The sequence below is a fragment of the Octopus bimaculoides genome, chromosome 3 (genome assembly GCF_046866305.1).
Source record: "Octopus bimaculoides isolate indiv1 chromosome 3, ASM4686630v1, whole genome shotgun sequence".
Classification (NCBI taxonomy): domain Eukaryota; kingdom Metazoa; phylum Mollusca; class Cephalopoda; order Octopoda; family Octopodidae; genus Octopus; species Octopus bimaculoides.
Window position 1 is genome coordinate 67,377,492 of NC_142930.1, and position 144,179 is coordinate 67,521,670.

A 144,179-nucleotide genomic window follows, 5' to 3' on the forward strand; every position below is an offset into this window, starting at 1 on the left:
AGTATTTATCACTCATAATCCAGAAACGCGTCTACGATTAACTTCGTAATGGTTAGTTTTCATTGTTTTTGCCTTTGTGAGTTACAAGTAATGCTATCTGTTGGAGTCTCAGCTTTTTTAGCTGCTATTTCTGAACTTCGGTATATGGTGAAGCAAATATTTGCTGATCCCTTAATTATGTTTATAAATGTATATATATATATATATATATATATATATTCTGTTCGGCATTCGTCATGATAGATCGCTGACCACTACACTTATATTTTTTCTCTCTCCTTGTTTCTTTCTGTGTTCCTTCAGTTGAGGAGCGTAGGCTCGAAACGTTAAAGACTTTCTCTCTTCCCGAGCGTTATACTAATACATCCATTTGTTGTTTACACCACTTGTCTTCGTCTGTTGTTTTTTTCGTAAATTCTCCCCTATATATATATTTACTTATTTGTGTGTTTTTGTGTTAGTGTTTGTCCCACCCCGCCATTGCTTGACGACCGATGTTGGTGTATTTACATCCTCGTAACTTAGCGGTTCGGCAAAAGTGACCGATAGAGTAAGTACTAGGCTTACAAAGAATAAGTCCTAGGGTCGATTTGATCGACTAAAAAACCCCTTTAAGGCAGTGCTCCAGTATGGCCACAGTCAAATAACTGAAACAAGTAAAAGAATAAAAGAATAAAATGAATTATTCCTTTTTCTAGATGTAAGACAAAAATATTTATTGACTAAAGGAATAGAGTGCTTTATTATTCGCTCTTCACTGTTTAACAATTTATCCAGGCATCTCAATAGGTTAAACGCGAACAGAAATCTGTTTCAACAATAATTACACGACAGCTCGGTTTATATAAAATGAAATAAAATACAACAATAATAAGAAAGAAAGAAAGAAAGAAAGAAAGAAGAAAGAAAGAGAACAGTAAAAAAATCCGCCAATGGAGTAGAAATAGTATTTGTTGGCCAAGGATCAAAATGTTACAGATTAAATCGCCTAAAACTCCTTGTGACTCATCGTCTATTCTTGTAGTCATTATCACTTGTGTGTTTGTGTGCTATTGACATTTACGCGCATATAAACACGCACAAAGCGCACAAGCGAGTGAGGGTGAGGAGCATACACACACACACGCGCGCACAATACACGCACACACACACGCTCACACACACATATACACACATGCACGCACACGCCATGCTATATTATATATTGTTATATCGGTCAAACACATTTTTAACGGATATAAAATTGAATGTTTCAAAATCAAATCTTTTCAAAATTAAATCTTTTATCAGCAGAATTCGGGTTTAAGCACCTCATATAACCCCCTCATAACTCTTTTAGCTTTTCGAATTTTCAGAACATTTTTGCGAATTTGTTTTCTACTTACGGGAATTCATACGATTATGAAAAAAAAAAAAAAAAAAAAAAAATATTCTTAATTTTTTAACCCCCTCCCCACCCCATATATCCTAAAATTTCCACCCATTTTCGATTTTTTAAAAATTCAGTGTTTAAAATACGGACAGCCCGTACTTTTATGTTTAAATCCCAGCAATGGACCGTCCTTGGGTGCATCATCATTTCATTAAATGTGTTTATGGGGAGAAAATATTGAAAGACCTAACACATTCACTTTGTACGTCATATGACAAAGAAACGAGGAAGGTATCCGCTGGTCGTGCGGTGTGCTGAAAACACCAGCTAAATCACCCTTAAATCACATACAAAATATTTCTTTTGCATAACCGTATGAATTCATGCGTGTAAAACAAATTCGCAAAAATTTTCTGAAAATTCCAGAAAATAAAAAAGTTATGAGGGGTTATATGGGGCGCTTAAACCAGAATTCCGCCGGAAACATCCGGAGAGAAGGAAAAAACAGCACCTTTCTTGGACTATTCTTTTTCTTTCTCTCGGCACCCTTTCTCTCTTCTCTTTCTGTAAAGAGCCATGCTCGAAATACACCCGTCTTTTTGCCATCTTAAACTGAACATCAACCTAAAACATTCATTTTGTGCGTCATTTTAACTTTTGCTTTATTTTTATTTTCAATTTACTTATTTCCGACGATGATTTGGAGTACCTAATTCTTGAATTTCCCAACACCGAATTACTCTACAATTGGATTGCGCTACACTTTGAAATCTCTCGGAGTATGTCGTTTTTATACCTTTGATTATGTATCATATTTAATGTATATACACCAGTGATAGACACATTACTGTGGGGTGCGTTCTGAGATAACATCCCTTATGGACGTACTGTGTTAAAAGCAATAAATAAATATCGGAGGGCCCAGTGAGAACGCCAGTGGCATTTCGGCCTTTGGGTGCCTTTTCGATGACGTATATTCGCAGCCAGCTACGTGTCTGAATGAGAATTAGTGACGTTATCTCAGGGTCAATATCCACAGTAACTGACCTACTAACGGTGTGTATCAGGCATGGGCAACGTTTTCGAGAAGCGAGCCGCATGAGACATGGGTCAGCATCAAGCGGGACGCAACACACAAAAAAATTAAGGTAATTTTTCGTTAGGTGAGAGATTCAGAAAGGCCTGCGGGCCGCAGGTTGCCTTTGACTGATGTATGTACATTATGTATGATACATACATAGACAGCAACGTTAATCTAACACTGCTCCAATTGCATACGAGGGGTGCTGAAAAGTTCCTAGCTTTGAGCAAAAGGAAATACAGGAGAATCAATTATGATTTTATGCAACATAAACCCCTTTCAGATTCACACACTTATTGCAGTGGCACTTCAATTTTTCTAAGCCATGTAAAAAGAACTTGGAAGGTTGGGCTTCCAACTAGGCCTCTGTAGCAGCGATCACTTCCGAATCGGAGTGAAATTTCGTTCCCTTGAGATGTTTCTTAAGTTGTGAAAGAGGTGATAGTCGAAGGGGGCCACGTCAGGAGAGTAAGGTGAGTGGTCTACCAATTCGAGGCCAAACTTGCGTATTTTTCGCAGTGTTTCTTGTGCTGTGTGTGCTGGTGCATTGTCCTGCAAAAACGGGACACCACGGCTCAGCTTTCCACGACGTTTCTGCTTCAAAGCTTTGAGCAGTTCGTCCGACAAAGATATGTAGTATTCTGCGTTGATGGTGCGACCCCTTGGCAGTTAGTTTATGAGGAGTACTCTGCCTTTGTACCAGAACACTGAAGCCAGAATCTTTCCAGTTTACTTCAGGATCAGAAACTTCTTGGGACGGGTGAACCATATAGAGCAGGGGTTTTCAAACTGTGGTCCGCGGACCACAGGGGGTCTGCAAAGACAAGACAGGGGGTCCGCAAAGACAAGACAGGGGGTCCGTGGACAGCAAATGCTTTTTATGGGCAATTTGATTTTATATATGTTTTTTAATCGTAATCTTTTAATTGACAATAAACCTATTTGTTAAATACTGTTAAATAAATAAATGTAAAAATATATGTTATTTTAAGCAAATATTTATGTATAAGTTTCATAAGCGTTTATAAGGGGGTCCCTAAGGTAAAGCCTGAAATATAAAGGGGTCCGCAAGTCAAAAAGTTTGAAAACCCCTGATATAGAGCAACTCCACTGATTGCTGCTTGGTTTGGAGACCATAATGATGAGGTTAAGCTTTATCCATGGTGACTAAACGGGCCATAAAAATCAGCCTCTCCCGCTGCAAACCAGTCCAGCATACATACATACATACATACATACATGCATGTATGCATACATACATACATACATACATACATACATACATACATACATACGTACGTACGTATACCCCCACACATATGTGGTGGAGGTAAACTTGTGACCGAGTAAGATCACTTCTTAGAATCAAATGTCCAAGAAGTTCTTGTGCGTGAATTTGTTTTGAGCGAGTAATGTGTTGCACAGCACTGAATCCACTTTTCAGTGGAAACAGATATAACATCAATGGCACAATAAATGTTGAAACGATCAGAAATCATTTGCATTCCAGGTATTTTTATACGAGTTCTCCTAGAACGAAGTTCTAAGAAGAATGGGTCTGTCATTCCAAGTTGTCGATATGTTAGTTAGCCCATAGCACTGGGGCCCTGAAAAGTTCTACTACTCCGGATTAGAGTAGACCGGGGAATAAATAATATCTAAGAAGTGTTTCCACACTTCTCAAAGCCCTGGAACTACTGAACCAGGGCTCTACTTTCAGATGCAGTTTAAGGTCATACTAGAATATACATACATAAATACATTAAAGTTTTTGGTCGGTATAATTTGAATAAATTGCAATGACCAAAATTTATTCGGACCTCTTTCTGTATTGTGAAAAAAAATCTTTTTATGCTGATCTAGCAAGTTTAAGTGGTCTATACTATGCTGATGAGGTCTAATTATACCGAAACATGTCCACAGTTCACCCTTGCCAGCATATAAGAGTAAGATTTTTCTTTCTCCAACTAAAATGGAAATTTTAACTAATTAAGAATATTTTCCGTAAAGCAACTTAATAGTGAAGGCGATTGGTTCCGCTCTCTACCGATTCTGCCATTAACTGCTGTACATCTTCTGACTCTAAAATATGCTCAAAGTGTTGGGTTTTAATTACAATTTTATAACAATTACAATTCTATATCAAAGCGTAAGAAGTTTTGTGACTTCGAATCGCATCAGCAGTAGATACCAAAGGCACACAACTCTCAATCTCTCTAGAAAGAAAATAGCATCAGGTTGTAATGTTCGGCTTCAGAGAGAGAGAGAGAGAGAGAGAGAGAGAGAGAGAGAGAGAGAGAGAGAGAGAGAGAGAGAGAGAGAGAAAGAGAGAGAAGAGAGAGAGAGAGAGAGAGAGAGAGAGAGAGAGAAAAGAGAGAGAGAGAGAGAGAGAGAGAGAGAGAGAGAGAGAGAGAGATGCACGGGTAAATCTTGACCTTCTTGCTCCCTTTCATTGCATGCATAAACCAACCTTATTTATTTGGTGTTTAATTGAGCAAGTTGTATTTCGCAGGCCGTGCGTCACCAGAATAGCAATACTCACTCTCCACGAGTTACATTCAACAGCAAAGTATTTTTAACTGTAAACAAATATCTTGAAGAAAAGTAGTTTATCGTTATCAGCAACAAAATACTTGTCAGTCATTATGATTGACAAGTATTTTATTTGCTTGCAGTGCTCAAATCATTTAATGAATTTAGATTGACATTGCTAGACTGACTTGGCAGACACACAGTGTGGAAAACGACAGATCTTTAGCGAATCCTCAAATGATTTCATGACTCTGTGTGTGCGTGTGCGTGTGTGTGTGTATTACACACACACACACACACACACACACACACACACACACAATCAGTTGTTCATAACAGAAGAAAAGCACGCCAAAAGAAAAATTGAGTGGTTAGATTTTTATATCGTCAAGTACTATATCACTGGTTAAGGCACATAAGTGTTCAGAATGTTACTGACGACTCTACAGACACTCTGGCTGAAAACGCACATCCTCTTTTATGTTGGAGGTAAACATACAATCTTGGTTAGAGTGATAATGGTAACAAAAATGTGGGAAAAAAAATGATGAACTGTTAAAACATTTTCCTGGAAGAAAGAAAGTTGCCTCTCATACATGAAGTCAGCTGTGACAGAAGGAGGTTATCTATGCGTGTGTCCATGATGTTCGTTCTTTAGTCCGATAAGTGGGATAATCACGCTGCTAAAACAAATTTCCTTTCATGAGGGCAGCAACAAAATATCTGACTTTTGATTTCAAGAAGGTACCCAGATCGAATGAATATTTTTAGATTCTCCTCTCAACCAAGCAAAGCCTGCAACATCTACTTCCGTTCAGATATAGCACAGGCTGTTCCGGTAGTTTACAAATGATTTTGTACGGCATTTCTTCCTTTTTTAATCGTCATACATAGTTGCGCTTCATTTAGATTCTAAAAGAGGATCTTCAATTATTTAACCTGGCCTTAAAGGGTCCATCCGTTGCCCCATCATGTTTTTGTATGTGTTCCTCTGATGTTGTTGTTGGACAACACTACTTCTGTTTCGTATACTACGACCTCTGTGTTGCACTGACCATTCACTGGGTACGCACTGTTAACGTACGCGAGCAATATTAGGGAATTCACTAATATTTTTTTTATACTTGGCACACAACTAAACGAGACCATTAAGTTATGCCTATTGAATTTCTTATATTTATAGGACTGTGTTAAATGTTTATCCACTAATCTAAAGAAGGTATGGGAACGCAGGTATGCTTTTTTTCTCACTTATGGACAAGAAACCGATAATTTTCACGCTTTATTTGTCGCAGATTAAAGCAATAATAACATCACTCTAGTAAAGCTTCTATTTTGTAATTTGGTTTGAAATTTACTACTTCCGCGAATTTACTTACTATATAATTGTGTATCAAAATTAGGATTAAATTGTCTTACTAATCATTAAAACAAGGTCAAATCACACGGTCTATTAGATTATTAATAACCTCAAACAGTAAAGCCCTTCTATATGTTATTTTTCTGCATATTTTTACTTATGCTGCAAACACGCTATGCTCTAATCTACTAGGTGAGTAGCTATCGGTGTAAGGCGCAGTAAATGTTTTAAAAATGAATTCGCTTGTTATATTGTACACATTAATAACTAAAGATTTATCACAAATCTCAAACGAAATGTCCAGATAATCTTAATATTTTTACCATTTCTGCTATACTTCAAATAAATGTATCTATGACCCTACTAAGCTGCCTAGATAATCTTAATTTCATTATTTTCTCTAGATTACTAAGAAATCTAAACTCACATCAAGATAAGAATAAGTTGTTTAGCAATTATCTGCATGAAAATGCCTCTAACCTGTCAAGATATTTCATTCACAAACGAAACTTTACGCTTTATTTAAAACAAACTTAGCTCTTGTTTGTACTACAGTATTTCTCGATTGAAATCGTCCCCTTCACAAATGAATTCGTCCCTTGCTCAAATGAATTCATCCCTTTCTCAAATGAATTTGTCCCTTTCTCAAATGAATTCGTCCCTTTAGTATTAAAGTGCGATTTAAAACATAATAGTTTCAACATTTTTAACATACCAAACAAGACATACAAGAAAGTATCTGTCTGAGTAGGATAAAAAAAAAAAAATATTGTCTGCTTCCAGAAACAGTGAAAATTTAAAATCGTTGTCTCGCTCCCTTGATATTAACTACAGCACAGTCAAGACAATTGCGCAGAAAGATTATTCTCCAGAGAAAAAACGTGGGCACCGGCAGCGAAAAATCAAAGAAAATCATCAACAATTTTTCCAAGAATCGATTAATGAGGACTCAACTTTAACTTTGAAAAGAATGAGAGAACTTTTACAAGAGTAATTCGGTTTGACTGTTTCATTATCAACTATTGATCGCTATCTTGAAGACTTTGAATACACTCTGAAAAAACTAATAATTCGCCCTCAAGAACGAAATAACGAAAACACAAAATAGGAGCGATGTTTTAAGCAAAATGGCTTCAAGATAATGGATTAGCCATTCGTCGTGTATATATTGATGAAAAAAATTACATTTGGATTTCAGAGTAAATGATTATTATATTTGTTAAATACTTCGATAATTTTTTTGTTTTTGAAATATTTTTACGATCTATTTTTTTTCTTTTTTTTTTTTTGAAGGTCGATGGGCAGAGCTTACCGTAGAGTTCAGGCAATGACTGATCGTCCTTCTCAAGGGGTAAATTTAAACATTTTGCCGCTATGGATATGTCGGGTCTTGTCCAATTCGAAACATTTAAGAAGATCGCAACATCTGAATTTTACAGCTTTTTACATCAATGTTCGCTGAAGATCGCTGCGATTACATCACAGCCTCTAATACTTATAATGGACAATGCATCCATAAACGTGTCGTTGAAATTGATCTTGCACTACAACATACGGTCAAATACCTACCTCCTTATTCCCGAATGTTTAATCCCATTGAGGAAATGTTCAACGAATTGAATTTTTTTGTGAAGCAGTATCTACAGAGTCATAAATTTTTTTTTTCTTTTTTGGTCGTTCACAAGATATTTCTTTATTAGCCACTGGGGCCTAACTTAGAAGGGACGGCACAATGACAGACAACACAACGTGAGGACATAAAACATAAACGGATGAATGAGATGAATTACAAAATAGATAAAATGGCTACTCGTACCCCCACTGTTTTTTCCTTTTTTTTTTATTGTTCATCAATTTTTAGTATTAAAAAAATGCTTACTTTCACCATAATATATATGGTTGTAAGTCCTCATATTCCATCACTGGAGGTGGAGTGTCATATCTCACCTCCGGTCCTAGTAGGTCTATGTTTTGCCCCAATTTTTCTTTTAATTGCCTATAGTTTTCTGTGTCAATAACAACACGTTTCATATCTTCTGGGTAGTCCTTTTCTGGTATATTTACTTTCATAACTTTTAATTTTATTTAACTTTTCCTCAATGACCGAGCTCTTTGTATAGATCATAAAATATATCTTGTTTCTATGCTCGGCCAGAGAGGTATGTCAGTTAGGTGTGTCTATTTGTATGTCTGTATACCTATTGGGAAAAGCTGGATTGTTTGCGGTGATGGTTTTTTTCTGGGGTGTCTGCGGAGGTGAGGTGGGTGTGCTATCTGTCTGTTTTTTTCTGCGTGTTTAGTAATGTGTGTTGTCCAATATCCTCCTCCGGTTTTATTTGTCTTTTTTGGAGATGAGTTTTTGGCTCCTTCCTCTTCCTGCTTGGAACTTCCTGGTATTCTTCAATTGTATGTGTTATTTCTATGTTTTTAACGTCGTCATTCTTCTCGTCTTGGTTTTCCTCCTCTGGCATTTGGTTATTGATTTGGGGACAATTTGCTTTTATTTGTCTCCTCCTCTTACAGTGGTAGCAGGTGAGAGGTCTCCCTTCCACTACCACTCGTAGCATAACATCTTCCTCACATATCTCCAACAGAGTTCCTTAATTCTCACGAGCCACCTGGAATTCCTCCACATAAACTTTTTCTGAAGGTAGGAGTCCCAATAATGCTTCTAAGAAATTTAGATCCTCCTAAATTATGCAATGGGACAAGGTTGATTGTGAAGACATTATCACCTAATGTGACAGAAGTTAACATCATCACTGGATGTGCCTCTGGGAAGAGGTTTTCATTCCAAGAATTCCGATCAAACCAACAGGCATGCCATTTGAGTCCAAACGAACACAATTCCCAATGCGACTTTGCTTTGCAATGTCTATTAATAAAGCTCAAGGTCAGTCTTTGAAATCTACTGGCTTGCTTTTCTCATGGTCAACTTTATGTTGGTTGCTCCAGGGTAGGTAGTTTGCAAGACTTATTTGTCTATGCTCCAAACCAGAAAACAAAGAATGTTGTTTACCCAGAAGCTCTTACATAATTTCCTTTAATATATGTAGTAGAATTTATCTCCTTTCATAAAAGTACTAAACTTTGTATTTTCGTTTATTATTATTATTTATTATTATTATTATTATTATTATTATGAATTCAGAATTGATTTCCCAATTAAAGAATAAATTGTATCCTAATTGAAGAATAAATTGAACTTAGAATGACACATTTCTATACAACATATTTTGCTTTTTTTCTTCCAATATGTAAAGAAAATTTTCACTCCCGGGCAACGCCGGGTGCCTCTGCTAGTCCACAATAACTTCTTAAAACCCGGAAAGCACCATTAGTACAGAAACATATTGCCATGAAATTGCCAAAATGAACAAAAAACTGCTACCGCTTCGTCCCATACTGGTCAACAGAAGAGGGTCAATCATTCTTTATGACAATGCTCGACCACACGTACTAATGACGCTCCAGAAGTTGAGGGAACTTGGCTACGAAGTTCTTCCCCACCCAGCTTATTCCCCAGACCTTTCTCCTACCAACTACCACTTTTTCAAGCATCTTGGTGGTTTCCTGCGAGAGAAGGCGTTCAATAATCAAACTGATGCTGAAAATGTGTCCAAAGAGTTCATCAGCTCCAGAACTCCAGATTTTCATGGTACCGGAATAAACAAACTTGTAATTCGTTGGCAAAAAAGTGTTGATTGTAATGGTTCTTACTTTGATGAATAAAATTTCCGCATTGTTAAAATATATTGTTAAAATATATTGTTTCAAAACGTTGCTTACTTTTTACTCAGCCTGATATATTTCAGCGGAAATGTGTGTGTGTGTGTGTGTGTGTGTGTGTGTGTGTGTGTGTGTGTGTGTGTGTGTGTGTGTGTGTGTGTGTGTGTGTGTACAGGGTGCGTAAGATATTTGAGGACAGATTTATGTTTATAAAAAAAAAACAGATATATGATAACAGATAATAACTTTATCAAAATGTGCTATGAGGATAAAAATAAACCTTTTCTATAATGTTATTCAATAAACCTACATTCAGCTTCACCAACTGCTTCTATATGAGATCTAAATCATCTACATACTCGAACCAAGTGGTCCTGGTTCATTTTGGACATTACTCTGACTATGGCAGCTTTCAAATAATCTTTGGTGTTATGGGCGTGTTCATTGACAATGTGTGATGTCTTCCACAGAAATGTAACATAATCAACATTTTCTAGATATTTTGCAGATATTTTGTAAAAATCTCCTGCTCCGAATTGCAGACGCATAGCCCTCGAAATGTGATGTGATGTAGAAGTCGCAAGTCCAAGAAAGGCTGTATTTCATGTAGATATTACTGTCATCTTTTAGCGGTATTTCGTCTGCCGCTACGTTCTGAGTTCAAATTCCGCCGAGGTCGACTTTGTCTTTCATCCAGTTGCGCACTGGGGTCAATGTAATCGATTAGTCCTCTCCCACCAAATTTCAGGCCTAGTGCCTTTAGTAGAAAGGATATTACTGTCATCTTTAAGTTTTATGAAACATATAGGGATAGGATGAAAGGTTCATAAGTTGACTATGAAGTAGTGATGTTAGAGCTATGAAATTTTGCATGCATTAATTCCAACCTTTCTTATTAATACCTGCATTGTTTCGTTCCAGGTAAACTGACATCTGACTATTCAAAGAATGCTTCGAAAGTAACTAGTAGCGACTTCTCTTGAAAAATGGACAAAATTTGGCATCGTGGTGTTCTCAAGTACCTGCAGGAAAAGGGTTTAGCCCCACATGACATTCATGCTTGCTACTTTAGGGGATGACGCTCCAGCAGTATAAACAGTGCAAAAGTGGGCAACTGAATTTAACAGGGGAACGGGAGAGTCTTGATGATAACCTAATGCTGGACGTTCTGCAACTGCCACCACCGAGGAAAATGTTGATCGTGTTCGCCACATGCTGATGGATGACGAGTAATTGACTATAAATCAAATAACCAATGCTATTAGCATATCCCGTGAGGGGGTTGAGAATATTCTGCACAATGAACTTGGCATGGTGAAGGTTTCTGTTCGGTGGGTGCCACGTATTCTGACATCTGATCAAAAGTGTATCAGGCTGATCACATTACGGGAAAATCTAACGTTGTTTGAGGCAAATCCAGCTGGTTTCCTTGAATGCTTGCTAACCCAGGACGAGTGTTGGCTTCATCACTTTAAGCCAGAGACAAAGACACAATCCATGACGTAGAAACACTCTTCCTCACCTGCTCCAAAGAAGGTCAAGGTCTTTTTATCTGCAGGGAAGATGACCTCAGTTTTCGGGGATATAAAAGGCGTGTTTATTGGCTATCTTCAAAAGGACACGCCATCAATAAAGAGTACTCTGCCAACTTGCTGAGGAAGTTATGAAAGGCTATCAAGACCAAACGCCCAGAAAATCTGACGAAAGAGGTCATGTTTCATCAGGACAATACTCCAGCACACAATTTCTTGGTTTCAATGCTTATTGTGCATGACTATAGCATTGAACTGGTTCATTACACTCTCAATTTTCCTTTTTTGGCTACGTCTGACTATCATCTGTTCTACAACGTGAAAAAAACACTTGGTTGGGAACCAGTATCGCAGAGATGATGACGTTACATCTGCTGTTGCTACCAGTTACTTTTAAAGTTTGAACAGTCATTGAACGAGACAATGCACTTATTTATAAGAAGGGTTGAAATTAATGCATGCTATATTTCACAGCTCTACTATCACTGCTTCGTAGTCAGCCAATGAACTTTTCAACCCACACTCGTACCCATGCATAGTCTTTGGTATGCTGAGCAATTTCACATCTAAGTCTTCTTTTAGACATGATTGTCCAGTTGTTTCGGGGTTGTATGGGACAACGTCAGAAAACGTGTATTTCCTGAAGAGCTCACTGAGGACTCGTAGGATGTTGTTCTCTTCGCTTTTCAACACTAGATTTATATATTTTGCTGCTGATGTTTAACAAGCGCTGAGAGACACTATACAACATTCAGAAGCTGCCTACACTGATGCCAAGCCTCTATTTCCTTCTTCACTTCTGAATCTGTGGAATTTTCCATTTAATGACAAGATCTTGAGGGTTTTAATGTCTATAGAATGGACTTTCTCTGAAAACTAGTCAACTATCTCAAATGTTGGTATCAGAACTGGTATAGCAAATGCATTGAGATGTTGTCTTGCTGTAAGAAGGGTACTCCGACTGCCATATTTTTCTAAGTCTGGTATAATACTTTTCGGTCACTCCATTTTTGTTGGAGTGACCCGAGAATGTATCATAATTTAGTATGATATATTTTCATCAATACTTAGATATATTTATAGCGTTCTTTGTGAAACAGAAGAGATAGTGAAACCGTTGATGCAGAAGTTCTGCGTTTAGGGGAGATTTTCACGTTCAACAATCAGATACGAACATTTCTTTTAGCCAAATTCCATTCCTATATCCACTGAAAATCTTATTCCAGCTGCATTTTGGCATTGTAAACAATTTTAGCATAGATTTTGAATTATCCACAAAAACAGGTACCGGTTGCATTGGTATCTGTAGCAGTTGCAGATCCTGGCATGTAGTTATTGAGTTTTTGTAAAAGAAACGACAATAGATTTAATACCAAAATAAACAAAATTACAAAAAGCCCATCTCCTTGAAATATTTATGACATCAGAGACAATCGTTCTGCTCTTACTTCAAGTGTGAAGATTGTTGCCCAGATCTTTGTAATTCTCTCAGTGGCAGCAGTTATTTTCCCCAAATGCAGAAACATTAGCAACCAAGAGTCGATTGCTTTTCTATAATCAAACCATACTGTCACAATGCTTCTGCAGCGTTTTCTTACTTCGAACAGCACAACTTTATCAAAAGTTGTTCGGCACATCACCACGTCTTTCTGCTTGCGTGTATTGTTGGACTCACAATGATCCTGGAAGTTGAGGCAGCTTATGTAAAGCTTGTGCATAAAAGCTTAGGCAAGCAATGTGCTTATAGTTTTCTGTCAACTTGATGGTTTCATTCTAAGCTACAAGATTCGTCCGTACTATGGCAAGCCAATTTGGATGTCAATGTGGCTTTCTGTAGTTCATATTAATATCTTCCTGTAGAAGTTCAGCAATTAAATCTCTTCCAGGTGCCTTCCCATAATGTAGTTTGCCTACAGATCTAATGAAAGTTTCGACGTCGATTGTGTATGCTTTGCTGTCGATGTAGATACAGTACTTTCCTAACTGTATGCATTCTAGATGGAATCTCTCTTTTCGTTCCAGATCTTAGATCAGAATGATTCAAAATCTTCCTGAGAAGGGCCTTTCTGTTCTTCCTCATTTCCCAGTATAATTCTTGTGGATATAAAGCAAGCTTGTTATTTATACTATCTAACTTGAAAAATTTTCTCCGATAACGAAGTTTTTCACTCAGCGTCCTGAGTTCGTGCTTCAAAGTAATTAACTCGTACTTTAAAGCAATTCCTTAAGTTGTTGGCGTGAAGAGCTACAACAGAGTTTTGTTATTTTTTTTTTCATAAGATGTAATTGGCGATGTATGAACTCATTACTCTCCTTGCATGATATTATCGTGGTTAACCATTCAATATGGTGGTGCAGATTGTTGACATTTTCTTCAAGTTTTGCTTTCCATTTGGGTTGCTTCTGTTCAGTAATTTTATTAGCACATGCACTTCAGATTTCTCATACGTGTTCTTTAAGAGTGATAGCAGTTGTGAAGGTTTTAATTGTCTGTTCTCCAGCAACATCACCGATAACTTTTAACAATGAGATCAGTTGACTTTCTTTAATTCGTTAAGAATAGCTGTCACTCAACAAGGAAAAGTGTTTTTACGAACTGTTATTTCAAAATGGTATATATAAAAACGCGTGCGCACGCACACACACTCACACTTGCCATTCTATTTTAATTTCTAGTTGAAACCATTTCATTTCATTCGTATAATTTTGAGGAAAGGTGTGAATGATATCACACAAGAATAAATGTCTGCGATAACATGCATTCTCACTGCTGGCAAACAGAAACATTAACAAGTTATCATCCATTTAGTTATTCCACTAGTTCTACACACAAAAGACCTGTTTTACCTTTTTATTCTCTAGACTTCATTTCGATAATCAGTTTGGTTACTACAAATCTTTAAACGATTCATTAATCTCGTGTTATTTTAACAATTCGTTCTGGCTGCGAATGGAGACAAAATACAACACTAATGACAGCATACAAACATGAGTTTGTTTTTTTACCAACTGAGATCCAACTTAGTCAAAGTGATTTCACATCATGGTGCTGAGACCGTCTTCGTTGAAATTAAAAGTAATTTCATCTGTTCCCACTTCTACCCAGTTACTTCACATATGAGAGAGGCAGAAGGATTAATACTAGAACAAGACAAGAAAAGAACTCGTCTTCCAGCAGATGTAGCTATTCTTTAAGAGTCATCAATGCAAATCAACCCTTCATGAATTAGCGAGGGAACCTCTATGCGGTCGATGGAGTGGCTAGAAAAAAAAAAAAAAAACAGCCACATCTCCCTCAAAGCCTTCTCCTTTTATAAAAAAGGAGCATATAAGACAATATAATCACTAACATACAAAAAGACGGGATAGGTATGGTTTGAATGCCTCCGATGAAAGGTCGGCTCAAACAGGTCTAACAGTGAACGAATAGCGATGGCGGTTGCTGTCGGGACTACTAACGGAAACAACCGATTGTATTTTATTTAGTTACCTACACACAACTAAACATAGGTACTTGATATACACTGTCTATATTTAAATTCATACGCGTGGTTGGTGGTATGTTTACGTAATATAAATATCTTAAGTACACAGCCTATATTTATACATAATTTGTAGAGAAAATAATCATAATTCATAAGAAAGAAAAAAAAATTTCTGCGGCCGCTATTTGCTTACTTGCTGTATTTGCACACCGATTTTCAACCAAGAACTAAATAGCCTTTTACGATAATACAGAGCATCATATCGATTCCCGATATACTACCGCCGCTATCAAAAAGAAAATGTCCAGTTTCAGTGTACACAGAAAGTAATTTGTTTTAGCGATGTTGAATCTTGGTTGAATGAGAGACATTATCAAAATATAGTGTTTGTTATTCTTCGCATTATGCTGCAGTTTTTTTTTTCCTTCCTTTCTTTCTTTTTTTTTTCTTTTTCGTTTTAGATACAACTGAAACAAGACATTTTCTTTTCATTTTTCAAATAATTCATGCATAAGCTATACTCTTAATATAAGAGAAAAAAAAAAAAAACTCAGCACCCAAACAAAATTCACCAGCAGCTGTATTTCAGTGCAAGAAATGCAAATAGTAGTCGTGCATTAAAGTGAAGTGACATGCATTCAGTGCAAAATAATAATAATAATAATAATAATAAAACGGGAAAAACCCAATATTTTCTTAATGAAGAAATGCCATCCACAGTTTACACCGTGAATGTGAACTGACCGCATTAAATCATCTTTCAAAAGCGTCATCAATATTGAGAATATATAAATGCTGTTAATACCTATGGCTTAAATCAATGCAATAGAGACTTTCACAAAACAGTCTTTGGAAGGAATAAATAAACCATGGTAGAATGGAAGAATGAAATAAATGAGGAGACACTAATTTTAAAACCAAAGAAACAGTTCATGACAACATTGGAATCCTTTATTATTCAATTATTTTATATATTTATATATATTTGTTTTGTTTTTGTAACCAATATATAAGATAAAATAGGCAAAGCCTATAGTTAATTCTAAAAGATGGAATCAACAACAATAACAATAATCTCAAATGATGTTTGTGTAGATAACACTATTGGGATGATAAACCATGGGCAGCTGGAAGAATAACATTCTTGGTTTTATATATTGTTTTCATGTTTACACTATGAAAATGACTGCAAATATAGCTGGCTTGTTTTGTCATCCATACAGCAACTGAATTTTGTTTTGAGAATAGGATTACTAAATAATAATTATTGACAACATACTTTTAATCTTCTTTTTTTTTTTTTGGTCAGTAAGAGTTGTTTTCTATTTGCTTCTATCAGAATTCAAAGAAAATGACTACTATTCTCTTCAAACTTTGCTTTTTGTGACCTGAACATCAATGTTTTGAAACTGACCTATTTTCTATTTCATTTCAGATTCAGTGCTTAGTTGCTAAAGCAGAAATATTGTTATAGCAAAGTTTGTAGAAATCGTCAAAAAGAAATTGGAAAATGAATTCATGACTTAGCCTAGATGAAAACTAATAAAAGGGGATGAAAATCAAATGTCACAACAAAAGTATCTTTGTGTGAGGCAGTTTTACATTTTTCTGCCCAGAAATATTCTATAGCATATTATTAATAATTCATAATAATATGATAACTTTCAGTGCCAAAGTGATCTTCAAACACACACACACAAACACAAAAAGAAAAGAAAGATAAAAGTGTTTTCTTAAAACATAAAAACATCAACAAATGGAATGAGATTTCAAAAACTATGATAATGGATATCATTTACTCTCATGATAACAAACACGTGTAACTAAAAACTATGCCAGTGTTACTAAAGTTGTGAAACAGTAAAAGTAACCACCTTCCATATTGCAGATCAAACATTATCAAACCAAATAATCTGTGAGCTATAGCTTGAATTGTCTTCTTATATGAAAAGATTTGGTTTGGAGGATATTTTTGGATCTTCAGAATCTTTTCTATTCTAATCCCACTTATGGCATAAACATATGCACACTTCAAGAGAATGAATAACAGCTCATATAAGATCAGGTTTGTGAGAATCACATGTAACTTTTATATTGTATGATACTAAGATCTTTTTGAAGTATTAATTCCATTAACTCCAACAACATGCAGTCAGTTCATCCTTGCTTCCTCTACAAGAGAGCAATATTAAACCTTCTTTCTAAATTACAGATCTCATTCACATTCTTTATTTCTGTATATTAAACATTACATAATCCCTTGTTTTGATGGATTCAGTTAAAAATGTAGCTACTTATGATTGCACACCATTAAGGCATCCTTATAATAAGTAAATTGAAACATGGACACTATTTGTGTGATTTCTTTTAGACACAATATGTTTCTGTAAGTCTATTTCAAAATGAAGATTTTAGGTCAATGTAAATTAAAGTAGTTCTAAACCAGTTATACATCTGCTGAGTTGAAAATGGTTGCAATACAGTCTTAAAAGAAACTATCTATCTGGAGAAATTATTTTCACAAAGAGAACTTTAGAAGAGCCATATTATATATGAGTACAATACTCTGGTGTATAAAGAAATAAAACATTTGACTTTCAATTTTTAACCTATACATTAGACTTCTTTGAAATTTATGCAAGTGAAAGAACTACATGCTTTATTACAAATGAAAGTGAAAATAAAGAAGATATCAAAATTGGAAAATATTTTAAAGTAACACATTTTATCCATAAAAACTGACTACTTTTTCTGTCTGAAAAATTTTCCAGAAAAATGAGCAAGCAAGTATTATATAGTTCTTATATAGCTACAAGGACAACTATTGTATAATTAATAAAACAAGAGAATGGAATATCAAACAACTAAATTTTCTAAATCATAAAATTTAAACTCAGATAAACACACACACATATATTATATATATATAACACAGAGAGAGAGATTATCATAAGTGAATATAAATTTTTTAAAACACCTAAAACTTCACAACTTTTGCTGAAGGCCTGAATTGCACTGAAGGAGAAGGACCTTTGGATGTTTAATGCTCTAGCAAAAGGTCCTTGATAGTAATGAGGGTCAAATTTGAAGTCAATGAACTGGGAAGATCGAAAGTTGGCGCATGGCAAACAATTTCGCTGTCTTTTAACATATTCTTTTCTCCCAAATTCTTAACTTGTGATCAACAAAACTATTCTGCTACTTCTGATAAATATTGAATCTAGGAACGAAATCAAATAACGAAAGGATGTAGCAGTTTATACACAAATTCTTAACAAAGACCATCTCATCATAAATTAGGATTTATTTTAATGAAATATAATTTAGAATACATTAGAACTTTACATTGTAAACATAATGATGTGATTGATACAAAATTGAATCTAAATTAGACAATCTTTGAAATTCCTTGAAATATCAAAATTGAGATACTAACTAACACAAAAGTATATCTTTCTTATACTTGTTTCAGTCATTAGACTGTGGCCATGCTGGGGCACTGGCTATAAAATATATAAATGAATAAATAAGAAAGAGACTACAGTTAAACCATCGAGTTTTGGGATCTCAGATATTTCTGACAGAAGTTAGTTTTATTGTTTGCTTTGTTAAAATTCATAAAATAACAGGAAACTCTATATCGACTTGAACAAACCATGCCAATAAGATTTTTAAAATCCTTACTGCATGAATAAGCTATGACTTGAAACACATAAAAGACTGTACTGTCTATGATTCCAAATTTTCTTAACCCTTTCCTTACTATATTTCTTTCAAACTACACAGTTCTTGTTTCAGTTAATTTTTAAAATAATGAAAAATTTAACATTATAACCTTGTGAATATTAAGCAGGTGTCTGGGACATAAATAATATGCAATTTTGATAGGTGGTTATAATTTAGATCACTTTAAAACAGTATATTTGAATCATAAAATCAAGGGCAGTTTCAGGCAGTTTGATATCAGAAGGTTTAAACTCAGAATCATAAATATCTTTTAGCTTTCAATATCATTAATTGGAACAATCACGGAGAACAGTTATTATTCTTGTTAAAGTGAGTTGCTAATGTTTAACAACCCAACATACTAATTACCAACACAGGAGCTACAAAGAAGTCAGATAATGACTTAAAAATATAAGTCATTTCTTTTAAAATGTGTACAAAATTGAAAGACATTCCTCACTACAACAAATATTTCCTCAAAAGATTTATTTAAGTATAACAATTGGAAGGCTTTGCGTTTTAGAACAGAGTAAAACAAGTTCAATTTCAGTTTGAAAATCTATCCAACAATTATCAAAAAATTTTATTTTATATTTGCTTCATTAAATAAGATATAATTACTATCATCATTATAGGTCTAATATTTCATGAATACAAGATTTGGACGGTATAATATATGCACATATACACATACATACATATATACATATGCATGTGTGTATGTATTCATACATGTAAAATCCTTTTGTAAAAAGGGGACATTGATAAATAGGCCAGTGACAAGAATATATAAAGATTTCTAAAAATTCTCATAATAAGATAGAATGAAAAGAGATTTTCCCAGAACTTGATATGCCAATCTTTTTAAAAAGCTACATAATCTCAAAAAAAAAACAAAAAAACAAGAACCATGGTATTGTAAAGTAATTTAGTTATTTCAATTTACTCATTTATCATTGCAGAAGCAGAAACAAGTGAATTGTATGTGTGAAAAAAACATACTAGAAAAGCATTTATTATAATACTAAAACAGTGCTTTGCAAGAATCTATGCTACCCAAATAAAAGCTGTGCTGACAAAACTAGAGAGAATTCTAAATGAATAATTTAAGGCAGTGCAAAGTGAAAGGTACAGGTGCAAGTGAAAAAAGTCAAAAGAAAACAGTTCTCTTAGGATAAAGTAAATAAATAAAAAATATACAGAGATAAATGGACAGTGTTAATGGAAAAACAAATGAGCAAACAAAAATGAAATAAACAAATAGCTTGGTCTAGTTATGTTAGATTTATTAGTTCTTTCCATAAAGTAGTCATTTGGCTTCTTTCAGAACTTTGAGAGAAAATATCTGAAAATCATATACAGGAAATATCTTCAGCTGCAACACATAGCATGGCATTGCAGTTACATGCACAAGCTAAACAGCAACAAATGATAAAATGATGTAATTACACACTAACTCTTCCCTTAAAACTGACCACTTTATTACACTGATCATTGGGAAGTAGTATGAAACATTCAACATACTATCAAACATTAATAATAAATAGTTAAAGTAGTTGATTTAATAGAATATACAGTGATTCTCATGCAAACTAATGTCAATGAAACACAATAACAAAGGCAATAGCAGTAAAAGAAACTATGTAAACTGAAGAAGGAAATTTATATTAAAAGCAACACACTTTGTTTCAATAACTTTTGACTGATGGAAAGAAAAATAAATCTTCTAGTTATTTTTTTTTATTTTCTTTCTTTTTTTTTATAGAAATAAGATAAAAATCATCTGATATCATTCATACATTAATAATTCATTCACATACTGTATTTAGGTGGTATTCAAGTTGCAATCATAAACCTCTAAACAGTTGACAGCAGCCAATAATAAAAATATTAAGGGAAGTGTTTGAAAATCTAAATGGAAATGTATTTTTCTGTAAGATCAATAAAAAAAACTAATATTTTCAAGTTTAAAAATTTTTTTTTTAACTGGAAGTATAAATATCTAAAAAAAAAAAGTGTTCTGTTCTAATATTCAGTGAGAGTAATCCAGAATATTCAATGAGAAATCCTGAGAAAACCAAGGTCTTGTAAAATACACAGAGAGCAATTGACAGCTAAGTAAACTTTGGTCAGATACTCAAGAGGTGAGCAGCAGCTGGACTAAAATAAATGATCCAACACAAACTGCAGGCAGTTAGAGTCAGGATTGAAAGAGCCAGATCTGAGAGACCTACAGTCCACAAGTGTATCTATGGTGTCTAGGTTCAACACAAATGTATTGGATAGCTACAGTTAGGATATGAGAGAACCAGTTGTGACAAATGGAATAGCTTCTATGGAATTTGATAAAACAGGTTTATACACATCCACACGCAGACAACTATAATTTAAACGCATCAATAAGATGGTGTCAAAGATATCTACTAACAGTTAGTCGCTTATAAAAGAGCACAATGGTACTTTGAGTCAGATCTGCCAAACTAAAATCGGTCAGTCTTTTCAGAAATAAATTACTTTCATCTAAATATATAAATTAATTTTCATTGCAACCTTATTTATGCATTCACATAGAATTTATTTAATTATTATCTGTAACATATTTATAGAAATTTAGAAATATCTTGGAATACACTTCCTCTACGAGAACATAGTGATACATATTTTTAAGAAAGATTAAAAAAAATGCTATAAAAGTTGTTTTTGACTCAGAAAGCTAAATACTGAGATTTCAAATTTGAAAAGCTATATATGATAAGATGTTAAAACACTATCAAATAGAAACTGCAGGATATATTAAATGGTAATTAAATAACAAATCCTGTTATAATAATATGGGTACCTCAAATACTGAACCCTAATGAGCAGTTAGGTACTAATTTATCTGAGAGGAAACTCCAGAAGTTTTACAACAAAGATCACACAATTTCTTTCAGTTGATTACTCCATTTAAAAGATACTATTTATACAGAAACTAGCTATAAGAATGCCACATAATAAGTGGATGAATTAACATGAGATAAAACTCAGAGTCATTCAGAATATAAAATCAAATAAATGGAATTATTAATAAAGTTGGAGAAACTGCTTAAATTTAATTTATAGAAGTGTAGGTAGAGGTGTATATTGACAGGGATCTATTTACAAAAAAAAAAAAAATTATTATAATAAAAGGTGCAGGTTTTAATTGAGAAAAATTTACAACAAATAGTTTTTAGTAATGTATTTAAAACAAAAACATGTTTTAGTTTCTTAACGATTCTACTCTGCTTTGCACAACAATTTAGTTGCCCAGGATTTCAAAGTGTTGAAGGTAGACTTAGATGCTGGCTGCTCAAAATTTGTGTCAATCAAATAACAAGTAGTCATATCTTAAGCTGGCAGAGGAATTCATTCAAGTTTCCTAAAAAAAAAAAAAAAGAGAGAGGAAAAAAGAATATTTAAATTTTGAATAACAAATTAAAATCACATAAACTTAGGCATGGGTGTGTGGTAAGAAGTTTGCTTCCCAACCACATGATTCTGGGTTCAATCCCACTGTGTGGCACCTTGGGTTAAGTGTCTTCTACCATGATCCTGGAACAACCAAAGCCTTGTGAATGGATTTGGTAAACAGAAACTGAAAGAAGCCAGTTTTATATACATATCATCATCATCATCGTTTAACGTCTGTTTTCCATGCTGGCATGGGTTGGACGGTTTGACGGTCTGGAGAGCCAGTAGCTGCACCAGGTTCCAATCTGATCTGGCAATGTTTCTACAGCTGGATGCACTTCCTAATGCCAATCAGTTCAAGAGTGTAGTGGGTGTTTTTCAGGTGCCACTGGCACGGGAGCCAGTTAGGTAGGCCTGGCATCAATCAAGTTTGGATAGTACTTTTTACATGACACCAGCATGGGGACCAGTCAGGGGGTACTGGCATCAGCCATGTTTGGACGGTGCTTTTTTACATGCCACCGGCATGGGAGCCAGTCAGGCGGACCTGGCATTGACCACATTCGGATGGCGCTTTTTACATACCACCAACACGGGAGCCAGTCAGGGGGCACTGGCCACAGCTATAATATTGGTTTTACTTGACTCAACAAGTCTTCTCAAGCATATCATATCACCCGACACATCAGGGATACTCTTAACTGGGCCAGACATGCGTGGCTGCGATCTCACTTTAGTTGCCAGGTTTTCTTAATCACAGCATATCTCCAAAGGTCTCGGTCTCCTGTCATTGCCTCTGTGAGGCTCAATGTTCAAAGGTCAAGCTTCACCACCTCATCCCATGTCTATATATATATACACACATACACACACACACACATATGTGTGCATTTTACTGTTCCCTTGTCTTACTTGGAAAAAGGTCAGGGTTGACAACAGGAAGGGTATCTAGCCATAGAAAATCCATCTCAACAAAATTTCATCCAACCCATGCAAACATCGAGAAATGAATGTTAAAACAATGTTGATGGTGATGATGAACATGACTAAGGAATGAAAATGGTTTTCACCATTATTATGAATACTTGGAAATCCCTCCCTCTTTTATATTGGTTTCAAATTTTGGCACACGGCCAGCAATATTGGGGGAGGAGGTTGATTACATCAACCCCAACACTCAGCTGATACTTATTTTATTAACCCCCAAAAGATGAAAGGCAAAGTTGACCTCGGCAGAATTTCAACTCCGAATGTAACTTTGAACTCCTCCCTTTTTTTACAACAAAAAAATTGTTCTCATTTTCATAGAATAATTCAAATTTTGATATTTCTGATAAAAAATATTGTTTGGACTTCTGTTTACTTCAATATCTAAAATTAGTTGTTTACAATTCTGAAATAGCTATTAACTTAGATAATCAGAAATTATTGATTTTTTACTCCAACACTGAAATTTTTGTTATTTGACTTTGAAATATATTGCAAAGAAAATAAGGTTTTTGGAATCGTTGGCAGCCGATTTAATGTAGCTGATAATGATGTTTGTCACATGAAAAAGAAATCAGATATAATTCAATGAATTTTGATAATTTAATTGATAACACTGATAATTTAATAATGCTTCACATCCATGTCTTTATTAAAACAAAGTTCAACTCAATAGCTCACAATATCCTGGAACTTCCTTTTTAAATCATACAGCTCTAAACAACCATTTATTTTCTATATCACACACACACACACACATACACAGAGAAAGGTATCAGGTATCTGCTTTGTTATCTGCTTTTATATGGAATAATCTTAATTTTTCAAATCAGATTCATCTTGATCAAGTAGTTGTATATCATAACTCTGAAATTCATATAATTCCTTTTAAATATTTTATAGTGAGCATTCACTTTGTTTTGTTTGAGTGAATAAATATGTGATTTCAGAAAATATGCATGTTTCTACCTCTGCATGTACACGGACCTCTCAAAAGTGAATAGACACCATAATTTTTGAAAGATTTATTTCTAGAGAACAAAATAATGCCATTTGATGCATTTAAATACTTAAATTTATTATTTAATAGACATGCCTTGTGCATAATACGTTGACGAGTTTGAAGCACCAAAAAGTGTCTTCACAGATAAAATGGAATAATGAAGGGTGTCTATTGACTTTTGAGATGTTTTTGTATATGTGTATGTACTTGTGTGTGTGTGTGTGTGTGTGTGTGTACTTTTGTACATATGTATGTATGTATGTATGTATGTATGTATGTGTGTGTGTATGTATGTATGTATGTATGTATGTATGTACGTGTTTCATTAGCAGAATAGAGATATATAAAAACGCTCCACATTTCTGCTTCATAAAGAGACTTCCAAAATACATCTTTCCCCAAAACTAAATAAATAACCAAAAATCCATCACAATTTATAATTCTGGAAAATGATATATTTACCATCATTGTTCTTGATCCATGCGTTGTTTAAATCTATGTTCTGTAGCTTCTTCTCTGTATGCCATCTGTGATCATTTGTCGTCTAGGATTTCTATTTATTGGTTTGTACCATGGTCTATCTAAACCAGTTTTCAGTGTACGCTGTTGCCATTCTTTACAAAAGTTTGTCATGTCACCTATGAAAGGAAAGAATATATAATGAAAAAGTAATTTTTAAATGGTTGCCAAAGGACATAAGGTTTAGGGAGAAGCCCTTTCATTTTGTGAAGAGGTAGCAGAAGAGCTCAACTGAGCTTACATTGATACTGAGTGGAGGAATCCTAGAAGATCAACAGTCAGGATCACCAAGCTCTACCAAGAGAATAACTGCAACACAGCCATAGGGGTGGCACCCATGGTTGTGTAATCAGATAATGATTCACTATGACTCAAGCTCCCAGTCCAAATTCATAATAATGGAATTGGATGGTAACAGAGATTCATGGCAATCTGTAAAAGCAGTGTGACCAAGAAGAAGAAGCCCTTTATTTCATAGCTTAGGTCAATAGACTCTGTGGCAATTCATAGTAGTTTAACTCTTTAGTATTCAGATTATTCAAATCTGTCATATGCAATGCTTATTTATTCACATCATTTTGAATTAATCATGCATTATCTTGTAGCTTTGAGATTTCAATGGTATGATTATGTTTAGAATGATATTGTAGGGTAGGTGTGAGAGGCTGGATTTCACCAGTTTGAATATAAAACAGGTATATATAGCCAATATAAATGCTAAAGGGTTATAAAGGTAGGGGTGTTGAAGAGAACTGGCCTTAAAAACTCAACTTCAATGTTAATTGAATAATAAAATCAAGAAACTAAACCATTATTATATAAAACTAAGGGTGTCTACTGAGTGTAATATATACATTCACATATTTACTTCAGATGAATAAAAATTCTTCAGAAAAGCCTTTACTGACAAATATTTAACCTTCACATTCAACAAGTTGTAATTTCTTGTGACCATAGATATTGTAATAGAAACATCCCTAAAAGTTTAGTTTCAAACATTAATTGTGAAATAACACTAATTTTAAATAGTAACTATCAATTAAAAGTACCATGAATAATTTATCTCGCAACACCCTACTAAAAAAGTACACAAGATTGTTCACAAAATTAGTCCAAGCTGGATTCAGTGATTGAAGGTTAGCATTCAGTATTAATCATTAACTAGCAGAACCTGTGGAAATTCCATAGTGTAAGTCAGCATATTTGCTTAGTGGTATTTCATCCATTTTCACATTCTGAGTTCAAATTCTCATTTTCACTTAGTCTAACTGGGGACAGTGTGGATATAATTCACTTAAAGGTCCTACAGCTTGGTGTCAATGGGTGAATTCCAGTGAGACAAAGTACTTTGACTAAAAACAAAGGTTTGCATCAGGAAGAGAATTCAGCCTAAACTACTGTCTCACACCCACAAACCTTGTCCATCCCATGCAAACATGGAAAAGGAAACACAAACAATGATGGACTGATTATATATTGCATTAAGGATATTTCTGATAGTTATATTGATGGTTTTTCAGTCAACACAATTTCAGTTAAATATATAAGATATTTCATAAATTACATTCATATATTTGTTTTGCAAGATTCTTGATGTGAAATTGTGTGTTGAATGTTGAAACAAATATTGTTATATTTGGGGGATGGTCATTTATTTTTTATTCTTTTTGTTTTATCAAGTAAAAACATGCACGATACACTTGTTCTTCACTTTAGCTTTATTATTGTTCTTATTTTAGTGTCCTTTGTCTGAAATCTTTTCTTTCTCTATCCCACGTCTTCTCCAGTCCTGTTTAGTCTGGACTAAACAGGACAAGAGGAGACACGTGGGATGGAGAGTAGCTGATGAGGTCATAGGATGCGTGATGAAAGATTTCTGACAAAGGACACTAAAATAAGAACAATAATAAAGATGAAGTGAAGAACAAGTATATAGTGTGTTTATTTGGCAAAAAGAAAAAAATGTCCATCCCAAAATATAACAATATTTCATAAATATAATTTTTATATTAAAAAAAAAAAGTCAAAAAATAGATGCTGTTTTACAAGTAGTACAACAAATTTATCTAGCATGAAAGAAAAATAAACAATGTAAAATTATCGACATGATAGCAGATATTTTATTTAAAAAAATTTAATGAGCAACCTTAAAAACTTTTCCAGAACATAATTATTAAAATTCTCAAAAACAATGGAGTTGTTTATATGGTATGCAACTGTTATTCATATAGGTTGAACAAGAGTTGCGGACATGGACACACACACACACACACACACATACAAATAAGAAATAGTTTTTTGCAACATTCCTCAAAACTACTTACCTTCATCCATATTAACATAATGGTTGTTTCTTTCCATTAAGCCTGTTGTATTTCTGCTTCTTTCTTCTATGAATGCTCTGTCCTTGATATGTCGTCCAACAGCCATTTTATCATAACCCCTTTCAGAATCCCGAACAAATTTATATGTTTGTTTCAGCTAAAATAGCAATAGACAAAAGCATCCATAAGTCCAGTTAAATTTTACAGATTTCTATTATTTATAGATGTCAATTATTTAATAGTATAACATTTTATAAAGACAATGTTGTTGCTTAGCCTTTGCTTAGGCCTGCTTCAGTAGACCTATGAATCATAAGTAATGAAGCTGTGATCAACCTGTCTTCTTTTTAAGGTATAATGTATACTAGATACACACACATTTCCTTCTATTTTCAAGAAAGATGGATGTGATTTGAGGTAGATTTGGCTATTGTTTCTAACAAGTTGAGCAACTGGATAGAGACTCAATCTTAGGATCATGTAGGTTCACTTTTTATATGAAAAAAAAACAAACTTTTGGAGGCAGTTAAGCATTAACAATGTAAATTACTTATTTAGATATTAAAAAATAATCTTTTCAACTAAAATTAAATCAGATTAGCCACATATTATTGTACTTAGGTTGTTTCATTTTCTAATATCTCAACCACATCTTTTCAGACAGCTTTCTTTAAATATGCAGCTCTTCTAAAAATAATATGACGTAAGCCGTCAGTACCGGGAGAAGGAGTAAATTCTTGCACGCAAGTTCTTCCAATACATTAATTAAAGGCTGCTAAAGGTTGCCAGATTTAATTAGAGTTTGGGATTATTCCAGTCACTTGAACACCACTTAACAAAACACAATGTGCAATTGTAGCTACATATGCACAAAAGGTAGTTACAAAAGTAATGGTTTGCTAGACCAAATGACTCTAGATAATAATTGGATTACACTGAGAGGCTCTTTAAACATTTTTTTAACTATCTTCAGTTGTAGGTATAACCTAATTAAGAAATACAGGTTTCTACTTTTCCATATATGCTAATGAGCAATAACAGTAAAACACTTCATGTACTGTATATAATTTATAATATATTTTTTAGGAAGTTGATTGTTATGGCCTATATGGCTAAGCGCTTTATAGTTGCAAAACCAACAGTCACTCTCTGACCAGCCATAACAATCAGCTTCTTAAAAAATATATTACTGCTCTGTTTTAGAATGTGCTTCTTTTTCAGATATATGAGCTACTGATGATCTAATTTATGATATATATTAGAACCTACTATTGCAAAAGTTACTAACAAAGTGTAGTAACATTTCCTGGTATCTTCTACTACAATAAATTCTATATATTTACTTTCAATTATTTAGAGTTATTTACTGTTTCTTTTTCTTTTAACTTTAATGACTAGAACATTGAGAAATGAACTGAAGGAAGGAAAATAGGATCTTTCTGAATTGACGAGCACCACTTTTCATTTATGTTTCATGTAGTGTTTTTGGTACCGAAACACTTTCAAACTTCGTATACTTGTATATTTTGTGTTATAGAACAGATAAAAATTTTTGTATTCGAAGTTATTTCATGTAAAAAATTGTCGTATTTCAGTAATTTCAACCAACCACTGATGTCTATTGAGGTGAAAACAATTACTGCTATGAAATATAAACAACATATTCTAGCGGTGTAATGGGATCTTTTCCCTTGAATAAAATTAGTGCTGTTGTTTGTCAACAACTATCGGTGGTACTGTTATTTATAACATCGTTCATGCATTTGTACTGGTTTAAGCTTTAGGGTTTTAGGGTTAGGGTTTGGGTTTTAGAGTTAGGGTTAGTGTTAGGGTTATGATTATTTTTGCCATAACCTAACGCTAAAACCCGAACCCTAACTCTAAAAGCCGAACCCTAACCCTAAACCCTTACTAGGGAATAACGATTATGACACCGGCAAAAATTATTGTTTACAAAAACAGCAGTAACTGTATTCAGCTGAATAGACGTCAGTGATTGGTTGAAATTACAGAAATACGACAACTTTAACATGAAATAACTTGCGATGTAGAAATTTTTGTTAAGAAGGCTAAGAGAAAAAGATGTTTTATATGACACGTTCTACCAGTATCCCAAGTTTGAAAGTGTTTTGTTAAGAAAACAAGTGGTGCTCGTCAATTCAGAAAGATCCGGAAAATATAAGTTATTAATTTCTAGTAACTTCACAACCACAGAACCAGCCTTAAAATTACAAGTGTTTGACATTTGTATATGCATTTGCACACAATGTTATGATGGTTAACAAGATCAAACATGAAACTAACTGCTGTCTCTGTATGATTTAATGTGCAAGTAGGCACAAAAAAATCACCACAAGGTTTATGTGTGAATGAGCCACCTCAATCCCTGAAGGTCCCTTTAACTGAAGTCCTAACATTTATACTTTAGCAAACCAAGGATAGCTATAGAATGATTTAAATATCATACTATAAACTAATCAACTATTTGTTAATTAAAAGGTATAATCAACACTATAACAATGAGCTTCAGTGGTTCTAATTCACAGTTATGTAAAACTAACAGAGTTCATTGTTTGCCTAAGCACATAGAGTGGAATGTAAAACATTTCACCAAAGAAGCTGATCCATTATCAACTCTACCAGTAGGATACTTCATCATCAATATTGTTTAATTATTCAGTTTTGTTTTATGCAGGGTTGGATGGATTTGCAGCTGAGCAGTTTGTCATGTTTCTCAAATTTTAAAAAATTATTTCATTTGTGAAGCCTAATAGTCTAAATAAACCTAATCATTTACTTGTAAATCTTCCTTGATATATTTTTACTGTATAACCTCATGTGATGATAAGTTTGCAGCTTTCCACTCAGAAGGTTTTATCAATTTCTATTACATAACCAAGCTAATATATGCCATCTCTTCTGCAGATGTCAAACAATTTCCTTATATACTCAATTATTTTGTCAACACATATGAATTCAATTTTCCTTGTAAATTAATGATCATATTTACTTGACAATACTCAGCTATTTCCTTGCCAACCATTGCAGATCTACTCCATTGATCTATCTTTCATGTTACTATTTAACATTAAAACACTACATATATATATATGGGGAGAAGGTGTGCATGTGTGTATATATGATAATGAGTAAAAACAAGAAATAAAGGAAAGGGTCTTTCAGATGTTAGTCCTTCATCAGAGGAGGAAAGGAGAGAAGAGGAAAAAATGTTGCCCTATGAAGAGAAGTTAGGAAGAGGTGGGATACTGTGTACATGTATAGGAAGGTACATGTGTAAGATGGGCATAGAGAGAGGTGCGTAAGCAGTGTGGGGGTAAAGGTGGTTAGCTAGTGTTGAGTGGAAATGTGCATGAAAGTATTACATGAAAAAATACATGAGAATAGTATATGAGAAAAAATATAATAATATAGAAACAGGTACGAGATTAGGGGTAAAGTCAGGAAGTCAGTGTGTGTGTGTGTGTGTGTGTGTGTGTGTGTGTGTGTGTGCACGTGAGTGTAAAAATATACTTACACCTCCTGGTGCTGTGGTAACAGATTGCGATGCTTCATATGTCTTTGGAGCATTATTACCAATTTTAGAATAAGTTTTAAATGAAGAATGTGAAAAATGGTGCCCATTTGGGTCAATTTTATTGCTCTGCTGAAAAAAGAAAGAAAGAAAAACAATAATAATAATACCATATCATTATTTATAGTTTGGCAGAAGTTAGAAGTGGTAGTTTACTGAATTCATAGTTATTACAACCAATAATTCATATAATTTAAATTTGAAAATAATTTTTTTCTTCGCATATTTCTAACAGAGGCAGTGTAGTCAAACTTTTAATGATGACCCTCCCCACCACAAAAAAAAAAATCAATAGTTAGAGGTTAACTAAGGTTGAAACAGAAGTGGAAGCATATTTATATTAATTTTTCTCTATGATAGTGCATTCTTACAGCTGAATGCTCATATTTTTATTGAGAAATCATATTATCCTTACTACTTGTATCTTTCCAATACATAATTGACAATAACTATCATGGAATCATTATTGGCTATTCGTCAAGAGATTCATTTAAAGAAGAATATAATTTACATTTTTCAAACATTTTTGTAATAAATTCAGGAGATGGAAAAGATGAAGATTTGAACTGGATCATTTTATCCAAGTGACCTAAATAACATAAATATGAAGGTGTACTATTTTGCCTGGCATAATTGCTAAACAAAGAAAAAAAAATCTACCTTACTTATGATTCTAAACAAATTATTGATACCTTTTCCTATTTTCCATTTACAGCAATTTAAAGATATTCCAACTTTACAGCTAAGCGGAACCATTGTACTAATTACTCATATATATATATCTTCATATCTACTAAACAAATCTTAAGTCCCAATTTATGTAATACCCAAATCTATTATGCGATATACAAAACTTTTGAAAGTTATAGCAATGTTTTATCCAAATAGAAATATCAGAAAAATGAGAGACTATTTTCTGTTTTTTCAAACCAGGGATTACACACACGTATACACACACACACACATATATATATATATATGTCTAGTGTTTATAACAGTTTATAACATTTATTTTCTCTCCACCAGCACACTCTATGACAGAAAACCTATATACTCAGAGAATTAGAGACACTGACTCAGTCAAAATAATATATATATATATATATATATATATATATATACACACACACACACATACAGAGTGGCCCAAAAGTAGGTTTATGGTTATTCAACTATCTCTTTCACATTCATATATTAACAGTTTAGATCTTAATTATAAAATAATATGCTAATTTAATTTTGTCCCTCTCTAAACTATGTTCTTCCTCTTATACATCAATGACCTCCTTGTTGTTAAGCTCCAACAACACCAATCCTATTCAGATGAAACCAACTTTCACTCCTCTTTAATCTTCTGCATCTAAAAACAGAGTTACAGCCTGTATCATAAAAATATTAGTGCATCTTAGCCCATTTTACCCCTAAACAAGAAAAACATGCAATTAGGAACCCCATCCCATAATCACTTCAAATGTTAGGCCTCCAAGCAAATGCACATCTCCAACATAGCAAACATTGTATCACAAACACTGACTTCCTCTTCAGAGTCAGGAAATAGTGCAACCCCTCCAAATCTACTAACCTTCTACATAGCTTAGGTTAGGTGGGATGGTGCTACAGTTTTACATATAGACACTCTAGAACAGTGGTTCCCAACCTTTTTTTATGCTCTGCATCCCTAAAAACTTTAACATGCTCTTGCACCCCTTAACATAATAATTTATATAAAAATAAAGGTGTCCGGGGCAATTGCCCTCTTTGATCCCCTATAAATCCAGCTCTGCTCACATCCCCAAGGAGTGCAAGAACCCCTGGTTAGGAAACCATGCTCTAAAATAATATCCAAAGAAAAGCCATTTGATTGATATGAAATTGCTCACTCACACTTCAACTCCTGGTCCATAATGTGCTATATCTTCTTTCTGCTTTCTTGAAGCAAAGAAATACAATGGCTACTGCACTTTAGAGCTGGCTATAGTCATATGTTACCTTCACTCAGACACCTGCAATTCACTCACCTCTCTTCTTTCTCCTTCCATCACCTATTTTGGTCCACCCATACAAAGCCTATACTAACTATTGTACCTGGTTCCCTCCTACCCTGAATGAGTGATAACCAAGAGAATGAAAGGATAGTATGAGTATGGAGGTGATGGAGAAATGATAATGGGGTGTTAGCAGGGCTGGCTTAGAAGCATTATAGACCCCTGGGCAAATCAGTAAACTGGCCCCTAAAGTATTTATTTACTGACAGTAAACCATAGCATACATAAACCAGAATTGTGTCCCTAGACTCATGAGCCACCATGGGCAACTGCCCAATCTGCCCATGCCTTAAGACAACACTGGGTTGAGGATAATAAGAGATAGCTGCAAGTTGATAATGGGATTGAGTAAGAAACAGCAAGTGTAGTGTGATGGTGGGGAAGAGTAAAGATAGATAATGGCAAGAGTGGTAGATGTGACTCACATAAGGGAGATAGAGTGAATACTAAAATTACAGAGAAATTTCAAATTCTGACACCAAGCAAGTAATATAAACTAAGTCACGCAGCAATATTATTCATGGTTCACTTTTCATAATAATATTATCTCGTCTGTCTTGGCAATTCTGTTTGAATACGGGAAAGTCTTTGAGTTCATAGATTATAACAGATAACGCATAACAGTAATTAGATTGCCAACAAAAATCAATATGTAAAAATAAATAAATAAACAACAAAGAGCTATAAGGATTTTAAAAGACTAATTTTCTCCAACTGCATATAGCAAGACAATATTATTGATTCTTTTTTTTAAATATCTGTGTAGTCTTATCAATATATAAGTCAAAATTAGGATAATTGAAGATTCTTAATTATAAAGAATATATTTCAGAATATTTTAAATCAATAAATCAAATTAAGCAATTTAAAATAAGATTGGTTGAACACATCCTTTATAAAGACAGATTATGATAATTTTTTAATGAAGTCTATATCTTACCCCACCCCATTAAAAGAAAACAAAAACAATTAATGAATACAAATAATAAAATAATGGCTGAAAATATGTACTTGTGAAATTGGTAAAAGTGAAGGTAATTATCACAGACAATATCGAAGCAAAAGGAAGCCTCTACATGATGGAATGATCTGCTCAAAAGAGCAGCTTCTCTTAAATGACATTGAATAATCTAGCAATTAGATGCAGTAATTCTGAAAAACAGATGGTATGTATGGTTATAGATCTGATTCATAAAATCTGGCCTAGGGCTAAACAAAAACAACACCATGGAATTAATACCTTTCTAGAAGTGTGATGAAAACTAAAAGCAAAATAGATTATAGTAATTTAAAATTGCAAGTAAGAGTAATTAAACTGTGCATTATCTTAATTCTTAACACATATAAAATAGGCATAGAAGTGAAATGAAAATTAATAGAACAGTAGATCTATTTAACAGTGATATTGCAGTTATTGATTGCAAGAGAAACCTTCCTTTTTCTAAGTTGGTAGACTGTTACAATAAATAATAAATATATAAACAGACAGACAGAGACACACACACACATATATATGTACATACAAACATATGCATAATATAGAAGACAGAAAGAAGTTGTAACATTACCAGCAAGATTTGAACTCTGTATCTGCTGTAAACTGTATAGCTGTGCTAACCACTACACCAAAGCAATATTGCAACTTTGACAGTCTAAATCAAGAGACTTAACCTAATTAGCTAACATTTCATACCAGAGGCCTGACAAGAGAATCCCATTCTATGCAGTATTAAGTATGGTATTATATAATACACAAGACTATATATGTATGCGCATATATATATATATATATATATATATATATATATATATATAAACGGGTGAAGACCCCCCTTTGGTCATGAATGACCATGGGATGCACCTAGAAAGTTCCCCTCCGAGGCACAAATCTGAGGAAGGTTGTTAATGGAAGACTAACAGTCACTCATGCATAACAGGCTCCCCACTCCCCACTCCATGCCATTGATGTTATCCAAGGGAAAGGCAAAGGCCAATAATACAGCTTGGCACCAGTGATGTCACAATTCATTTCTTCAGCTGAGTGAACTGGAGCAACATGAAATAAAGTGTCTTACTCAAGAACACAACACACAGCCCAGTTTTGGAATCAAACTCACTACCTCATGATTGTGAGCCCAACAGTCTAACCATTGAGCCATGTGCATTCACTGTATGTATATGTATGTGTGTGTGTGTGTGTGTGTGTGTGTGTGTGTGTGTATATATATACTGAAAGAAGATTTGTTGTGTGTGTTTGTGTGTGTGTTTGCACACGTGTATTTGTACAGAAGTACAGCACGTTGTGTTATCAGTCTCACCAGTCAACAAACTATGCTTTGTGCTTTTGAAGTTGTATGGAATAAGACTTGAAAAACAGATAGATGCTAGAGACAGGAAAAGCATTTGGTTGAAAAAAAAAGTCTCAACATATTTTATATTTTATCTTTTGTTTTAGTCGTTGTATTGCAGCCATGCAAGGATACCGCATGAAGAATTTTTAGTTGACTGTATTGATCCCAGCACTTATTTTTAAAAAGCCTACTCATTCTAATAGTCTCTTTTGTCAAACTGCTAAGTTATGAGGACTTAAACATACCTAAACCAGTTGTCAAGTGGAAGGAACACAGACAAACACAGACACACACAAAATATAAATACATATATTCAACAGGCTTCTTTCAGTTTCCGTCTACCAAATCCACTCACAAGGCTTTGCTCAGCCCAAGGCTATAGTAAAAATAACTTGCCCAAGGTGCTACATCCAACACATGCAAGGATGAAAAAAAACAAATGTAAAATGAAACACATAAGAATACACACACATATACATGCACATTCATACATACATATATGCACACATACACACATACATGGTATATGCTTGGATACAATAGATTGTTAGCACTACTACTACTGTTCAAATATTCATGTCTGCAAATATTAGCAGTTGTTAATATCAAATTGTTTTTAACATTTGCAATAAATGTGATGAAAGCCAGGGGACTCTAGAGAAAGTATTATAGAAATTATTATTCTAGCTCTGTATAACAGTATAATTCTAATATAGCAGTTATGAGGGCATAATTCATGATAGAGAATGCAGCTGCTTCATATACAGAAACAATATTGAACTACAAAATTCTGTTACAGCTAGCAAGTGTCACAGCATTGCTAAAACAATTGGCAGCAGCATTAATGATTATATCTAACCTATACAGTGACTGTTTCAACAATCTATACTACTCCCACAGCAAGTAATGAAATTATACTACCTAGCTAGAATACCTAAACCCTTTTGTATTGTAATAATAAGACAATGTTTGCAAAGATAAAAATGAAGACATTATGAAACCAAGAGAAACAGGTCTTTGTGGGCAATTTGATGGGAAATTTCTGACTATCCAAGATAATGTATTGACAAAGTTGGGTATGCTATTTTGTAAAAAAGTGTCATTATTTTCATGGTAAAAGGGTTTAACTCTTTAGCCATGAAACTGGCCAAATCCAGCCTAAATATTTTACATGTTTTAGGTCAAAACCAACTAAACCTAGCCCTTCATATTTATCCCAGTATGTCAGTTTAAAAAGTACAATCATGTCATCAAAATTCAAAAGCAATGAGAAAATGCATGATTGATTTGAAACAGTGTGAATAAATAAGCTAAAGGGTTCAAATACATTAAACTGCAGCAAAACATTATTGCCTCAATCACAACATAGACTTTCTTTTCTACTTGAGACAAATTTCAAACATGTATTCTAAATAACACATTTATTAATTCCAATAACACATCTTTTAACTTTACTCACACAATTTTGTGACATTTAAAAATACTACCATATATTCATTTGATGTTGTACTACTAAACTCCAAAACTCGTATAAAATCAGTAAGAAGACAGAAAAGCAAAGAAAGAAAGAAAATGAATAGGAAAGAGGGAAAAAGAGATAAAAAGAAAGGTGAAAAATAGAAAAGAAGGAAAGAAGCTGTCAGTTTGTTATTAAGAAGTAATTCAACTTCTAGGAAAATTCTAGAGCATTAAAATTAGATTTGACCTTTCTCCTGTCTTCGCATTTCCAAAATATTGCTTCTCTTATTCACATTAATCACTTATTCTCAATCTTTCCAAATAACTACATTAATTCTTCTTGTACTGTTATCTCCCTCTTACATAGGATATTTGATTGATCTTTAAATTCGGAGAACCTTACTTAACCCTCTACACATTGTATTTGATAAATATGCCCATTATTTTCTGTTCAATGATCAAAACACCACTGTTCTGATGTATGATATTTTCCAGTTTGAATGCATGCTCTTAATACAGACAAATGTAAGTGTATTTACTCTTATATAATCTGTAATATAAAACTCCTTATAGTATAAACATACTATACAGGTATTTCCTTTCTTCAAAGTTTCTCTGAACAACATAATAATGGTTCATAAATTTTATACATATGCAAGCGTAGACATGCCTGTATGGTAATAAGTTTGCTCCCCAACCACATGGTTCCAGGTTTAGTCCCACTGCATGGTACTTTGGGCAAGTGTCTTCTACTATAGCCTCAGGATAACCAAAGCCTTGTAAATGGATTTGATAGATGGAAACTGAAAGATACCAGCATGGACAATGGACATTAAATGAAGATGATGATGATGATGATAATATATATATATATATATATATATTATATATATATATATATATATATATATATATATATATTATATATATATATATATATATATATATATATTATATATATATATATATATATATTATATATATGTTCTTTTATTTTTTTACATGTTTCAGCCCTAAGACTGGACCATGCTGGGGCACCACCAGCGTAATCACCCCTTTAATGGCCAATTCTGTGATTGGCTTCTGGTGAAGGAGTGTGCCTGACACTGCCACTGCCCACCCAAATCCCCTGTCTTGATATTGGTTCATCCGGGACCTTGGATAGCAGGAAGCCAAGTTGTTTCTTGAAAACATCTACTCCCACTCCATGAAGATCCCTCAGATATTTTGGCAAGGCACCAAATAGCTGTGGGCCCCTGAATCCCAAGCCACCACAGCACATGGTTCTCACTCTAGATGGGATGTGTGTGTGTTTGTGTGTGTGTGTGTGTGTGTCTTTGTGTTTGTCCTGCTCCACTATGTGACAACTGGTGTTGGTGTGTTTACATCCTTGTAACTTAGCAGTTTGGCAAAAGAGACTGATAGAATAAGTACTAGGCTTAAAGAAAAAAATGTAGTGAAGTCAATTCATTCAACTAAAAATTCTTCAAGGTGGTGCCCCAGCATGGCCACAGTTTAATGACTGAAACAAGTAACAGATAAAAGATACGTCTTTTACACATATGTCTTCTACTTGAGAGTAGAAGTGTAAATCAAGTAAAGCACCTTTGTAAACTTAGTTTCGTGACCCAGTTTCCATTTCTTGTAACTATTTCAATTCACTAACTTAGCTATTTGTAGGATGAACTTGTGCAATCACATTTATCCTTCCATTATTGTTATCAAGACATGAGTGTGTAAATCACAAAACTATTGTTAGTCTCCATCTGTTGCCCTTAGTCCTTGATAGCTTCTTGGCTGTCGTTTACACTCTCAAACTCACTACATCATAGCACCTAGGTCTGATATAATGAATATGAGGAATGGTATTAGATCTATCCATATTCAATTCCATCATCATTACCATCAATCTGAATCACTAAATCTTTCCCATTACAATGCCTGTGTACTGAACAATAGTATCAGTCTTTTCTGTATCCAGTAACACTCTTCTTTACTGCTTGCCATCATCCTCTCTTCTATATGTCACTTTATGACACTCACTGCTCTCTCTGAATATTGTCCATCTCTATTGCTATCTATCACTAGCTCTTTCTTATCATCCCCTATTGTTACTGCTATCCACTAATCATTCACACTTTCACACATTACTTCCTACTATCACACTCCCTCCCTCATCTTAATTACTCCTATTCCTCTATCATCATACCTCGGATCTTGTTCAAAACGGGGGGAGGGGGCACCAGTTTTCATTAATGTTTTATGTAGTGTTTTTGGTACCGAAAGACTTTCAAACTTTGTATACTTATCTATTTCGTGTTATAGAACAGAAAAAAATTTTTGTATTCGGATTTATTTCATGTAAAAAATTGTCTTATTTCAATAATTTCAACCAATCACTGACAAGTATTCAGCTGTTTACAAGTTACTCCTTTGGCACTTTAAGCGGTGTAAAGCGTATTTAATCTCCATTACTTCTGACATTTTGCAGAGGCAACACACGTGTGTTCGTTTTCCCTAACCGACTTGCTCCTTCCCTCAAAAACCATGCCTTGTGCCTATAATAGAAAGGTTTGTTAGCTACTGCCAATATGCTTCAGCCATTTTTTGACAAGGAAATAATAATTTTATCACCGCCGAGATTCGTTTGTTTACGTAGTCAGCACTTAATTTTTACGGTTGAATGGACGTCAGTCATTGGTTGAAATTACAGAAATATGACAACTTTAACATGAAATAACTTGCGATGTATGTTTTTTTGTTAAGAAGACTAAGAGAAAAAGATGTTTTATATGACACATTCTACCAGTGTCCCAAGTTTCAAAGTGTTTCATTAAGAAAATACTGGTGCCCCCGTTTTGAACAAGATCCCATACCTCTTCTATCACTACCTCCTACTCCATCATGCTCCCATTAATCTTCTTTTCAACAATTGACATTCATTACCCCCACCACCACCACCACCACCACTCTGACCCTCATCATTCTGTTCTTATGTCATACTCATACTCTCTCTTCCTTCACCCCTTTGTTCTCTGTCATCACTCTTCTATCCATCTTCTTAGTCACATGTACTTCAAATGAAAGGAAACAATACATGGTAGAGGACTCTTTAGTCTTGCCAAGTACATGACAATCTCTCTATTGCTAGTGCTACAAAATGCACCCAGTGCACTCCATATAGTGGTTGGTATTAGGAATAGCATTTGGCTATAGAAACTACATCAACATTGAAATGCATCACATACACATACATTCTCTGCAGATAAAACATTTCCATGAATAACTTCAGAGACATTTATTTTCATAGTTTAATTGCTTTCCACTCATATGCATATTTAACATATCATCAGTACTAGATATGTTTTCTTAGATTTGTACTATCTTCACCTGAAGTACAGCCATTTATTTTGTTGTAATTGCTCTCAAGAAAAAAACAAAACAAATTCTTGTGTGAGGAATGACAGTGTGAAACAATATGAAGACACAGCAGTGAATGGTTAAACTAAAAAGTAGTTGCAAAAGTTGATAGAAATGAAATTATGGAAGGTTTAAGCAGGGTGGGGTATATCCAGGGTTGTGGAGGTGAAGTTGGAAACAATTAAGGGGTAGTCAGAGTCGGTAAAACTATAGCAACTCCAACTCACAAAGTCTTTATTTTTTGATATAAAACAGTTATAACATATAGGCCTACTCAAAGTACAAGTGTATGCATATGCTTTATGAGATATGAAGACCACAATGACTTAATTATGTAAAGAGTTAGAGTCAGAAGTGCCAATAGTAGAGGAGTCAGAGTCAAAGTTCTTTGTTTTGACTTCACAGCCCTGGGTATAACAGAGATGTAGTAAGAGTATGATAGTGAAAATAAAGGAAATACAATTGAGAAAAGAGTGCAAGCATTAGTTATTGGGTAAAAAGGATGGAATGGCACCATTACATCACTAATTGTAATTGGAAAATGATATTTTATACCAGAGATACAAGATGTATTGATCATTTACCAAAGCAACATACAATGGATGTTAGGCATGAAAGAGATAAACAAATGTCTCAAATTAAATAAATATGGCTGCAACACTTAAGAAGATTATCAGGAAGAAACATTCAAAGCACATACATTTGGATAAATGCAAGCAATAGATCTAGATATGTTTGTATTAAGTATACTTCATAAATATCAACAAAAATATACCTGTATGTATTCATGTGCATCAAAGAGACTGTCTCACACATACAGATACAATTACATGATAATTATGTAAAACTGTTAGATTTGAAATGTCAGTTCACTTAAAAGCAGAGAGTTTAGGTTCCCAAGAGACCTAAGCGTTCCAATTTATGTAGTGTTTCTAATTCAGTATCTATTTAAGTGGAGGCACATTTTTATAAATAACATTGATAACCTTTTAGAGATAAAAAAAAAAAAAAATCAATAAAGTAAACCCAAACTTTTATCAATAATACAGTAGAGATATATTTTCTTTGTGTTTTAGAGGACTTGGATCAATTTGCATTAATTTTTTGGAAATTGACTTATTGAATTAACAGAGAAAATCAAATTTAAACAACAAGCTTTTTTTATTATACAAGCAACTTTCTATGTTAAGAAATCATCCACACTAAACACACTTTGTAATAACCTAAGACGTTTTAATTAAAATTACACACCTTTAGTGATGAGAATAATCATTATCTAATATTATCCTGTTTTCATTTCAAAAAAGAAAAACAAATATTTACTTACCAGAGAATGATTCATACCAGCCATCATTCTACGCATGTTGTTAAAGATGTCATTAATTCCAAAATAGTCTTCATTTAATCCAAATCCTACTAAATCATTTTTACAGTTAGTACGTTCACAGCTTTTAGACCTCTGTTGATTCCTAATGTGTTCTCGCCCACTGAATCCAAAATCCATCATGCGCATGTGAGTTTTGGGAAATCTTAACATAAAAAGAAAATAAAGATTATACATTACAAACAATAACACATCAAATGTTTACAAAAAATGTTTCCACTGTTTCAATATTTGTAAAAAGTTTCCTTTGTCTAACAACATCAAACTTTTATGGTAAAAGTTTTATTTGTTAATCATAATATAAAAATCTAATTAAAGACTAAAGCCATGAATAGACCTAAAGAAGCATTCTCCAATAAGGCCATTTCAATCTTCAATGAAGTCTCCTCAACAACACAATGATACAATTACTGCATATATTAAGGGAACACTTATACCTGCCACCCACTAATCATAGATAATACACAAGTAAAATAATAAAAGTTGCTGCACATGATCTTTCATCTTCAACATAGTAAAAACTGCCTCCCCAAAACTGGTTTTCCTCTTTAAGACCAGAAAATACTTCAGCACCCAGCAGCTGATAATTGGTTATAGAGTTCAAATGAAACCCACAATGGAATACTGCTCCCACATCTGGGAAAAGTATTTTCATGCATACATGCATCCATCCAGAAAAGAAGCCACCATACCATCTTGCATTGAGTTGCTCACCAACACACTCTAGCCTTTGGGGTATAGATGTGCAGTCTCCTTACTCTTGTCTCACACCATTTGACTCAGGCCTCATCAATTCTTATCATCCAGATTCCCTACCCCTTCAGATCATAAACAAAGGATACACATATCGATGAGTAAGATTTGAGGAGAAAGATTCAAAGTGGTTATATGCAGAAAACTGATTTAAAGTAACTAAAAACTTGTGGGATAGAATTAGCAAATTCAGAAGAAAAATCAACTGTTACCTGGAAGCACAAATTTGATTAAACAAATACATATGAATACTGTACTTATTAATACTAATCTCAGAAAACAACAGAAATAGCAACCAAGTTGCTCCTCAATCAAATTGCACACTACTGACTTAAAAAGGAAAGACTTATTAGATAATATAGTCCAAGCTGACCTACATGTGAATAAGACAGGATAGTTATGGTTTAAATACTTTGATTATAGATCTACTGACATATGCAAAACAATAACTGAATTCAGAAAGCATTAAAGAAGTTCACACGATCAAAAGCATAAAAAGATTTAAATATGTAACATGCAGTAAGATGTATAAATTAATTCTATAGCTGATAAATGACATGGAAGCTGAATGAAATCCAGCTAGATCAAATCCTCACACATATCATAAGAACAAAAATATCAAATTGGCTTCTATTGTTTTGCAGAGCAAATTTCTAACAATCTAAAACATTTATTCAACAACAGCAATATGTATAATTCTAATTCATTACTTAAAACAATAAAATGCTTATTAATGATGTTTAATGCAATAAGATAGCAAGGAATATCATTGATCAACAATACATAACATTTTAAAACATAATAGTTTGTTAACAAATGCTGAAGTGATTCTTCTAGTTACATTGCACACAATATTTTTTACAATATAATTAAATTTTAACTAACCGACAATTTCTCGAAAAAACCTGTTGTGCAAAAGACTTTTGCAATCACACTGAAGTTTTTTTAATGACATCACAGAAGGATCATCCCTTATGACATCACAGAAGGATCATCCCTTATGACATCACAGAAGGATCATCCCTTATGACATCACAGAAGGATCATCCCTTATGACATCACAGAAAAACAACAAATCTCTTCATAAAATGACTTCATCATCAAGATTTTATGAATTGCTTAGCTTAGAAATAGGATGTGTCTTTTTTATTGTTTAACTGTTACCTTCATGGCCTCTGTTCTTCTTAATTTTCTGGACATATTCCATTCCTCAAATCTTTAGCAAAATTGATCTCACTCATCTTAATACAAGAATATTTATAATCTTTCCTCACCAAAACAATATTGTTCCATAACTATTTCCTAGCTAATTTCAATATGAACAAGAATGTCTTCACTCTAAACAACAAATGAAATTTTTCTTTGGTTGGTAAAACTACCTCAGAAAAGACATGATAGTTTATATCATCATCATCATCATCATCGTTTAACGTCCGTTTTCCATGCTAGCATGGGTTGGACAGTTTGACTGGGGACTGGCAAGCCAGGAGGCCTCACCAGGCTCCAATCTGATCTGGCAATGTTTCTACAGCTGGATGTCCTTCCTAGTGCCAACCACTCCAAGAGTGTAGTGGGTGCTTTTTACATTCCACAGGCACAGGAGCTAGTTAGGTGGCACTGGCATCAGCCATGTTTGGATGGTGCTTTTTACATGCTACTGGCACCGGAGCCAGTCAGGGTGAGGGGAGGCTGGCGTTGACCACGTTCAGATGGTGCTTTTTACGTGCCACTGGCACAGGGAGCCAGTCAAGCAGCACTGGCAATGATCTACACATGAATGGTGCTTATTGTGTGCCACCAGTCAGGCAGCACTGGCATCGGCCACAACTACAATTTCCATTTGATTGTGATTTGATTTTTGATGTTGATTTTGATTTTACTTAACTCAATAAGTCTCCTCAAGCACAGCATGTCGCTTAACAATTCAAAGGTACATTTTAAATGGGCTGGTTATGCGACACTGGTATAGGCTGTGGCTGTGATCTCACTTTACTTGCCAGGTCTTCTCAATCACAGCAGATCTCCAGAGGTCTTGGTCTTTCGTCATTGCCTCTGTGAGGCCCAACATTCAAAGGTCATGCTTCACCACTTCATCCCATGTCTTCCTGGGTCTCCCTCTTCCATGGGTTTCTTCCACTGTTAGGGAGTGACACTTCTTCACACAGCTCTCCTCATCCATGACCATACCAGTGCAGTCGTTTCTCTTGTACACTACATCTGATGCTTCTTATGTCCAACATTTCTCTTAGGGTGCTTACACTGTCATATGTGCACACTGACATTACACATCCGGCTGATCATCCTAGCTTCATTTCTTTCAAGCCTACGCATGTCTTCAGCAGTCACGGCCTATGTTTCACTGCCATGTAGCATGGCAGTTTGTACACATGCATCATACAATCTACCTTTCATTCTGAGTGAGAGGCCCTTTGTTAGCAGTAGTGTTAGGAGCTTTCTAAACTTTGCCCAGGCTATTCTTATTCTAGTGGCAATGCTCTCTGAGCATCCACCCCCACTACAGACTTGGTCGCCTAGGTAGCGGAAGCTATCAACTAATTCTAGTTTCTTCCCTTGGTATGTGATGGAATCTGTTTTCTGAGCATCTGCAGTATTTATTACCCTTGTCCATCTACCACACACAAAAGCTATCATCCTGGTTAACCTTCTTATGCGTTCATAGCTTACATTGGGTACATCTTATGGAGTTTCTACCTACACCTTTTCTACAAATCGAACTGGGCCATCTACCTGAAGGGGTTTGGGGTGTGTTCGCCTTTCTACTTACTAGGACTTTGGTTTTTGCAACATTGACTCTAAGGCCCTTCGATTCTAATCGTTGCTTCCAACCTGAAATATCTTCTCTAGTTCTGGTAGTGATTCCTCTATGAGAGCAAGGTCATCAGCATAGAGGAGCTCCCAGGGGCAACCTGTCCTGAATTCCACTGTTATTGCCTGGAGGATTATGATGAATAAGAGGGGGCTGAGGGCTGATCCTTGGTGAACCCCTACTTCTACCCAGAATTCTTCCCTATACTCATTGCCAACCCTTACCTTACTAACAGTATCCCTGTAGTGCTTATTAACCACTCGTCAATTTATATATTCTGAAGTATATATTGAACTTGATCAGTATTGATTGCAAAAGTAGAATAGCCATTTTTTAATGTTTCTGTTAACAACTAACGGAAATAAAATAAAATATAAAGAATTATTTCATAAAACAATCTGTAGGCATAGGTGTGTGGGAAGAAGCTTGCTTCCCAACCACATAATTCCAGGTTCAGTCCCACCAAGGGAAAGTGTCTACTACTATAGCCTTGGGCTGACCAAAGCCTTGTGAGTGGATTTGGTAGACAGAAACTGAAAGAAGCCCATCGTGTGTGTGTCTTTGTGTCTATGTTTATCCCCCACCACTACTTAACAACTAGTTTTGGTGTGTTTACATCCCCATAACTTGGCAGTTCAACAAAAGAAACTGATAAAATAAGTACCAGGCTTAAAAAAAAAAAAGTACTGTTGTCAATCTATGCAACTAAAAATTCTTCAAGGTGGTGCTCCAGCATGGCCCCAATCTAATAACTGAAACAAGTAAAAGATTGTTCACAGCAGTTTAAGAAGAAAATTTTTCTTAACAGAAATTCATCCAAAGCACAATTCTTTTGTAATGAGAATTATATTCTTTTACTCTCATTGGTCTCAGTCATTGGACTGTGAAGATGTTAAGGCAAAGGCCTCAAGGATTTAGTCAATCAGATCAATTCCAATGCATGCTTCAAGACTGGTATTTATTCTATTCGTTTCTTTTTACCAAACTGTTATCAAGATGTAAGGGACATACACAAAGATGCATACACCCACACACATGTACACAAACAGCACACATATATGCAAACCAGGTTTTTGTCTACTAAATTCATTCATTAGTCAACCTGAAGCTGTAGTAGAACAAACTTACACGAGGTGCCATGCAATGGGACTGACCCTGTTTCAACATGGTTGTGAAGCAAACTTCTTAATCATATAGCAATACCTGCACCAACATTTGAAATACTGATGATAAGATATTACATTTTAAATACTGATAATTTATTTCATTAAGTTTCTCCTAAAAATAAAACAAAATCTTATTCACTTTCTATTTCTTAATTACTTGTAGTAATTCCCATTGCATACTTACCATCATTACTGCGTCTCTACTAAAATCCTACTCTAAATGTTATGTGCAATCCTTTCTCCTAAACATTTAAATTTTACTTTTATATCAGTGGTTGTTTTTGCACTTCCAAATACCATTCCTAAAACTATGATCTTTATTTCTAATATTTGAATATTATGATAGCATAGCTATAATAAAAATAGGAAGGGTTAGAATGAGAATGTCAACTGAATTCAACACAGACCAAATTGGCCAGGCATATTCTCAGATGAATCAAAAGTCTGTTTTTTATTTTTGGTTGCTCAATTAAGCAGAGTAAGGTTTCAGTTACATACCCTAAAGCAGACAAAATAAGTCAAAATCATAACTTGCAACCTTGTGGCCAAGGATTTGATCTATTACCCACTTAGATAGATTACTACATCATTAATGATTTTGAAAGATCAGTGAGTCTCTAGACTTCTTTAACCAAATAGAGCTACTTAAAACCCTTTAACATTCAAAACCATATCAGGCCTGAATATTTTACCTCCTTTTTGTTCAAAACCAGTCAGATCCAGCCTCTTGCTCTTTCCTACAATATTATTCCCAAAGTAAAGAGTCACATTGCAGAAATCTCAGAGCTATGAGATAATGCATGATTAATTCAATGCAATGTGAATAAACAAGCATCATATTTGGTAGAATAATCTGAATACTTAAGGGCTAAAAGTTAACTGGTACATAGAGATTATACACAGCCCTATAGACTTGTAGATGTTGTAGTTGTTTAGCCCCAGATCAGCTCAGATCGTGCTCAGACCTGTAATGAAAGGCAGTCTAGCTGTGATATCTTGCTATTTTATTTCAGATTGTTTTCAAATGTATCCTGTTTTAAAAAATGGCAAGTTATGACTAGGAAAATATAGTACGGTGTAAGAGGTATAATTTTGGCAGGGCAGCTTCCATTCCCGACATTTTCACTAGTAAATTGTACTCATGAGATAGTCATGAATGTTACACAACATTCCACTCTGATTCCATTACAAATGTAGTGCTTAGCGAAAAGAAATCAATATTTTCATTGTATGCATCATGTTCTATTCATTTCATTTTAATCTCTAATATGCAACTTTAATTATTTTAAAATGCTTTCAAATTATCTGTGATGGGGCATAGACATGGCTGTGTAGTAAGAAACTTGCTTCCCAACTACATGGGTTCGAGATACAGTCCCACTGCATGATACCTTGGGCAACTGTCTTCCACTATAGCCCATGGCCAGCCAAAGCCTTAAGATTGGATTTTGTAGACAGAAACTGAAAGAAGCCTATCATTTACATATGTGTGGGGCTAAATGGGTGGATGGTGTTAATGTGATAACTGTAAAAAGAGGGTCACTATCATGCATGCTGTTTCCTTTGTTTCTAATCTTCTGTGAAAACATGTCTGGCCATGGGGAAATATTACCTCACTTGGAAACAGGTAAGTGTTGATGACAAGTAGGGCATCTGGTCATAGAAAATCTACCTTAACAAATTCCATCTGATCCTTGCAAGCATGGGAAAGTGGACATTAAAATTTTGTATTAATTTGTTTCAAACACCAGCTTAATAATAACAAAATTATTTCACTAAATTCTTCATCTTTTCAAAATCAACTGAAATAAAGGCAGTGTATTTCAACAGAAATATGGTTAACAAAAGAGTTAATGTACATTTGCTTATGCTGCTATAACATTTCCCACAATCTCTGTCCTTAAAACTACAACATATTTCCAATATGACATCAGCAAATTTTCAACAGCTTTCTAAGACTTACTCTTTTTCACCCAAAGTCTTCTTCAGTCGACTTTCTCTCTGTATTCTCTATCGCAACTTGCAGTACTTTCCTAGTCAACTCACTATTACTTCATGGCATTTATCTCTTATTCTATCCAAAGCATCTAACTACTTTTTTTAGGTTCATTTCAATTCAAACTTTCTTTAGAAATTGTTGGAATGTTAATATGTTTTTCTCAAACTGATTCTTCTTTACATTTTGTTATTTTGTCACCATACATCACTACAATTTTGACAGATGTATTATATATTCTATTTTTTTTAGTAAAAAAAGAAACACGAATTTCTTATATATTTTACATAAACTTCATACTGTAGGCATTATATAGATTATTGTTTCTTACAGCTTACACATTTCTTAGCTAACACTTTCCAGAGATACAAATAAAAAAAATAAAAAAATTAAGCATAATAAATTCAGCTTTGTAAATTCAGATATTTCAAATTCAAGTCTACTCTTTAGGATTTTAAATTTCTTCTGCATCTTTTAAAATTTCTTTTGTCATGAAAGCTCAATAATTTTGTTTAAAGATACAAAAAAAGTTTTTAAAAACCTACCTATTTAGTTCTAAACTTTAAAAACCAAGACAAAAAAATAGCAACATTGATGTAGCAGAAAAAGAGAATTATTCAAATCTAAACTGTTCGGTACTTTTTATGAAAGCATACTACTAGGCTTTATCTTCTATCTTTTACTTGTTTTAGTCATTGGACTGTGGCCATACTAAGGCAATGCTTCGATGGGTTTAATCAAACAAATCAACCCTAGTATATATTTTTATTTTTAAGACTAGTACATATCCTATCAGTATCTTTTGTCAAACTGCTACGTTATGGGGATGTAAACAAACCAACACTGGTAGTCAAGCAATGGTAGGGGACTCACACAAAACGCACACATACATGTATTCACAAATATATCTATATAGGATGGGCTTTTCTCAGTTTTTATTTTTCAAATAAGGTTTTGATTAGCTGGGGACTATAGTTGAAGACACTTGCCCACGGTGCGGCAGAGTGAGACTGAGACCACAGACCACAGTTGAGAAGAGAGCTTCCTTCAAATACCCAATTCTATCACTTTTCATCCTTCAAGGTCAAAATGCTGAGAACAGAATTAACCAGGAAATTCTAAACTCCTTATATATAACTAAGTAGTACCACTGCACAATAAGACTATTGATTCCATTTATAAAATAATTAAAAGTAAAGTTTTATTTGCTCTTTGATAAATGCATCTCCTGAAAAGTCTCATGGAAAAACATATCTTTATTTTTAGATTGAAATTGTAAATCCTGAATTAAACTTGCTATGATTTTTTAAGTCATGTCAATATTTAACTGAATTTTATTTTCTGTTGTACAGTCCTCTTATATTTGTAAATAGTTAAGTGGTAACTCTGCCTGAAAGTTTATATTTTCTTATTATTCCCAAATAATATCTATTGCAAGCCCTTTTCTTGGCTTGACTAAAGGCAGCTTCTCACTGCCCAATTTAAAACTGTTGTAGAGAAACTTCTCATAGCAACACTTTCTTTTCCTTTCTCATATCCACTGACCATAATAGTACCTTTTATCATTTGAGATATAAAACAAATCCTGGCAATCTGATTTGAAATTTGAAAGCACTTCACACACTTGAAAGACATGAAGATAAATATAAAATCTGTTTGCAAATCAAGAGAGCCTTTATGCAATCACTTGACTTACAAGTAATAGCACCAAATCTCCAAACTAATCCCACCATTTCAAAACTGGAACAAATACACTGCTCAAGTCAAATCCATAACTGAACATTAAAAAAGCTCATAAACCATCACATAAAAGAACACACCAGGTATTACAGTCCTCAGCAATACAAAGGCACAGAACACCTGAAATGCTGAATCTGTATAACTACTCGAATGTGGAGGGCTGTGGAGTCAGTACACAAAACCTTTGACTCTGACTCATCAGTTTAGGGTACTATTAACTCCAATTCCATTTTTTATAATTAAGACTAATCACATATTGTTTACATTAATTAAAAAGCACACAATGTAAATCAAGAAGCTTCCATTAAGCACTATAACCTACTAAATTTTAGATTTAAGGGCTACAGCAGAAATGCTGTTGTGGATTCTTAAATATTAGAAGTTACAAACACCAGACAAAACAAAATTTTTTAAAAAGGCTGTTGTAGTAAAAGCATATAGAAAATAAACCATGAAAATGTTATAAAAGAAAATAAAGAACATTATTTTTTATCAATTGGAAAATCTAAAATACATCAAAGTTAAAACTAAAAGAGAACTAATGCAACTCAACAAATCAACATCATCATCATTGTTTAATGTCCACTTTCCATGCAGGCATGGGTTGGACGGTTTGACTGAATACTGATTAGCTGGGGGGGGGGGGGGAGCTGCACTAGGTTCCAATCTGATTTGGCAAAGTTTCTATGGCTGAATGCCCTTCCTAACACCAACCACTCTGAGAGTGTAGTGGGAGCTTTTTATGTGCCACTGACTTGACACCGGCACTGGTCACAACTATGGTCTCACTTGGCTTGACAGGTCAATACAAGCACAGTATATCGCCAAGGGTCATGGTTACCTGTCACTGCCTCCATGAGGCCCAATGCTCGAATGGTGCTTTTTACATGCCACCAGCACAGGTGCCAGTCAGCCGGATCTGGCATTGGCCATAACTATGATTTCATAATAATTTTATAAGAAATATACTCAATTAGAATTTATTTCTTTTCTATTTCATGATTAAAGCATTGTTTATATATAAAATTTAAGCAAACATATGAAAGATGACATTAAATGAATTAAAAATTATATTGTAATGGATTCAAAATTTATTACAGTATAAGTAGAAAAGGTTACATAAAAAAAAAATCCAAAGAACTTTTACTGTCTCTGACTCCAGTAACCCAATAACTGCTTCAAACTGCCACTACTGCTCTAACTGTGTGACATAAATTTGCTTGAATGGGACTGCCAGGCAGTCTGCTTTCTCTCTCTCTATATATATATCTTTATAAGGAGTGGTTTGCTTTATTGTTGGAAATACCTATACAAATCTTTTACTAACCTGTTTCTTTCTTTCAATCTGAATATTTTCATCTACTTATCATTCTGCTAGCATTAGCTTTTATTCAAACTACTTCCAGTTTCTATTCAAATGTATCTAAAGAGCAAAAATGCTCTCACAAAACATTATTTATATTATTATTCCACTATAGTCTATAATGGTAATGATCTAGTAAATTTTAGTACATAGGGCTACATCCTTATCATATCAAAGAAAAAAACAGATGGTTAGATTTGAACCCAATATCCCTATGAATTTATACACTGACGTTTAGATTCTAACATATATGAATATTCAACATCTCTATTGTTGATACCACAAGTAAGCACACCCAAAACACTCTGTAAACACTCCTATTGGCAATAGGAAGGGCATATTGCTATACAAGTCAAGAAAATATATAAGCACCATGAGCAGTAGCTCTCAATAAGAAATGAGTTGAACCATGTTCAACCCATGAAGAGCATGGAAAGCAAATGTAGGAAAATGATGATGATAATGATGACAATGTTGTCATACAAATAATGTAAATGAACAATGTTGTCTATAATAGATTATTTCCTGAGATTTTGTTCCATAGTTAAGATAGCCTTTGTTTGAAGTGTTACATACATGGGTTGTAGGAGAATAATAATATGAATTAACTGGGATAAATTCTATATAAATCAAAACCTCAACCGAGCATTAATCACACACTAGAATGATGAACAGAGCAAGGATGCAGTTTCACAGAATAAAGGAACAAGTTGCAATTCCATTTCTTACACACATGCATATGCACAAACACACATGCACGCACACACACCCTCCCCCACACACACAAAGCAGGGGTGCAGAATAACACTATTTGTTCTGTGAAATAATGGATAAAAGAAATAAAGGCTGAAAACCAAGCCATACAAAAAGCATTGTTAGAAACATATGGACATAAAATTGACAGGCTGTTAACACCAAAACCAAAAAGCTAACAATCATTTTGCTTGAAAGAGTTTCCACCAAGGAGAGGCCATATAATGGATGAAAGAAGATGAGAAGTTGGATAAAAAGCAGTAGTCGATGGAGGGGGGGGGGGAGAACTATACATTATTTATAAACATGAAAGAACTGAAGTTTTATGATTTATGATAATGACTGAGAATAACATATGGTCAAATATACAAAGGATATAAATCCTTTATATTGCAAGTGAAAATGCTGCAAGTTAGCAGTTATTAAAATGAAGAATAGCCAAGAAAAATGTGTTTTATCTTGGAACAAGAGTCCTGACACTAAAGGAGAAAATAGCCTTATAGTACTCAAAAAGATCCGTCCTCCATAACAGAAGCGTTAAGGCCACTCCCCCTGCTGAAGAGGATTGATCTGCAAGAGTCCTGTGCTGGTGCCACATAAACAGCACATGTGCTGGTACCATGTAAAAGCACTTGTGCAGTGCTACGTTAAAAGCAACCAGCACATGGTTGACATTATTAGAAAGGGCATCCAACCATAGAAACCAAGCCAAATCAGACTGGAACCTGATGCAGCTCTCCAGCCTGCCAGCTCTGGTCAAACCATCCTACCTATGCCAGCATGGGAAACGGATGTTAAAGGATGGTAATGATGATGATGACAATGATGAAAAGAAAAGAACCAGATAAAACAATAATACACATAAACTGATTACACTGTTTTCTAACACAGACACATAATCATACATTTTGAAGAAAAGTGCTATGGATACTCTCATACTTGACTGGCACTTATTTTAGAAGGATGAAAGACAATGCCATATTTTACAGGATTTGAAGTCAATGTGTAAACGGATGTAATCAAATGATGAAAGGCATTTTATCCAGTGACTAGCAATTTTATCATCCACTGCTTTCATCTAATCTATAACTATGACATTGAGAAGGTTCATCAGTATGATGCAAATGAGAGATAGGAGGCATCACCAAGAAGACTCAGTACTTGTGTCTAACGACTGGATTTACAGCAAAAGCTTGAATACTTGAGCCTACAAGTGAGCCTCAATGTGGCCACTCAACATGCTAGAAAAACAGACAATTCATCTTAAAATTATACAATATCATCTTAAATAGGTATCATAATAATAATTTACATCTGTCTTCCATGCTGCCTTGCACGCATGCATGCGTGTGTGTGTGTGTGTGTTTACATTTGCACTCTAGAAAAGTTGCTCATTACAAGCAGTGTCGTTGTCACTTCTGTCAACTAATCCCCAGCTTGCTTTGCATTTCTGAAGATGTGTAGAACATGAGATCCTTTACTTGAAAAGCAGATAAGGGTTAGTGACAAGAAGGGCATTCTACTATAAAACCTTGCCAGCATGTCTAACCCATGCTGACTACAAAAAACAAACATAAAACCAACATATCATGTATGCATTCATATGTAAGGAATATTGGTGCAACATTCCCATCAAAATTTCTAAGTGCAAGCATCACAGGTAGTTGTTGTGGACAACCCCCCCTCCCCCCCACCAAAAAAAATCAATAATATGTATAGTTTTAGAGGTCAGCTGTCCTGCAGATGTGAATACTTCTTTCAAAAGTCAATGAAAAAGTATATATTCATGAACAAAAATTTCTATTCAGGTTATACATTCATATTTATATCTATAATTATTGGTGCTCTTGGCTAAGTTAGTAAATGTTTAAGTTGCAATCTAGAAAAGTTGGGATTTTTAGTCAAAGTCATCACATGCAATTTGTATGTGGAACAATAAATATATGCAAAATTTTTCTAAAGTTTAACATGTAATTCTTTATCACTGTTGTTATCCAAATTTAGTGATGGTGCTTTGTTAAAAAAGAAAGCTAAGAGATAACACACACATACACATACATACACACAAGCATGCACATAGATTAATTGGTATGAAAGACTGTTCATTGAATTTACAACATAAAAGCCACAATTATTAACTTTAATAAATAACTGGCTGTTCTTTTGATCACATTGATTGAAGAAACCTTTAATTCAAGATCATAGTAATATTAATCTCAAACTTGAATTCACTGTGCAGAGAATCACTAACATCAGCAGGATACATCAACATTGGAGGAAAGACCAAAATCATAAGAATTTAATTTGTTGTAGTTATAGGAAGAAATCAGAACTATAAGTGCAATTTTCTTTGAGTTATGAACTCAATAATAATTTATGTAATTGCTATAAAATGATGAAAAATGGGGAAAAAAATCCTACTGTAGGCTACATGAAAAGAATGAAAATATACTCAGAGCTAATTTTTATGACACACACAAAAAGAAAAACCTTATGCCAACAAACGACATGCTTAATGTAAGAGGCAAGTTGATTGTGATTCTATTCACAAAAATGAGAATAAAGCACAAATGACAGTAAATAAAACATGGTTCAAGAACACATATGCTGATGCCAATAACAGCAGTAAGACTGACCATCTACTCATATCTAGCTGCTAATGTCGATAGTAGCAGCTACAATAATACATGTATCATGAACTAAAAGAGTTTCCAATGAAATGTTTCAAGACAAGGTTATTTTATTCTAAATCCCTGCTACACGACAGTACATATTTGACTTACTGAGTTGATGTTAACAGAGATCAATAATATTAGGATTGAATTTTTTTAACAAAGTGATGAATCATCTCACTGTAAAATAAGCACTTACTTATATTCCTGTTTTATAACTGTTATACAGTATTTTGAATAAACTATAGAAGTAAACAAAGCAAAGCAATTTGAAAAGTGACATCATGAAAAATGGGAAAAAAGGTTGTTGATCTTTTAGAAGACTATCAGTTTAGTGGTGATACTTATCAAATGTAAACAATTAGTTACAATTCTTGACAACAACAAAAAATAAAAATGAAAAAAATATATGTATGAAGACAGGAACAAAAGAACACTTGAATATAAATTTATCATTTAATTGATGTTAGAAGATATAAGCAAGAAAATCTGGCATTAGAGGAGAGTAGGTAAAAGAAAAATAAGTAACAAGAAATTCAGTTGAAACAATCAGGTCATTAAGAATGGTGCATACTTTGATTAACTGCATTGCTTTTTGTTGAGATAGAGTAAAATAAACTTTCAGATCAAAATTGGACATTTCATTCTTAATGACCTGATAATTCGCTGTCAAGGAAGAAATTAAGGAAGAATTAATAAAAACCCCAAATGCATCTTCTAGTGAAAATCTGGATTCATTCTAAGTGTAACCAAAATGCAGTGTGGCTTGAAGGAATATGGAGAAGTATCAATGGTGATATCCTTGAGACTGTGATACAAAATCTTCAGCAAAAGTAAGCAGCAGAAACAGACTTGATTGTTGGACATTGGTATAAAAAAGAAAACTCTAACCTTCTAGTGGGTGGGTATTTCATTGACCATTATCATTCAAGCTCTCAGTGGTGATGTAAATATATCAAGCTGGCAAAGATTTGCATAAGCAAATCTGCTACAAAAAATACTATTCACATAGGGAACTTAATATAACACACACATTTTTCTCGCCCCTCCTTAATTCTTCTGTCCCTCTACCTCCTCTCTCCACGTGACCGGTGTTCGGCCAAGCTTGATCTTTCTTTCTTGGTTCGACTGTCGTCCGTGCAACATCTATATTACTCCCTGTGCCTGTGAAATCTTGTATCCCTGCCGTAAGGCTTTATTTCCACACACGCCAGCTTAATTTAATTCGTCCTTAGTTGAAAGACACCTGTTGTTATGTCCTGTTATTTGTATTTGTCTAACATTCTTCGTTTTTTTTTCCGTCCTTGTTTTCATATACATTTGCTGCTTTCTTCCAAGGAATCTAATGCACTTAGCTTAGTTTTTCCTTGGGGCTGGCCAGATTGGAGCAATCTCGAGTATAACCAGCCGAAATAGCAAGAATAATCTGGAACTCGACTGAGGAAAGAAAACTCTGAATGACCCATCCTTGTTTTCTTTGTATCGTCTATCTGGATGTTTTATTGTCCCTTTCTGGTATCACCTAACTGTCTGGATGTTTTACGTTCTTGTCCCATTTTGTATTTTTATACACACACATAGAGCCTATCTGCTATTCCTTCAGGATTACTGTGACAATAACAATATCATTACGGCTGAATAAACAACAGCGAAGAAAGGTGGCTCTGAATGTGTTGAGCAGCTTCTGATCAATAAAAGTATATGAGAGGTGCAACATAATAGGAGGAATTTTGTTATAGCCTGACTTAATTACAAGAAAGCATTCAATTCTATTTTAATTATGGATGCTACAGACACTTTGACTTGCTTAAGTTCCAGAGATCATAATCAAGACCATAGACAACTTGGTTGAAATCAAACATATTGTCTCTGATAGGATAAAGTATAAGAGGGATGTATTTTAAAGAAACAGCATGTCTCTGATAGTGCTTATAATTGCAGTGAATCCCTTATTCTTTTTGTTGAGGTAATGTGAAGGACATGATTGGCTCACCAGAGGACAGAAACACAAAACTGTCACAAGATTGTTTGTGAATGACCTGAAAGTATATGCCAAAAATATGAATGGTATGAACAGGAGTTTTGACCTAGGTATGGCTTTGTAAACAATATAGGGACAGAGTTTGGCCAGGATGAGTGTTTCTTCATAATTGTAAACAGAAACTTCTAACAAGGAATGTGCAACAAGTGGGGAAGGCATCTCCAGAGCTTTCTGTAAACAATAAATTATTGGCCCACAATGTGCTTACTGCACTAATACTCATCTCAACATTTGGGTTACTCAACCGGACACCAGAAGAGATTCAGGTGGTTATATCAAAACTCAAAAACAACCAGAAACTTTTACATCAACAACTATTGACAGCCTCTACCCCAAAACGAAATTTTCATATCAATAAATATCTATTGACCACCTCTACTCAAAACAAAAACATGGAAGTAGATGTTTAACATAGAGTCAAACAACCTTTGAATACCACAACATATACTCTTTGACAGCTTTTGCTAACCAGATCAAAACATCTTTTGAATATCACAGCATTTTACCTTTGATAGCATCTACTTATCATAAAACACTGAAGTACATTAATGGATTAAGTTTACATGTATGAAAATTAAAACAGAGCCTCACAAAGTATTCTTAACTGGTGGCAAGAGATACACAACCATGGATGTTACTCAGCTTTACTGTAGCAAACAGGTCATTTGCAGTTTTATGTCAGATTATTTTAGAGAGATAATAACAACTAACAAGGACAGTTTATTAAAAGTCAACAACTGGTATATTAATCCTCACTTTGAAGAGAGTGCTTTCACAATCCAGAAACTAGAAATAGCAACAAAATACTTGATGCATAAAAGGGATATGGATACGCAAAGCATGTGACAACAGATGCAGATTGTAGAATTAACACCAAAGATGTAACCTATATCATAAGTAGTTGCTCAAAAATGTTATCATCACAAAACCTATGAGACATGATGTACTGTCCATCACACTAAACAAGGCAATCTGTGGAAAGGATGGTCTTGAATATAAAAATATAAGTTATAATGATGTGATGGACACACACATAATAAGAAAGAATACTGGTGAAGTGTTCCTGTCAAAACCCATGTAAAATGGAGGTATAACAGACTTGAGATATGAATCTGGGACAGAGAAAACAAAGGGTACACAAAGGCAGATATCATCTGACCAATAGATATTAACAATGTTAGGAATAAAAGAAAATGGACCATCTATACTGAACTAATAAGAAGTCTGCAGATACTACACCAGACTATAGCTTTACATTTATACCAATGATTATTAGTGTACTTGGTTAGTAGAACCAATTTTGAAAAGCTGGCCCATACAAAGCCAAAAAGGATACAGTTAATTAAGAAATTACAATTGAAAGAGTTGTTAAAATATGCAAGACGTCAATAGTATGCATACAGTTCATAGATTACAAGTGCATGCATGTGCATGTACATATACATGTAGAGCAGTCATAGCAGTATTATAGAGCCCATGGAAAAGCAATGCACTGGGGCCTATACAATTTATATACTGATAAAAGCAACAGCATCGATTAGCATTGGTCCTTAGACCAGTGTAAACATGCTTTAAGATGGCACTGCATACCCGTATTCCTGCAAGAATACTTACATGCATATATAATTGATGATAAAATTTCAGTGATAAGTGCTTGTTTCTGGGTTGGAAACAGGCTCTTACTGGTAAGAAAATTTTTTACGTAAAAGCAAAACATATTTACACAAAAAAAGAAGAAAAATTAATGAAAACACTTTTTTTCCCTTTTGACATATGAATCTTCTATTTTCTACTTGCAGTGTTTCAGAAAATAATCAATATTCAACTCCTTTTTGACCCATTTTTTATTTCCTGTATGGCAACCATTCAAAATGAATTTCTGTAATCTCAATTTTCTTCTTCCTAATATTGAATTATCTGTTACCAAAGAATATGTTGAATGAAATGTATGAATTCCTACTTCAAACTATATCTTTGCTCTACGATATATTTGAAAATATTCTCAGTATTTCTTTTCTTGATATATCTGCCATTGTAATATTTTATCTAGACATGCAATGACTCATTGATCAAATGGTTAATTGTCACACATTATTGGGGACATGTGATTAAACATCACCTAATATTTTGCATCAATGGCGAGCTGGCAAAATCGTTAGCACTCCGGGCGAAATGCTTAGCGGTATTTCGTCTGAGTTCAAATTCCACTGAGGTCGACTTTGCCTTTCATCCTTTCGGGATCGATTAAATAAGTACCAGTTACGCACTAGAGTCGATGTAATCGACTTAATCCCTTTGTCCCCTCTATGTTTAGCCCCCTGTGGGCAATAAAGAAATAAATATTTTGCATCACCCATGTACGAAAGAAGTATTTGAGATGCAAATGTAGTTATCAGTATCAACGCAAAGGGGTATTCGATTGGCAGAATCGGTAGAGTAGCAGACAAAATGTTTTGCGGTGTTTTCTTGCGTCCCCATCCCATCCTGAGCTCGAATCTTGTTGAGAGTGGCTTTGTCTTTTCGTTCGGTAAGGATCGATGTATAGAATTCAGTCACGTAGTAGAATTGATATTATCGACTATACTTCTTATAAAGAAAAAAGAAAAAAATGTGGCCTTGTATCTATGTAAGATATCAATATCCGACCTAACGAGTCATACATGTGCAGATATTGACAAATCAACCTATAAAACATTTAATCTTTTTTTGTGTTTAATTCACATAATTTAAATAGATTTAAATCTAAATTTTATTTCATAAGAAATGTGTGGATACTTTCTCAAATTCCTTTTAGACTCCAACTAAACCGATGATTATAAAATACTGATTTCAAATTTTGGCACAAGGCCATCAAGTCAGGGGGAGGGAGTAATTCAATTACATCGATCCTAATGCACAACTGGTACTTATTTTATCGACTCTAAAAGGATGAAAGACGAAGTAGACCACGAAAGAATTTGAACTTAGATCGTAAAGATGGGTGAAATGCCGTAAGCATTTTACCCGGCAAGCTAACGATTCTACCAGCTCGCCGCTTTAAATGATTAAAAAATATTAGCGATCACACTGTATTGTCGCTTTCTCATAAAATATCGCAATATAATTAAATAGCCGATATAAATGTTGGTTAATTGATTTCTTCAGTCACGTTTTACATCATAGAGTCAGGGAGAGAGTGTAAACGACATATAGGGTTTAATATAGGTGCAAATGTTGACTTTGCCCCCTTCTTTCAATAGTATTGCTGTATTTTGATCACATTTCTTCCTCATGTTCCATAGGATCATACATCTTAAATAGTCAAAGAAGACTTTGTATAGGGAATCTTAGCTGAACCTATTGTAATAATAACATGTTTCCTGTTGACTGTCTTGTCATCGGCAATGTGTGCATACTAGGTATGAGAGGACTTATACAAATGAGATATTTAAAGTAACAAATACTTTCGCTATTTTGTATAAATACCAAGACCTTTGATAAAAAAATTTAAATTGTAATTATTGTAAGGAAGTCGTATTTCCTGATATACCTATGGTGGAAAGAGTATTTTTCCAGAGTAACTATGTTTTAATATGCCAGGCAATTGGACAATGTAGAAAATCTAGATTAGAAATTCCTTCTTTAGATAAAAAAAAATTGTTTTAAAGCCATAGTCACTTTCGAAATATCCTCCTACCAACATGGTCACCCTATGAGTTGTAACTGTTTAATAACATTTAAAATCATTAAATATTAATGGTCTTTAGGAAACAGAAAACAGAATTACAATTCAACACTTCTACATGCAGAGAAGTCACAATAATAAAAGAAAATCATCAAAATTATGGTAAATTCTGCTAAATTATGTGTTAGGAGAGCTATGTAATTTATGCTTTTCTGACTTCGAATGTGGAAAGCATCACATTGTGTTGTCAAAGTCAGATGTCTTTATATTCCTTAAGAGAATAATAGCAATAAATGGTAAAAAGTTTGTAGAAATACAAGTTTTCCACATAGTCTGTAACAATACGATTATAGAGATACGTAAAGTCACCACATGTAACAGAAATTTTGTTTACAGCCTTTGTACTTAATTTCTTCTAAATTTTATGGGGCATTACGACGACTTGCTCTGCCAAGTTCTGAGCTCATGGGAAAAAAGACGACTATTTTCCTAGACAGGATTTTAGTCAATGGCAGACGCTCTAATATATTTTCCCAACATCTTAGAAATTTAAATGCAAAAAACATATACGCCATTAATTAGCCCACCTCAGTATTAAGTTACCACCGCCTTTACCTTTCTCTCAAGGATTCTACTCTAGCGGTCAATTCGAAACCTCCCCGCAAGATCACCACCATCATCATCGTTTAACGTCCGCTTTCCATACTGGCATAGTTTGGACGGATTGACAGGAGCTGGCCAAGACAGAAGACTGCACCAGACTTCTGTGTCTGTTTTGGCATGTTTTTTTTAAGGCTGGATGCCCTTCCTAACATCAACCATCCCGCAGAAGAAAAATATATATGCAATGAAAATAAGTTACTTTCCAGCACACTCTAATTTGCATGTCATTTAAACTTAGAACATTTACAAAATAATAAGTTTATAATTTTATTGTGCCTTATAAATTGATCGTTAGCAGATTATTACAAGGAAGAGTGAAGAAATTCAGATATAAACCTCCTTAGAAATCTATTGATGAATTTAACTAGTAGAATCCTATTTAATGTCTAATAAGATCAGTCTTGCTTAAGGGCTTAATTATAAGATACAGGAACGTTTACTACTTGTTTTGGTGATAATGTTGAACGGAATCGATCAGCTTTGCAAGAAGAAAAACAAAGAGCATATCACCATCAATCACACAGTTTTAATTTTAATGTTGGCGTCTCTGAGATGTTAGTTAACTCTGAAGCTCTATTGCAGACTGCCACAATGAAAGAAATCGATAATTTTCCTTTTTGATGGAACAATTAAAAACCTTATTACAAAGAACTATGCGCGTCAGAAGCATGTTTATTTACTGGTACGAAGAGAAAAATGATTAAGAACAACTGTATAGGTCAGTAGAGGATGAATAAACAAACTGACATTTTTTTTTCTACAAATAAAAAGACTGAGAATATTAAACAATGAGACAAAGCTGGAATTCACTTCTACTGAAAAATAGACTTTTATAGAAAAATATATAAATCAGGCATGGACAACCTTTCTCAAGAAGTGGCCCGCACGGAACATGGCTCATCATCTGGTGGGCCGCACTACTGAAAAATTCATGGTGATTTTCCATTGGATATGTCATTCAGAAAGTCACACGCCCCGTGGGCTGCCCATGAACTTCTAAACATGATACGTTCATGCTGTAGTCTTGTAAACGTGTTTCTCTAATACTTTTAAATAAGTGTAAGGGAGATAACCATGTGACTGTTTTGTGCAGCCCCGCGACACACATCAAAGATCAATATTATTCAATGTGTCGTTTTTAAGGTTGTAGGGTGTGATTTGAAGGAAACGAGAATTTGGCTGCTATTTCTAGCATGCAGGGTAACCACATTCAGACGATCTAACTGGTTATGAATGCTTCTATTTATATGAAGGGCCTAACGCATTTTCTGCTAACCCGTCGTTTTATATGATCCACCCCAGAAAAAAAATCTATAACACACTTAGCTGTTTGAGATAAAAATTACACAATAGAAAAGAATTTAACAGAGAGAGAGCTAGAAAAAAATTCAAAACAGAAAATCAATACATGTATTTAGTAATTTGCTAGATCGAACTGTATGGTGAAGTTAATGCGCGTATTCTGGCAAAAATGCTTAAGGATTTTATATCCTCCTAAGGAATTTTAGTACATTCGAAAAATAAAAATAAGTGTAAGGCACACCTTCGTTAGAAAATTTCTTGAGACTTCTGTTTAAACACAAGAAATGTTTGTCAACTCCCATCTCTCTGTTTCACTATATAAAACAGTAACTTTCCATGTTTGACTTTCTTTTTACATTTTTATTCTGAATGTTTTAAACGTAGGAGATTACTATTACGGAGTGTAGGGGGGATTCAAATATTTTTCGTTACGGAGGCAGGTGGTACTTATTCCGAAACTCTACCTGTAAAACTAAAAAGAAAAAAAAAATCAACGCTTTAAAAATTTTTTTTTTTCACAATGCTCCAATAAAAAGTTATTGCATGATTCGAACCAAAGGAAAAAAAAAAGGAAAAATCCCTAAATTAGATATGAAAGAAATCAGGAAAATATTAAAACCAACTGGTTCAAACAATATGTATAAATAAATTAGGCAGAAATATTTTTTGTAATAAACCCTAATGTTTAAATTCGACCTTATTTCATCGGCTTTAGGGGGGGGGGAATGAAGCCTAAAATAGACTTAAGTGAGATTTGAACTCAGAATTTGAATGCCTATCAACTTCACCATCTCAGTCGTTGGTATAAATATATAACTAGACAAAAAGATTCACTGTATAAAGGAAGGGGTATAGATTTATAACATTTAAATAAAGCCTTCACAGTGCGTAAACAGCAACAGCAAACTGTAACGAATTTGAGAACATGTATTTGAGAACAAAGACAATTCAAATAATAATGTTAAGACAACATATTCACGAGTTCAGTAGCAAAACTAGAAATTCAAATTATTTTTTTTTCGGTTAGGATTTAATGAATAAAATAGTAATTTAGTAACATCCATTGGAATTACATTTATTGTGACCTGCAGTATTTTCTGTCCTTTGAAGCAATATCGACCTAAGCTTTTTTGTCCCCCGAAAGCTATATGGATCTTAAGCTAAGTTGGTTGATGCCTTTCTCGAAAGGGCTTGGTAGGAACACTATAGCCTGACAATAACAATAAACACACTGCAACAAAATATCAATAAAACTACTAGAAAATGGAGTAGAAGATAAATAGGACAAATCGAAAAAGGGTTCTTCTTAGGCTAACTCTTCACTCAGGATTGACGGTAAAACCTCGAGAAAATCTAATTTCTCTCTATTTATAATAAGTGAATAATAAATATTAGAATATTGAATTTTTTTTACAAGAGTACACAGCACTTCGGGCTAATTGAAAGAATAACAAACCAAAATAACAAGAAACAATCTTAACTGTTTTCCTACATTTATCGATTTTGAGTGCCACGAAGGAATATGTTGGCACACATCTCAGTAGTTGTCTAGCTAACAGTTTTAAGTGGTGTATACTGACATTGCATATCTGAAAGTTGTTCTGTAAATATATGGATCCAGATTAAAGAATCACCATTAAAATGAACAGCCAGCAAAAGAGTAACTACTTGGCTACGTGACCTATTAGAAATAACAGTTAAAACTCTCTCCAATTACAGTTAGATATAGATACACGCACACTGAACTAAAAGAGTTGAGATGGTCACGACTGAAACGTCTTTGACCATATGTCTGCTTCCGAAGGCAACGGACATAACCGCTTCTTTCTTTCATTCATATATATATATATATTACTCTTTTTTTTTTTTAGTTGTTTCAGTCAATTGACTGCGGCCATGCTGAAGCATATATATATATATATATTTATATATATTTTATACTGTGAAACTTAATTTAATTTTAATAAATTGATTTTAATTGAGTTTTTACCTGTAATTTTGGATTTTATCCCCAATATTATATATATATATATATATATATATATATATATATATATATATATATATATATATATATATGAAAAAATTAACATTCAAATATTACTTGGCCGAAATATTTAGGTTAGATAGTCAGTCAATGAGTTTAAACCAGAAACGTGTTGTTTTGAAATATGTAACAAATTATTGTAGCCAGATGGGATAGGCGGAAAAAGAGGAAGTACACCTACAACAACGTTTTTTTTTTTAATATGTGACCGGAATAAAGGTGTGATGTTCGTAGGTATATAAAAGAATGAAGTCTCCAAAAGAATGATGCACCGATGTAAAGTCAAGATCTTCAACAAATTCTCCAGTCTTCAAAATAAAAATATAACGTCCATATTTAAAGACATAGCTAAGATGAGCCTACGAGGTTGTTCAACATACTAGAAATAGCAGTTAAATCTCCCTCAAATCATATCCTACAGTCTTAAGAAAGAAGAAATGGACACATTTAATGTGGTCCTGAAGATGGGTTGGTTCAAGACAGGAACATCTTCGATTATATCCAATTCGATTAGAGCTGGGCTGATTTGGGGCTAAACAAGAACACCAAACACAGGCAAGCAACGGCTACAGTCCTTGTCGAGTTTTTACTCAACAAATGACCATATACCACAGAAATCGAAATAAAAGTACACACGACTCAATATAACAACATTATTACATATGTAATTAATCAATGGATGATGATGATGATATACAATAATAGGTTTTCATTGAGACATTCTCCGAATTGAAATATGTAGGTGCAAGAAATGCCTAAGCACATTCAATAGCACATTCTTCATGAATAACCCCTCTACATGTAAATAGCATAATAAACAGATCGTTTGAATTGTACACACTTACAAAGATTAGATCATATATAATAACTAAGACATTTTCAAAGACATGCCTTCACATAGACAAATAAGTAAATAAGGTCATTTAAAATATAGCGTCGATTGAGATAGATAGATAGATAGATAGATAAATAGATAGATAGACAGATGTATTTGGTCAACATACACTGTGAGTGTACGTGTAGATAGAGAGACACGCAGATTATATATATTTAGGCTATTAACACACACCAATTATTGTGTAGTATTTGGTCACATACATAGAATAATGAATGTTTACTTAGTAACAACACACATCAATGTGTAATGATTATTCAGCAGCACAAGTTTCTCTACTAACGCCTATCGATGTGTATGCATCTCTCATATGTGTATTTATGTACACACACATATAGATAGATAGATTAGTATTATTGTGTTAATCTAGGAAATTGATCGTTGTGTAAGTCCTAAGTGAAAACTTACCCAAAAAATTCATCATCTTGAAATTCCTGAAGAATAGAACGTCCAAACATTTTGACAAATTATTGTATTATCGAACCCTTTTCTTCCTTTGGTTCAAAATTATTATCCGTTCAGTTATTTAGAAATTAACCTTTCCGAGAAATAGGAAGCTTATTGTTATTTACCAGTATTATTACTGAAAATATTTGATTTTTTTTTTCTTTAGTTGTCTCTGAATGAACAATAACAATTAATAGTGACAACCACAATTGATGATCAAGCAAGCAGTAGAAGAAGTGAAACCGAACTGTTGACTTTGAAACGACGACGTCGTCTGCATGCAAGTGCTCGGACCTGCTGATTATAGTTTCTAGCGAAACACGCCCACAAACAACACGTGTGTGTGCATGTATGTATGTGTTTGTGTAGCTGATGTCAGAGGAAGAGAAGACAGAGGAGAAGAAGAGAGTGGAACACAAAGAAAAGAAAAAGAGAAAAGAAAATAACGACGATAGAAAGAAGTGTATGGAAGAAAGAAAAAGAAAATGAGAGAAGAGAGAGAGAGAGAGAGTAGAGAAATGGAAATAAATGCTGACGACGAAAAGAAAATGCAATAAAGATAAAAAATATAAAAGAGGGTTGGGGAGATAAAAGAAAAGGAAAGTTAACGATAGAAAGAAGAAAATTAAGTAAAGAAGAAAGAAAGGAGAGAGAGAAAATAGAAGCTGACGACAGAAAGAGGATAAGAGAATGGAAAGAAGAATGAGAAAAAGAAAACGAGAAAGAGAGAGTGAAATAAAGAATGAGAGAAAAAAGAAAAGAGAAAAATAAATTAAAGGTGACGATAGAAAAAAAGAGAATCGAATAAAGAAAAGAGTGAGAGAGAGAGAGAGAGCGTGTGTATTAACAATGAAGAGAGAGAAAAGAAATAAGAAGGGAAAGAAAATATGAACATAAAACAAGGAAGGAGAAACAGAGGAAGAAAGAGTGAGCGAAAGGTATAGAGAAATTCTGAGAGAAGTAGAAAAGGAATAGCAAAATATAGTTAGAGAGAATGAGAAGAGAAATAGAGAGAGAGGCATAGAAGCGGAGTGGCTAAGCTCATATTTGTCAGTTATACTCCATTTCAAATTGTTGCCTTGAAAAGAAGTATCACTACAGGGCGTTCAGTAACTTTAAATTCTGGATTCAAATTTAGCCAATCCAAGCAGCATTATTATTATTTTTTTTTTGTGATTTTTGCTCTTGAATGAAAATTATTGACGAACACCAACGAGAATTACCGAGCCAACTTGCTAGAAATAATAGCTAAATCTCCCTAAATGACATTAGATAATGTAGTCCAAGACACCTTTCAACAAACGGGATGGTTTTTAAGTGGATTATGGGTCAGCTCAATCAGAGTCAACTTGAGGTTCAACAACAACCGAACCGACGAAATTTGTTACCGAGCCAGCTTGCTAGAAATAATAGCTAAATCTCCCTCAATGACATTAGATAATGTAGTCCTAGACACCTTTAAACAAACGGGATGGTTATTAAGTGGATTTATGGGTCAGCTCGATCAGAGTTAACTTGAGGTTCAACAACAACCGAACCGACGAAATTTGTTCAATGTGGTCGTTCAACCTGTCCAAAATAGCAGCTAAACCGCCCGCAAATCAAACTGTAATGTCTTATAACAGGAAGGTTAATGCAGTGTCTGATATAGAAAAAAGACGGGATGGTCATCAGTGGGCAAAGCCTTTGATCAGAAATCTCTTATATACGCTATGCTGAATTTGCTTTTTTTCCTCTGGCAGGAGGGGTTCAATTTAGTGAGAGTAGCTGTGCCTATGTTAGATTTAGAAATTGAAATTCAGTGATATATATATATATATATATCATCTTCGTAGTCTTAAAGCAAGACCGATGATTGACTACCAGGCCGCTGGTAATGATGCTACACACCATACTAATCATGTCTGTCGGACATGTGGAAGGGAGTGTGATTCAGCAGGAGGACTTAAACGACACGCAAAGGTACATGGAGCCCAATTACAACAACAGCCAGCTATTGCCAGTAAAGGTTTTGGATGCCAACTCTGTGCAAGACATTGTAGATCTTTGGCTGGGCTAAAAAGTCACATTCGATCACAGCACTGTTAAGTTAAGCTTCGTGCAATGGCCATACTCGATAACGAGGGGACAGCCATCATATATCATGGTCTCTCCCGTCGTTAGACGACGTATGAGGGTTCGGTAATTTCTTGCCGAACAACCACACAGATGATTTGTTTATAGCGATCAAATGTTTGTGTTCACAGAAGCTCACTCCTACCATCAAATCGACATTACCTGTACAGGTGCACCATGATGAAATGATCGCAGAGCAACGTGAAATGAAGTGTTTTGCTTAAGAACACAATGTAACGCCTGGTCTGGGAATTGAAACCACGATCTCGCAATCGCAACACCCTAACCACTAAACCATGCACTTACACACACACACAATGCTTACGTTATTAGAGCTGCTTATAATTCAAAATTCAATTTTGTTTTATTTCTACAGCACTGTTGCACATCAGATACCCTCTACACTATGTGTGTGTGTGTTCAAAATTTTTTAATTTAAGAAACTTCAAATCGATTTTTTTCCCTTCAGAAAATCGGTTATTTGAATTAAAATCACTTCATAATTAGGTCGGCTAGAGTTATCATATCTAAAGCAGGAGAGAATCTAAAACTTAACTGGAAATAAATATGCATGAGAAAAAAAAGACAAAATAAAACACAATACTAGCCAATGTCGAATATTATTTTTCTCCGCCTAATTAGCATGGGAGACAACTCCAAATAAGTTTCAGTATTAATCTGACTTCCTCAGTGAAACATAACCTTCATAAACTCCTAAAGTAGTGATGTGAGAAAAGTGTTAATTATAATGTAAACATGACAGTGTAGTTCAGACGTTTGCTTCATAAATATATAGTCAAATTGATTGCATAATATTCTCAACAAGTGTCTTCTACCATAGTCGTAGGCTGATTTGTGTGTGAAATTAAATGGAAGAAAACTATCCAGAATTTTGCTCTCTCTGTGTGTGTGCTATTTTACTCTTTTACTAGTTTTAGTCATTTGACTGCGACCATGCTGGAGCACCTCCCTTAGTTGAAGAAACCGACCCCAGGACTTATTATTTGTAAGCCTAGTACTTATTCTATCAGTCTCTTTTGCTGAACTGCTATGTTATGGGGATGTAAACACACCAACATCAGTTGTCTAACAATGGTTCAGGGACAAACACACACATACGGACTTCTTTCAGTTTCTGTCTACCAAATCCACTCACAAGGCTTTGGTTAGCCCAAGGCTATAGTAGAAGACACTTGCCCAAAGTGCCACGCAGTGGGACCAAACCTGGAACCACGGGATTAGGAAGCAAGCTTCTTACCACACAGCCACTCCTGCACCTTAATATATATATATATGAATTTTAAAATGCATAGAATTATAGATCCATTTTGACTCTCCTTATTAATCAGTTTTAAATTGGATGTAAGATAACTGGGTAGTTAACTGAAACCATATGCTCTTCAGAAATGGCAGATATAGAAAAAGTTTGGTGACTTTTTCCTATACTTGCCACCTTTGAAGAGCATGTGGTGTTTGTTATCTAATATCTGGTTATCTAACATCCAATGTGAAACTGATTGGCAACCTCACCAAAATGGATCTATAATACTATATACTTTGCTTAATATATCCACCCTATTAATCATTCAACCGCAGCAGCTTCCAAGCTTCACCACTAATTCAGTTCTCAACTAAATTGCAAACTGTTAATAGTTTTAAAGAGGACACCTCTTCAGCTACACTTTAGCATAAATAGTTTGAGATTTGGTTCAGTAGAAAAAAAGTTACATCAAAATATCTGCAACCTCAAGGGAGAGGGGGCAGTAAGGCACCTATTCACCTTCTATTAGCATAAACTTTTTAATTTCAAATTAAAAGTATACCTTAATTAGGCTTAAATGATAGAAAACGTGCATGAGTAATTCAGAATCACTAGTCGCGTTGAATAAAATTTAGTAGAAAAAGAGTTATGAGGTAAAATGTTACGAAATTTCCTGTCAGTGAGTAAGAAAGTAAGGGAGTAATGCTTCATCATCATTATCAAGCTATAAGTATAAAGAATATATTTCTAAAATCAATGTTTACTTTCTAAAGTGGTGAGCTGGAAGAAACGTTTGTGCACCAGGTGAAATGCATAAGTGATACATCATTAATTATCTTATAACAGCAATGCCTGGAAGAATCATGGATTACATGGAAAAATGTGAGCATGAAAAGTAATATTCTTAAGATTATAAACCTGGAAAAGTATAGAACAAGCTATTACTTCAAGTAAAAAATAAGAAACTTCTTACTTAAAATATTGCAGCTAAAATTGAAATTTGAATATTAAAAATTATTTTATTATAGTTTACAAATATCACTATACTTATTTAAGTAGAATTTGGTAATTTACTACATTAAATACAGAAAAAAGTGACTAATTAGACAAACTTACAAATTAGCTGAACAGTTTTGTACAATAAATTTAAAAGATGAGAACTGTAAAGAGTGATAAATTAGAAGAACTGGCATTCTTTGCTGCAATATTTTAAGTAAAAAGTTTCTTATTCTTTACTTTGCTTGAAGTAATAGTTTGTCCTATACTTTTACAGGTGTAATAACTTGTCCTATACTTTTCCAGGTTTATAATCTTAAGAATATTACTTTTCATGCTCACATTTTGCCATGTAATAAATGAGTGCATATCTTTTCTGACTTATGAATTATTAGACTATATATATATATATATATATATATATATGGCAGTGAAACATGGGCTGTAACTGCTGAGGACATACGTAAGCTTGCAAGGAATGAAGCCAGTATGCTCCGTTGGATGTGTAATGTCAATGTGAATACCCGTCAGAGTGTAAGTATCTTGAGAGAAAAGCTGAACATTAGAAGCATCAGTTGTGGTGTGCAAGAGAGACGATTGCGCTGGTATGGACATGTGGTGAGAATGGATGAGGATAGCTGCGTGAAAAAGTGCCACACCCTAACAGTTGAGGGAACCCGTGGAAGAGGTAGGCCCAGGAAGACCTGGGCTGAGGTGGTGAGGCAAGACCTTCGTACATTGGGCCTCACTGAGGCGATTACTACTGACCGAGACCTTTGGAGGTGTGCTGTGCGTGAGAGGACCCGGCAGGCCAAGTGGGATCATCGCCAGTGCCCCTGGACTGGCTCTTCTGCGGGTGGCACATAAGATGCACCATATTGAGCGTGGCCGTTGCCAGTACCGCCTGACTGGCCTCCGTAGGATTTTCGAGCGAGATCGTTGCCAGTGCCCCTGGACTGGCTTGTGCGGGTGGCACATAAAAGGCACCATTTCGAGCATGGCTGTTGCCAGTATCGCCTGACTGGCCTTCATGCAGGTGACACGTAAAAGCACCTACTACACTCTCTGAGTGGTTGGCGTTAGGAATGGCATCCAGCTGTAGAAACTCTGCCAAATTTAGATTGGAGCCTGGTGTTACCATCCGGTTTCACCAGTCCTCAGTCAAGTCGTCCAACCCATGCGAGCATGGAAAGCGGACGTTAAACGATGATGATGATGATGATATATATATATATTCAAACAATATATTCTTGATTATGGCATATAACTAATCACAATGTTAGCATATTAATATTGTCAAGAGACAAGGTGGCAAGCGGACAGAATCATTAGCACACTGGTTTTACATTCTGAGTTCAAATTCTACCAAGGTCGACTTTGCCTTTCATCCTTCTGGGGTCAATAAAGTAAGTACCAGTTGAGCACTGAGGTTGATGTAATCAACTTAGCCCCCTCCCCTGAAATTTCTGGTCTTGTATCTGAATTTGAAACCAATGTTGTCTAGAGACAATATTAGATATGAAACTGATAGTAACATTTTAGTTATATGCCATAACCAGTAACATAGGGTTTGACACCGTAAAAATATACCTCCTCTATTACTTATATCGACCGGACTTTTGTTTCTGACTTATGGACAACTAACTGCTGAAGTTGCAATTTCACGCACTAGCAGGGGCCATAGCAACATTGCTGTCAGCATATGCTAAAGACACCAAACCTTGTATGTGTTGGGCAAAGGTTGCTTGTCGATCTTGTATAGACCCCCCTCTACTGTCTTGGTCATTTCTTTCACCTGGTTGGCATCTTTCAGGGTCATGTCATACCATCTTCCAAGATTTTTCAATGGCTGCTCCAATACAGTGGGAATCATCTTTTGGCTGCCAACTTTGAAGCTAATCACTTCCGTCACTTTCCCTTCCTTGGGGAAAGACTCCTAAATTTCTTGGGTTTGATTGAGCAGATTCTGGGTTTCTAACTCCTTGGATGCAAGGACAGTAATTACATCCATGTAGGCTTTCAGAAGTGGCATCATGCCATATACTTTGATTAATATATATATATATCTATTAATCAAAGTATAGTTTTATAGATCCATTTTGGACAATCTTATCAATCGGTTTTGCACCCGATAATAGGTAACTGGACGGTTACCTAATATTTGGTGTGAAACCACTTGGTAAAATCAGCAGCAAGTGATCTACAATACTGTATTACTTTGATTAATATATCCACTCTATTGACAAATAAATTGGTGCATTTTTATCAGACTTATGGATTCATAGATGACTATATATGTGTGTACATATATCCACAGATAGGAAAGCCTTCTTTTTCCTGTCAAGGGCTTATATCCCCTTTATTAGAGACTATTTCCCTTAGTCATTGCATAGTGGTCACCATAAGATTTAAGCTTATATAAAATACCATTATTATTATTTACAGGATTGTAAAAACGGTGCCTATGACTTCCAGATGTTTTAAAATCCAGTCTTTTGAGGGAGTCATCTCCACTGTGCTAACTGCAGCATACTGGCAACAAGCAAAACATAAACATTGAGCATGTGTGGTTGATAATGTTAGAGCTGATTCTAATTCATAATCAAATATGTATATCAACACACTGGCTTGTGTATGTGAAGAAGAAAGACATAGATCAATAAGAAAACAGATAAACTGATTCAACAAGTCAATACCTTGTGGTATTTATTCAACTCAAGTTGTACACACACTCCTTTTTCATTCTTACCACTGGAAAAATGTGGTGAGCCACTGATTGATTGGCCCATTTGGAAATCTATACCCAATGACGTAAATGTTCACAAAAATGTGTGCGCTATATATATATAAATACATTAATATAAGATAAATAAGCTACTTTTAATCCAGAAAGTTGATTCAAAGATGTGCACTTCAAAATGCTTGCTTTTCTTATACATCCTCATTCAGAACAAAAATAAATTTATGGATATATGAATACTTTCACATTAATATTTTCTGTTTACTAGTCAATCAAAAAAACCAGCTCCCATCCCATTTCCTCCTTTTGCAATCTGTGTACATGCATGTGCATGTAACTGAGTACAATCACATAGTTTTAATGTATATGTATGACTATGTCCAGATATCTAACTTCCTTTTTTCTAAGCCTTGTGTTTATGTAGGAGATCAATATATTTAAGTGTTTAGAAATTAGACTAGTGAGAAAATGGATCAATAAAAATCAGAAAAGGAAAATGCCAGCAATTTGAGATCACATTATCATCATCACCATTTTAACAACTACTTTCCATGTTTGCATGGGTCAGATACAGCTTTTTGTTTTATTGAAGCAGTTTTTCTATGGCTGGATACCCTTCCTGTCACCAACCTCACTTGTTTCCAAGCAAAGTAATACTTACCCAGTGTATTAGAAATGAATGACATTGCTTGTATGATAGAGACAAACATTAACAACTATCACATAATGTTGAAGACAAAGACACACACACATACATATAAGTGACAGGCTTCTTTCAGTTTCCATTTATGAAATCCTGTCACACAGCTTTGGCCAGCGTGGGGTTGAATACACTTGTCCTAGGTACCATGCAGTGGGACTGAACCTAGAATCATGTAGTCGGACAGCAAACTTTTTATCATACACTCAAGTACATTAATAGTCTTGAAAAAAAAAAAGCATGAATACCATAACCTTAAGCTTAGTAAAGGAAATCAAGAAGATGTAAAGAGTACTATAGAGTCTGCAATTTCTGGTCATTTTCAAAGCACTGAGTTTGCTAACTGCTCATTTTAGAAAAAGACAATGAACTGCAGAAGAAAGCGAAGATGGACTGATAGATGTTGTGAGGAGAAATGGGATGAGACAGTTGGGTCATGTGCCGAGAAAGGATGAAAATGATAATATGAAATAACTGTAGAAGGAAGTAAAAAAAAGGAAAGAGTGGTGGGGAAGAATAAAGATATGTTTAAAGGTCATGGCAGAGGAAATGGGAACAAGGGACTCCTGCCACACTAGCTCTGAGACCACCAGACTATGTGGCTTAAATCTGTATTGGATCCCCTCAGTGGTGAATGCTTGTTCACCAGGCATTGTAGCAATTTAACCTCACTTGCAATATATAGAAAATACAGTGTCATATGATCACTGATTTTGTAACTAGGAAACTAGTCTGTTAGAATATCTATGTTCGAGATAGAAGCAGTATATGAACCAAAAAGTATAGTTTATGTCCACTTTAAAGAGACAATGATACAGCCATTTAACCCCAGGAAGACATCTCTTCCAGTTGGTTTATTCAGTGCACTTCTCACATTCAATATTTATTGTAAGCAGAAGATAACTCCTGCCACCCTAACTCTGAGATCACCAGACTATGTGGCTTAAATCTGTATTGGATCTCCTCAGTGGTGGGTACTCATTCACCAGGCATGGCAGCAGTTTAACCTTGCTTGCAACATATAGAAAATACAGTGTCTTACAATCACTGATATCTCTGTTCAAGATGGAAGCAATATATGAACCAAAAAGTATTGTTTATGGCCACATAAATGTGATCTTAAAATACTACTAATAATAGTAATAGCAGCTGCAATCGTTGTTGTCTTTTCTGTTTACAAGTCAGTCCTAATAGAAAAGACTTAAAATCAAAGGTGTTCCAGCTGTGACCAGCTTCTCTTATTTTCTGGTGTACAGTGGCTATGACTACATTATTCAATATGTCCATCCTTTAAAGGACAGTTGGAGTGGGATGAGTGATAATTGCTTGCTATTTCTGATACTTCTAGAGGTTGAAACAATTGCATTGAGGTTCATACAGTGGTTCGTGTAGAAACTTCCTTATTGGCGTGTGTAGAACTTCTCTCATTAGTTTATATATGATCTGTTTGATATGCTTCATGAAGCTGAGAAAATGTGCAGGAAATAACTATCATTCAACCATGGTAGTGGTTGAATATATAAGAGTTGGATGAGATATGATGGCTTGGCCATCTCTTATATTATTTATTAAATTCAGAAATACAACAAACACGAGGGTCAACGGTAACAACAGATCAATAATTTATTCCTGGTTGGTGCAGAGCCGTTTGGTTCCCGGGTGAAAGGCATGCCGCTATAATACCAAAGAAAGCTTCGACCACATGTCGGGGTCGATATTGTCAGAGAGCCTGGAAAAACGACCTGTCACGACGGTTGCTGGATGAATAAGAGAGAGAACGCTATATCTTTATTCTCCACGTGTTGCATTGCGCATGCGTGCTCGGGTACTTCCGTTGACGGCAAATCCCTTGCACATGCGCAATGGCACTTCCCAAGATAGCGGCCACACGCTAGACGACGTGGGCGCGAAAAAGCGGGTGGTCCAGTCGTCTTGATGTAATAGATGGTGGAATGCGCGGGCTTTGCCGGTTTGAAAGTGATGTCCACCAGCTCCGGAAAAGACGCTAAGAGTGAATGAAAAGCGTCCCCAGCAGTGGCAATAAAAAATGCTAGGCTAAGAGGGGAATTGGTAGAGCTCCTTGCCGGCGTCGAAAGGGATGTCGAGTCGTCGACAAGCCTCCGACGTCGGACATCTACCAACAACTGGAAGTGATTTAAGAAATCCGCACCCAAAATAGGATGCGGAATGTCAGCTATGACAAAAACCCATTGAAAGTCTCTACGAAGACCGATGTCTAAGCGTAGAGAAAGCTGACCAAAAGTAGGAATCGGGGATGAGTCAACGGCGTGCAAAACAATCGCCGAGCGGCGAGGTTTGTCTACAGTAAGGCGAAGTGGCCAAATGCTACAACAGGAGAGAGTGTCAACAATGAAGAATTCCTTCGACACCTGGTCCTGAATGAATATTGCACGATTGAAAGTGGAGGAAAGTGACGTGCTCATTTTCCCCTTTACGCGTTTCCCGTTTGTTTGAAAGAACAAGGCTGAATACATCTTCGCGCCTTGTGTGCGAAGGTCTCATGGTACCAGCACATACCATTTTTAGGTCTGTTGGTTCCCCGATTTCGAGAAGTACTGCGAGAACGTGAGCTGCTCCGAGACTTCGAGCGAGAGCGGCAGAGGTTGTCTACGCGACCTGTGAGATTATCGATCCTGCCAAGAATGTCATCGTTGGACAAAAGAGAGGACTGCCGTGGAGGACTCAGTACACTGCCAAACAACGCGAGAAGGGTTTCCAGAGAATTCAAGGACTCTATCGGCCATTGTGGCCACTTGGTCCACAAGGTTTGACTCATATGCCGCCGCTAGAATTGTTTGTACGTGCGACGGAAGACGAGAAAAAAATATCTTGCGGAGAAGTGGAGCATCTGTTGACTCTCCGCTCAGATCTCGTAAATGTGTCAGAAATTCTGTGGGGGTCCTGCGTAGGATCTCGTTTTTCACCTCGTCATATGTGGCGTCGTCTTTGGAAGATGTGATTAGGTCCTTAGACGCTTTTGCAAGCGATGGAGGCAGATTGCAATAAAGCAACTTTAACCCCTTGGACGGCGAGATGTCGTAGACTTGAAAATAGGCCTCCAATTGAGCGAAATAGACATCGGTATCACCGATGAATGTGGGTAAACCATGAGACATGTTTACTGGGATGACTCCGTCAAGGTAGGAAAAAGGGAATGGAGAGAAACAATGAAAACGAAGTCGTATGAAATATACGAGCGGCCAAAAAGAAAATTCACCGTTAAAAGAAAAGACACAATATTTTTCGTGTACTTGTTTTGTTTTTTGTAAGTTACGGTGTGCACAAAAGAGAGAGAAAAAAAATAAAGTTGTAAAAACAATTTTGTTTTGTTTTTCTTCGTGAGGGTTGTTGCTTTGTACTGTCTGTAGAAAAAAAAAATATTGTTGACCAACCTTACGTCGTTGCTGCAAGGAAGAAAAAAACAATACAAGCAAAAATTTTAATTTTTTTATATGTATGTGCGTGTGTGTAGGATTTTTTCCTTTTTTTTCGTTTTTCAAGCCACGTGGAGTCAAACGAAAAAAAGAAATCACTGTTCGCTCGTTTGTTCAGTTTCCAGGCCGTATGGTATTTCTCTCCGGGGTAATTAAAACTGTTGGATTTGTTCCATTTCCTCGTTTCTCGAGTTGCTTTTCATTTTCTGAATCACGTCGGGGGTCACCAGTTATAAGAGTTGGATGAGATATGATGGCTTGGCCATCTCTCCCCAGCTCTTATATTATTTATTAAATTCAGAAATACAACAAACACGAGGGTCAACGGTAACAACAGATCAATAATTTATTCCTGGCTGGTGTAGAGCCGTTTGGTTCCCGGGTGAAAGGCATGCCGCTATAATACCAAAGGAAGCTTCGACCACATGTCGGGGTCGATATTGTCAGAGAGCCTGGTAAAACGTCCTGTCACGACTGTTGCTGGATGAATAAGAGAGAGAACGCTATATCTTTATTCTCCACGTGTTGCATTGCGCATGCGTGCTCGGGTACTTCCGCTGACGGCAAATCCCTTGCACATGCGCAATGGCACTTCCCAAGATGGCGGCCACACGCGCCACTACAAATATATTTTTAAGTCCACCATTTCGTCAGTCGCAGCAGGTTCCAAGCTTCACCATTAATTCAGTTCTCAACTAAATTGCAAACTGTTAATAGTTTTAAAGAGGACACCTCTTCAGCTACACTTTGGCATAAATAGTTTGAGATTTGGTTCAATAGAAAAAAAAGTTACATCAAAATATGTCAGACCTCAAGTGCGCAGTAAGGCAGATATTCATCTTCAATTAACATAATTTTTTAAATTTTGAATTAAAAGTATACTTTTCTTATGCTTAAATGATAGAAAAATGCATGAGGAATTCAGAATCATTAGTCGTATTGAACAAAAATTAGTAGAAAAACAGTTATGAGGTACAATGTTATGAAATTTTATGTAAGGAAGTAAGAAGTAATGCTTTAGCAATAAGAATAAAGAATATATTTCTAAAATAAATGTTTGCTTTCTAAGGCAGCAAGCTAGCAGAAACATTAGCACACCGGGCTAAATGCTTAGCAGTATTTCATCTGCCATTACGTTCTGAGTTCAAAATCCGCCAAGGTCGACTTTGCCTTTCATCCTTTCGGGGTTGATAAGTTAAGTACCAGTTATGCATTGGGGTCAATGGAATCGATTTAATCCCTTTGTCTGTCCCTGTTTGTCCCCTCTATGTTTAGCCCCTTGTGGGCAATAGAAAAATAAGAAACATTAGCATGCTGGGAGAAATTCTTAGCAGTATTTCATCTGACTTTATGTTTTGAGTTCAAATTTCGCCAAGGTTGACTTTGACGTACAGATTATTTCACTAATTTTTTTTTTTTTACTGGTAGAATGTGTCACATAGAAGAGGGTTTACTTCTTAACATTTTCGACAAAACTTTGTATTCCAGAAGCGGTATTTCGCCTGTCTTTACGTTCTGAGTTCAGGGTTGATTTGAGGCTAAATAACAACATTATAGTAGATTTCTATAATAACACCCACAAGATTTTCACTAAGAAAAAAAAAAATCTGACTTTTTTGCATGGAATCAAGTACCCTGACCTCCTAATATGCTGCAAATCCCTTATTTTGGTTCGGAAAAAATTAATTGGGGGGTCCCCCTCCCCATAATCCCAGAATCATTGAAAATCTTTTTTTTCATTGAATGAATTCCTGTGACCTCCTAATATTGCAAAATTAGGTTACTTAAAGTGAGCCTGGTAACTGATGATTTTGGGTTCTTGTTGTTTGTAATTTTTGGTGAGCCATGGTGCAACCAACAACATGGTAAAAATCCCTGCCATTAATTTGGTGTGGATGGGTAATATCAAATGATTTAATTGCAACATAAATTAAGCATGAAAAAAAATTGAAATATTATCATCACTTACATGGAAAAATTGAAATGCTATCTTTCAGTATTTTATAAGGTAAAATCTTAAATTATTAAGTGACACATCATTAATTATTTTATAACAGCAATGCCTGGAAAAATCATGGATTACATGGAAAAATGCGAGCATGAAAAGTAATATTCCTAAGATTATAAACCTGGAAAAGTATAGGACAAGTTATTACACCTGTAAAAGTATAGAACAAGCTATTGCTTCTAGTAAAGTAAAGAATAAGAAATTTTTTACTTAAAATATTGCAGCTAAAATTTAAATTTAAATATTAAAACTTATTTTATTATAGTTTACAAATAACACTATACTTATTTAAGTAGAATTTGGCTAATTTACTACCTTAAATACAGAAAAAAAGTGACTAATTAGACAAACTTACAAATTCGCTGAACAGTTTTGTACAATAAATTTAAAATATGAGAACTGTAAAGAGTGATAAATTAGAAGAACTGGCGTTCTTTGCTGCAATATTTTAAGTAAAAAGTTTCTTATTCTTTACTTTACTAGAAGTATTAGCTTATCCTATGTTTTTACAGGTGTAATAACTTGTCCTATACTTTCCCAGATTTATAATCTTAAGAGTATTACTTTTCATGCTTGCATTTTTCCATGTAATAACATAAATGTTTAACCCTTTAGCATGTAAACCAGCTATATCTGACCCAAATATTTTATTTGTTTTATGTTTAAACCAGCCAGGTCCAGCCTCTCACACCTACCCTACAATGTCATTCTAAAAAACAAACAATCAGATCATCAATATCTTGCAGCTGTGAGAAAAATGCATGATTCATTTAAAACAATGTGAATAAATAAGCATTAGCATTTGGTAGAGTAATCTCGATGTTAAAGCATTAAGGTAAATTACTAAGTAAATGCATGTTGGATGAAGATGTAACAACAGGCTTAGAATATTTGAAATGATGATTGTTAGAATGTAGACTAAGGGTGGAGCATTGGTGAGATGAAATTATTATAAATTAGGCAAATAGAAAAATATTCTGCCATGCTAATAACACAAGTGCATTCACACATACATATAATTTCACCAGTATAATATGTATATGTGTGCATGCACGTGTGTGTTTATCGTATACACTGAACAGAGAAGTCAGCTAACAACACCTTTTGTCTGAAGGTTTCCTGAAGAAAGAGCCCTAACTCTGAAATATTGAAATACCAGGTACAAGTACAAACCATCAACCTGCATTATCAATTTTTATAACTTGTATTGCTTTGGTTTTTTAAAAATTATTAAAAACGTGTGTGTGTGTGTGTATGCGTGTGTGTGTGTGTGCATGCATGCGTGCATGTTTAAAGTATCTATTAAATCACAGCCTGTATGCAGTCACTCTATTTATTTCTTTAAAAAGTTCTATTTATTTCTTAATACACTTCTATTTATTTCTTAATAGTATTTGTCTAGTATGAAGCATAAAAATCTTTTGTTGCCCCTAGTTAGTGACACAATTTTCTTTGAGATGTAGTGGGGAAATTGTGTCACTAACAAGGTCATAGAAGTGTGACAAGACCTTTTCACACTTCAAAATAGATAATGCTGTTTTAAAAAATAAATATGTGAATATGTGAAACTGAATGTAATAGCTTAAAGGGTTAAAATAATTCACCTATGATGTAATTATACACAGGCATGTGTACATACATACACACACACACACACACACACACATAAGCAAGTTTCACTGAATGAATTATGTTATCATTGAAGAATAAACCGGGTTCAGATAAGTTCAGAGGAGAAAAAAAATTAAAAAACAGGCAAAATTGAAATTAGCTGTGGCATGAAAGAGAAGAGACTGTGCTGGCACCAATATGAGATGCACACGTAAGAAGTTAGTTGGGCAAGGAATCTAAATGAAAGGAGATTACTGGAGAGGAAGACTGAGGAAATGTCGTATATATGTATATATGTGTGTGTGTGTGTGTGTATATGTTTGTGTGTCTGTGTTTGTCCCTCCAACATCGCTTGACAACCGATGCTGGTGTGTTTACGTTCCCGTAACTTAGCGGTTCGGCAAAAGAAACCGATAGAATAAGTACTAGGCTTACAAAGAATAAGTCCTGGGGTCGATTTGCAATCAATGTCAGCATGGGAAAATGGATATAATATGGTGACAGTCATGATGATAATGGTGGTGGTGGTGGTGTGGTGGTGGTGGTGGTGTGGTGGTGGTGGTAATAATGGAGATAATAATTTGAGAATAGCTTGATGAGGATGAAATGATTAGCATTTAGTTTGAACTAATGTAAGTTTAATTAAACCTGTAGCATTAAGATTACTCTGTCTAATGTAAAGCTTATATGCATATTGTTCTTAATTAAGATGTTAACTGCCAAATGTAACACCAGTGGTTCATCACAAACTTCACATAACTGCCATATGCACCACCAGTGGTACATTTTCATAATATGAGAAAATATTTTATTCTGTATCTTTGACACGGTTTGGCGGATATTGAAATAACATAAGTGCTAAATATTAAAGTATATGAAATATTGTAAATATACTAAAAAAAATTACATTTCCTTGTAATTAAATAACATACAGTGTGACAGGAAATATGTAGCATCACTGTGAAGTTCTAGTAATGACAGGCTGTAGTGGTTAACGTATTAATCATGCATTATCTCATAACTTTAAGATTTCGATGATGTGATTGTTTATTTTTAGAATGACATTGTAAGCTAGGTGCAAAAGTCCAAATCTGGCCAGTTTCAACATAAAACAGATAGAATATTTGGTTCAGATATGGCTGGTTTAAATGGTAAAGTGTTAAGGGCAAAATCTTTGTATTGAATATTCAGTGTTGATACAGAGTAGGAGTGATAATTGAAGGAAAAGTAAGAACATTGTGAGATATGGGTGGAGGATCAAGAGGAGTCTTAGTTTACCAGTAGGTCAGTAATTGTAATATTGGTGAGTGAGAGCTTGCCTGTGAGTTAGTACATGCATGAGTGAGTAGCAGGTGCAACATCTCAAGTAAGTAATAGGTATAGTGATGTTGCAATGTAGTGGGTATTTGTACCCTGTAGAAGGCTGCTGAGTATTTATTTGGGGGTTGGACAATGATTTACTTCTTGGTTCTTGAGAGGTATTTCTGCTTTTGTTATGCCATCTTAGCCAAGGCAAGCTCTCACTCATCAATATTACAGATATCTGTGGTCACTATGAAAGGTCATCAAAGCTATTATAAATAAAATATATCACCATCCAAGCATTATGTCTGTTTTAATAAATATGGAGTCTATGTTTATTATGCTCGGTATCTACTATTGCATCGAGGCTCTTTAGGGCCAAGAAAAATTATAGCGATGGAAATGGTAGCATTGGATTTGGGGATAATGATTATGATGGAATAAATACAAACTTATTTGATGATGATCATAAGATAAAAATGTCATCGTTTGATGTTCTGCCATAAATTATCTTCCAGAAGAGCTGTTCATCCTAATAATGAAATTGACTTTATCAATTATAACTAATTTTTCAGCCTTATAAAGCCATATAATTTTAATTATATATTTAACTATTCAGTTTTCAAATATTTCATAATTTCCCTTTTATATGAACATGCTGACAGCATCTTTTACATCTTCTTTTAGCATCTTCAAGCTTAATCTGAGAGCATAAATGCTGTCATGAGTGTAATACATAAAACAAGTCTAAGAGAGATAAATTTTAAATGACTTTCAAATAGATCTAGGTTCTTTTATCTAATAAACTTAACCAAATTGATGTAAATAAATAAATAAATTATTGCTTTCTCTTCTATATAACTTTATTTGTTTACAGCAAAGGAAAAAAAAAACATTAAATAGGCTGAACACAAAGGATTTAATTCAGTTCCAATGAGTACCAACAAAGATCTTGTTTATATATTCTTTTCCAAGATGACCTTAGAGTGAAGTTTGTTTCTTAGACTATTTCTTTAAAAGCCTTGCTAACACACTTCACTTGGTATTCTCTCCAATAAGTTTCAAGTGGTATTTCTGAGCTAGGCTATGGATTAAACCTAGAAACTTCATTTCACCAGCTGGAGTTTTTATTCTAATCACTTACTTATTGATTCAGAGAACAGAAGCCTCGCTGTTTAAGGTGTTTAAACATTAGACTGACGCATTTGTTTACACATTTTGATACTTTAGGGAATATAAAGATAAATACATAAACACCTTAAAATGACAACACTAATGTCTTCTAAAACCACAAATCAGTTGTTAGACCATCAGAATAATAGTTCCTAGCACAACCCCTGGCTTATCTTAGGTATAACACTTAACTGATTGAAGAGATTATCAATCAAAACTCTGTGTCTAAGACACATATAAGATGTGGAAATAGTTTGAAAAACGAACATCAATGTCTTTTCTTATTTTAAAAACAGGTAAAATAAATTTCATCATGATAATTTTTACAAAAATGGCCATGTCCTAAGTACAAAGATTTAATCATTAAAGAATAAGATTTAGTAGATTATGTTTGCATGGTAAGGTCTCATAGAAGTCGACAACCCAGGAGGAACTGTTTCATTTATGCCACCAATACTCTTGACAAAGGTATGAAATGAATGCTAGGAGTGTTGATTTAATTATTATAGGTGGAGGCATGGCTGTGTGGTAAGAAGCTTGCTTCCCAACCACATGGTTTTGGGTTCAGTCCCACTGTGTGACACCTTGGGCAAGTGTCTATTACTATAGTCTTGGGTCGAAAAAGCCTTGTGAGTGGATTTGGTAGATGGGAACTGAAAGAAGACCATTGTGTGTGTGTGTATATATATATATATATATATATATATATATATATATATATATATATATATATATATACATCTATGTGTGTGTGTGTCATTGTATCTGTGTTTGTTCCCCCATTACTGCTTGACAACCAGTGTTGGTGTATTTATATCCCTCTAATTTAGCATTTCCACAAAGGAGACTGCTATAATAGATACTAGGGTTTAAAAAAAATAGTCCTGGGGTTGATTCATTCGACTAAAACCCTTCAAGAGAGTGCTCCAGCATGGCTGCAGTCAAATGACTGAAACAAGTAAAAGAATAAGTTCATGTATAGTGGGCCATATTGAGGTAAATCAGCAAGAACCCAAATCCACAATTCAAGATTATATTTCCTGTAACATTTGCTTCATTGAATATTATTGAATAAAACATTGATGTCACAAACTCTCATTTCTGTTTCATAATAAAATCTTAGTCATCAATCATTAAACAGGTCACACTGAGTGTTAAATAAGAAAAAGAAAAATAACATAACAAGTCACAAAATAAACTTACACAGTATTTTTTCATCTTAGTAATAATAATATAGAAAGAAACCAATCCTTATTTAAATAACAGAAATTGATTCTAGAAGAAAACAAAATCGTTATGTAACATTGATCTCTTACAAAAGTACAAAGCCTCAAATTTCTGTTAAACGGATGTTGTAATTTTTATGTCCTTAAAATTGTTAGTTATGTAAATGAAGTCAAACAGTTTCAACTCAGAATTGAAACAGGCCTGTGGACAGGATGAGAGCTAATTCCACTTCATGGTATTTGCTATATAAATGAGAGTGCAAATTGACAAGCAGCAAAAATATGCATTTTTTGTATGTTGTCTATAACACATTGTGTTCTGTTCAAGACACTTAAATCTCAGTCATCCTGTCTGCCAAGCTGTATGAAGGTAACAAAGTGTAGGATAACTCACAAAAGTTCTGACAGCTCATAGTTCTGAAGTTGGGACCTCATGTAGTTTGAGGAAATAATAGGGGTGCTGGCAATTCTACTTTATTATTGAATTTATCATCACCAGTTTGGATATGGAAATGAATAAATGTCACATATATCTTTCTAAAGTAGACAGGAATGGTCAGTATTCATGTTGATTCCAAATTTAGTGACATTATTCGAAAGAAAATTTGAAACCAAACATTTTTGTTTTTTGGATTCTTATCTTTACTGTGTGAAGTTAATTAAGTTATTATATCAATGGTTAGAAATTTGGGATTCAAAAAGGACAATATCAATAAGCTACATTGAAAATCAGTTGTTAAATGATGAGCAGCAATATCTTCAGTATGAACACCAATAAATATCCCAAAGCCTAGCTTGTTATGAATTTGTAAATAAACAAATAAAATCATATGAAGTACATGTTACATTGTTTCTGCTCCAGAGTGTGAGGTGTAGTTTTTGAGGTGAAATTAATCATTTACAAGTTATGGTGTAGTGGCAGGCACAGGTGTGAAGGAAAAAAAAGGTGTGGTATTTTATGTGGAGGTGGTATGCTCATGAGGTAAAGTGTGTACATTATATAATGTTATGACGTATTCATGACAGTATTCCCTCGTGACTGTGTGGCAATTGTTGTCGGTTAATAGTGTGAGAAATTGTTTGTCTGTACATTTGTGGATACTCACGTAGGTGTGTGATTTTCATTAAAATGCATCAAAATGGAAAATACCTTATAAAGTTAGGGAAATGAGTAAGACAACAACAACAAAAAAAGAGAAAAGAAAACGAGAAATTTCACCGTATTCTATGTAAGCTTCTTTTAAATCACTTGAATTAGTCAAATCTCAGTAAGAAAGCCTTTGGTATTTAAAATAGGAACCACATGTCATAGAATAGTAAAACACATACATTTATAATAAGAACAGATGAATAAACCAGTTACAAAGTAGAAATTTGATAACAATGAGGTTTGAGCCCAACTTACAACATGAGAGAAAGTTAAAAACTTGAATGAAAGAAAACTAATGGTAACCCATTTCAGCAAAAATCAATTCAGTGAATGTGTGTGTTTTGAAAAGTGAATTTTGATATTTTAAATAGTAAGAGGAGATAATATATTGGGGAAAAACTGGAAGAGATCGTGGGTGAAATAAGAAGGTCATCATACTTAATGTTGTTGGCACTCCGTCGCTTACGACGTCGAAGGTTCCAGTTGATCCGATCAACGGAACAGCCTGCCCGTGAAATTAACGTGCAAGTGGCTGAGCACTCCACAGACACGTGTACCCTTAACGTAGTTCTCGGGGATATTCAGCGTGACACAGTATGACAAGGCTGACCCTTTGAATTACATGCACAACAGAAACAGGAAGTAAGAGTGAGAGAAAGTTGTGGTGAAAGAGTACAGCAGGGTTCGCCACCATACCCTGCCAGAGCCTCGTGGAGCTTTAGGTGTTTTCGCTCAATAAACACTCACAACGCCCGGTCTGGGAATCGAAACCGCGATCCTATGACCGCGAGTTCGCTGCCCTAAACACTGGGCCATTGCGCCTCCACTATACTTAATGTACTGAGGTAAAAAATGGAGAACGAAGCATTAAATCATTGATCAATATTAATTTAATATAAGGTGGTGAGCTGACTGAATTGTTAGCATTCCAGACAAAATTCTGCTAAGCATTTTATCTGTCTTTACGTTCTGAGTTCAAATTCCACAGAGAGTGACTTTGACTTTCATCTGTTCAGATGAAAGTCAAAGTCATTGTAATTTCACCTCAAAAACTACACCTCAGACTCTGGAGCAGAAACAATGTAACATGTACTTCATATGATTTTATTTGTTTATTTACAAATTCATAACAAGCTAGGCTTTGGGATATTTATTGGTGTTCATACTGAAGATATTGCTGTTCATCATTTAACAACTGTTTTTGAATGTAGCTTATTGATATTGTCCTTTTTGAATCCCAAATTTCTAACCATTGATATAATTAATAACTCAATATAATTGACTTACGCCCTCCCACAAAATTCCTGACTTGTGCCAAAATTTGAAATCAATATTAATTTCATCTCATCTTTATAAGTATACAGGTGACAACTCTAGATATGCTTTCACCTAACGAGATCTCCTCAGTGAAGAATAGCCTTCTTCTCTATTCCTATCAGATTGTAGATAAGAGAATCATAATATTGACGTACAATAATTCTTTTCTACTATAGGCATGAAGCCTGAAACTTTTGCAAGAGGGGCTAGTCAATTACATTGACCCAGTACTCAACTGGTACTTATTTTATCAACCTGAAAGGATGAAAAGTGAAGCCAACCTTGGTCTCATTTGAGATCTGAATATAAAGCCAGAAGAAATGCTGCTAAGTATTTTGTTTGACATGCCAACAGTTCCGCCAGCTTGCCACCTTGATGTACAATGACTGTTTCTAATTTTGACACAAGGCCAGTAATTTGAAGGGAGGAGGTTAGTCAATTCCACCAACTCCAGTATTTGACTGATACTTAATTATATTGACCCCAGTGAGATGAAAGGCAAAGTTGACCATAGCAGAATTTGAACTCAGAATGTAAAGATCCAGAACAAAACCACAAAGCATTCCTTCCAATGCTCTAAAAATATCATTAATTACATAAGTACACATCAAAATTTATCATGATAATCAAGGGGAAATTACCTGGTGACAACATCTCACAAAAACAATAACAGTCGAGTTAGGGCCATCAGTTTTAATGGAGTGAAGAGAAAAATCTAATTAATTAATATTTATTATTAAGCTAATGTTTTCTCTTTCTCCTCACTCATGAATAAGAATTATTAAGAATTGGAGGTAACCACAGTACATTGTAATAAGCCAAGTTAAATATTAGAAAACTAGCAACGATCAACAAATTTAAGTTCCATAATATTAATACCATCTCTTATGAGTGACAAAAAACAATATTTATTAAAATTATAGCTATTAATGTTAAATGCAGTAGAATGGCAGAAAAAAATAACGCACCAGACCAAATTGCAGTTTTAGGTTTCAGTCCCTCAACGTTCTGAGCTCAAATCATGCAAGTATCAACAATGTAAATAACAACCAAGGTCAGTTCAACTGATTAAAACTCCTCCACTTTTGTTCCTCTGAATTAACAAGCTGCATATTACCTTGAAGCAGAGAAGAGGCTGTGTACATCATATCTCTCCTGACAGCATTACTAAAATAAAGCAAGTGAAAGGAAAAGCTGCAACCAGGAATCAAAATCTGGGTATAGTGTTGTATGGTTGCTCACATTGATTAGACTAATTGGCTACACTAAAGCACATCAAATCAAGCAATTGTTGTGTTTCTTTCTCTTTTTCTTTTTAAATTAGTCAATAAACCTTAGGTAAATTATACTGAGTTCAGATCCCAAAGGAATTAAGACTGTTTTCCATCACTTTGTGATAAATAATATAAACATTAGCACATTCTGAGGTGTCTGTTTAATTGGTTGTATCCCTTCCATACAAAACAATTGGTTTTGTGTTGCCTTGTCAACAGAAATCAATAATAACAGGGAGGATTTCTAATATATAGATTGTTTCTTTTGGGTTTAATAAGAAAGGAAATCAGTTGTTTAATTTGTGCTGTTCCAACAAGTCCAACAGGTGATAGCATGAATAAGTCATAAACTTGTTTTACCAAAATATCACGACACCTGTACTTGAATTTATAATAATGATATTTTTACACTGTCACAGACTCAAATTAGAAGGAAAGGAATAGAGTCAACTGAACCTACCCAGGCATATACTGGTTAATTATTTTCATCAACTCTAATTGGGATGAAAAGCAAAGTCAGTTCTAGTAGATTTTGAAATTAGAACATAATAGGATGAAACTATATACTGCAAATGGATATAGTTCAGCAGTTAAGCACTTTAAGGACAACTGATTACAGAGTTGGATTACCAAAAGCTTACAGTTAAACTATGACAATTAGCACATGAAATTTTAGTAATAATTTCTTTTAACATGGCACAAGGTCACCTTTTGTAGGTGAATACCAATTGATTAAAATAACAACAACACCAGTAATGCTGGTAGTTAGTTTATGAATACAAGAAGGATTCTAGAATTGTTTAAACTGGTGAAACATCCATATTGGTACTGCATTAATTTTCCATCAAGCCTGTTATGAAGTCTTTGTGCAGTTGCTCACCCTTTTATCTTAAAAATAGCTCAATAAATTTGATAACTCAGTTGTGAATATAATTTACCCAAAAGAAATATAGGATGTTCTAGGTTGGAATACTGATTGGATGATAAAAACTATGCATCAAATGTAGGAAAATGAAAGTGATAGCTTTCAAAGTGATAGCTTTCAAAGTGATAGCTTTCAAAGTGATAGCTTTCAAAAGGTAAGTAGAATCCCAACAGTATAAATACTTACACACATATAAATAGACAACACAAAGCAAAAAGCACTCATGAAATAAACCCCAAACTACTGAAAGACAAACAGAATAGCTGGAAATCACTACATGATATCACCTCACATTAAAGTCTAGCAGGGAATTTAAACAACAAATATAGACATAAGCATTTCACACATAAAATACAGAGAAACAACCAAAGTAACAAATATATGCTGTATAAATAGACTGCAAAAAATTTAAACCCACTGCAATAGAACTTTAAAAAAATTAATGGAACTATAAAATGCTTTTACAGAAAAAAAAGGAAAAAACAACACAAGACCTCTCATACCCCATTAGGGTTAAACTGACTGATCAATGGTTGTTGTTGTTGGCACTCCGTCACTTACGACGTCGAGGGTTCCAGTTGATCCGGTCAACAGAACAACCTGCTCGTGAAATTAACGTGCAAGTGGCTGAGCACTCCACAGACACGTGTACCCTTAACGTAGTTCTCGAGGATATTCAGTGTGACACAGTGTGACAAGGCTGATGCTTTGAATTACAGGCACAACAGAAACAGGAAGTAAGAGTGAGAGAAAGTTGTGGTGAAAGAGTACAGCAGGATTCGCCACCATCCCTTGCCGGAGCCTCGTGGAGTTTTAGGTGTCTTCGCTCAATAAACACTCACAACGCCCGGTCTGGGGATTGAAACCGCGATCCTATGACCACGAGTCTGCTGCCCTATCCACTGGGCCATTGCGCCTCCACTAATCAATGGTGGATCCCTCATAACATACATAAAATCATGCATCCTGTAAATACCACAAACAACCCTTGTTTATTAAAGGGTTAAGACAACAGAATAAAAATGCACACATCCAGAATAAGACCTCAAAACAAAACACATTAGCATAATAAACATAGCACCTGCATACTTACCAAACATTTCAGGGAACATACCACAACCACAGCAGTGTAACACACACCCAATCACTATCATTGGGGAGAATTCAATTCACATAATACCCTGGTACAAAAACAATATAGATAATACAAAAGGTGATATAATGTTGTCAGTACTGGACTCCCTTTACATCCTAAACTATCTATGCCAGCACACCGACACACATCAATAAGCTGACTACAACTTCACCACAATCATCATCACCTGCACTACACAATTAGCTCTCAAAAACACATGGTGAGTTCTTTTTTTTTTTTCAATTTTCTTCTATTTACCTGCCTACCATGATTACAACAAACTCACATACCAATAAGCAAAAAAAGAAAAAGTAAAAACACTTTTATAAACTTAAAAAAACAAAGAAAAGAAAAGAAAAAGAAAAGTAAAGACCACAGTGGAATTCTATCCACCAATAAACAGAATCAAGGTTTGTAGAACATAAAAAACAACATATCAATCACCAGCACTGACAGCTCAACAAATTAATTATAGATGCTTCAGTGAAAAGAAAAGCTTATCTCCCAAACAATTTTAGACACTAAATTACACAACTAATATATAAGGTGCAGGCATGGCTATGTGGAAAGAAGTTTGTTTCCCAACATGGTTTCACTGCACCTTCCACAAGTGTCTCTTACTAAACCCCAGGCCAACCAAAGCCTTGTGAGTGGATTTAGCAAGTAGAAACTAAAAGAAGCCCTCTGTGTATATGTATGCTACTGTGAGCTTGACATTGAGTGATTGTTGTAAGTAAATGATGCCATCATGCAAGTGGTGTACTTTGTTCCCAATCTTCTGAGATATGTCTGATCATGGGGAAACATTACCTTTCTTGGAAACAGGTGAGGGTTGGCAACAGAAAGGGCATCCAGTCATATGAAATTCACCTCAACAACTTCCATCCAACCCATGCTATCATAGAAAAGTGGATGATAAAGATTAATAATGATAATGGTGATGATGATGATGAATATAGACAACTTGAAGCAAAAATAAAAATACAGCACCAAAAACGTAAACAAGGAAATGCCAAGCATATGTATCCAATCAAGCAGTACACTAAACATGTATTAAATAATTAACAGTATAAATAACTTTAATAATGTCCCTATTACATATCACACATCACAGTAACATGTCAAATAACATACCAACACTTCAACAGTAATGCAAATGACTTTGTCAAATATATATTTTTTTAAATCAGCCTGTGTGACTAAGAAGTTTGCTTTGCAGTTATGTAGTGTTTCAGGTTCAGTCTCACTACATATCATCTTGGACAAGTGTCTTCATCTATAGCCACAGGCTGAGCAATGTCTTGTGACTGAATTTGGTTGATGGAAACTGTGTGAAAGCCTGTTGTGTGTGTGCGTATATTTTATTCCATAATGGTTACCTTTGAAGAGTACAGGGTTACATAATTGGACTGTAACCTAACACTCCATTGAACCCCTAGCGCGAAACCAATTGGTAAGATTGGCCATAATGGATATATAATACTGTACACTTCAATTAATATATATATATATATTTATATATATGATGTTGCACTCCGTCGGTTGTGATGATGAGGGTTCCAGTTGATCCGATCAACAGAATAGCCTGCTCATGAAATTAATGTGCAAGTGGCTGAGCACTCCACAGACACATGCACCCTTAACATAGTTCTTGGGGAGATTCAGCATGCTCAGAGTGTGACAAGGCTGGCCCTTTGAAATACAGGTACAACAGAAACAGGAAGAAAGAGTGAGAGAAAGTTGTGGTGGAAGAGTACAGCAGGGTTTGTCACTACCCCCTGCCAGAGCCTTGTGGAGCTTTAGGTGTTTTCACTCAATAAACATTCACAACACCCAATCTGCGAATTGAAACCGTGATCCTATGACTGTGAGTCTGCTGCACCATTGCACCTCCACATCTATATCTATATATATATAAATAATTAATATAAATATATATTTATTAATATTTAGCAGAAGCAACAAAATGACTCAAAGGCTGAGAGTTTCATGCATTGGCACTTATCAAATGCACAAAACTCTTGGCCCATGACTCACTCTGTTGTTTCTTCTAAATATCAATAAAAAAAATATTCATATACTCATATTTTGAGTTCTACTTTTCCTGTTTGCATCACCAAACCCATGTGTGTGTGTGAGTGTCTGTACGCGTGTGTTTGCATATTTTCAGAGCTGTACTTGCTACCCAACCACTTGACAATCAGTGATGGTTTGTTTACATCCCCCAAAACTTAGCAGTCTAATAAAAGAGAGATAAAATAGATACCAGACTTTAGAAAAAAACCAAAAAAAACCATGAACACTGGAGTCAATTTGTTTGATTAAAAGCTTTCAAAGTATTGCTCTGGCATGGCTGTTGTCCAACGACTGAAACAAGTAAATGATAAAAAGAATAACGATAGAAAAACAAGAAACGTAAACTGCGACATTCACAACTTTCACCTTGTGCCATGACCTTGACCGCTTTCTACTATGAAATTCCAAGAGTTGTGTTCGGGCACCTGTTCAGTGGTTACGATTTTCAGTCGTGACTTTGAATACTCTGTCGGTGTCAACGATGACTGAACCCAAATGGTTCGGATTACAATGCTATTGCTCTACAAATGAAACCTAAAACCTCAAATGCATCAAGACTTGATAAAAAGCATACACATATAGGTGCAGGTGTGGCAAGAAGTTTGCTTTCTAACCACATGGTACCAGGTTCAGTCCCACAGCATGGTACCTTAAGCAAGTGTCTTCTACTATAGCCTTGGGTTGACCAAAGCTCTGTGAGTGGATTTCAGAGACAGAAACTGAAAGAAGCCCAATCTGTGTGTGTGTGTGTGCACGCGCACGCCTTTGTGTTTGGGTTTGTCCAATCCCATCACCACCACTGGACAACCAGCGATGGTGTTTTTACATTCCCATAATATAGTGGTTTGGCAAAAGAGCAAAACAGACCAATAGAATTAGTACCAGGCTTAGAAAGATAAATACTAGGGTTGATTTGTTTAACTAAAATTCTTCAAGGCAGTTCACCTGCATGACTGTAGTCCAATGACTGGAACAGGTAAAAAGAAAAAGATATAACTATAATATTTAGGGTTTTAAGGGATCACAACACTCACCAACAACTACAAATATTCTTGCTACTACTGTCAAATCTCCAGAATTTGGATATTGGGCAAAACCATCATATTTTAAAGTCCAACAAAAATCTCAAGTGAAGTAATATTGCCCAGTCTTATTGCTAACTTATGCATAAAGAAACAACATTAGAGTACAAACTATGTATTAGCTGTATCATGAACCTAATCATATTTGGGCACATAATGTCTTCAGACCAAATTGTAATAGACTATAAAAGCAACAAAACTGATCCTTCATATAATAAACCCATACGTTGTTCTCTTCATCATAACCCAGATTTAAACTGCTACACCCGACCATTACACCACTCATAAATGTTGCGCGCATGCACACACACACACAAGGGGTTCAACAACAAAAAAACCTCCTACACAAGCCATCCTGACTACCATCAACAGCAGCACTTCTTTTGACGCTATCCCCCAACTTATAAAATACTCAACACCTCCACAAGAATTACCACAAAATACTGGTTAGCAAACTACATTGCGAACTGGCAAGAACATGTAATTATGGGACAACAATACATCAAATATTTGCAATATGTCAGATGGAATATCACAAGAATCTGTCTGCTCATCCACTCTGTTTATCTGATACCTACATTATCTTGCACATTATCAAACCATGTACACAGACACAAATGCAAATGATATTTCCATCAAAACTTGCTATCACACAGCAGACACAAATGCAGATGATATCTCCATCACATTCTTCTGTCACACAGCAGATACAAATGCAGATGATATCTCCATCACACCTTGCTATCACACAGCAGGCACAGCTGCAGATATCACCATCACAACTTGCTATCACACAATAGACACAAAAGCAGATGATATCTCCATCATATCTTGCTGTCACAACTATAGATGATATCTCCATCACAACTTGCTATCACACAGCAGGCACAAATGCAGATGATATCTCTATCACAACTTGCTATAACACAGCAGGCATAGCTGCAGATATCACCATCACAACTTGCTATCACACAACAGACACAAAAGCAGATGATATCTCCATTACAACTTGCTATCACACAGCAGGCACAACTATAGATGATATCTCCATCACAACTTGTTATCACACAGCAGGCACAAATGCAGACATCGCCATCACAACTTCCAATCATACAGCAGGCACAGCTGCACAACCAGTCCAACCTAATGTAAACCACATCTAGAACCATGACTACAAAATAACAGACTTATAGCGGTACAAGCCAAAGCCACTGTAGAACATAAAACACTAAAGAACAACAATTACAACCAACTGTTACACTCAGCAGTATAAACATACCCATACACAAAAGATAAATATGCTAGGAATTACATACAATACCCTTATGAGATCTTATAGCAAACATATTAAAGAAAGCAAAGCAAAATGCAAACATACTTAGAGCACACTCAGAAACTACATTTAGCCAACACACACACACACACACACACACACACACACACACACACACACACACACACAACAACAACAACAACAACAACAACAACAACAACAACAACAACAACAACAACAACAACAACAGCAGCAGCAGCAGCAGCAACAACAACAACAACAACAACAACAACAACAACAACAACAACAATAACAATAACAATAATAATAATAATAATAATAATAATAATAAAAAAAAAATGACCAACAACTCAAAGGCCTACTAGCGATTGTTAAACAATTCAGTGATGACATCAGGATGCAATTTGGCCTTGATAAATGTGCAAAAGCTATCTTTATCAAAGGAAAAATGACAAATACATCTAATGTGAACCTTGACCAGCAAAATGTCATAAAAGAGTTAGAACCAGCGGAGAGCTACAAATACCTAGGGGTAATTGAAGGGGACAATATCAAGCACTCAGTGATGAGGGAAAGGATCAGAAGAGAATGTTATCGCAGGGTGAGAGCAATACTGAAGACAGAGCTGAACGCGAGAAACAGGATCGAAGCGATCAATGCTCTAGCCATACCAGTCGTGACTTACAGTTTCAACATCGTTAACTGGTCAATTACTGAAATATGTAATGTTGACAGAAAAATACGAAAACTGTTGACAATGCATAGAATGCACCACCCTAAGGCAGATATAGAACGTCTTTATCTGCCAAGAAAAGAGGGAGGTCGAGGACTACTACAGCTGGCATTATCAATGAAGGTAGCCACAATTGGCCTAGACACCTATATGAAAAACTCTGAGGACTGGATGCTAAAACTTGTCTTAAAATATGAAAGCAAGAAAGCATCTTACTCAGTAACAAAACAGGCAAAGGAATATCTAAGTGAATTCCAATTGCAACAAATTCAAGAATTAGACGAACTAGAAACACCTACAGAAAAAGCTAAGCGCTTGAAAACCCGTGCTAAAATTGCTGCCTTAGCTATTATGACTGAAAAATGGCATGGAAAACCTCTCAATGGCAAATACCCAAAGAGAGCGAATAATGCAGATATTGACAAAGCCCTTACCCACCAATGGTTAATGGCCTCTGGATTGAAATCAGAAACAGAGGGGTTTATCATAGCAGCCCAAGATCAATGCCTACCTACAAAGAACTACCAGGCCAACATATTAAAGAACGGCAGCTCCCCATTATGTCGTATATGCCAACAACAAAATGAGACCATCGATCATGTTGTCTCCATGTGCAGTCTGCTTGCGCCTACAGAGTATCTCAACAGGCATGATAGAGCTGCACAATATATTCACTGGGTAATATGCAAAAACCTGGACTTGCCCCATGATAAAAACTGGTGGGAACACAAACCACCCCCAGTACTTGAAAATGATCACATTGCACTCCTCTGGAACTTCACCATTCAAACTGACAGAAAGATAGATGCAAATAGGCCAGACATCATACTGAAAGACTTCAGACAAAAATCATGCCTCCTCATTGATATGACTGTCCCAATTGATATAAACGTATCTGTCAAGACCTACCAAAAACTGAGCAAATATAAAGATCTTGAAATAGAAATTAGCAAAATGTGGAATCTGAAGACGAAAACAATACCTATTGTCATAGGTGCCCTGGGAATGACAGCGAAACGGGCTGATTACTACCTAGCTCAGATACCAGGAAACCCCAAAATGGCTGAAGTCCAAAAGATAGTGCTCATGGGAACTGCCCATATCCTACGTAAAATACTGTCTATGTGATCTCAAATTTTAAAGCAAACATAATTTTCTTATGGTTTCTTAAACATTCACTTGAACAAAACTGTACAAATCCAAATATATGGTACCCTAGGCATAACACCTACATGAACTTCTAACTTGTTGTCTCTTGAGGTCTCTGGGTGAGACTTGGATCCAACTTGTACAAATGCAAAACAAAAGTCAAACATAAAATAATAATAATAAACACCCGGATGTAGTACCAGGCAGTGGCTCTCATGGCTTCTGATCTTAATTGATTGGAAGTGTTATCATGTACATTGTTTTGTCTTGGTATAAAAGATGGGCTACAGCAAATATTCTGCTTAATATTACAGATTTGCTTGTCAGTTGTTTGACCTTAACCAGTTGAGCATGACCCTTAGTGGTTGACAATATGTGCATCTCTGATCATGAGCAGAAGTAGTGGGGGAACATCATAGCCATGTGCTGAGAGGAATTCTTTGGGGTTTGAATAATTCACCTTTGGAAACATGCGTGTTTTGCTCAACATCCTTAAACAAACCTTATTCAGGGGCCTTTTGAGAAGGATGGGCTACTCGACCTGAAGAAAATTCTAACTGGGCCCCACCTGCGTGGTCATGCACTGTTTATCTTGATATGAGATCACCATGTCGTGCACATATGGTTGTGATGCATGTGCCTGGTGTACCTTTGTCAAACGGGTAATCATGATGGGTATAATGGGCTGCATATATTTTACCCCAGTGTCACTTTGATGGCAAGGACTGCTCTCTCACTCAATAATGATAATAATAATAATAATAATAATAAAAATAATAATAATACATCCCATGCAACTTAGATTATGCCAGTCCTGTCTGGGTTTCCAATCCCTCTACAACAAATCATAACAAGCTGCAAAGAGCACAAAATTGCACAGAGTGTATCATCACAGTCTGCACACAGTCCATATTCACAAAAAAACAAAAATACTGAAAATGAAAGACAAACCTGGACAAGCAAGAGGAATAGTTTACTATTGCAACAAGCTCTAAATTTCGCAGTTATCAGCCACCACCTTAACAAAATAAATATATATCTATGACAGTGTTTTCCAATTAATTTTCTGTGAGGTCCCACTATAATTTTCCAGAAAAAATGTATGTCCCACTGGTGAAATATCCTCAAAGAAATATCCACACTAGGGCATTGGAACAATGTTATACTGCAACAAACAGTTTTCACATTGTATGCTTGGCTGGATCAATTGGTTTAGCTAGGCTGAGTATAGGTGTTGTATGTTTGTTGTGGAAAAAAAGATTTTCATAATTCCATGTCCCACTAATAAAAAAAAAAAGAAAAAAACATTTTGGCTTTCAAGCCCCACCTCAATTTTCCTAGGCCCCTACGTTGGGAATCCTTGATTTGTAACATTCTTTCCTTCCATTTTCTCCAGACAAACATAAAAATCACACCTTTAAAAGATCAGCATTATCAGTGTCATTAAACCCAAGCACTGTGCTGCAATGTACAGTAGCAATGGTAAATGCAGAGGAGCAACAGGTGCATTTGGACCAAGTTCATATTTCATTTCCCTCATTACCATAATTAAACCTATAACTCAATGAGAGAGAGAGACTAAGCTAATGAGGGAACCTTTATGTGGTTACCTCACAAGAAATAGTAACTCTCTGTCAGATTAGATTATACCCTGTTGCTTTGAATAAGAAAGAACACATTGCATAATATCTCCTAATTTTGTTAATACAGACTTTACTGGGAATACATAACTATCAATTATCATTAGTCACTCTGAGCTGATAATAATGATTTCTAACTTTGTCACATGGTCATCAATTTTGAAGGTATTTCTTCCTCCTCCTCTTCCTTTAATGTCCATTTTCCATTTGGCCTCAGCAGAATTTGAACATTGAATCGAGTGGCTCATAACTAGATACTGCAAGGTTCAGGAAGAGATACTACAAAGTTCATAAGTTTAACCATTTCTACTGACTACTGTTGTCTTTTATTTATCAAAATGATTTTTTTTTTGACAAAGTTCAATGATAAAATTTGTTGGTAAAGACGTTTAGTCCATTGAATAAATTCAGTATATAACTGGTAAAAATTTAATTGACTCTTGAGGGATGAAAAATAAAATCAACTTTGACTGGACTTAAACTTAAATGAAAAAAATTGAAAGGCAGTTAACATTTCTACATTTCTATGAACTCAATCCCACAAACTTACATATACTGTATACTCTGCTTTGTCCCCACACCTTTGGAATGGTATAAAGGAGGTGATTTAGCCATAAAATCTTTGCCAAATCCAATATAAAATGCAACAAATTTCTTAATTAAATCAAACCAAATAAAATTTGTTATCCTCACCACAAAAAGTATAAAGACTGTATATGTGCATATGTATTTGTGTAAACACAAAACACACACTAAAAAGAGAATCTTAAAAGAAGAGAGAAATTAAGCAGAATTCAAAGACTATGAAAGACTTGAGAGGAAGACTGATGGTGAGCTGTTACCAAGAGTTCAGAATTATAATCACAAAATAAATCTTAATTTCTTTCTCTTATCTATTGCTCTTCTATATCTCTTTTATACTCTCTCCCTCCATATATATATATATATATATATATATATATATATATATATATATATATACATATATGTATATATGGCTCTTGTGCGGGTGGCACATAAAAGCGTGGCCGTTGCCAGTACCGCCAGACTGGCCTTCGTAGGATTTTCGAGCGAGATCGTTGCCAGTGCCCCTGGACTGGCTCCCGTGCAGGTGGCACATAAAATACACCATCTTGAGCATGGCCGTTGCCAGTACCGCCTGACTGGCCTTCGTGCGGGTGACACGTAAAAGCACCCACTACACTCTCTGAGTGGTTGGCGTTAGGAAGGGCATCCAGCTGTAGAAACTCTGCTAAATCAGATTGGAGCCTGGTGTAGCCATCTGGTTTCACCAGTCCTCAGTCAAATCGTCCAACCCGTGCTAGCATGGAAAGCAGACGTTAAACGATGATGATGATGATATATATATATATATATACATATACACATATATACATACATATATATAATTACAAATACATATATGCTTTTTTTTAATATTTCTGTGTGGTTAAAAGTTTATTGTTAGTTTGCTAGCATTTATTATTGGATTGTCTAAGCTTTCTTGGTATTGCTTAAAATTAATATCTACATAAAGCCAATAAGAGATTATTATTTTATAGTTTTTCATGTTAAAATCCATATACAAAAATCACTATTTGAGTCATATATTCTATATTGCCATATACAGACATTCTCCGCATTATGAAAGAGTTGTTTTCCTGAAATCTTGCTGCAACATAGACTTCAGTAATACAAAACTTCCCATTGACTTGTAATAAGGAAGTCACTGGGAAAATAAGTTTTGCTTATGGAATTCTACATGATGGTAAAATTTTCAACAACATAATGTTTCCATAATACAGGGGATGCTTGTGAAATATAATTGTATAAAAATAAAATCATGAATACAAAAGCAAATATTAAATGGATAATGGTACACAGTTTTATTTTTAAAAGATAACTGAAACTATGAACATTCAGCAAATTATCAATGTAAAATCAGGATATTGGTTAAGTAGCTCAATGATATTCTCTTATTCTTTTGTACATTTCAGCCCTAAGGGTGTGGCCATGCTGGAGCACCACCAGTAGTATATAAGATGATACTGGAATTATGCTTGTTTGGGATCAATGTTGCTTTAGTTGTTTTTCTAGCAATAAAACAGTTAACGTAATTACTACCGAAAATAATTGAAGAGTAATACAAAATCATAATCAAAACAATTCTAACCAATGCTGGTTGTATATATTTAGAGCTTACAAGTAAGAGAGTGGGGAAACCTGTTCCATTATGAAACATCAATCTTGATAGAAACTAATAATTAATAATAAAGAAAAAAATTATACATATATATATATATATATATATATATATATATATATATGTATATATATATATATATATATATATGAATAAAAAAAAATATTTACAAATGTTTTAGTGTTCCATCACAAATATAATTTTGATGATAAGCACTTTTAATCTATTTACTTAAACAGCACTTTTTCACACAAACGGATTATATATAATTCAATAAATTGTTTTTAAAATACATCTAATTATATAGTACAATTTATTAATTTAAATGAAAACATAACAAAAGAAAGTTTAATAATCTAGAATTAAAAGTGATAAATGCATTGAATTATTGGAAAGTAGAAATGTTATCAATATCTTTATAAGCATATTCTGACAGACACATTGCTGACTAAATAATTTGTGTGAACAGAAGAAAACTCTTAAGACTAGGCTCATCTTATTTGCGATACCCTAGAATTATCAGAGCCCATGACTAAAATAGTAAGAGAATAAGAATCAAAATACTTATAGCAGTAATTTACTTTTCTTAGTCAAAGTACAATTACAAGTCATGCCCATTACAACCAAAATAGTAGGTGCAAGATTAATTGTCAGTACACACATGGATATAACATTAAACAGTCAAAACTTTAATCAGTTTTAATTAGATCCCAAGGGAGTTTTAAAAAAGTAAATATCTAAATTAATTGCATAAAGCAACACAATCTCTGTAGATGTATGAAAAAAGTATGTATAAAGAATATATTCAGGATATGCTACTAATACTTTTCAACAGTATTACTATCTACATCACATTTTCTGCATATTTACAATCTTAGTATACTATCATTTAAATGAATAGAATTTTTTTTAAAATAATGTTGCCATTTTCTTGAAATTATTATATTCAGTATACCATTGTGAAAAATACAGAAAACTTTTGAAATTTTGAAAAAAACAGTTGCATTGATTTTGAGAGCATTTTAAGAGAATCTTGGAGAAATTTCAAGAAGATTCAGAAACAACTGCTACAACAAAAAAATAATAGGATTATCTTCTGTGTTACTATCATGATAAAGGACATTGATAATAAAATATGTAAGCAATATTTTTCATAGATTTTATTGTTTTTGTTTTTATACAATTTATCCTAATTTAAGATAGTCATCTAGAACTGAAAATAGAAAATGTAATATATAATTAAATAACACTTAAATATGTGAGAATGAAACATTTTTGTATATATTAAAGCTGTGCTCATATTTTCCATTTTAAATATTAAATGTATAGAAAATGCTAGATCCTACATTCCTTAAACTACCTTAACCACATTTTCTTTAAATGTCTTTAATTACCAAATGAGCATCAGTTATTTAAAAAAAAATTATAATTATCATTGAAATTAATAACCTGACAATGAAAAAAAAATCACTAAGAATATCCCTGAATAAAATTTCTTTAGATTTCTTTAAATATCTATTTTGTTATGGCATGCATTTCTTTAAATTGAATAAACAGAAAATAAAAAAACATACATAAAATATAATTACTTTCTTTCATTGGCGCATCAGACTTTTGTGAGCCGATCTTTTACTAAAATGACGTAATGTTGTTATTTATCAAACTTACCTCCAGAACATCCCGTAAGCATTAAAGCAACGAAGCAATAATTGCTTATATCATTTGTAGAGCAATAGCATTGTAATCCGAACCATTTGGGTTCAGTCATCGTTGACACCGACAGAGTATTCAAAGTCACGACTGAAAATCGTAACCACTGAACAGGTGCCCGAACACAACTCTTGGAATTGCATAATTTGTTATTACAAGCTTGAAAATAAAAAAATATATATAAGGGACGTAACTCTAGCTAACTACTAAACATAGTGGTCAGTTGATATGCTGTTAATTGAAACGATTTTTTCCCCATGTAGTCTTATAGCAACCAATTCACCCAAATCTTTGGGGTTTTCTTTCTTTTTAATATTTTTCTGTTCTTCATCAACGTGCTTGATAAACAGTACAAGAAAATAACCTGATTATATGTTTTCAATTCAAAGTTATCTTCTAAAGTTTGGAATGTAACAAAATCAATACACAAATATGTTTAAAATGGATATAATTAGACACCTCAACCTGTTAAAAGTTTTTTTTTCTCTAAGTTTATTGTGTCTTAATCAATTAAAAGCATTTTTTCATTTATCAATGCCAAAGACGAAATGAATCATCAAAAAAGCGACAACATCATTTATTTACAGGCAAACTCAAATGATTTTACTGAATGTTATAAATTAGCATTGTAAGGTGTTGTGTTGTTGACACTCCGTCGCTTACGACGTCGAGGGTTCCAGTTGATACGATCAACGGAACAGCCTGCCCGTGAAATTAACGTGCAAGTGGCTGAGCACTCCACAGACACGTGTACTCTTAACGGAGTTCTCGGGGATATTCAGCGTGACAAGGCTGAGCCTTTGAATTACAGGCACAACAGAAACAGGAAGAAAGAGTGAGAAAAAGTTGTGGTGAAAGAGTACAGCAGGGTTTGCCACCATCCCCTGCCGGAGCCTCGTGGGGCTTTAGGTGTTTTCGCTCAATAAACACTCACAACGCCCGGTCTAGGAATCGAAACCACAATCCTATGACCGCCAGTCCGCTGCCCTAACCACTAGGCCATTGCGCCTCCACATTGTAAGGTGTATGACATAATCAATCATTGGTAATAGAAGCAGGTATTGCTGTGTGGTTTAGAAGTTCTAAACTTACCTTGAGTAAATGTCTTCTACTTATAACCCCCAAACCGAACAAAGTCTTGAGAGTTGATTTGGTAGACAGAAACTGAAAAGAAGACAATAAGATTGTTGTGTGTGTGTGTGTTTCTGTCTCCTTGCCTTGACATTGTGTACAAATTGTCAGTAAATATCACTGTCATACAAGCAGTATTATTTGTTTGCAATCTCTTTTGAAAACATGTCTAGACTAGGGGAAAACATTACCTCACTTTGAAACAGATGAGGGTTGGCAACAGGAAGAGTATCTGGCCATAGAAAATCTGCCTCAGTGGATTCTACCTGATTCGTACAAGCTTAGAAAAGTAAGTGAAAAAGTAATGGTGGTGGTGGTGGCGGCAGCGGCGGCGGCGGCAGCGGCGGCGGCGGCGGCAGCGGCGGCGGCGGCAGCGGCGGCGGCGGCAGCGGTAGCGGCAGCAGCAGGAGCGGCGAGGAGGAGGAGGAGGATTAGTGATTCTCAACCTCTTGTAACTCAGCTTCCTCTTTACTGAATGGCATTTTACAAATTCTTCTGTCCCATATTTTGCAAAAATATAACAAAAAAAAAAAAAAATTAAAAAAATAAACAGCAGATTATTTTAATTAGATAGAAACTAATTTTGTGCAGTGATTTATTATCCACATTTTCTAACACTATTCTATCCAACATGTCCCTCTTTTTTGATATCTGCAGAGACTATTTTAAATGTTTGTGGAATTACTAAAGAAAGCAGAGATTTACATAGTGAAATTATATTGACCCTTGGCACATTGATCAAGCAGTAGAGCACTCATTGGTTAAACTAGGATTTCTGAGATTACTGACCTGTATTTTGCTAATGAAGCAGTTATTCTAGTTGAATCTTTGAATGTCTTAAAGAGTGTTCCCATTTCACTAAATAAAGTGGAACCACTTGACATTAGAGTTTCTTCGGTCAAGACAAAGATCCAATCTTTTGCCTGTTTCCTAGGGAACTCCACCTTGTCTGTTTCTGTTGCAGGTGGAAATGTCAAGATTGCTGATCACTTCACTTATCTTGGCAGTGTGGTCCATAGTAACATTACCCGTGAGTCAAAAGTCGTAAGAAGACTTGTGTGTGCAGGGGTGGTTGGCACTCTTGATGTCTGAGCAGAAGGACAAATTATTACACACACAAAAAAAAAGGAAAAAATTGCAAAGCAAACACTAAGGCTTTGAGCTTTGTAAAAGATTTAAAAACAGGCCAAATACAGTACACAGAGACAAATAGTACCCATGAAATCATTATTTTCTCAAAAAAAAAAAGAGGAAGTAATGCAAAATCTAAAAAAATATTTATTTAACTTTTAGAATGGCAAGAGCAGCAGGCTTTGAAGAACATTTATTGAAAAAGATAATTCAGTAAGACATATTTTCTAGAAGGTAATCTTATATCTTTTAGTTTTTACTTGTTTTAGTTATTAGACTGCAGCCATGCTGGGTCACTATCTTGAAGCATTTTTAATCAAATGAACTAACCTCAGCCCTTTTTTTAAAGCCTGGTACTTATTCTATCAGTCTCTTTTGCCAAACTGCTAAGTTATCAGAATATAAACACACCAACAAACCAAGTGGTGGTGAGAGACGGACACACACACACACACACACACACACACACACACACACACACACACACACACACACACACACACACACACACACACAAGCACAGACACACACACACACACACACACACACACACATACACACACACATGATGGGTTTCTTTCAGTTTCTGTCTATCAAATCCACTCACAAGGCTTTGGTCAGCCCAAGGCTATAAGTTGATGACACTTGCCCAAGGTGCCATGGAGTGGGGCTGAACCCAGGTAAGTTGAATATTTTTGTATTTTCTTCTAGAGAAAACTCAAATTGCAAAGACATATTGACATTAATCTTTCAATCAAATGATGAAGTCATTTGTAAATTATTTTGGAAAAAAAAAAAAAAATACAGGATACCAGGAATTGAAGAATAAAACAATATAAAAGCAAACAACCCATATCTCAAAAAATGGAATCTACTTAATATAAAGAATGCTATTTGATATCTCAATATAAAGAATGATATTTGAAGAATTACAACACAAATATCCAGACAAGAGAAGAAATGAAAAATTCTACAAATTGATAGTGATCATAATAACAAAAGACTTAATAATAACAACAAAATCTTCTTTGAAAACCAGTTTAGGTGCATTTTAAAAATTCTTAAGTGAAAAATTTGCCTCTTTAATATTTACTGATTATATCATGATAAAATATCTTTTGTCTGTTTTTAATGGTACTAAATTCCCATTGATTTTCTGAAAGCCACAAAATAAATCCCTGTCTTCAAATATTGCTACTGAAACAGATAATGTAATATTATTCCATTAAATGAATATTTTTGTGATAAGAATTATTTATGCTGTAGATCAGTGGATGCAATGGAAATGTTTAAAAGGTGTAAGCTAGGTTTTCATCTGTTCAATTATTTAAATAAAAAAAGTATTCCCTAGCCAATTCTCCAAATAAACCTTGTAATAAAAGTATTTCTTTCCACTTACAAAGTTGTAAGAGAGGCAGTGGCTGACAGCTTCAAGCATATATTTAATATATGTCCACCAACAATGCATTTCCAAACTAGACTGAAATTGTGTATATTTAATACTGATCATGTTAAAGATTTGATAAATTTTCTCCTAAAGTCTAAAATAAAATGTAAGAAAAATTTGTATTAAGTAAACTATATCAATTCTGATGTTCCCTAAACATTAATATCTCATACAGTCATAAGGCATCAAATTGGGGTATAGGTATAGTCAATTAAACAGACCCCAATACTTCCCTAGAAGGACAAAAGGCACATTTGACTTGTGCAGGATTTAAATTCAGGAAGAAAAGGACTCACCTAAACATCAACTTTCTTTTCTGTATAATTTCACCCCTCCATTTTTCATACTCAAGTAGAAGAGATAGTCATGAAAGTTTAGATATTTTCTTGTGAAATGTTGTTACAATGGTGTTGTGGGAAATCATATACTAATTTTATAAAGGATTTAAACATTGCTCAAATGTAATAATTTCTAATGAAAGATCTGGTAAATCAATTGGAGAAAAATGACTGACCAAGTAGTTGTTAATCTGTAGAGTTGCTGTGGTGCTTTATAACAATAACCTCTACTGTACTACTCAATTATGCTTTTTTCCAAGGGTCTTGTATTCTTTCCTCATATCAAATCTGAATGCCAAATGAGCTACAAATTATCTCATTAAGCTCAAAATATTTGATGAAGTTGGTCATCAAATGTGTATTAATTTTACAAAGTTAGATGCTCTATTTAATATGTGAGGAAGCGAAACTTATTTCAAAAAGAAAGACTGAAACAAGCCTCCCACTACACATTAAAATCACAGCAGTGTAGTATATATTGTTAATATAAAAGCATAGTTTGCATCGTTATCCAGTTGTGCAGATTACTGTAAAATGCATGTCATTAAAGTGTATTGTACTCACAAAAGAGAAAAAAAAAAATTGTCTGTGTATGCAATACTTACATAGATTATTTACAAACTGATCAATATTAGTATATTGATCTCAAGAATATTTGTGAATAATTAAACATTTTCAAGTGTAAGATAAATAAACTTGCTGATTTCTTACCTATAGTAACAGATTCAGTTTTGTTTGTACCCAATTTGCTAGAAAAATTAATATTTCATTCACATCCAGTTCATGAGCCAGTGTTATACAAACAAATACTGAACTGATTTTATAAAAGAAACTAGTTATTCAGTGGCTGGTTTCATAACCAGTTTACATCAAATGTAATTCTAATCCTTGTAAATTAGGATTAGTATGTGTATGAACAAGTTGGCAAATATTTTATGTGAGATTTAAAAACCAAACGCACACATAGACAGATTAAAGTATTTAGTTATCATTATGGTATTATCTAATCACCAGTTTCTTACGTAACAACCTTGCTTTATGTACATAAACAATAATGCGATGGTTCAATAAATAAAATATTAGGCATGTAAAACATAGATCATCACATTGTAATTCCAACAGATTTCACTGTTGTAGCATATAACAATGATGTTCTATTTCCATAAAACATTTTTGTTGATTGCTAGCTTATCCTTTTAGAGTGAATTGAGGAATCCTTATGCGTGCACATGCACACAAACATGCCTATATATTATATACATGTGTGTGTGTGTGTGTTTGTATGTGACTTCTATATCTCCCACCATGTGCATCCCCATCCTTGTTTATCACTCACTACATTAACTTTTACCTCCACCTGTTTACACCCCATCGCGCTCCTACAAAAGCATCCATATACTCTCTCACCTCTCTCATGACCCACTGTCTGTATATTCTCTTATGCTCGCCTTCTTGCTCCTTGAAAGTTTGCTCTAGAACCCAGTCACTAACTTCTGTTTATCTCCTTCAGTTATTTATCTCTTCTATCATACTTTAGCCTTTCAACACCTGGCATAAAAGCCCCCACACCCACACCCACACCTCCCCCTCCCAAATACTTCTTCTCAGCTACTCCCACTCACCCTTATATAATGTGAAGTAACCATATATCTTCTCTATAACAAGACACCCAATTTTTTCACCTCTATCATGCTTCAACCACACAACACCTAATATAATGTTACCTCTCCTCCCTCTTAAGTACTCCCCACTTCACTTAGCTGATGAGGGGGGCTTTTTCCTTGTCTTGTTCTTCTGCTGTCTTGCAAGTTACTTGGTGACCTCACAAATGTTGGTTGTACGAAATAAAGCAACCAGTACATACTGTAATGTGGTTGGTGTTAGGAAGGGCATCCAGCCATAGAAATCAAATGAACAGGAGTCCAATGTAGCTTTGCAGTTTACTGGATCCTGTCAGAGCAGCCAACCACTGCTAGCATGGATATTAATTGATAAAGATGATGATGATGATGATTGATGATTGATGATGATGATGATGATGATGATAATGACGACAATTATATATATATATATTAATAATGGGGATTGGACAATAAACATAAGCCAGTGTCAATGGTGGTTTCAGAAACTCCGAGCTGGAAAACTACAGCCTAGAAGATGAGCTTCATTCCGGAAGATCTATAGAGCTCAATGAGAACATCCTGCAAACCCTGGTGGAACAAAATCCCATCAGAACTGTTGAGGAACTAACAGAGAAGCTTGGATTTGATCATTCAACCAGTCGTTCAAGTCAACACTACAAGAAAAACGACCATCGTTGGTTTCAAGATGAAAGGTGTTGTTCCATCAGGATAATGCTTGGCCACATACAGTGAGGATGACATTCCAAAGGCTGGAGCAATTTGAATGGGAAACGATGCCTCACCCACCATATTCACCAGACATTGCCCCATCTGATTATCATTTATTCTGCACTCTTCAAAATCATTTGGACAGAAAAAATAGGAACTCTGTAGACGAGGTCAGAACAGTACTGGAGGAGTATTTTTCATTACAGACAAGTGAATTTTGGAAGAGGGGCCTTGCAAGTCTACCAGATAGATGGAAGAGCATTGTAGAAAATGAAGAAGAATATATTTTAGATTAAAAATTAACTCTGTTTATCTTAATTTTGAAAAATAAAAAAAGTATTAAAAGATTGCATTATTTATGGGATGACCCAATATATATATATATATATATATATATATATATATATGTATATATATATATATATATATATATGTATGTATATGTATATATATATATATAAATAAATAAATATATATATATATATATATATATATATATATATATATATATATATATATTTGAAGTTAAGCAACAAAAATTCAATAGGTTATAGCAGTACGTACGTTTCGTACAAGCTCCATTTATTCATGTAGTGAGAACACTACAGAAAATACAATGAAAATGTACTCCTCAGCTGCATAAAGGAATTTCATTTTAGAAAGTCATTTTGAAGATGTTTGCAAAAAACAAGAGTGAGAGAAGAAAACACATCTCTTGTTTTTTGCAAACATCTTCAAAATGACTTTCTAAAATGAAATTCCTTTATGCAGCTGAGGAGTACATTTTCATTGTATTTTCTGTAGTGTTCTCACTACATGAATAAATGGAGCTTGTACGAAACGTACGTACTGCTATAACCTATTGAATTTTTGTTGCTTAACTTCAAATTTTATTCACCAAATCTCTTGATTCTGTTTTTGGTTTTTATCCTACCAAATTCTGGTGCCTCAAACATTTTAAGTACCACATTTAATCTTTTGATTAAATCTATATTATTATTATTATATATATAAATATATAAGGAGTGGCTGTGTGGTAAGTAGCTTGCTTACCAACCACATAGTTCCGGGTTCAGTCCCACTGCGTGGCACCTTGGGCAAGTGTCTTCTACTATAGCCTCGGGCCGACCAAAGCCTTGTGAGTGGATTTGGTAGACGGAAACTGAAAGAAGCCCGTCATATATATGTATATATATATATATATGTATATGTGTGTGTGTTTGTGTGTCTGTGTTTGTCCCCCTAGCATTGCTTGACAACCAATGCTGGTGTATTTATGTCGCCGTCACTTAGCGGTTCGGCAAAAGAGACCAATAGAATAAGTACTAGGCTTACAAAGAATAAGTCCCGGGGTCGATTTGCTCGACTAAAGGCGGTGCTCCAGCATGGCCGCAGTCAAATGACTGAAACAAATAAAAGAGTAAAAGAGAGTAAGAGTATATATATATAAATATATATATATATATATATATATATATATATATATATATATATATATATATATATATATATTGGGTCATCCCATAAATAATGCAATTTTTTAATACTTTTTTTATTTTTCAAAATTAAGATAAATAGAGTTAATTTTTAATCTAAAATATACTCTTCTTCATTTTCTACTATCATCATCATCGTTTAACCTCCATCTTCCATACATGAATAGGTAGGGTGGGTGACAGGAGCCGGCCAGGTAGAAAAACTACCCTAGGCTACTGTGTCTGTTTTGGCAGGAATTTTACATCTCGATGCCCTTCCTAACACCACTCTTATACTTGTTTCCAACCACTCTTTTACTTGTTTCAGTACCCCATACTGGGGTACTGCCTGGAAGAATTTTAGACAAACTTATTGACCCCAATACTTTTTATAAAGCCTGGTACTTATTCTATCAGTCTCTTTTGCTGAATCACTAAGTTACAGGAATGTAAACACTGGTTGTCAAGCAGTGGTAGAGAGCAAACTACTAAGGCTGTCTTCACCGATACTCTGAATAGCTCCCAGACCATCACTAACTCTCTGGAAAAAGCAAGAGTTAGCTTTCCACCTGTGGTTCAGGTGATAGAGTACACTGAACACCAGACAACATTCCAGATTCCAAAGGCTGAACTTCAGTCTGTACTGGACCCAGGACTGCATCTCAATCAAAGGAATGAACAACAAAAAAGTGTGTCATACAAATGGCAACCATACCTGTTCACTGTCATTGACGAGGAATGTCTGTTCTGTTGATGTATCAGTTTCAGTGAGTGAATGCACATTATTAGCCATGGCATTCTAAGAACCCCCTTGTAGTGGGTGTTGGCAGTATATGGATCTTCTGATCAGCAGAATCTCTTGCTTCCATTCAGTTCATTTCTAAGTGGACCTGGCCTCTTTGCTCGCAACGATAGAACCTATTTCTTCTCCAATAGTTGTTGAGCACTGCAAACTAACAAACCTGTTAACCATACCATGTTCTTGCTACAGTCAACAGAATGATATGCTTTGTTGTATTTATTTATTGATAGGACAGAATTACCGAACAAAAGTTCTGTATAAGACCACTGTAAGTACAACGTCAATGTCCGTGATGAGAAATAATCCAATGAATCAAATTATGAATTAAATACTAAAATTTAAGAATACTATAATGTACAAATGCTCTGTGGTTTAAATGTTGGTACTGGCTTTTGGAAAGCTGTGGAAATGTGGTTCCAGTCAGATGTTGTTTTCTTAGGGCTTAAATGTTGGGGCTTAAAATATCAGAAATCATTTACATAAAACTATTGTAAGTCATTAATTGATATTCTAATTCTTGGATTTATTTCTCCTCCCACATAGAACATTTCACAGTGTTGGGTGTTATGAATATTTTTCTCTCGCTAGAGACAAGTGACCAACAAATTTTCTTTTAGAGATGAAATTGCAAAGTTGAAAATAGAAGAAACATTTTATCACACCTTAACTGGAATAGACAGAATGGTAAGTACCCTATAGCATAAATCGTAACATAACTTCCATAAGATATGAGGTTTGGATTCCATTAGTAAACCTGTTGTTCTTTTCAGTTGCAAATTGATGCAATTTATATATGATGGCATTAGCCATATGTGGAACAATAACTTTTATGCAATTTCTTAAGCAAAGTAAGGCAATAAAAAAAAATTGAAGTCATTCATATATTGATAATACATGGAGAGATTAAAAACTTTACATAGTATCACTGCACCATATGTATATTCAGTATTTTCAATGTTGATGACTAAGACAAATATTCCAGTGACTTTTTTTGACAACCCTTGATTTGAGACAACTAAAAATAATCAAAGACTAGGGGTCCCAATATTTGTAATGGTTTGAAGATTTTAATTTCAAATTGCCCAAAGTTAAAGAGAGTTGGATCCAAGATTGTGTTTTTTTGTATCCATAGTGTTTGTGTCCAACGAGCTATTGAAAGAGACAAGATTGTGACATTACCTTTCTGATTACAATGTTTGTGACCATTACTGTTATAGTTTATAGTTAAACCTAAATATGTTTCAATTGTGCACAACAAAATGTTCAAAGTATAACATTACATTCAACTGTGGTCTGTTATACTGACAGCAGACGTAACAACTACATCACCATTGTTCTTTGTTTCAATAGAATACTAAAAATTAAATCAAGAAACTGAAAAACTACTTTAATACATCGTAAAGAAATGCTGTTTTGTATTTGTTCAAACATAACACTCTCTCTCTCACACACACACACTCATTCCCACCCCCTATATATTTAAATGTAATGCGGGAGAGGCATGATAAACGGGCATGTGTTTTTAGTACACACATGTTTTTAGCCTTTCTGTGATGCCAAGAAGATCTTTTCTGTTTGGCTTTCACTTTTTAAAATTTTAAAATTAAGTGAAGATTTTCAAATTTGGTATATTGATGTAATTTTTCACACTGGATCTGATGTTGCTATTCACTTGTTCCAGAAAATTTTCAGAAAAATGTTACAGAGGCTTAAAGTTTGATTACTTTTACTCAATCAGAAAACAGGATTTGGAAGCTGGCATTTTCTGCATGACAACTTTTGTTCAACAAAAATATTACAATGACGAAACTTGTCAGAGGTTTTCAAATTTTGTCCATTTAAATGAATAAAGTTACATGAAATGTTCGAACAGCCAATATGAAAAGGAAAAATCCTGAATGATCTTTCTTTTTCTGAAAAATTACAAAAGAACATACTATACATTATACTATGTAGTTGAGATCATGTAAACAAGAGTGGAATTTCAAAAATGCAAGTTTGAGATACGCTGGAGTTAGAATTAGGGTTAGAGCTAGGATTCAGAGTTGGAGTTTAGGGTAGGAGTTTTTGTGGGAGTTTAGGGTAAGAATTATGGTTTAGGCTTAGAGTTAAGGTTGGAGTTAAAGATCTAAGGTTAGAGTTAGAGCTTAAGGTTGAGGTCTGGGGTTAGTGTTTAGCATTTGTCCAACCGGTGGATAACCTGGGGTTAATCAAATAGTAACATATTTTTTGTTAACATTTTTCAAAAAGTTTTCTAGAACAAGTGAATAACAAAATCAGATTCAGCATTTACAGTTTGCAAATTTTGGATAATTTTAACTAATTGTAATTAGTTAAAATTATCCAAAATTTGCAAACTGTACACGCTATTAACTTTTTGGTTATTAATTTATACCCAAAATGAGTTTCATTTCCATAATTAGCATACAAAACTACATCAATGCGCAAAATCTGAAATCAGTTGGAACAGAATTGAAAGAATTAAAAAGTGAAAACCAAACAGAAAGGATCTAGACTAGATACTGTGATTAAACAAAATAATATTTTTTGTCTTGGTGTCACCAGGAAGATTGACCTGACTAGTTTCAGCATTTATTACTGCTTCATTGAAGATCGATTATTCATTATCCTGATCACAGAGGGAATAGTAGCTGATAGCTATTTATAGGTCCCACAAGCTCAGATGCAAGTGAGTAAACCAACTAAATTGGTCTGCTGTATTTTGTGTAATATTGCATTGGCAATGAATAATTAATAAATAGAAATACTGCACGACATTAGGATAAACATAACTAAGATAAAGAGGATTTTGTTTATGTTTATATGTCTGTACCGTACTATACTGATGAACGAAAGCTAGATTTTGTTCTAGTAATCATGAAATCATTCGATATATAGTTGAGTTCATTTTTTTATTCTAGTAATTGTGAAATCGTTCAATATATAGTTGAGTTCATTTTTTTAAAAAGGTTGGTTTTTTTTAAGAGTTGCTTTTCCTCACATTTGGTAAAAATGTGTTTATTTTTGGAAGTCTAGTGCGTGGCATTATTCTGTAGTAACGGCATTATTCTGTAGTAATGGCATTATTCTGTAGTAATGCCCTTATATAAATATAAATGAATAAGATAAATTTACAAGTATGTGTTCTTAGTAAAAAACTCTTTTTTTTTTTTTTTAACCTCATGAAAGTTATACATAATTGAACACAGATCTTCTCTCTGAGGCCAGAAAAACATACTGACCTGACAAGATCTAGAATTTTTTAACATTTCATTAGAATGGTTATATATTTTTTCCAATGTAAAAATGTTTGTCATGTGATAAGCAGGCTTAAGTACACTGTACCATGCTGATAAGATGCAATAGACTGAGACCTGCCTATAAGCTTATATAGTTGTCCCTTCGTGCAAACAAAGCTCAAATATTCCTTCTCTTATGTACGTAAGTTAACTTTGGGAAATGCATAATTTCTCGAAAAAATCTCCTCTTTTTCTTCGGGAGTCGATAACAGTAAGTATGTACGAATATGCGGATATTTTTAAATTAGAGTAACAGGGAGACAACTTCACACACAAATTCGTAATTCTCTCCCTTACACCATAAGCAACGTGTGCGCATACGTACGAGTGTTTATCTATCTATCTATCTATCTATCTATCTATCTATCTATCTATCTATCTATCTATCTATCTATCTATACGTGTGTGTGTGTATGCCTATGTCTATATGTGTGTATACATCATGCACATGTATATGTATGTATGTATGTGTGTGTGTGTATATGTATATATATATATATAGTATAAGAGAGAGAGAGAGAGAGAGAGGCAGTAAGCTGGTAGAATAATTAGTGCATCAGATTAAACATTTGGCAGCATTTCTTCTGGTTCTCTACATTCTGAGTTCAAATATCGCTGAGGTCAACTTTGTCGTTCATCCTTTTAGGATTGATAAAATAAGGTACTAAGCAAGTACTGAAGTTGATATAATCAATTAGCTTCTTCCCCTTAAAATTACTGGCCTTGAGCTCAAATTTTAAACTCTGTGTGTGTATGGTTCAAAACCAATTAATGATGTATTCTACACAGAAGGCTCCCAAACCCTATCCAGTCTGAATATCTACAAGGCTGACTGGAAGTCAATTGATAAATGGATACTACAGCAAAATCGGTTTAAAAGTCACTCTATACAAGACATTGATATGAAAACTAAAAGAATTTATGTCAATTATTTCAAACCATATGCATTAAATTTGTCCCAGAGAAGAGAGTGACTACATACAAAAAAACATGATCCTCTGAGATAGTCACTTAAATAGACAGTAAATAGACAAATTGAATCCCTCCACAAAGAGGCATTTGTAGAGATCGAAAATAAAAGGAAAGGACAGAAAGAGAAACAAAGGCAATGGAAAATATAGAAGTCTTCTACATGTTTGTGAAAGAATCTGCTTCAGTGCACTACAAGATAGGGTCACTGTTTTAAGAAGCCAGCTCATTCACTACAGATACCAGGAGGGTAGATGAAGTGCAAAATAAATAATCCCAAAGTGTCTTCCCATTTCCACAGGGAAACATGCAAATAAGTAAGCCTGAAGAGTTTTTCAACACTGCAGATCTACATGGGTAAGCTGTAATGTCAGCCATTGAATAGATGAATTCAAACTCAGCAATGGGCCCAGATGGACTTTTAGCTGTTCTTTAAAATGTTGTGCAAGAAAGTTCTCATGAAATTACTGTAGATACTTTTTCAGAGTTTCCTTGCATATAGAAAACTTCCCAAACTGTTAAACGAAGGTATTATATGCCCAGTCCATAAAGGAGGTAGCAGAGCAGATGCTAAACATTACAGGCCTATCTCTCTGACTTCACATGTTAGCAAGGTCATAGAACACATTGTCAGAAGGAGGTTGATCACATTCCTGGAAGAAAATAACTTGCTCACAAACAACATGACTTCCATCTGAGGAGAAGCTGCCTCACACAGCTACCACAGCATTATGAGTGGGTGGTGAAACAGCAGCTCAACCACTCAAATGTGGATGTGATGTATCTTGACTTTGCCAAGGCCTTTGACAAAGTTGATCATGGGATGATACATCACAGACTACATGAACTTGGTATCATTGGAAAACTGGGAGAGTGTTTGCATGACTTTCTAAACGGCAGAAGTCAGACAGTTGCAGCCAATGGTCCTCTCTCTGGGGAGACATCAATTCATAGCAAAGTTCTTCAAGGAACTGTACTGGGACCATTACTGTTTGTGGTGGCTATCTCAGACATATCCTCGGCCACACAGTCAACCACTCTCACCAGCTACACTGATGATACAAAAGTATCATAGGCTGTCAAGAACCCTGGTGACATATTAAAACTGCAAAACAACCTGCATGCAATATACAAATGGGCAGCTGAAAATAACAATGCTGAGAAGTTTCAAGCACTCCACTATTGCACACACACACACACACACACACACACACACACACACACACACACACACACACACACACACACACACACATGCACACACACACAAACACACATGCACGCATGTATAAGTGCGCATGCATGTGCATACACACACACATCCTATAAGATGCCAGTAAGATGAATACATAGCCATGGCGATGTGGTAAAGAACTTCAATTTGCAAAAGAAAAATACTCTTGGAGTAAATATAGAGAAATCCTCTGTTAGTGAGTACATACATTAACACTAGAAGGAATATTTGTGGAATATTCCCATCAAAATTTCTACCAAGTGCAAACATAATAGGCCAGATATTGTTGTTTGGAATAGATAAGCAAAAGTATGTACCATCATAGAGGTTAGCTGCTTGGCCACTGTGAATATCTGTTTGAAAATTAGAGAGACAATTGCTTTAAAACCTCCAGATTCTATAATCTGATTATAAATTCACATTTACATCAATATGGTGCACTTGGTTTTGTGAATAAATGCCTAAGTGTCAATTTGGTTAAGTTGGGCGTTTCAGACAAAAAAGAAATCGATCAGCTAACTCAGGCATTACAACTAAATACATTCTATAAGCAGAATAGTAAAATTTGCAAAACTCTCCTCGACTTCAAAATGTGAATTTGTTTTTGTAATCTACATTCCAATGATAGAGCTTTGTATCTTTGTGAGAAACCATCTCCTCCCTTACAGGAAGACTTCAAATAATTAAAAATAGAAGAGAACACATATATATAGACATTGACATACACACACTTATTTAGTATAATTATCTGCATATCATAAATTCATCAATAAATTCCAGTAGAATAAAGTGTCAAACTTTTCAGTATATAAAATTGTATTGTATTTTATTGCCGAAACTTTTGCCAAAATAACATTATCCTTTGAATGTTATACGTTCACTGGGAAACAAGTAGCATTTTAGCTGTCCAGAAACTCATAGAACCTCAAAATTTGTCTGATATCTATTGTAATACAGCACAATATATCAAATGTGTTAAGTAGAGTAATATCCTCCATCAGGCTTCCGACAGTATCCCCGGTTTGTTATTTGAGTATGGTATGATTCTGAAAAACAAAAGATTATAAAAAGAGTCTTAATGACAATAATTATTATTATTTCCTCAGAACTAAAGTGAATTCAAAGCTTATTTGCCATTTGGTAATAAGGAAAGAAAACAAACAATAAATCTCAGTATATCAGCATAACATATTTTTTACTCAATAAATCCCTACAAACTGCAGTGGTCTGCATATTTAGCAAATGTCCATAGTGATTGTAGCTTGAATTATTTTTCTTACTTATATTTGGGCATACTATCACAGAAAGTTGCAATGGCAATGAATGCTAACTTCCAGTGATCTTTGTATCCAATATCTTTCTCCTTACCCCTGAGTTTTGAAACTTTAAAATGTTTTAACTATTTTCAGGTTTGTATATTGTATCAAATACCTGCACTGACAAGGAAGTTAAGTGGTGACTACACTTCTCTCTTGTGTGCTGCCTTTAATATCTCTTGACACTCACACACAACTAATAAGATCTTATATGTGCATCTTCCAAAGATCTCAACTGTCATAAGAAAATGTTGTCTGCTTCTTGTTGGACATGTAATGAGATACAGTGAAGCTGCTGCAAGAATTCTATTATGGTTCCCCAACGTCACTCATAGACTTGATTACACAAGCCTGACCCCTAAGAAAATCATTGAAGAAGACGTTGGACTATATGACAGTGTCTTTATGAACGCAATGCAAGACCGTGATACATGGAAGAACTTCATAATGTCACCAATTGGTGTTGAATGATTGAAAAAAAATGTATGCAATAAATATTATTTTTTGTTAGCATAATGAAAAACAAAATGATTAAGAGAAATCATTAATATTTCATTTTTGTAGAAAAAATACAAGAGAGGTATATACTGTTTTTTTCAGATAGTGACACTTATTGATTTATGCGAAAATTTTATAGATTTAAAAAAATTTTCTTGCTTAGCTGTAGGTCAAGACTGATTGGGCATGCCTATGATTAAACTGTCACCATACCACCATTATTTTGTATATCCAAGACTACAGTGTCCAATATGTCCTCCCTATTTTAAAAAACAATAGGATGTGATTTGAGGGAGACTTATCTTCTATTTCTAGCAAGTTGAGTGATCAAGTAGACATTGCATTGTTGTCTCAATAGATTTGTTTTTTTTTTGTTATTTTTTTGTGACAGATAAAATATTTCAGTTGGCCTTGAGCAGGCATGGGCAACCTTCTACAAAAAGCTGGCTATATGAAATATGACTCATTATCAGGCAGGCTGCACTACTAAAAAATCTTAAAGTAATTTTTCATTTGTGTGCCATTCTGAAATACCCACAGGCTACAGTTTGCCCAAGACTGGCTTAGCTAAAGTAAACATATGCATCATCTGGATAAATGCTTCAAACGCCTGTAAAGACAGCAAAATAAGCCATAAAGAGCTTTTGAAAGTCACTCTATATATTTGTTCAGTTAAAGAATATATTTTCAAGAAAATAAAGTTCCTATTACATTCAGCACAAAATCAATACATTTTCAGTAGCTGGGGAATTATTAGATAACCATTTCTTTAGTTATAAAAACTGAAATAGTAAAGATTTTGATAGATTTTATATAATGCTTATTGACAACAATATCCAGGACACATATAGAGCTGGGCTCCTGGCTTGCCAACTTCTATCAAACTGCCCAAACCATGTCAGCATGGAAAATGGATGTTTAATATCAATAATGATGATAATAATAATAATAATAATAATAATAATAATAATAATAATAATAATAATAATAATAATAATAATAATAATAATAATAATAATAATAATAATAATAATAATAATAATAATAATAATAATAATAATAATAATAATAATAATAATAATAATAATAATAATAACAATGATGACACTAGAAGTACTTAAAACATCTCAAAATTTCAATGTTTAAAGAATGATACTGAATATTACAAGTATGAAGGAAGGCACAGAGTGACAGAATCATTAGTGTGTTGGATAAAAATGCTCAGTGGAATTTTTGGGGCTCTTTACATTCTGTGTTCAGATTCTGTTGAGGCCAACTTTGCTTTTCATCCTTTCAGGGTCAATAGAATAAGTACTATTCAAGTACTGGGGATCTATGTAATTGACTACCCTGACCAAAAATTTCAGGGCTTATGCCTATATTGGAATGAAATATCTTTTATTTTTTACTTGTTTCAGTCATTAGATTGCAGCCAGGCTGGGTCACCACCTTAAAGAATCTGTAGTCAAATGAATCAACCCTAGTACTTTCATTTTTTTTAAAGTCTGGTACTTATTCTGTTGGTCTGTTTTGCCAAACAACTGTTACAGCGATGTAAACACACCAAAACATATTCTGGAGATGCCAGGGTTCAAACTCAGAGCCTTTTGCATGCAAAATACTATACTATGAGGAAGACTTCAAATAAGTTTATTTCCATGTAAACTATACTATGTAGAAAACTGCAAATAAATTTATTTCCATGCTAAGATTTGTAGTTCAAACCAACCAATGACAGCTTAAACTAGATTTATGACTTACTTGAGATCTTCTCAATACTGGTTCCAGTATATAAAACAATCTACTTATTAAGTTGCTGGAAGACATAGAGTCTAGGGGTTAGGATGTTGCACTCACAGTCACAAAATCATAGTTTTGATTCCTGAACTGGATAATGTATTGTGTTGTTGAGCAAAATGCTTCATTTTACATTGGTCCAGTCCACTCAGCAGTAAATATGTGTAACCCTGTGATGGACTGACTTCACATTCAGGGGGAATATTGTGATCTCAATCATTTATGCACCATGGAAACTGGGTAACTGCTTCTATGAGTCCAAGAACAGTACTTACTCATTAAGTTTTTCAAAAAAATGTTATTAACCTTTAAAAGATTTGATTTCTTAAATAATAAATAAATAAAGAATGAATGATTGAAAGAAAGAAAGAACATGTAGTTGTAAGTCATCTTAGATGAACACAAAATGGTAGTACTACACTTAATTACATACATTGAATTAATCCAAATCTGTTATTACAAAGTGAACACAAAATCAATATAAAAATAAAGAGCTCCCCCACTAAATACACACAGTCTACACCTATTTGTTTCAACATAGCAAATATCTGTCAGTAAAAAAAAAAATCAAAAGTAATTCAATCTAATTTACAGAATGTCTTGAAAAATAATTTATTTCTTTACATACAAGTAACATTTAGAACAACTACCAAAGTAGTACAGATTTCCTTATGTGTGTATGTAAATATTCATATAATGTGTGAATATGGAAGTAAATATTTTCATGCGTATGTGTGTATGTGTGTGTGTAAATATATATGCATGTATATCTGTATATGTATGTATGTACATATGTATATGTATGTATATCAGTATATGTATGTATATCACTATATGTATATGTATAAATGTGTATATGTAAGAAGTGGTATCAAAAAGTTCCCAGATTAGTTATGTTTAAAGCTTTAACCTCTTCCCCTTCAAAATAGTCACCTTACACAACAATACACCGGTTCCAGTGTGGCTGCCACTTTTGGAATTCAGCCTGGAAGTTGTTTTCTTCTGTGATTCACTTTGGATCTTGACAACAGTGTTAAAACAGTGACCTTTGAGCTGCTTTTCCATCTTGGGGAAAAGATGGAAGTCCACTGGTGAATAGGGTGGGTGCGTAAGCAATACCATGTTGTTTTTGGCAAGAAACTCATGAGTGAGGAGAGCTCAGTGACAGAGTGCATTGTCATCATGAAGAATCCAATTCTTCATGCTCCACAAATCTGGTTACTTTTGCCAAATGTCCCCTTTCAAACACTTCAAAACATCGCAGTAAAATTCTTGATTGACAGTCTGGCCTGGGGAGGGATGAATTCTCAAAGCACAATACCACAGATGTCAAAAAAGGCAATGAGCATGCTCTTGATTGAGAGTCAAGAATCTTCTGTGATTCACTTTGGATCTTGACAACAGTGTTAAAATAGTGACCTTTGAGCTGCCTTTCCATCTTGGGAAAAAGATGGAAGTCCACTATGCTAAACCTGGTGAATAGGGTGGGTGCGTAAGCAATAGCATATTGTTTTGGGGGAGAAACTCATGAGAGCTCAGTGACAGGGTGCATTGTCATCATGAAGAATCCAATTCTTCATGCTCCACAAATCTGGTTACTTTTGCCAGATGTCCCCCTCTCAGACACTTCAAAACATTGCAGTAAAATTCTTGATCGACAGTCTGACCTGGGGAGGGATGAATTCTCAAAGCACAATACCACAGATGTCAAAAAAGACAATGAGCATGACCTTGATTGAACAGCATCTCTGACATGCCTTCTTCAGTCATGGAGATGAAGAGCTCTTCCATTGTGACAACTGCTGCTTCTTGTAGACCCAACTCTTGTCACCAGTGACGATCCTCGACATGACGGATAGGTCATCAGTGGCATGCTGACGGAGATATTGACAGACATTGACACAATGTTCTTTCTGCTCAGTGGTGGGGGACAAACTTGGCAGAAACATGCCACATGTTCCCTTCAGATGTTAAGATTGCCTGCATGGACTCATATGATAGATCAACATCAGCAATGTTGTTGACTGTCCACTGACGATCCTCATTCTTCACATTTCTAGGGTTGACACACATGGCAGGTCTTCCAGATCACTCATCGACCTCCAGGGATGTTCTTCTGCTTTTGAAGCAACTGTACCACTAGAAGCATTGCATATGACCAATTGCCTAGTTGCTGTAAGCTCAATGTCTCTGAAGCAGACTTCCCAAGGTTAATGCAAAATTTCAAGAGGCTCTTTGTTCCAACTTCCTGTCCATGACAAAATCGCAGACTACAGCATACACATGATCACAAAAACACTAATTTCACAACTTGTGAAGTAAACACAGTGATGTCACTTGACACACTGCTTCATGAAGGTCAATGCCAGCTCTCACTGCACATACAACTGTGTGCTGCTATCTGTTGGTGTGCTACAGAATTATTCTGGGGACTTTTTGATACCACCTCGGTATATATGTGTATATGTATGTGTGTGTGTATGTATATATGTGTGTATGTGTGTGTATATATATGTGTATATGTGTATATGTGTATGTGTATATGTATATATATGTATATATGTGTATGTGTGTGTGTGTGAGTGTATATGTATATGTATACACACACATGCTCACACACACACACACACATACAGCTAGCTTTAGAACAAATTGCATATATGAATGCAAAAAAGGCAAGCAAACACTACAAAGAGAAATTGAATAGATATGGAAAAGACATATACATACCTTAAATTTTTTTATATATACATACTTATTTGATATTTGTGTGTATGTTACCAAACCAACCAGTTATATATATGTATATGCATGTATGTATGTGTATATATATATATATATATATATATATATATATATATATGTATGTATGTATGTATGTATGTATGTATGTATGTATGTATGTATGTCAGGAAGGGCATTGTTGTTGCACTTCCAGATGGTAAGAGTCTTCCTATGACACTGACATGCAGTGTCTGTGCAAGACCGTGCCTCAGTAAAGCTGGGCTTATGAGTCATCTTCGTAGTCATAAAGCAAGACCGATGATTGACTACCAGGCCGCTGGTAATGATGCTACACACCATACTAATCATGTCTGTCGGACATGTGGAAGGGAGTGTGATTCAGCAGGAGGACTTAAACGACACGCAAAGGTACATGGAGCCCAATTACAACAACAGCCAGCTATTGCCAGTAAAGGTTTTGGATGCCAATTCTGTGCAAGACATTGTAGATCTTTGGCTGGGCTAAAAATTCACATTCGATCACAGCACCGTTAAGTTAAGCTTCGTGCAATGGCCATACTCGATAATGAGGGGGCAGCCATCATCATGTATGTATGTATGTATGTATTAGGAATTTTTGTGCAGGATGTGTGTGTTCTGCTTATATATCATCATCATCATCATCATTATCATCATTTAATGTTCGCTTGCATGCTAACATGTGTTGGACGATTTGACTGGGGACTGGTGAACCAGATGGCTACCCCAGATTCCAATCTGATCTGGCAGAGTTTCTACAGCTGGATGCCCTTCCTAATGCCAACCACTCCAAGAGTGTAGTGGGTGCTTTTTACGTGCCACCGACACGAGGGCCAATCTGGCGGTGCTGGCAACGGCCACGCTCAAATGGTGTTTTTTACGTGCCATCTGCACAGGAGTCAGTCCAATGTTTTGTTCACATGCCACCAGTACAAGTGCCAGTAAGGTGAAGCTGGAAACGATCATATATATATATATACATATATATATACATAATTTTATCCTTTTATTCTATATATATATATATATATATATATATATATATATATATATATACACACACACAAATGCCTATGTATGTTTGGGAAGAGCATATATTTGTGCATATATGAATATATTTGCATATCTGTAAGCATCTTTATGCATGACTATATATGTGAATGTTTGAAAATATTGATAATATATATCATAAAATGTATAAAACATTATGTATATATACATACCTGATAAAACATTAATAACTTGTAGAAAGCCAAAAATGTGCAGAAGAAAGATGGTAAACACAATAATAACTTTTTATATAAAATAATACTTTTGAGTAATAATGAAAGATATAAAGAGACATGCAAAAATTGGAAAACGTGGATAAATGATATCTCTGAATTTTGACACTCAAACATGTGATATAATAAATGTAGAACAAATAGTGATATGACTAAGGATGGTTATAATGAAGATGGTGATAAAACCAGAAAGGAACTTCACATTCTGTTGCCTGATATGGCTTATTAAGAGAATAATAAAGAGTTTAATAGTAACCCATTATGGTAGAAATATGTTCTTTGGTATTTAGCTTTGTTTTAAATTGATATTTTGAATGAGTCAAGAAAGAAGAAAGGTGATATCAAATTTAGATCAAAAAATTTCCCTTGAGAAATAATTTATGCATTTTGTAAGAATTTTAATAAAGAAAAACATAAGCTGGTCCTCGAAAGTGTAGTGGTAAGTATCCCTGCCTGTTATGCGGAAGACCAAGGTTCAATTCCCCATCAGGGAGACTCATTATTCTTTCCCTTTAATAAATTTTATAGGTACATGTGTGGCTGTATGGTAAGAAGCTTGTTTCACAATCACATAGTTCCAGGTTCTGTCCCACTGTGTGACACCTTGGGCAAGTGTCTTCTACTGTAGCCTTGGACCAACCAAAGATTTATGAGTGGATTTGGTAGACAGAAACTGAAAGAAGCCCGTCGTATATATATATATATATATATATATATATATATATATATATATATATATATATATATATACATATATATATATATCTGTGTGTCTTTGTCTATATTTGTTCCCACTCCACCACCTCGTAAGTTAGTGGTTCGACAAATGAACCCCGATAGAATAAGTACCAGGCTTTAAAAAAAAATACAGAGGTGGATCAATTCATTTGACTAAAAATTCTTCAAGGTGGTACTTCACCATGGCTGCAGTCTAGTAACCTAAACAAATAAAAGATAGATAAGCATTCATGTTTCACTAAATAGCTTCTGTCCAGCCTGTTCACTCTTTGTTCCTCTCAATAAATTCCATCTTTGATTAAAAGGAACTACTTCATTACATTTATTTTTCTATAACTTTCTTAATATCAGTACTTTTCCTTTTCATTTCCTTTCTATCGCATGGCTTTATGTCACCTGAGATTTATATTTTCAATTAAAAATTTGATTTTTCTGCTGCCTGGGTGTTTCTCTCTCAACAACCACAAGCTTTAAACAGGCAGAGATAGGTGTTAAAATCAGTGGAAGCTTTTCAAATACTTGTAGCCGAATGGTTATAATAAACTGTTTTACAAACTATACTAATATAATGAAAACTAAGCAGAGATAATATTTTTGAGTATATTGTCCAATACCACTTCATGTCATACTGGCAGAAAAAGAATGCAATTAATCTTTAGCACACTGTGGGGGCATCATGTCATTGTATGAGTTTTATCCCTTGTAGTCACAGGGCAGTGGCAGGGGAAACAATTCTAGAGAAAATGCAGTGTGCTAAAGCTTAACATAAATATTACTTTCTTACACTCATTGTAAACTATATATAAACTTTGTGTATTTAAAATAAGACCCAACTGTTGTTCACTCTAGATATTTTGATATTATTGCTGCACTCTGAAATTTCAATATAAATTACAAAACATATATCAATATAAAAGTAAATATTAATACTGAAAACAATATATATCTTATATAATATACAAAGTAAAATTATCTTTCTTTTTTCATCATTATGATTATTTTTTAAAGTAATCGTGTATGTGAAGTTGCTTTCAAAATTTATGAAACAAAAAAAAAAAAGATGCAGAAATTCAGTGTGCTTATATAAAATATTTTTGATACAGACTACTATTTCTCTTTTGACATTTTGACGTCCTTAATAATTTTGGGCTTCCGTCCAAAGATACAGCCTGAGCCACATTTGGGCTGAGGTCCTAATAGTAGATAGATAAACACATCGTATTAAAAAAAAGTATTAAAATAAAACAAGAATAATCAGAAGAATTATAGAAATTAGAAAAAATGAGGCATCTTTTGGCTTGTTGCTAATACTTGCTCTCATTTAACTTGTGACAGTCTTCTTATATTTCCAAGAAATATTAGTTAATTTAAACGAGGAATAACCAGAGAGAGAGAGAAAATGTAATTTAGTTTGTGAATGTGATGTTTTGATCCTTTGCTCATTAAATTGAATAAACCATTTTGTAGCAGACAAACTGAAACTACATCTTTGTAACTGATCAAAAGAACTGATTATTTTTAAGTTTGAAATTTTCCTTAAAATCTTTTGATAACAGGCAATGCTAGAGTAAGAGGGAGATGAACTAAGCAAAATGAAATTCCAGTTTGTAAAGTATATAAAACCAAGAACTGGACAAGTTGAAATTTAAATCAAATTTTTATTTCAACCTCAGACCTTGCATATAGCAGATTATCTTGCAAGAATTTTCAGCTATACTCCACATTGTTCAAGGTCTCTATTTTCTGTATAATATAAACCTTCTATAATATAAACCTGGGTGACAATTAAGCTAGGAGTAATCAAGAATGCAAGCTTTCATCCAGTATAAACATTTAATTCTTTACTGTTGCATCCTCTGTGTTGTTGTTTTGCCTCAGTATAAATATGTGAATGTATGCACCTTATACTTGAAAGTTTGCATCACAAAGAAACCATTATGCATTGCACAGCTTTATGCATTGCAAACCTTTATATATTACAAGCTCTCCAGTCTTCCAAACTACAGCTAATCATTCTGGTCCCTTGCCAGAAGGATCTCTACCAGCTATACAAAATCATTCTACCTGCCTTTCTTTAACTATGAAGGCACCATAAGCAGTACTCCCATAGAGAAAGCCTCCATCGTCATTATCTTCTATGCATCAAGCCCCACACTGCATACATGAGGCAAAACCTGACACTGCATACATGAGGAAAAACCCTCTTCACCAATTCACCAGTTTCATTAATATGTAATGAAACACACATAAAGGCATTTCCAGGCACTTCAAGCTCAGAAGCCACTAACCTTGATAGTATTCCTTCCATTATCCTCAAATGATACTAAATATAACTGCTTTCTCTGCCAAACTAATCAATTGCTTTCACTCAACATATTATAATGTGCTCTATTTCTAAGAAGAGAAAGCTATCTGATTCTGCCAAATATTGATCTATTACTTTCACTTCCAACTTTTCAGGTAATCATCAACAACCGTGTCCGACACCCTGATCCCTTCTGCCTCCTCCATGACCACCAGTAAGGCTTCTATGAAACTTTATCAACTGCAGATCTTCTCTCGTATGTTATTCATAGAAACAACGGCATTGCTAAGTTCATCCTTCCTCTTAGCCATAAAATACTTCAGTTCCCAACAGTTTTTAACTTTCTAGAAAGATCTAAAGTGTCATTCAGCAAACTGACATGGAATCCTCAACAATAAACTTCAACTTATAACTTACAGACATGCTCATGTCTGCCTGGTCTGACAAGGAATTCAGAAATTCCCTCAGGTGTTTTTATCAGCACAAATTTCTACTGAAATCAGTCTGCAGCCCTAAATCCCCCAGCAAAAGCTTCTTATAAGTGAATATTCTTTCATGGAGTATTTAAATCTTCTCAGCACTTGTCAGCCCCATCAGAAGTTTGAGCACCTGGTTTCCGAGCATTTTGGAGAGTTTGCTTCTTTTGGTGATTTATATAATCTATTACCTGGTGTAATACTACCACCTGTAGCCCTTAGATTCTTTTTATGGAGTCTGCTATGTATATAACTCATGAGTTATCTTCAATTTGTAGATAACTCATGAGTTGGGCCCTCTGAATAGCTATGGGTAGGTTACAAGTACTACCTTTCTGCCTCTTGATAAAGCATATTTTTTTTTTAATGTCTTCCAGTTGGATGTTACAAGCTGTGTTGAGTTTCTGTTTCAGATTTTCTCATTCTACTTGAGAATTATGTCAAGGGTACTCATGTCTGTGGCATGCTCATCCACTTGCATGTTAATTTCATGAGCAGGTTGTGCTGTTTATCAGATCAACTGGAACCCTTGTCATCGTAACTGATGGAGTGCCAGTTTAGTTATTACTAAACAAGAAGAATATATGCACTCTCCAACAAAAAAAAAAAAAAAGAATTCCTGCCTCCTCATTTCAATTCCTGTACATAATGCGTATAAATTGCACTAAATCATGTCTGCACAACACATTGCCATACATCACATGCCAAAGCTTTCCCATGTGGTCCATGAAACATTTAAAATTAATACTTATTCATAACAACACTAAGAGATAACCAGATTAAAATGAGGAAACCAGAAAAAGCTTAAACCAACTCAAAAGTAAAATTCTCATTTTATTTTCTCTTCATAGTTTATAAGAGAATGTAATAATATGTAGAATTTAATTTATTTTATTTGATAATCAAGAGTAATTTACATCCTTCTTTAAAGCAATAAGGCCTCTATTATTTTCCAAACTGCGCAAGCCTGTTCTGTATTCAACATTTCTATCACCTTTGCTGCTGTAATCTTTATAGTATCTCCATTAAAACTAATTACTACCAACTAATGAATAATTACTCTTAACCAGTGTACAACAGCAACAACAACAACAAAATTGCTTAATCCAAACTAGCAAGTGTAATAAGGTAGTGTTAACATTTCACACATGAAACATAAAAAAGCTAAAAACTAACCAGAAATAAATTTATAATGAGAAGATAAGAATATTAGTCAATAAGTAATATTTTCCATATTACATCAAAGTTGGTGGACAGAAAGAATCATTAAAGTGTTGGGAAAATGCCTTGCTGTATTACTTTACATTCCAAGTCCAGATCCCTCTGAGGTCAATTTCATCTTTCATCCCTTCAGGTTTAACAAAATAAAGCACAAATCAAGTACTGGGGTTGAGGTATCAACTAACACCCTCACCTCAAAATTGCTGGATTCAAACCAAGTGAAATCATAGTTGTGGCCAGTGCCAGTGACATATAAAAGGTGCCTGTGCCACTGACTAGTAAGAGGCACCCATGCTGATGACACATAAATGGCACCTGTACCTGTGACACGTAAAAGGCACCCACGCCAGTGACATTTACAAGACACCCACTACATTCTTGGAGGGGTTGGCATTAGGAAGAGCATCTAATTGTAGAAACCAAGCCAAACTAGACTGGAGCCTGGTACAGCTATCTGGCTTACCAGTTCCATTCAAACCATCTAATCCATACCAGCATGGGAAACAGACGCTAAACTATGATGATGCCTAAATTAGGAACAATTATTATGCCAAATATAGAAAACAGACAGGTTTTGGTATTATTTTAACTTCCTTAGTAAAGTGTAGCCTTCCTGTACTTACAATCAGCATGAGACTTAATTCATGGCCCAGTTTAACACCGCCAACTGACTTTTGAGGTACCTTTAGCAGATAAGCATTTGGACCAGATTTCTGGTTTGCGAATAACCCACAAGTTGCAACTTATTTCTTCTTTGTCTCTGACTAGTCTCATAGGCCCTGCAATAATAATATGCATGCTGCTCCTCTTCTTCTAATTAAGTCATGAATTAAGTTTAAAAAAATACAGCATTTAATAATTAATCTTGATCCAAAGTAGTTGAAATAAAGTAAGGAAACATAGATAAATACTGACCAATGGCTAATTTGACACTGTTGAAATCTTCCATCTTTTCTGAGGGGATAATTCTTAATGGATGATCCATCACCAGTGGTTTTTTCTCAGGTATTTTTTCACGATTAACTAATTGTCGACTAGATATTAATTAAAAATGATTGGTATTATAAGACTAATGTACATTTCATTATATAATTGTACAATTCATTATATCTGAAGAGCATGACAAATTTTTTATGGGCAAGACAGGTAAAATTATTTAATTGGTAATAGTGATGTTAACAGTTTGACTGTTCATGCAGTTTAGGTTACTTTTTTTCAATGAGTTGCAGTGCACCTGAGCACTGTATACAATAAGTTCATTACATATTATATTATTATATAAATAGATTCATAATGGCAACAGAGTTAGTAGTAGTAATAGATGTTTGATAAATGTTTACTTAAAACGAGACTTGAAAAGAAACTCGACAATGCATACACAAGAATGCTTTGTACAGTTCTCAATCTTTCTTGACAACAACAACCGACACAGCAGTGACAGAAAAGTAGTTTTCCTACTATCAACTTGATAATCAGAGAACATTTTATGCAGGACACTACTAGAGAAGCAAGGATATAGTGTTCAGTGATCTCTTTCCCTGAAAACCCATGCATGGACATACAGGTAACAGCAGACCAAGAAGTGCATATATCAATCAACTTGTGGAAGACACTGGATATCAGGTTGAGTATATGAAGACTGCCATGAAAGATCAAAACATCTGGTGAAGAAGAGTAGCATTGGTCTGGGCAAGTTGCCCAACTGAATACATACATATCATCTATCTACATCATATATCCTCACCAAAGAAATTATTTATCTACATTGGCTGATACTTTAATCCCAGGCCATTCTCTAAACTCATTTGCATTTAGCCTTTCATGCAAGTTAATATTACACATCCAACAGATTATATTCATCTTATGTTTAAGATTTATTGCAGAACGAACCCTAAATATCATCAGGGTATGTAAGAGATAGATAAGAACTCCAAAAATATGTGTTTATATGGGTACAATGGATACAAAGTGACGCAGTAGAATCTCAATTACATCAAGAGAGAAGCAGGACGTCAGATACACTACATGTAAAATAAAAAAAAAGAAAGTGGACACCTGTAAAACGAGGTTCATAAACTGCTCAAATATGATTAATTGTTTTGTTTACCTAAGTCATATAATTAATAGGGAAGTAGTTGTAGTAATATAATAGCTACAAGTCTATAAAAATGATTAAAGTTATTGTCAACTAGGTTGACTTAATCTGTCATCTGTTTCAACACCACCTCCTGGCATGCTGAGTGCTTTAGCAGACTCTGGCTCTACTGCAAGTATTCAGGCTAGGTCTCTGCCTTGAGGGTAACTCTATCCCTTCCTTCCTCTGTCCAATTTAGGAGGCCCTGTGATTGAAAGATGGAAAAAAAGGAATACTGTTTCTCTCTTCTTACAAAAGAAGCAAACAGTGTGAAGCAATTGATGCTGCATAGATACTGAATGTAGAATATCTGCAGAAATCAGAAAGAAATGAGAAAAGTGTGATCTGTTGGTTGTGTGGGATTAATCTTCATGAGAGGCAAAGCCTAAGTGTGTTGAAAACAACAGTCAGTATAGACATACAACTTTGCTACTATGGATATGTAATGTGAATAGACACAAGTATTAAGATTCTGAGTTTGACATATAACAGTACAAAAGATCAAGATAAATGGTGATATTCTGTACAGCAGACCCATCCAACTCAATCCAGCAAAGAAAAACAGATGTTAAAAAGTTTGAGGATAAGCATATCAATTAACACTGCAGTCTCAATGTAAGTAGTTCATATTTTCTGTTGGATTAATCTTTCTTACATGTACTACATGACACTTATTAGTGGGGTAGCATTCATCACTATAAAATACAACTTCGCAAAATTAAGAAAATATACAAAAATATATCTATATGCAATATAAAAAGATACATAGAATTACTGTTCACAACACAATTATTCACACATATGAGTACATACATATTATCCGAAATGTATAGTATTAAATATCTATTATGGCTGATCTTGCCAATCAGTTTTGTGTAAAGAATACAATGGAATGTTGGTAACAGTCTGATTATATAACTTTACACTCATCAGAGTTAGCCGATATGGAAGGGAATATGACATTCCATATTCCCTTCCATATCAGCTAACTCTGATGAGTGTAAAGTTATATAATCAGACTGTTACTTAACATTCCATTGTATTCTTTACACAAAACTGATTGGTAAGATCAGCCATGATGGATATTTAATACTATACATTTCGATTAATATATCCCCTTTACTGACAAATATATGAGTGCATCTTTACCCTGATTTATGGTCTCTTAGACGACTCTCTCTCTCTCTCTCTCTACATATATATATATATATATATCATCATCATCATCATCATCATCGTTTAACGTCCGCTTTCCATGCTAGCATGGGTTGGACGACTTGACTGAGGACTGGTGAAACTGGATGGCAACACCAGGCTCCAATCTAAATTTGGCAGAGTTTCTACAGCTGGATGCCCTTCCTAACGCCAACCACTCAGAGAGTGTAGTAGGTGTTTTTACGTGTCACCTGCACGAAGGCCAGTCAGGCGATACTGGCAACGGCCACGCTCGAAATGGTGTCTTTTATGTGCCACGCACACAAGCCAGTCCAGGGGCACTGGCAACGATCTCGCTCGAAAATCCTACGGAGGCCAGTCAGGCGGTATATATATATATATATATAATGTTCCATTTCACTAACACAATCTGGAATCTGTTGAAGCACCGAATGAGCTGACTGAATTTTTTTTTTTTTTTGCTTTACCAGCTGTCCATCCCTTTATCATAGATTGTGTCCAATCTTGTATGTTAGAATTATAACTTATATAACCATGTTATCAATAGTCTGAGGCAATATTACAGGTCAGTTGACAGAAGTGTAAGAATATCAAATGAAATGCCATGCGGTATTCAGTTATAGCCCTTTACTTTCTGAGTTCAAATGCTGCTGAAGTCAACTTTGCCTTTCCTTCTTCTGATGTCAGTACCATCAGTACCAATCAATTGTTGATGAAGTGGTGAGAAAGGATCTTCAGATGTTGGGCCTCACAGAGGAAATGACAAGGGACTAAGTCTTCTGGTGGTTTGCAGTACTTGAGAAGACATGCCAAGCTAAATAAAATCATAGCTGCCCATGCATACAGACATCTCCCCAACATCCTTCTCTCAGCCAAGAGATCCTAGTTTTGTGGGTTCGTGCCACATAAAGGCACCTGTGCCAGTACTATGTAAAAGTTCCCTTGCCAGTGCCACATAAAAGTGCCTGTGCTGGTGCCATGTAAAAGCATCCAGTGCACTCTGTAAAGTGGTTGACGTTAGGAAAGGCATCCAGCCATAGAAACCATGCCAAACGGAGTCTGGGCAACTATCCAGCTGGCTAACTCCTGTCAAACTGTCCAACCCATGCCAGCATGGAAAACAGACATTAAATGATGATGATGATGACGATGAAACATATATTCAATATCAACACATATACATGTTCAATATATATTAAGAAATATACATAGACATATATACCTATGATCATCAGTTAAAGTTTCCTTCTGCACCAAAGTGTCAGCTTTGGTTTTGAAAAGGCCCTTATCGTGTTCATAAACTGATTTAAGAATAAAATCCAGGCTGTCATTTGGAGCCAAAGGGTCATGATGGAAAACCAGCCGCCGAGAGCTTTGTAATGTCCGTGTGTTATGCAAATTATTCCAAGGCTCAGCTTGATGGGAAATATGGTATGGTTCATTTGGAATACATACCTGAAAATTTGAAAAGATAAATAAATAAGCATGACTGTTTAGTTAAGAAGGGTGTAACTGTGTGGTAGACAAGTGCTAAAGTGTGTGTGTGAATGGGTGGATAGACAAAAAGTGGAATGAAGTGTATATGTGGACATTTATCACTGTGTTTGTGTAGAGGCTTAGGTGTGGCTGTGTGATAAGAACTTTACATGCCAACCAAATGGTTCCAGGTTCAGTCCCACTGCCCACTGCATGGCACCATGGGGAAGTGTGTTCTACTATAGCCCAGGGCCAACCAAAAACTTGTGAGTGGATTTCATAGCCAGAAGCTGAAAGAAGCCTATTATACATGTGTGCATGCGTGTGTGTGTGTGTGTGTCTGTGTATGTGTGTGTGTACAAATATATCTGCTGTGTGTCTTTTGTGTTTGTCCCCAACCACTATTTTACAACCAGTAGAATTCTACTCTGCTAAAACTGACAAAAATGTAGTACTTGTTATTTCATAATGGTCTACTATAATATATCGTTTAAAAAAACGTAATATATTACACTAAAAGTTTAATATAGTACATTAAAATCAGTGATGCAAGCTAGAGTTATCATCGAAAAAAACCATATGGTGATAAATAGTACTTCCATTTGCAGCCGTGTGTAAGAAGAAAGAAGTATTGTTTTTCAAAGGAAACTTCTTCGTACAAGAACAAGGATTGGAATTTTACCTCTTGCGAATAAGTATCCTTCTCGGATCTTTTTGGTTTGACGAGCAACACTTGTTTTCTTAACGAAACACTTTCAAACTTGGGATACTGGTAGAATGTATCATATAAAACAACTTTTTCTCTTAGCCTTGTTAACAAAAAATTGTACATCGCAAGTTATTTCATGTTAAAGTTGTCGTATTTCTGTAATTTAAACCAATCACTGACGTCTATTCAGCTGAATACAGTTACTGCTGTTTTTGTAAACAATAAATTTTTGCTGGTGAGAAGAATGTTATTCCCTGCTGTTAATTATTTCCTTATTCCCTAGTAATTATGACATATTTCATCTGGTTTTTTGGTTTGTTTTCTTTTGAAGCAGACAAAATTACAGAAAAATGGTAATTTATACGCATATATTGTTTCTATAATAAATTACGCTGTGCATATCTGTGTTTGTATTAATGTATGTTTGAAGATAATCTCGTTTCAAACCACTCACCCACTGATTATTTTTGCCGAATTTGTTGGAAATATGTTCAACAATTTTTCGCTAATTTTCTATGTACTGTGTACTCAGTAACACATTTTCTAAATGATGGTAGAGTTTGATTTGAAGAAGATTTGGCTGCTATTTCTAGGAAATGAAGCACTTGGTGGAGTAACAGGGATTAATACCATATACACCGCCACAGCAGTAACTGTATTCAACTGAATAGACGTCAGTGATTGGTTGAAATTATCAAAATAAGACAATTTTTAACATGAAATAACTTCGAATACAAAAATTTTTATCTGTTCTATAACACAAAATATACAAGTATACGAAGTTTGAAAGTGTTTCGGTACCAAAAACACTACATAAAACATTAATGAAAAGTGTTGCCCGTCAAATCAGAAAGATCCTCCTTCTCATTTGTTTATTTTCTTTTATCTTTGGTAATACCAGATGAAAATTTGAGTTAAGACTTAGTGTTTGTTTACTTTCTGAGAATTTTCAGTGAAATATAATCTTAACTTTTCTTACAGCGACCTCTTCGTTTTCATTCTATTTAAAAAATAGAAATCATTACAAAACCCCCTTTTTTTTCACTGTCGTTTCTTTTTTTCACTTTGTCTCTTTAGAATAATAAATCTTAATTAGAATTAAAAATTTTTTTTCGTTTTCCTACACATCTTCGTTACCTTCACCCACTCTCTCTTTCATACCTACCTCTTCCTCTCTCCTTCCCTCACATATATTCCTCCCTTTCCTGCACTTCTCTCCCTCCCTTTATCTCTCTTTACACCTACCTCCTTCCCTCTCTCTTCCATATCTTACTCTTTTTTCTCATCTCTCTCCCTCCCTTTCATATCTTCCTCTTTTCTCACTTCTCTTTTCCTTCCTTTGTCTCTCTCAACATTTACCTCCTGTCACCTCACCCTTTCCCTCATATACTTCTCATTTTCCCCCTCTTCTCACTCCGTTTCTCTCTTTCCCTCACATCCTTCATCCTTTCCTGTCTCTCCCTCAGTCTGTTTCCCTTTCTCTTCCCATCCTCTGTCTCTCTTTCTCTTCCCCTCCTCTCCCTCCCTCTGTCTCGCTAACACCCCACATCCCTCTCTCTTTCCTTCATATCACCCTCTCTCTTTCCTTCATATCACCTCTCTCTTTCCTTATCCCCCCCCCCCGTGTCTCTTCTTTTCTACCTCCCTCTATCTCTCACTTCCTCTCTATCCTCTACTCCCCCTCTAGGCTTGAAAAACGAAGATGGTACCAAAGTGGGAGAAGAAAGAATTGAATCTTCTTGCAAACATGAATGATTGCTAACGGCGATCCACCAAACAACATCAAACTAAAAAGCTTTAAGTTTTATTCCAACCCCTTGCAGATCGAACCCAAATGAAATTAAGGATAACACTGTGGATTTCTGCCAAAAATTACACCTCACAGAAGCACTTCACAACTACACCAGCAAAGATGACTCAATAGTAAAAGACAAAAGCGAATGCTGTCCTACAAAAGGCAGAAATAAAGCACTTGATGCTTTTTGTGAACACATTACCAATTTTCCTTTTAATACCCTACAAAAACAATGAATTAAATCCAACCTTAATGTAAATGAATGGAAAGACCTAATCGAGTTAAAAATGATATAAACCTCACCATTAAAGAAGTCGACAAAGGAAGTGCGGTAGTGGTGATAGACACAGAGTATTACAAAAATTTAATACTCTCCATGTTGGAAAATTATATTTACTATGAGAAGATAGTACAACCCACAGAAGACACTTAAGAACTTATCCTCCTTACTTCAAATACGTGGAAAGGACCTTACCTAAAAATGAAATTGACTATTTATCCAATTTTAAATACAAACCTAGTCTATTCTATGGATTACCTAAAATACACAAAAATCTACATGTTTGTAAAGCTTGCAAAGTTTCTCCAAGCCTATGCATTAATGTTCCTACCCCTACTGACCTCAAACTGAGACCCATCATTGCTGGCCCTGCTTGTGAAATCTATCGTTTGAGCAACTTCCTTGGCAACTTACTCAAATCATTTCTAAAATATGTGAAAAGCTTCATCAGGGATGACTTAGACATGCTTAACCACCTCCCAAAGACAATAAATGACGGAACCTTGTTAATATCATTCAATGTGGTGAATTTGTACACAATATCCCACACGATTATGGTATAGAAGCAATCAACTTCTAGCTAGAAAAATACCCACAAGAGATCTCAGGGCGCATCAACTACAGATTCATAATCACAGCACTCAAATTCATCCTACTGAACAACTATTTCATGCTTGATACAGTTTATCAACAAAAATGTGGAATTGCAATGGGAACCTGAGCTGCTCCAGTGATTGCAAACCTCGTAATGGGTTACCTAGAGCTTAAAATATATCAATCATCGCTACAAAAATATGGCACCTCTTTTCATTGTTATTTAAAGAACTTCAGAAATAGAGGAAAGTCCAAAAGAATGGAACACAGAGGAAGAAAATTGCCAACGATTCACATGTGGTTACATTTTGAAATTACCAGAAGGGGATGGGTGAAGAAAAAGTTCTTTCTAAGACAGGAGAGTGTAAGAGAAGGAGATATGTGTGTGAATGTGTTGGTATGTGTGTGCGTGCATGTCTGTGTGTGAGTATGTGTGTGTGAGTGTAATAATAGCCCGTGTGTATCCGTATGTGTGTATGTGTTGTGTGTGTGTGGTTATGGCTGTTTATATGTGTATGTGTGAGTGGACAGTGTGTAGCTTAATATCTTAGGAAGAATTTATAGTAGGAGTGGCTGTTTTTTGAGTAGTGTGTCCCTTCAATTGTGTATAGGAGAATGGTCAGTAGAAAGGTGTTTAATTGGTAATTTGAAGTATGTGTGTGTGTGTATGTATGTATATGTTGTGTGTGTGTTTTGTGTGCAGTGTGTGTGTGCAGTGTGCGTGTGTATATGTGTGTGCATGGGGTTGTATGTAGGGTTGTGTCTGTGGGATAAATGTGCGTTACTCTGTGTATGCGTGTGTGTATATGTGTGTGCGTGTATTTTGTCTGTGTGCATGTGTGTGTGTGTGTGTGAACGAAGGGTTGTGTGTGGAAGTATATGTACATTTTTTTGCACGTGTATGCGCGTGCGTATGTGTGTGCATGTGTGTGTATGTGTGTGTAGTTGTGTGTTCGTGTACGTATGCGTGAGTGTGCGTGTGTGTGTGTGTATGTGGGTATGTGTACGTGTGGTTGTGTGTGTCAGGTACGTGTACATTCTTGTGCGCGTGTGTGTGTGTACGCATGTATGTGTGTGTGCATGTATGTGTGTACGTGTATGTGTGTGCGTGTATGTGTGTGTGCGTGTATGTGTGTGCGTGTATGTATATATTGTGTGTGCGCGCGTATGTATGTGTATGCATGTGTGTGTATGTGAGTTTATGTATGCGGGTGTGCGTGGGGTTGTGTGTGGGGAGTATAAGTGCGTTCCTGTGTGTGTGTGTGTTTGCATGTGCTTACGTGCATGTGTGCGTGTATGCGCGTGTATGTTTATGCCCATGTGTGTGTAATTGTGTGCGTGTCTGTATGAGTGCGTGGGAGGTATGTGTACGTACATGTGCGTATGTGTGTATGTATGTGTGTGTATATGTTTGTGCGTGTGTGTATGTGCGGCGTGTGTATGTGTGTGTGCGTGAGTGTGTGTATGTGTGTGTGAGCATGCGTGTGTATGTGTGTGTGCGTGTGTATACGTGAATGTACGTGTGTGTGCGGTTGTGTGTACGTTTATGTGTGTGTGTTTATATATATATGGGGGGGGGGGGGTGTTTGTGTGTGCGTGGGGTTGTGTGGGTTAGGTATGTGTGTATAGGTGTGTGTCTGTGTATGTGTGGGGTTGTGTGGGTTAGATATAGAATCTTTGTGATTTGACGGCCAACACTTGTTTTCTTAACGAAACACTTTCAAACTTGGGACACTGGTAGAATGTGTCATACAAAACAACTTTTTCTCTTAGCCTTGTTAACAAAAAATTGTACATCGCAAGTTATTTCATGTTAAAGTTGTCGTATTTCTGTAATTTCAACCAATCACTGACGTCTATTCAGCTGAATACAGTCAGTGCTCTTTCGTAAACAATAAATTTCTGCTGGTGTTAAGTGTGTTATTCCCTGTGACATATTTCATCCGGTTTAATCGTAATTTATACGCATATATTGTTTATATAATAAATTACGCTGTGTGTATCTGTGTGAGTATATTTTTGCTATAACCTCACTCATAACCCTAACCCTAACCCTAACTCTAAAACCCGAACCCTAACCCTAAACTAGAGTTTGATTTGAAGAAGATTTGGCTGCTATTTCTAGGAAATGAAGCACTTGGTGGAGGTGCATTAATAATTCTGGTAGCTCCAATAACAAGTGCAGGCAATATTCAAGTATTTTGATGGCTTTTTCCCCTTTGTTTACGAACAGTCTAATTAATCGGAAATGTCAGAACTAACGGGGATTAATACCATATACACCGTCACAGCACTAACTATATTCAACTGAATAGACGTCAGTGATTAGTTGAAATTATCGAAATAAGACAATTTTTAACGTGAAATAACTTCGAATACAAAATTTATTATCTGTTCTATACCACAAAATATACAAGTATACGAAGTTTGAAAGTGTTTCGGTACCAAAAACACTACATAAAAAAATGTTGCCCGTCAAATCACAAAGGTCCTAGACATATATAATATATTTATAAATAAATAAATAAATATATATATATATAGTTTCTTTCCACTTTATATATATATATATATATATATATATATATATATATATATATATATATATATATATATATATATATATATGTATATATATATAGTGGAAAGAAACTCGGGGAGAGTGTAACAGCAGGTGGTCCTCAGAGGAGAACCCCGCCTTTAGGCAAGTGTTTCGGCCTTTAACTCCTGACACTCTAGTGGGGTCGGGCCATTCCCGGATGTCCACCTGTTGTCCGTTTTAGTACGCCTTATTGTGGGGATTGGTTTCTAGCACTGCTGTGACGTGTGATATGACCCTGAGAAGGGCTAAATAACCGCTTCCAGCTGGGTACACTGGCGAGTGCTCGGACGACCCAGGTGTGACGGTTCTTTTTTCTCATGGTCCCAGCGGGCTTCGAACCCGGATCGCCGGCTCCAGAGGCGCAGGCCCACTCGTTTGAATTGGTGCAAATTAAGCCTTATGAAGTTGGCCTTTGTTCCTCATGGACCAGATCCAACTTGGGGCCTTCTCCGCTGCTTCTCCCATGGCCCTCAAGGTTCTAGTCCTGCTTCTTCCAGGGATGGACAGCTGTTTCATGCGGCTGTAGGCAGATGAGCCTACAAATCCCCTGGCGCCAACCTCGACTGCGGAGACTTTGGTTTTGAATCCAGCGTCTCTCAGGTCTCTGACCAAGTCGGCGTACTTTTCTGTCTTGTAGACATGGGCATCTTCACTCTTAGTTTCGTAAGGCACAGTGAGTTCGATCAGGAGGATCTCCTTGGCATTCTGCGAGTGGAGCACTATGTCGGGTCTCGAGAAACGGTCTTCTTGGTGACCTCTGGGTAGTCGTTCCACTCTGCAGCCAGCGCACTCCCAATCATCTGCTTCATTCAGCAGGCCTTGTCTGCAGGATCTGCGTGAGATGTTTGTAGTTGGCCAAGTTTTCTTGCCTCCTGCCGCATGAAACCAAGTCTCGGGTTCTGTGCGTCGTCCTTTGCTCTTGGTCGTATTGAATTGGACCACTTCAGCAAGCTCTTTCAGCACTTGGTTGTGCCTCCAAGTGTATCTCCCTTGAATGAGGGCTGCTTTGTAAGAGCTGAGAACGTGCTCAACTGTCTGTCTTCCGTTGCAGAGCGGACAGGAGGGGATGAGCATAAACTGCAGGTACCAGACCTTGTAATTTGCCAGGAAGGCCGCACGAGTCAATGGTCTCGAGGCCTTCCTCAGTCATTTTAATGGTCTCTTTTCCTCGGTGTGAGTCTTTCAGGGGGGCCTCATACCATCTTCCCAGGCTTTTGACTGGTTCCTCGGAAACTGTTGGGATGCTATGGTCCGCAACGCTGAAGGTCACTGACTCATCCTCTTTTCCCTTGCACAGGGATAGGCTTCTGGACTTCTTTAGTTTGAACAGCATCCTGATCGCAGCGACCACCTCGTCTAGTCTCTCCAGGATTTCGCGGGTGTTATTCTCATTTGTTGAGATGATGGTGGTGTTGTCCATGAAGGCTTTCAGAGGAGGTGTCTGGTAGCCATTGCCGAGGTCTACTGGTTTCGCACTGCCAGAAGCTTCCCTCAGTAGGACTTCCATTGCCAGCACGAACAGGGTAGGGAAGGTGGCACATCCCATGGCGATGCCGACGTCCAGGTCTATCCAGCTGGTTGTGTACTCCTTTGTTGAGAACCGCATCAAGAATCCATTGAAGTAGCTTTTCAACATTTCTCGGATGTTGGGCGGCACGTGGTATGCTTGGAAAGACATCTGGATCATCTCGTGTGGCAAGGTCAAGCTATATGACGTCAAGGTCTTTCCTTCCTGCCTTGGCTTTCTGGATTGCATCCCAAATCACCGTGGCGTGTTCTAGGCAGCCGGGTATTCCTGGTATGCCTCCCTTCTGGACAGACACATCCAGATAGTTGTTTTCCAGCAGGTAGCTGGTCAGTCTGGCAGCCATGACAGAGAAGAATATCTTTCCTTCGACGTTCAGAAGTGAGATGGGTCTGAACTGGTTGATAGTGCTTGAGTTCTGTTCTTTGGGGATGTAGACACCGTCAGCCATCATCTATTGGGCACTGACCTTCTTGTTCCTCCAGACTGACCTTAACATTATGTGGAGCCATGCCAGGACTTTGGGGCATTTCTTGTACAGAAGGTACGATATTCTGTTTGGCCCCAGTGCGGACTTGGCTCTGGCATTCTCGAACACCTTCCTCATCTCCTTCAACGTGGGTGGCTTGTCGTTGACTGCTCTTGTTGGTCTACCAGATTCAACTAGGCCTGCAATGTTAAGCGGGATGTCTTTCTGGGGCTGTGAGTATGTTTCTTTGAGGTGCTGTTCAAGCATGTCTTTATCAACAGTCACTGTTCCAGACTTTGGCTGCTCAAAGAGCGCCCTAGCGAATTGGAAGAGGCTTTTGAAGAAGCGGTCATGCATCTTTTGCCGCTTACTCTTCTTTTTCCTCACTGTTTCTTTCAAGTCTTGCCAGAGTTCATGCAGGCCTTGCCGCTCAGTATCAGAGGCAATCTTTAGTTGTTTCCGTAGTGTTATGTTTCCCTCGGACTGACACGCAGAGATAACATAACGAGTTATACAATTTAATTATTACATTTATTGTTCAATTACATACAAAGAACGCACTCACCCAATGTTCGTTATGAATAAACAAAAGTCATGTCCGCCATATATATATCAATGACATTTTACTACGACAGTCCCACAAGACAACAACAATGAAACAATGAACTCAGACGAACCACATGACACACGGAACGTCAGACGAATTACATATCTAACAGTCCATATAACACCTCCCCACTGAAATTGATGCTACACAAGAAGTATCAACAGCAAAGTCTCTCTTGGGTTTTACGGGTTCTCTTGGACCGTCTTGGGTTGTCTGGTCCATACTCTGGAACGGGTAACATGGTCTTGGGTCTGGTTTGTCTTTGTGTTAGTGGCACAGTTTCCGAGATCTCCATCGGGTGATCTGTTGCAAATTCAAATACAGTGTTTTCTGCATCACCAGGTTCATTGTCTTCCTCAGTTGTGTACCGCGGTCGCAGCTGTTCCCAGTGTCGTCTCCACATCGGGCCATGAGGTATGACCTTCACGTTAAAGCAGCGAGTACCCAATGACTTCTTAATGATTGCTGGTACCCATCGGGGATCTTTGTCTCGGCGAGGTCCATAGTATAGTGCATACACAGGATCTCCGGCCTTGTACTGCCTGGTAACTTTAGCGACATCAGCCGAGCTTGGAGTCACCTGAGACTTATGTGCTTCCTTAGACTGTTTGCCTTGAGCAATATGTACTGGCGATGGCAGCAGAGAATCAATCCTTGTTCGTATCTGCCGGTGATTCAAAAGTTCACTTGGAGAGAATCCACAGGATGTCGGTGTTCTCCGGTACTGCATCAAGAATTCTTGAAGTGCTCGTGTCGGCGGAAGAGAAGACTTCCTCAGAGCTTGTTTGAAGGTCTGCACCAAACGTTCCGCTGCTCCGTTGGTAGCTGGGTGGTAAGGTGCACCTGTCAGGTGTGTGATCCCGCGTTCTTTGCACCAGCTCTGGAACTCCTCAGACGTAAAAGTTGGTGCGTTATCGGTGACCAGTGTGTGAGGAAATCCGAAGTGCGCAAAGTCTTCCTCAAGCAGATTCAAAGTGGCTTTGGAGGACGTGGAGGAAGTGGGATGAATGCATGGGTACTTGGAATAAGCATCTGTGATCACCAGCCAATCTCTACCCATAAAATTTATTGCATGGTCCAGATGTAAGCGGCTCCACGGCTTTCCTGGTAACATCCATGGGTGAACTGGAGGCTTAGATGGCTGCCTTTGATGTTCGTTACATGAATCACATCGTCGACTGGCTATCTCTATAGCAGCATCGATACCAGGCCAATATACAGCAGTTCTTGCTAGCTGTTTCATGCGTTCCATGCCAAAGTGTCCGAGATGCAGAAGATTGAGGATCTTTGGCTGCAAGCTATGTGGAATCACAACTCTAGATCCATGTATAAGGCATCCATGACAGATACTAAGTGAGTTTGATAACTTACGGAACTTGTTGACTTCGTCATTGATCTCCATGTTCTTTGGTGGCCAGCCTTCACGGACGTAGCGCATCACTGTAGATATCACTGGATCTTTCCCTGACTCTTGACGGAGGACGTTAGCATCCACAGGCTGGACTTGAATACTAAGAGCTTTGATGGCACACACCATGTCTATGTCTTCACCATTTTCCTTTCTGTCAAAGTCGTTGTCATCACCGAATGGCAAGCGACTGAGGGCATCAGCATTGCCATGATCTGCTGATTTCCGATATTCAATGGTGTAGTCAAACTGGTTCAGCCACAGGGCCCATCGTGCTAGTCTGTTAGCAGCGAGAAGTGGCGTCCCTTTCCTCGGACTGAATAGTGATGTCAGTGGCTTGTGGTCAGTCACGAGTACGAATTTACGACCGTACAAATATTGGTAAAACTTCTGCAAGCCAAATATGATAGCTAGGGCTTCCTTTTGAATTTGACTGTAGTTACGCTGTGCAGAAGTGAGAGTCTTGGACATATTGGATATTGGGCGCTCGCTTCCATCAGGATAGCGGTGAAACAGGACTGCTCCAATACCAACGTTTGATGCGTCACAAGCCAGTCCCAAAGTTTTGTTTGGATCGAAGTGTATCAGAACTTGACTTGATGAAAGTACATTTTTCAAGTGATCAAAAGCTGACTGTTCCTCATCTCCCCACTTCCAAATAGTTGACTTTTATGTAAGGCAATAGAGTGGCTCTGCTATACTGGCTAGGTTTGGGATAAACTTTCCATAAAACTGAACTGAACCTAGGAAAGATTTCAAGCTTGATTCATTCGTTGGAGATGGCATCTTTAAGACTGCTTCGACTTTGGATCCCTTAGTGATCCCTTCAGCCGACAAAATGTGTCCAAGGTATTCTACACTGGGTAGTGCAAACTGGCACTTTTCACGGCGACA

General features: G+C 35.2%; 2 protein-coding genes across 23 annotated transcripts in view; both read right to left on the reverse strand.

The window, feature by feature from the left end:
• Positions 1–20,086: 20,086 nt before the first annotated feature.
• Positions 20,087–106,799, reverse strand: LOC106870336 (myeloid leukemia factor 1). Of its 22 annotated transcripts, none has more exons than XM_089349147.1 (8): positions 106,695–106,799; positions 90,008–90,095; positions 87,833–87,882; positions 41,276–41,477; positions 30,618–30,746; positions 27,083–27,239; positions 24,702–24,877; positions 20,087–22,217 (listed from the first exon to the last, which is right to left on the reverse strand). In XM_089349147.1, the coding sequence occupies exons 4-7, from the start codon at positions 41,459–41,461 to the stop codon at positions 24,735–24,737; spliced, it is 615 nt and encodes a 204-aa protein (XP_089205273.1). In that variant the 5' UTR covers positions 41,462–41,477; positions 87,833–87,882; positions 90,008–90,095; positions 106,695–106,799; the 3' UTR covers positions 20,087–22,217; positions 24,702–24,734. The 22 variants fall into 22 exon arrangements, with proteins under 22 accessions (XP_089205273.1, XP_089205272.1, XP_089205274.1 ...); XM_089349146.1 differs by lacking the exon at positions 106,695–106,799 and adding an exon at positions 101,895–102,092; XM_089349148.1 differs by lacking the exon at positions 90,008–90,095.
• Positions 106,800–116,922: 10,123 nt separating this feature from the next.
• Positions 116,923–144,179, reverse strand: part of LOC106870334 (protein CFAP276) — a 35,847-nt gene continuing 8,590 nt past the window's right edge. Inside the window, exons 2-4 of the mRNA XM_014916359.3 lie at positions 133,043–133,275; positions 129,426–129,544; positions 116,923–117,159 (exon numbers count right to left, since the gene is read on the reverse strand). Coding sequence (XP_014771845.1) covers positions 117,089–117,159; positions 129,426–129,544; positions 133,043–133,275 — 423 coding nt within the window. The 3' untranslated portion in view covers positions 116,923–117,088. The remainder of the gene's footprint in view (positions 117,160–129,425; positions 129,545–133,042; positions 133,276–144,179) is intronic.

What these genes read in the sequence shown, in the direction of transcription:
- LOC106870336 (XM_014916361.3), bottom strand. Translation starts at nt 65,672, where the DNA reads ATGTTTGGACGTTCTATTCTTCAGGAATTTCAAGATGATGAATTTTTT. An exon ending in TTACCACAGCACCAGGAGGT is followed by an intron (nt 27,240 to 30,617) that starts GTAAGTATATTT and finishes TTGCTATTTTAG; the next exon opens with CTGAAACAAACATATAAATT. An exon ending in TTATGTTAATATGGATGAAG is followed by an intron (nt 24,878 to 27,082) that starts GTAAGTAGTTTT and finishes TTCCTTTCATAG; the next exon opens with GTGACATGACAAACTTTTGT.